Raw genomic sequence first — 129,512 nt, 5'->3', positions numbered from 1 at the left:
TCTACAGAACATCTCCAGTCTTTATTAGATCTTTATCAAGTCTTTCCAGACAGCACTCGGCATCTTCAAATGTTTCAGATGTTTTCCAAAACCTCAGGAATACAGAGCACACCAAATAACAATAAAAATGCTTCTTTGTTCTTGTAAAAATGATTTAATCCTAAATAAATTCAAAAGATTCTTAAAAATCTCAAAATTGATGACCCTTTTCTCATTACTCAGATAATTTCTCATGTTTTTATAGGACTCCTAAAGATGGAGTATTTTCCCATTTGTCTGTGTCCGAGTTCTTTCACTATTCGCTATATAGCGCGTTTGCCCTGGAAATTTCCCAGAAGTCTCTGCGAAAAACCAGTGTGCCTCAATGCTCACTAGCCCTTATGCTAGGCACTTTAACATTGGGAGTGGGGTCATCTAGACCCACTAGACAGTGCTCTGAACCTTTTTTCTTCGATGATTTGTGATTTTCACTGGTGTCCATGGATTACATGAAATCTTTCCACCTTTATCCACCTTTGTCATGGTAGGGGGAACACGTCAATGGAAGGGTGGGGGTCATAGGATAGCACAAGGGTTAAATTGCCTAATGTAGACCACAATGCATTGCGTTTGCAACAGTTTTTGCCTAAAAATGTATTTTTATCTTCAGAAGACAGTGGATTCATAAACTTCGTGAAATCGATGACGTCATATTCGCTGACCTATAAAGACAATCAGTTACTGCATTAAGGATATGAGTGAAAAGACTTTGATGTGAACAGTATTCTGCATAACTTTTTTGTTTGCATTTGTTCCATCTACAGAAATATTCCAGTGCATATTTCAGAGCAATTTCAAAATAGTTGAATAACGTCGTGATGTTTTCCATCATTTCCTGTTTACAAGTGTCGGCTCAAAAAAAGTCTGAAAAAGAAAATCCCTGATATGAAGGCCTGAAAAGCTGGCACTGTTTTTAATGGAACAAGATTTCTCTTTTTAACCTTAAACATTTAAACAACAGATAAGACGAATGATTTTTGTCACAAAACCATCATTTAAATTCATCCTGTTCTAAACACAGATTTATTATAGAACCTTTTATTTTAAAACACAAAATCTTTTTCTTTCATTTAAATTATGCATGACAAGAATAAAATAGATTTTTCTGTAAAATCTGAGTTTTATAATTGATTGAATCCTTTTTTAATGGTTCTTTTGTTCTTGCTGGGATTTTGTCTCTTAAAATATTGTTTCTTGTCCGATCCGTAAATCTTCAGAGAGTAAATAAGAGCAGTAGATTTGTAAAGAACCTACTTTCATCTTTGGAAAAGATAAGTGTAATTTAATTTTACCTCGATGCCGTCAGAAGTGGTTTCTTTTCCCATCAGTGCAGATGGATAACAGACTCAAACGTGACCAACTTTGATCTGTTCTGCTTCTTCTAGTCCAGCAGGTCGTTCTGCTTAGTCTGCAGTCAACGTGGAAAACAGTTTTAACGTTTCCTTTACAGTTGGCAAAGCAGCAGCAGATTTGATCTTTACGACACCAAGACGCTTTTTCTCTGCATGACAAGCTTATTATTTTACTGAGGATATCAGTTTGTTTTTCGTGTCTTCGGGGAGGGAAAGGACATGAAACACGAAGAGATAAAAGCAGCAAGTGGAGCTTTTCTTAGCCGTTTACAGGACCTTCGGAGATGGTTTGTTTTCATTTTGGAGTAAAAGTGATCTTATTCTTAAACCAGATGAACGCCTTTGTGGAAACATCTTGGTAATCGTGTTGCATTAGATAACTCTGTAAACATGAATTCATTATAATTTAAACTCAAACTCAAACTTTATTTATTTATATAGCGCCTTTCATTTTGGTTAAAAACACAAAGCGCTTAACATAAAAACAGATAAAACAGTCATAAAAAATGAAAGTTGTTCAAAACAGAAAACAAAGGACAATCCCACAAAGAAGGTACCCCTCCCTCACCACCCCCATCCCCACCCACCCAGTTACCCCAGTAGAACAGTGAACAGAAACAAATAACTGCAGTTGAAGAAGGTCTGGCTTGGTACTGCTGTGAGGAAACGATATCATGGGGATCCATTCATTCCAAGGCCCAGCCGGACCACAGGGGCCATTACCGCAGCGCCCGCCCAACACAGGGCAGCCCAGGGCCCCATCCATGGCTATTAGACCACAGAGTGGGACCCCAGCCCGCCCAACCAGAACGGGCACCACAGCAACGGCACGCCCTACAGGTCAAGCTGGTGGTGCCCAAGAACGATGGATCCCCCAGAGGAAACACTGGAGTAAAAAACATCAGAATAAAAAATAAAAATGATCATAGAATAACAACAATAAAAATAGAAAAAGATAAAAAATAAAATAAGATATAAGAATGTTAGTAATTAAAAAATAAAAAAATAAAAACGTCAGTGATTAAAACATAACCTAAGAATCATTGGTAAAATAACAATAAAAAGAATTGCATATTAGAAACAAAGATAATAATAGTCCTTACAAGAAAATAAATAAATAGATAAATAAATAAATATGTAAATAAATACCTCAATTAATAAATAGATGAATAATAAAAGACATAAGGAATGATCAAAGTCATATAAAAGCCAGACTAAAAAGGTGGTTCTTGAGCCTCTTCTTAAAAACCTCTACAGTCTCTGCGGCCCTGAGGCCCTCAGGCAGGCCGTTCCACAGGCGAGGGCCGTAATGGCAGAATGAAGCCTCACCATAAGTTTTGGTTCTCATCTTAGGAACAACTAAGAGGCCAGTGCCAGAGGACCTCAGGGTCCGCGAGGGTTCGTATTTTAAAATAATATCATTTAAATAAGAGGGCCCAAGACCATAAAAACATTTATAAACCATTAAAAGAACTTTAAAATCAATCCTGAAACGCACAGGGAGCCAATGCAGCGACTTTAAAACCGGTGTAATGTGTTCCCGCCCTCTGGTCCTCGTCAGAACTCGTGCAGCTGAGTTCTGTAGAAGTTGTAGATTTGAGATCGACTTTTGGGGTAAACCAGAGAGCAGGGCATTACAATAATCTAAACGACTAAAAATAAAAGCATGCATTAGCACCTCTGTGCTGGCAAGAGAGAGGAACGGGCGGACTCTGGCAATGTTTTTGAGATGATAAAATCCTATTTTCACAATGTTTCTAATGTGAGGAGTAAAATTCAGCTCAGAGTCAAAAAGAACGCCCAGGTTTCTCACACACTGAGAAGATTTAAAATTCCTAACTTTGGCTAAAATCATCTCTCTCTTGTCTTCAGGACCAATGATTAAAACTTCAGTTTTGTCCTGGTTGAGCTGCAAGAAGTTTTCTGCCATCCACAGCTTTATATCTAAAATGCAGTTTAAAAGAGTGTTGACAGGTTCAAGGTCATCAGGAGACACGGCGATGTAAAGCTGTGTATCATCAGCATAGCTGTGAAAGTCAACGCCGTGTCTCCTGATGACATCCCCAAGAGGCAACATATACAAGTTAAAAAGTATTGGACCCAAGATTGAACCCTGGGGAACCCCACAACTTATTTCATGGACTCCTGAGGAACGAGTATCCATACTTACAAAAAAGTGTCTATCTGTGAGATAGGAGTGAAACCAGTTAAGAGCAGTTCCTGAGAGGCCGACCCGACTCCTAAGTCTGTCAATTAAAATCTGGTGATCCACTGTATCAAAGGCGGCACTCAGATCCAGCAGCACCAGAACAGAAAGTTTCTGCGAGTCATAATTATGTCTGAGATCATTTAAAATTTTTAAAAGGGCCGTCTCAGTACTGTGATTTGTCCTAAAACCAGACTGACACTTTTCAAGAACATTATGTTCATTTAAAAAATCATGTAATTGAATAAAAACAAGTTTTTCAATAAGTTTTCCTAAAAATGGTAAGTTGGATACAGGTCTGTAATTGTCCATGATCTTTGGGTCCAAGTTACTCTTCTTCAGAAGGGGCCTCACCACCGCCGTCTTACAGGCAGAGGGGAAGACCCCCGTCTGAAGAGAGCAGTTAGCTATGTTTAAAATCTCTGACTCAAAGAATTTATAAAATGCTTTAAAAAGAGAAGTAGGAATAGGGTCTAAAAGGCAGGTTGTAGTGTTTGCTTGGGAAAAAACTCGACCAAGCATCTCTGCATCAACCAGGACAAAACTCTCCAGTGTTTCCTCGGGTAAAGACAATGCCACTGACCTGCTAGGATTACTGTCATGTACCGGTTGAAGGTTTGATCTAATAGCATTGACTTTACTCCTGAAGTGGTCAGCAAAGTCCTCACATGCAGTTTGTGAGTGAGGCATGATGGATTTATTAAAATCTTTGTTTAGTAAAAAATCAATAGTCTTAAAAAGAAACCGGGGGTTGTGTTTATTGTTTGTGATGAGATTTGAAAAATAAAGTGTCCTTGCCTGTTTAACAGCGTGGTTGTAGGTTTTTAGTTGATCTTTTAAAAAGTCATAGTCGACTGTTAAATTAGTTTTTCTAAATTTTCTCTCTGCTCTCCTACAAATTCTCTTCAGATTTAAAATATCACCGTTTCTCCAAGGCATCTTCGGTTTATGTGTCAAGATTTTTGTTTTCATTGGAGCGGCTGAATCAATGGCAGACTTAAGTCTGTCGTTAAAATCATCAGTCAGAGAATCGCAGGACAAAGGTAAAATCTGAGCAGGAGTTTGTTTTAAAATGTCAATAAAATTTTCTGCCACTTCAGGAGTTATATATCGCTTCGTCACAGTTCTCACCAAGGCCTCTTGCTGGATAAAACCAGTCACCTTAAAAAACACACAATAATGATTGTTTCATTATTGTTTTCACACAAATTTAGTGTGTGAAAAGTTTTCTGACCATACCTCCAAACTGCTGCATGTTTGCATAAGAGTTGGACTCGACCAGCTGACATTCAGCCAGAGGTCGGTCACTGATGTTGTGGGCGGCCGTGGTGCAGCGGTAGGGCGGTCAACCCATGATCCTAAGATTGCAGGTTCGATTCCCGCCTTGCACGCCCATGAGTCGAAGTGTCCTTGGGCAAGACACTGAACCCCACCTTGCCTCTGGTGGTAGGCAGGCGCCTGTGTTTGGCAGCGGTGCCGCCACCAGTGTGTGAATGTGTGTGTGACTGGGTGTGTGACTGGGTGAATGGGTCTGTGACTGTAAAGCGCTTTGTCCTTGTAGGAAGAAAGGCGCTATATAAGTATACGCCATTTACCACCATTTACGCCATGTTAAACGTCCTCTGTGCTACAAAATCAGAAACTCAGCGCGCCAATTACCACGAACACGCCCATCCTAAAATGATCAGCTATCGTAGCCTTCAGGATGCTTCTGTATAAAATAAGATCAAACCTGCTTCATTGGTTACTCTAAATTGTCCCTAGGTGAGTGTGCACGGGTGTGTGATATATGTGACCCTGCGACGTACTGGCGACCTGTCCCACCTTCGTCCACGGGGGATAGGGATAGGCTCCAGCAGCCCCGTGACCCCGAAAGGGACAAAAAGGGGTTTAGAAGATGAATGAAGGAAAGACGGGGCGGACACAAATTAAGGGGGGACATTGAACGTCCAAAAACTAAAACTTGGAACGTTCAAAAGATTTTTCACAGAAAAATGCAATAGATATTGCTCATGTGCTCATTGGTTGTTGTTGATGAGCCCCATGATGACCGTGTTTCTAATGTGATCGATGGCGAGTGATGACTCACCAGCAACAGACTTGAGTTTTAAATTAAGTATGCAATAATTTTTTAAAGTAAAGAATTAGAATATTAAAGAAATCATATGAATGACTTTAGGAGCTTCAACAATGTAGCCAGTAGGAGGCCCAAGCCAGGGTCTCCCTGTGCCGGCCCCCAGTCCGGGTAAATACAGAGGGTTGTGTCAGGAAATCTTTGCCAATCGAAACATTTGACCCATTTAGAGGAAGCTGCTTGGCTGCGGCGACCCCTGACGGAAAAAGAAGACATTAGAAGCTGGAGCTTCGGCCCATCTCCTTTTCTGAGATCTGTCAAATGGAGATTCTTCCTCCTCAACTTAAAAGGACCAGATTTTATGATTATTCATCTGTGTTGTTTTAATAGCATGTTTGAAACAAAATAAACACTAAAAAAGTCACTTTGTGATACTAAGACTGTTTTTAAGAAATCAGCGGCCATATTTGATTCCATGGGTTCTCCGAGCTTAAAGAACAGTTACGGTTATGTAGATTCTGTAAAAATAGACAGGTTTTGGTGGAAAACTTTGGTGGGACTTTCTCACCAACAGGCCTCAAGTGGTGAGAATCGGGGAGTCAACATCATCCACACTGACCCTGAGCACAGGAACCCCACAGGGGTGTGTCCTCAGCCCCGCCCTCTTCACTCTGTTCACCCATGACTACTATTCATCCCAAGAAGATGGTTGTAAAGTTTGCTGATGACACCACCGTAGTGGGTCTCATATAGAACAATGATGAGACCCTCTACAGAGAGGAGGTCCAGCACCTAACAGGATGGTGTGCCGACAACAACCTCGTCCTGAACACCTCCACTAATCCCGTCACTACACCGTTGACAGTTGACTTTCCTCTGGTTGCACTTTTAATCATGTATGCAATACTCATTCCATGTGTGCAATATTCACCTTTTTTTACTGTGCAGTCTTTGGTATTAATTATTTTTAATATTTATTAGAAAGCAGCTGCTGGAAAAAATTTAATTGTGCATTGCATTATAACAACAAAAGATTCTGAGAATCTGAAAACTGATTTCAGGAAAATCTTTCTATTTACATTTTCAAACGTAAATAGTACATTTAAAAAACACAAATTGTGAGAAATGTCTAAGTTATTGTTTGATGAGATCACAGCACTTATTTTGTAAATATTTAAGAAAGCATTCTTGCTATTTACTGTAGTTTAAGTTTAATCTTCCCAGAATTTTATTGTCCTAAAAAATTTAAAGGAAATCTTGTGTCTGAATAACAACTAAGGTTTCTGAGAAAATAAGACTTTAGGGCGGTCTATGGTTCTGTTTTGGTAAACATGAACATTAAAGGTGTGTAGAGTCACAGAGTCTCAGCCTGGAGCTGCTCCAGGTGGAGCAGCGACCCGTCAGCTGAGCTTCAAAGCCGCCGCTGGCCTGCCTCACGCCACAAGCAGTTACCGTGGTGCAGAGCAGACCGCCGCCGCACAAAGGAAGCTTTGCTTTAATGTTATCAGCGGCTGATCCGCGTACGGTTCTGTAACGACGCCGTATTTCCCGCCTGTCTGACATCGGCATCATGGCTCTCAGGAGCAGGCCCCTAATACTAGTTTACAGCATTAGAGAGCCACTTTTATTACGTTTCCAGCTCTGGAGAAGGCCATTCATCTCTGCACTGATGGATTGCTCTTGTTTGTGTTTTTGGTGATCATTGAGATAAATGTGCTCTGTAAGCGAGGGGGAGGAGCTACATATCTCTGGACCAAACGAGATGACTCCATGCAGATAGATCTTTATCTTGCTGATCACCACAACAGCCTCAATGTGTAATTCCCTTTTTTGGCTCTGGGTGTAATCTGTTTTTGATGGAGGGAGGGTTTGGGTTTGGACATGAATTTGATTGTTGGTGCGTTTTTTGTTTTCCTGGATGTCGATTGACGGCTGAACATGTAGCTCCAACCCTCCACACACCTGCTTAAGGTTTGATACCTCTGAAAGGTGTCCTCTTGAGAGGCGGTACCACTGACCGTAAATGAGAGCTGGACTGAGTGACCCCTCCCCCCTGGTGTTCCAAACAGGAAGTACCTGCGGGTCCCAAAAAGCCAAAATCAAAGTCTTCTGTGGAGAAATGAACAGCTGTTCCTGGTCAGAATAACCAGTCTTGATCAGATTTTTTTTAACATCTTCCTGCTAATCTTAATTTTTTTTCATGAAATGTTTCTGTAGTTCAAATGACTCAATATAAACTGATCAATCAGATGTCTCAAAAAAGTAGGAGGAGCCTGCTGGCCCCCACGTCCGACGTTCAAAACGTTTGGGAGATATCAAGTGGAAGGGCTGTGGTCTTCCAACAAACCTATTCCTGATTGGCATGAGTGGTTACCATAGAAACGTGGACTCAGACCAACTCGGAACAATCACTGCTTTCTGGTGACGCCAGAAACGGCGACTGATTTGACTTCATTTGGTTGCAGCTGGACGTAAGTTAGTATGTTGTTTTTTAAATCGTGTTAATCTCATTTTTATTCTATAACCATTGTCCTGTTCTCAAATATAGAAATAAATGTCCAGCGTTTTATTTGCGTGAACCTCTTATTGGAACTGAAAACGCCTCTCACATCACTCCTACTCCACATCTTTGCGTCTGTGTTCCTCCGCGTGCGCGGCAGGCGCCGTGGTGCTGCTGTGATGTCATCAATGTGCGACTTTGTAGTAATTCACAGAACTTATGCAAACAAGCCCACAACACCACCTTTGTTATCTACAGCATGATGTAAGGGATAAGGCCCGACAAGATGATCATAAATGAATGTGGTACGCAGAGGGCTGGTAAACTGTGGAGTAAGGTAGGCCAACATTTATATTATTGTATTAACACCAAGTTTGTGGTCAGTTTTTGAATTGCTCAAAGGTTTTTCTGCTGTTTGCATAAATTAGAGACTCTAGACGTAATGTTTGGTTCTTGTGGGCTTTTTTGTTTTCTTTGTCTTAATTGGTCAAGATTTACAAAAGAATCCCCCTAGTTGGTGTAAAAATAAAGATTTTAAGTCTGTTATGGTAAAACTTCATAAAGCCAGTTTTTTAGTTGTCATTTCAAATCTTTTGCTGCACCATAATATCATGGATTTAAAATTAGGCTTTTTACAGCAATTATTAGGTTAAAAATGATTGCAATTAAAATAGATTATTTATATTAATTACAGGTCAAGATTAATTAATCGTACAAAAAAGTAATTGCATGACAGCATTAAATTCTTACCAGAAAGCAGACAAAGATACTTGTTAGATTTTGTGTTTTTGCAGTCCAACTTAACCTTTTGTTTTGAAGTTGGAAATGTTGGCGAATATTTACAATACAGGAAAACAGAGATTTTATTTCAGACAAATCAGCAAAAACAAAGTCAATCAAAAAAAGTTTGATCATCAGTCTGGAATATTTATTTTTGTTTTCACGTTTTAATTCAATTCCTTCTACATTTTGTTTATCACCTGGTTTTAGTGAACAAAAAGCAGATTTCAGGTCGTTTTCTGCCCAAAGTCGTCAACATTCACAGCAGAGACTCAGTTCATCATCCTACCTGGTGGATCCTGAGTTAAAGCATCACCTGCTGCAGGTGAGATCATCAGCTCAGAGGTTGCTTAGCAACAGTGGAAAACAGAAAATTGTTGAACTTGATTAAAGCGGGCAGAAGTTTACTTGAACAAACTCTTGTGTTAAGCTTCTGAATCTGCTGGTTTCAGTTCAGGTCCATGGAAGCGGCGTCGGCTGGCTCCTGGAGGTGAAAGCATCGGCTGCCTGCTTAAAGCCGCCGGCAGTTTGACGGTCATGGCTCTTTATTGGCAGCAGCGGTGACCAGCAGCTCCATCTGCTCCACCGTAAAGTCCTTATCAGCGCCGCGGCGGCCCGTCCAGGCCCATTCCAGTCACTTCTGTTGTTTATTTGAGGCAGAGCGGTGGAGCGACTGTCTAACCCCCCCCGTCAGAACCTAGAATGTAAATGTGGGGGCTTTGATGGGACGTTCTCATGTTTGCATCAGGCCCTATCATGCCCCCCACAACATCACATTCACCACTGAGGTTGTGAACGTTTTGGCTATGACATCACTTCCTTCTTTTCCTGCCTTTAATCCAGTAGAAATCCAGACCCCCACCCCCCACCCCCACCATCCCCACCCTTCACTTTTCTCCTCCTCTGCTGTTTTCTTCTCCTCTCCTCGGTGAAGCCAGACTTTCCCTGATAAGGATGATGGATGGGGCAGAACTCTGGCTCCAGCCAAGCCCGGCAGCTTCCTGGGAGCCCACAGATACTGGGGTGGTGGGGGGGGGAGGGGGGCTGTTTTTAGGGGGAAATTACCTAGAACAGGACTGCCAAATGCAATAATAAGAACGCTGAGGACTGACGCCACTTGCTAAGTGATAACAGTATCTAATGTGGTGCCTTTTTAAATGCCTGCAGCGCAAATGAAGCCATTTCTGCATTAAAGGAGTCAAATTTACAAAGTACGGATAAAAAAACATCAATGAATGCCACTGAAAAACAGATAAAAATATTTTCTTGAGCTATTTAGGAAACTGGAATTTTCATCAAAAAGGCTCTGAGCTGCAAAAAGACACAAAAACCCTAAAAAGAAGCAATGAAAACCAGGTGGTTTGACCATGAACCAACACTGTGGAATTTTTAGGATTTTCCCAAAACAGTCATTTAAACTCTTAAAAATAAAGAGTTAAATCAATCCGTTTATACAGAGCACTTATAAAAAGCCAGAGCAACCAAAGTGATGTACAGGTGAGTCAATTATAGACACAAAACACTAAATTAAATACAGTTAAAAAATCAAAACAATAGAAGCAAAATAATAAAAGGTAAAAAGTTCAATCTTAAGCCAAATTCATGATTACCAAAAGATAGAATTTTGTGTATTTTGTATTTTTTTAGTCTTTTGTATTTTTTATTTAATATTTTTCTAAATAAAACTGTTCAATCGTGTGAAAAACTGAAGTGGAACCAGATCAGCTCATCAAGTGACCACTAGGTGGCGAGTTACCAGGAAAGCATTGATTCACTTTCCCCATGATTGGGTTCAAACCTGTTTTTTTGGGTCTAAGCTTTGTTTCTGTTTGATACATGATTTGTTTATGTATATAACAACAACCCCCCACCCCCCAAAAATCATAAAAATCCTTCTCAAATTTGCTAACAGGCAAGTACCAATAAAGAGAAGCCCTTGAGTTGGCCCCCACCAACTGAAAACAATATGAAATTCATCACAAAAAGCCGTGTTTGACACGTTCAACGTAAACATGTCAAAGTTTTCCGTAGAGATGCAACCATTCACTTCTGTCTTGATTCGGTTTTAAACTGAGAATGGTGGCGTCCGCAGTTCCACTGGTGAGACGGTTTAGTTTCCCTACTATCAAGAAAAAGTCCAACTTAAAGCATTTTCATGGTACTTTTCATGGTAGTGTTGTGACTTTGATAGTATTTCCTGTGTTCAAATGGTGTTTTTTTGTTTTATTGAAGACCGACCATCAGCCACATTCATCATTTTTATTTTAGAGACAAAGCTGTCAATATAAAACGTTTTTTTTCCACATGGTTACCTTGGATACATTTTTAAAGCTGGTCGTGGTTTTACTGGTGAAATCTCCCTCAGGGTTTGTTTCCCATCAGCTTCAGTTTGGATGTCGCCAATCGTCTGCTGTAACCGCGGCGCGTAACCTCCGGGCGGCGCAGCCTCCGGCCTGCGGACGAAGCACGATTACATTAATGATTTGTTTGGGTTTCGAAGGAGATGGTCGAGCAAAATTTGCTGTTAAATGAAAGTTTTTATCTTTGTTTACATCCTGTGCAAAGACGTGTTTTTATTAAGTATCGGGCGCGATAACGATTCTCACAAACGGCGTCTTCATCGGCTGAAAGACGACCCAACGGCGTCGTCCTGAAGGTCACTGACCTATAACTGAATCTCTAAAAAGAAATGTCAGATACCCCGTCTCCACTCCAATAAAGACCCAAGGTTTATTTCCCAGAATTCCTCCATTCCCACATAAGGTGTGTGCGACCGGCACGCCGCTGTGATTTAAAGCTGTTTATCGTTGTTCACTTAAACATTTACTTTTCAGCACAAGGTGAAGCCGAGAAGAAGAATGTCTGCCGGCGAGGTCTGGAGGATTTAAGGCCGTCCTCCCGCCCTCCGGCGCGGCTGACGTTTACGGGGCGAGGGGCTGATGACACCCCGAGAATCATGGGATTCTTTTTTGGAACGGTGCGTACGGAAGTGCACGTCGCTGGCGTAGCGTGCCTGGGCAGGCATCTCCATTTTTCATGGCAGCACATTGTTTTGATCCAGTTCCTCTTTTTAACGACCCATAATCCTTTACTGTAAAACGGCTGGAAGGAGATCCAAAGGCCCCCGCCGGGTGACTTATTATCAGTTTATGCTGGAGGACGGAAAGTAAATAAATGAACTTTTCTCCTGGTGTCCTGAACCTTCACCCTTTTATGTCCAACATTTCAGATTCCTCACTCCCTCTTGTGGTTTTATTGCTTTTTTTTTTATTTCACTTTTTTTTGTTGCTCCCTCATTAGTTTCAGTCCCCCCCCCCCTTCCCGCTGTGCTCCTGATTGAATCGCTGATGAAGAAGCAAAGCCGCCGCAAAACGGTGGAACGTAAAAAAAAAAAAATCAAAAAGCTACAGGAGAGATGTTGAAAAAAACAAACAATTTTAGAAAAATGTCAGGAATTATTTGTAGGAGTTTTGGGTTTGTAATGACTGTGCATATGACGGGGAGGGGGGGGGGGGGGGGGTCTGAGGCATGTGGTGGGGAAATGGCCCACTGTGATTAGTGGCTGCCTTAATGATGTATGCTGCCTCGGCTTCAGTCTCAGAAACAGGGATCCAAACGGGCTCTGTGTGAATTTCTAGCTTTGATTTTTCCTCTGTTTCTACTTTTGCTTCCATTCTTTTTTGCTGTTCTTCATCTTTATCAGGGTTTTCTACTTTTGCAACCGAAATGATGAATCAATAAAATAAAATAGGAATCATTTGGATGCCTTACCTTTCCTCCAAATAAGGAATTCAGGACAAAAATACCCAGGGTCATCAATGAAAAAGTGAGTAAAAGATCAAAGCAAACTTTATTCATGAAGCACTTTTTATACAAAGTGCTGAAAAACAATTAAGAATGTTCTGATAAAATACACAGAATGCACTTCCTGACACAATTGAACATGAAATGACGTGAATTATTATAATTAACACCTTGTAAACTGTTTAAAATATGCTGTAAAACGGAACTCCTTTTCTTTAACTACTACTGATTCAAAGAAAAAGGAGGAAATCTAAAAGAACATTTTCAGACATTTCAATCAAATATAAGTTAATAAGATACAAACATTTTGTAATTTATTAAACTTTAAAAAGGAAAAATTGCTTCACATATAAGTTTGTTAAAATATTGATATAGAAATGTAGATTAGAGGTTTTGTATATCATCATCAAAAACAGTGATGGTTCAGAAAAGACAGAAGGTTGTTTAAAGTCCCCTAAAAATCGACCTGCTTTTTTAAAGGAAACTCTCTGCAAAAGTGAGATTTTTGCTCCGTTTTTAATCAAATTACTTTTTTTTTGTACTTGAATTTGTCGAACACAGACTTCCAAATATTAAGAAAATAAAAGACTTTTAAATCCCTTTTCTCCTGCTTTTATGTCGGCAAACAGAAACCAACCAAACCTAATTTTAGAAAAGTCTGAGCTGCTGAGGAAGACAAGCCTGTCCAGAGGCGATGAGGAGAAAAGTAGCTGATTTATTTGAAGCAGTTTGTGTTTTTTGCACATTTTTCTTCTATTTTGCGTTGTTTCTATTTCAGTCTTTAACAAAAAGGCTAAGAATATTATTTTATAGTGTGTCAGTCTGACATGGAATTCATTAATTTAGAAAAAATCCTCTTTTAATATCTTAAAAAATGTGTCTAACATGAGTTTCTCTTGTGCATAAAGTTGTTGAATCTCTATTCTATGACGTTTCCTGACCATTAACTGTTTGAATATTAAAGGTTTTACATGCAGTAAAAGCCTTGAAATGAAGTGACTTGAAGCAGAAACAGCTGATAAAATGACCTGAATGGTTTGATCCGGACTCCGAGGCTCCAGCGGCTCAGGAACAAATGAGTCTGCGTTGTGAATTCAACAGTTGTGGGCTATAAAAGAGCTGCCAGCCTGTTGCTTTTGTTCCCCGCTGCAGAAGAGGACCACCATTATATTTACTGCTTGCAGCTAATGGGGGGTCACTGCTGGCTGGGACAATCAAGCCCCAGTCCTCTCTGAGTGCATCTCCGGGGCATTTGCAGCCATGTTGGTCACAACAATCCGATTAGGCTCAATCAAAGCTCGGCGCTGGACTGTAATTGATGCCCTCGTGCATTCATCTGTGCACTGTCTGTGTGCGAGGACAGTGACGGACATGGCGTCCGCCGACAGCCCTGCTCCGCCTTATCTGCACAGCAGGAGTGACATTACAGATCCAGGGGGGGCTGATACAGAGAAGGGTGTGTTTCTCTTTTCAACACACACTCTTAACAGTGTACTTCACTTTTATTCCCCCCTCGTCTGATGCTGAGACACTTTTGACCTTTCAACTCCTTATCAAACCTATTCTGAAGTTTTTATGAACCCAAACATGCAGCCTCCCACCGTTAAAGCACATTCAGCATCATTTATGCAGAAATTCAGTTTTTATAACCAATGCTCGCCTCAAACGTTGACTTCCGTCTGACCTCAGATCTGTTTTTCTGAATACTATCATAAATATATAGTTTGAAGTGTCTTAAAGAAACAAATCAAAGTTGTTGCAGGTTTTTTCACCCATTTAAATACTTGTTTGTAGATTGTGAGAGCAGATTGTGACTTGTGGAGACAAAAGTGAGAATTGGATATTTTGTGTTTGCAAGTTGAGCGACATCCATGACAACGTTCGGTTGGTTTAATCTAAATTTTGTGGACGTTAAGAGGTTTTTGTGCTGCAAAAAGATGAATTCTGGTATTTCCTCTGGTGGAATAACACGCTGTTGCAGTTCAGTAACATTTAAAGCCCTCAGCTACAACAAACTTCATCATCAGAAGAGTTTCCTGCAAAATTCACTTCTGTTTTTTACTCAGAGTCACAAGTTCTCCAATTTGAAGTTGAATTGTTGCATGTCTTAAATTGTTCTGTATTGTGTCAATATAAAATAATAATAAACATTAATAAGAGTCGAGACTTAAGGATGAGGAACTGGGAGTCAAAACTCCCAGAATCAAAATTCAGGAACCAAGATTTGAACCAGCAACATCAGCTGTACATCATCTGCTAGAGGTCTTTATTTCTATTGAATTCCTTAAACATAATAATACAAATAACTCATTTTAATCAAAACACTGTCAAAAACAAATAAAACAAGAAAATAAGACTCATTATCATTAAAAACATGATGTTCTACCACTGACTGTTATTTGAACCTGTGATTCAGTCTGTGTGAATTCTGGGGGAACAAAGTTGATCAAAATCAAATTTTCTATTTCTAAAATTGGAGTCTGATGAAAATGTTTCTGGTGTTCTTCAGATTTTTGGTGCACCGCTAATGTTAGGTTGAGGTTGTGAGGGGCTGTAAGCTAGCAGGAGTCCACGTAACAGATGGGTGATGGTAAGGGGGGGTGGGGTTGCCCCACGCCAACAGTCCCACCCACAACTCAGGTGTATTTCTAAAGAACTTCTGCCGCTCTGCAGAAACTGTGTCTTGGAAAACGACACAGGTTTTTCGATTTTAGCTAAAAACGTCATCATCATCATCATTAAAAAACAACTTTGAAAATAGATCAGAGTGGAAGTTTAATGTAAAACTCAATTTACTATTTTAGTCTCTGCAACTGGAACTAAAATAATTTTGAGCAGTCTGTTAGTTTGATTTACCCATGATGCACTGCGTGGTTTGGATCAATTGAAATCAGACTTTTGAGACATTTTCTTCTTTTTAAAGAAAACGCTAATTCTGTTTAAAGATTTTTCTTATTAAAATTGACAATTCTCCACTGAGAAAATGACTGCTTTCCTAATTAAGGCAACATTTAATTTAAGCTTTAGGCAGAAAATCCCATAGACTCTTTAAAAGACTCATTTTAAACTTCATTTAACTGAACTGTTGTTAAAAAAAAACAGTTTTTGGACTCAAACTAAGATCTCAGAGTTTTAATCATTTTATTTTTTAACTTTGAGTGTCATCGTTGTGTGAATAATCTCATCTTTGAGTCATCAGATGCCTTCATTGACCCCAAGAAGCTTTGTTTAACTGTTAAAAAGATGTTTTCCATGATTATTTTTAGGATCAAATATCATGAACACCGAACAATAAAGTTTTTTTAGTCTGTTTTTTTTCAGGAAACGTCTGACGTGATAAATGAAAAAAAAGTAAATTATTTAAAAAATAAAGGTTTCAAAATGATTCAGAGTTTGCAGTTTCTGTTCTTGTATTTTTAACTTTTTTATTTGCACAAATACAACGTTTTTACGACTGTTGGAGAAACTAGCGACCGTAAACAGAGGCAGTGGAGAGGCTGGATGGGATGACGTCAGCTCAGGCGATGTGGGACGGGCGGATGACAAGGCCTGAAAAAGAAGAGGGGGAACTGCGGGCGGAGGTGGTGAGGCAGGAGAGGCGTGGGAAAAAGATGAGTGTGAGAGACATTGTGTCACTAACCATAACAGCAAAAAACAAAAAACTAATTCTGACTAAATCCAAAAAATATGGGGTACAGATGAGCCAACAGCAGGACATTTGTTTATAGCTTTGACACTTTTTCTGTGTTCAGTTATGTCTAAAACAATCTAAAGGACAAAAAGTATTTATGGTTCCTTCTGCTTTGGGTTAGGCTGCAAACATACGATGCTGCCCGCCAAAATAAAAGTCTTTCTTTAAAAGCAAATTTTGGAATGAGGAGTAAAATATACTTTAATGCAAACGCAGAGAAAAAGGAAATGAATGGCAAAAATAGATTAAATTAATAATAATCCACAATAACTTTCTAGGAGTTTAATGCAGCGTTTAATGCTATATTGCTGAATGAAAATTAAACTTAAAGGGTAATAATTGGCAAAAAGGTAAAAAATGGAAAAGAAATGATCAAAGTTGACCATAAATGAAGTGAAAACAGCACAATAACAAAGATGTTTTTGTGAAAAATGCCAGAGCCGGGTATCAAACCAGCGTCCTTCTGCACCAAGGATCCCCCATGTATTTCAATGGAGGTAAACATCCTTGAATATCTTGAAAAGTTCAAGGATTTGAATAACCAAAAGTCATAGCTGGAAAAAACTGAAAGAGCTGAACATTTCAATAGTTGAATGGTTGAAATAGATGAAACATTGCAGGAGGAGTTAAGCAGCAAAAGTGGAGGAAGATACTAGAATAAAGAAATAGAAACAGAAAAAAACAACGGTTGAATACTTTATAGGATTCAACCATTAATATTTACTCTATTTTTTGCCGAGATGACAAGATGTTCCCATTTTTCTAAGCTCTAATGAATTTTTCGGCCCACGTGAGCAGCTGTTGCAGTGAAGCCATCGTGGTCGTGATCCAACAGCAGGTCTGCTTCATCCTGAAGCCTCAGCTTCCCTACATCAGGGAACAAAAATCCCGATGGGACGTAAACGACAGGATTCCCGTTTGTCTTCCAGAGCGTGTTTTCCAGCAGAAGCGGGACGCCGTGTGGTCAGAGGAGCTGAACTCTGTGCCGCTTCTTCCCGTTGGTCTGATGGGACGGACATCAAAGAGGAGGTCAGAGACGGATGGCTGCAGGTTTTTTCCTTCCTTCTTTTTTTTTCCGTCTCTCATTTTTCTGTCTCTGCGATTCGGGGGAACATGGAAGCTGGGTGACCCCGGATGATTAATCAAGACCCCCCTCCCCTCCAGTTATAGTGAATGACTGGTATGCAGAGAGACTCTGGAGAGGCGGGAGGGGGGGAGCTCCTAACCAAGCTATTAGGCCTCCCTCCACCTCCCCCTGTGGAGAGCAGAAGATAAGGGAAAATTGAAAATGAAGAGGAAGGAGAGCGAAAGAGAGACATCTCTGTATCCTTCTCCTCCGCTATCTGCCCTCCTCTCCCTCCTTTCAGCTTGATTAGCCGCCAAGCTTAAGAGGCTTGTTATCAACCTTGGAGACGATGGAAGTTCATCGGCCGCGGGACTTGACTGATGGCGACGGGGGGGGGGGGGGGGGGGGGGGGGGGGCCTCTGTGGGCATGTGTGCGCGGAGGAAGTGGCGTATATCTTTTTGACTGATGTGCAGTCCAGCCAGAATGCAGTCAGCTCCTTCGCATGCGGGGCCGCGGGGCCTCCAACATGTCTGCTGCATGGCTGCTCCTCATTCCGCCGCGTGACCCGCCTCCACGCGCCGCGAGAAGGAAGCTTCTGTGGCAAAAGTTTAGGATGAGCCCCTCCAAAAAATGTCACTTCAGAGCTTTTTTTTCCATGAAATAAATAAAACAGGAATGTGGTTTTAGTGTGAAAAACTCCAAAGACAGTTTGATTTGTAGGAATCATTTCCCGTCTTCTCGTTTCGATCAAACGCCTCCCCAAACTGTTCTAAGGCAGGAGGCCAGATCAAAGAAGACAACATTTAGTTTAGATTTCCTGTCCAGACTTCTGCATTTATAGAATACAAAGTTCAGTTGATCAAAGCCAATTACAGACTTAAAACAATTCACCTGAGTTTGAGTTATTTCCCATGGTGCACTGCAGGTTTGGAGCAAATTTGCCGTTTTGAATTCTTACGTGTTTCATAAGAAATAAAGGAACGTTTCCTGTTTAAAATTACTTCTTATGAACTTCATTTAGATGAACTTTAAATATTTGTGAAAAGCAGAAGGTTGACAGTCAGTAAACGAGTTCGTCTCTAAGGCTTGAAACTTCAGAAAACATTTGCAACTTTAGTTTCGATCATCGTCGGATCAAAACAAGAAGCATCTTTTTTTTTCTGATCGGAGCCGGATGAAGTCTGTGTTCACACGACACGCTGGACTCTTAAAATCCGTTTTCTGCTAGAAAACTCCACCTTTTAACTTTTACTTTTCCAAAAATGGGCAAAGAGATGGGTTCATTTGTTGGAGCATGCTCAGTGGTACGTTCAAAAGCTAAAACTATAGGGGTTACCTGTCAATCAAAAGGTCACTCCCCAGTGTTAGCATGGTTTGTTTCCTAAAATAAAAAACCAAAACGTTAACAAAAGTGGAAAAAGCCGCTGCGTTAATCTGTTTATGTTACTGGGGACAAACACGCCTGTGGAAAACGCTGCCTAGTGATTGGCTGCTGAACTGAGCTGACCCCATCTTTGTTTTCAAAGCAGCTTCAGAGAGGAAGTTTTTTCAAAATGATTGTAGACAAGTGTTGCATTATATTCAAGTAAACTGCAGACGTCTCTCTGTTTGAGGAATCTTTGGGCCTCGTGGGTTAAACAAAAACACAAAAAAGACAAAAAAGGGAAAATATTTTTAGGACAGATTTAAATTTACATTTTCTCAACAGATTTGTGAAACTTTTAGTCTCTTAGAAAATCTGGTTTCTCCTGCATCAAATTTTCAGTTTGTGATTACATTTAATTTGAAGGTTTACTATGCAAAAGTTTTGAATATTTATTTTCTCTTCCTTCAAGCAACCTGGAGGCGACGGCAGCCGTTTGTTTCTAAATCTGTAGTTTTCTTTTTTTGTTCAACACGTGAATTCACAAACTGAACAGCCGCATCCTGTCAGCTCATAGACATTTGCTGTGATTTCAGCCATGAAAATAATAAATAAGCTGCAATAAATCACAAAACCCCAAAGATAAAGAAGATTTGATGACTTCGGTTTTTAAAAATGCAAAAACATCTTGTGAAACTTCATCTGTGTTGAAGTTTTAGGATCATCAAATCAATTCTGCAGCAACTAAAGTTGATCAAAGCGCCCTGCTTTTAGTCAATAGGGGGCGGGGCTTCACTTTACCATTGGTGGGACTGAAGGGGGGGGGGGTCTACAGGCTTTCAGAAGGACAGTTTTCAGAAATGTTGTCGGCTTTCATGCAGTCCACTCATTCATTCAAACAGTTTCATCTTCTTTTGGTGGTTGATTTAAACACAGACTCAGTTCATCCATTGAGCTTCATTCTTCAGCATTTTGTCTGAGCAGAAAATAAAATCCATCTTCCACATCTCTGGCCTGGGGAGGGCCGAGGAGAGGCCACAAATCAAAAATAGGACGTAAAACAAGATATAAAGATGTGAAAATCCCTGTGAGAAGAACTAAAAGACTCAAAGAAGACCAGGATGATTGGTGGATCTGTTGATTCCAGGTTAAGATCTGGCAGATTTCGTTGGTTAAATCACAAAATTCCCACAAAGACATTCTAAACACCAAGAAGGTTTTCATTGATGTGCTGTGAGGTTGACAGCAGAGGCTGCAGGATTTTTTAGGACCCGGATTACAGACCATAGGTGAAGAAAACAAGCATCCATGCTGCAGCTAGAAATTAAAAAAAAAAAAAAAAAAAAAAAGAGATAAAAGAAAGAAATGAGCTAAATGTTGTTTGTTCAGGATAATCATTTAAAAAAAAACATGAAAAACTTTGTTTATGTTTCCACAAATTAAAAGTAAAACTCTGACCTAAACTCTGAAAAGAAAAAAAGAAAAAACTCCTTTAGTATGAAAATAAAAAGGAATGCATAAAAACGTTTTTTGATGCATCTTTTACTGATGGGACGAGCACCACCGGTGCGTCAGAACCCCACAGAAGTGGGGAGGGAAACGTTGCTGAACTGAGCCGTCTCCATTTTTGTTTTCACGCCTTTTATGTTCAGGAGCTCCACTAGCTTGGAGGTCTTCAAACCCCCAACCTAACATCATCGTTGCCACAGAAACGGTGAGCCGTATTGGAGTTATCCAGCCGTACAGTTGAGATCCAGATTCTGGCTCAGATAAGGAATAAACAAAGACGTACATGGATCCATTTGTCTGCAGGTGGATGCATCAGAATGGGGCGGAGCTTGTGGTTTCTTTGTTTCAACTACCAGTTTTTCAAACGGCACTTTTTGTCTGCTCCTCATTCACCACATTTTGAATAAAGAAATACTCATAAACCCAGTTAAATGTTATTTTTCCCCTTTCAGCATGATAAAAAAGCTACAAGAACATGCTATAATACAATTTTGTTCGTAATTTTCTAAATACATGCAGTCAGTGCTGAACGTTTTTCTGGGCCGCACAGACCCGGAAGAAGGTTACGGTTACGGGCGGCAGCATACATTAACCCCGACCCAGTGCTTATCAATTATGTTTTACAAGCCCCCACCCCCCCAGAAAAGAAGTTGTTTTATTTACTTATTGTTTTTTTTCATTTAATAGTAGGATATTTTCCAAACTATATTTACTGGCTCTCAGACACTCACAAGTTGTGCATGCGTTTGCGCTGAAGTTGCAGCCCAGCCTGAACTAGACCCTGCCTTCAGTGCCCCCAAAGAAATTGAGTTGGAGACCCCGGTTTAAATACTTGACACAAAGAAAGTGAAATGGCTCAGGTGTGACCAAGTAACAAAGGTAAACATTTAAAATTATAACATTCAATATGTTTTTACGTTCTTCAGAGATGTTCAGAAGAACAGGATCTATCGTGGCTGATTATATACTGACTGGTGTGATGAAGGAACAAGCAGCAGGTGACCAGATTCAACTCAGGTGTGAACAATAAACCAGAGGAGCTCCAAGCAGAGAAACAACATCAATCTGATCTTTAAAGAAATGCAAGTTAGCAATAAAATCAAACATCCCAGAAACAAAACCAGAATTAAAGCAGAGCTAAAGATAGACCCGTTCATAAAATTATACAAAACAAAAAAGAAGAAGCACTAAAACTGAGACCATCACTGCATGTCTACTGTACTTGTTTAAAAAAATCCTTCTGCAAACAAAGAAAAGGAGCAAAAGCTGCAAGAACATGTTAAAAATGCACAACTAATATATTAAGTATTTAAAAAAGTTTTAACTTCTAAAATAAATCTAAATTCTTTAGTTTGGGAGTATTCGTACCATGTGAGTCTTTGATTTTAGTTTTACTTTCTGTTCAAACATTATCTTGAGCTGCTTATTATGTGTTCCACAATAAAAGCCTGTATTGCTTTACGATGTATTTATATAGACATGTTTTATTACAAATGCTAAACAAATTTATTTTTATTTCATTTCAATTTCAAAATAAAAGGCTGTGTTCTGCAGACATTTTTCCCCTTTTGGTTAATTGTCTAAATCCTGCTGAGGATAAATTTTATTTTATTTATTTATTTTGTGTTCACAAAAACAGAGAAAAAAAACATTCTTAAATTTTCGTTAAGAAACTACTTAAGCTTACCATCGGCTTGATGCATGTTTTGGAAGATTTTGTAAACGTTTCTTTATGAAATGATCTGATCAGTTCAATGAGAAACACACAAACTATTTTTTTTTTTCCTTTAAAATCCCAAAAGAAGTTTTCCATAAGACACTGAGATGTCTCCACTTCTGTCTCCACTGAGTTTTCTTTTTCATCGTTACCTCCCTAAAGGTTTATCTAAAACAGGTTTTCATACAACTAAAATCTAATCTGGTTCCTAAATAAAGGAAAAACAAGATTTTTTTTTGATTCAGGGATTTCAGGGATATTAAAAAAAAAAGAAAGAACGAAGTACTTATTCATTCATCTTTCCATTCATTCATATATATATATATATATATATATATATATATATATATATATATATATATATATATATATATATATACACACACACATGTATATATGTGTGTAGATGTTTCCAACCTTGTATTACTATATTAAAATTATTGTTTTAAACAAATTTTGGGCTTTAAAACAGTTTTTGATTTTTGGTTTCATTCTATAGTCCGGTATTGCATTGTAAAATAATTAAAAAAATAAAGCTGACTTCTTCACGGATTTCACTTTTCGCGCATTATTTTTGGAACGCAACTCCCGCGATAAACGAGGGATCACTATCTATCTATCTATCTATCTATCTATCTATCTATCTATCTATCTATCTATCTATCTATCTATCTATCTATCTATCTATCTATCTATCTATCTATCTATCTATCTATCTATCTATCTATCTATCTATCTATCTATCTATCTATCTATCTATCTATCTATCTATCTATCTATTTATCTATTTATATGTGTGTGTGTATATATATATATATATATATATATATATATATATATATATATATATATATATATATATATATATATATATGTGTGTGTGTGTGTGTGTGTGTGTGTGTGTGTATATATAAAAAAAAAACAAAAAAAAACGCCCCTCTCACCCTCCCCGGGTGGTTTCTCCTCCAAGCTCGGGTCCTCTACCAGAGGCCTGGGAGCTTGAGGGTCCTGCAGTATCTTAGCTGTTCCAAGCACTGTTCTTTTCTGGACTGAGAGGCCTGTGGTCTTTCCAGGTATCTGTTGTAGCCACTCCTCCAGCTTGGGGGTTACTGCCCCGAGTGCTCCAATTACCACAGGCACCACTGTCACCTTCACTTTCCATGCTTTCTCCAGTTCTTCTCTGAGTCCCTGGTATTTCTCCAGTTTCTCATGTTCCTTCTTCTTGATGTTCCCATCGCTTGGCACTGCCACATCCACCACAACGGCTTTCCTCTGTTCTTTATCCACCACTACAATGTCTGGTTCACCATTACCATCCTATCAGTCTGGATCTGGAAGTCCCACAGGATCTTTGCCCTCTCATTCTCTACCACCTTCGGAGGGGTTTCCCATTTTGACGTTGGGGTTTCCAGTTCATATTCTGCACACATGTTCCTGTATATTATTCCAGCCACTTGATTGTGGCGCTCCATGTATGCTTCACCTGCCAGCATCTTACACGCTGCAGTTATGTGCTGGATTGTTTCAGGCGCCTCTTTGCACAGCCTACACCTTGGGTCTTGTCTGGTGTGGTAGATCTACACCTTGGGTCTTGTCTGGTGTGGTAGATTTAAGCCTCTATTGCTCTGGTGCTCAGGGCTTGTTCCTGAGCTGCCAGGATGAGTGCTTCAGTGCTGTCCTGTAGGCCAGCCCTTTCTAGCCATTGGTAAGAATTCTTGATATCAGCCACTTCAGTTATGGTCCGGTGGTACATCCTATGCAGGGGTTTGTCCTCCCATGAGGATCTGTCCTCCAGCACTGTGTCCTTTGCTCTCCATTGCCTGAGACATTCACTGAGCACACTGTCAGTTGGGGCCTTGAGCTTGATAAACTCATGCATCTTGGATGTTTCATCCTGGATAGTGGCTTCTACACTCACTAGTCCTCGGCCTCCTTCCTTGCGGCTAGCATACAGTCTCAGGGTGCTGGATTTGGGATGGAACCCTCCATGCATGGTGAGGAGCTTTCGTGTCTTAACATCCGTGGTCTGTATCTCTTCCTTTGGGCATCTTATTATTCCTGCAGGGTATCTGATAACTGGCAGTGCGTAGCTGTTTATTGCCCGGGTCTTATTTTTGCCATTGAGCTGGCTTCTCAGGACTTGCCTTACTCATTGGAGGTATTTAGCTGTTGCAGCTTTCCTTGTTGCCTGCTCAAGGTTGCCATTTGCCTGCAGAATTCCTAGGTACTTGTAACTGTCCTCAATGTCTGCTATTGTTCCTTCTGGGAGTCAGACCCCTCCTGTATGGACTACCTTGCCTCTCTTTGTCACCATCCGGCTGCATTTCTCGAGCCCGAATGACATCCCAATGTCAGTACTGTAGATCCTGGTGGTGTGGATCAGGGAGTCAATGTCACGCTCGCTCTTAGCATATAGCTTGATGTCATCCATGTAGAGGAGGTGACTGATGTTGGCCCCATTTCTGAGTCGGTATCCATAGCCAGTCTTGTTGATTATTTGGCTGAGGGGGTTCAGGCCTATGCAGAACAGCAGTGGGGACAGAGCATCACCTTGGTATATCCCACATTTGATGGACACTTGTGCAAGTGGCTTCCCATTAGCTTCAAGGGTGGTTTTCCACAGCTTCATTGAGTTTCCTATGAAGGCTCTTAGAGTCCTATTGATGTTGTACAACTCCAAGCATTCAGTGATCCACGTGTGTGGCATTGAGTCATAGGCTTTCTTGTATTCAATCCAGGCTGTGTACAGGTTGGTGTGTCGTGACCTACAGTCTTGAGCGACTGTTCTGTCAACCAGGAGTTGGTGTTTGGCTCCTCTGGAGTCTCTGCCAATGCCCTTCTGTGTGTTGCTCATGTATTGATCGATGTGCCTATTTATCTTGGTTGCGATGATGCCTGACATGAGCTTCCATGTTGTGGACAGACAGGTTATTGGCCGGTAGTTGGATGGGACTGCACCCTTTGAGGGATCCTTCTGGATTAGGATCGTTCGCCCTTCCGTTAGCCATTCAGGGATAGTCCCATCTCTTAGTAGCTGGTTCATTTGTGCTGCCAGGCGCTCGTGGAGTGCGGTGAGTTTCTTTAGCCAGTAGGCATGTATCATGTTAGGGCCCGGTGCTGTCCAGTTCTTCATACCTGAGACTTTTTCTTGGATGTCTGCCACTGTGATGTATACTGGATTCTTTTCAGGGAGGTTGCTATGTTCTTTTCTCAGAGAGACCAGCCACTGGGCATTATTTTTATGTGCTGCCTCTTTCTCCCATATGCTTTTCCAGTACTGTTCAATTTCCTGCCTTGGTGGGTGTGCTCGGCTGTTTTGACCCTGCCACTGAGCGTACACTTTCGCAGGCTGAGTTGCAAACAGCCTGTTTATCCGTCTGGCTTCATTGTCTCTTGTGTACCTCTGTAGGCGGCTGCTCAAGGCTAAGAGCCTTTGTTTGGCAGTTTCCAGTGCTTCAGGTATGGACATCTGGCTGTATCTCTTAGGTACTTGCTTTCTCATTGTACCTCTTTGAGCCTCTGTCAGCTTACTCACATCCTTTCGAGTTGCCTTGATTTTGGCCTCTAACCGTTGCTTCCATGGTGGGTATTGTTTTCTTCCATGGTTGCTCTTATAGCCAAGCATTTAGCCAAGCAGTTCATTTGTTTCTGTGATTGTTGTGGTAGGAATTGCCCTCAATGCTTCATTCACAGTTTCCAGAAGACTTTCAGGCGGTACATCACTTAACTGTTGTAGCTGGTGTCGGGATTGCCTAGTGTTCATTCTAGGTTCAGGTTAGTTGCTGCTTCGCTCAGCATATCTGTAGTTGTTGGGGCTGTGTACCCAAGCTCAGGGTGGGAGTGTGGTATAGTGTCCCCTCTGACCTGCTGTTCTGGCTCTCCCGTGGTATTGCCATTGTATTGTATCGCTTCAATCTCAAGTTGTGATAGGAGTTGCCGTTTGTGGATGTTAGAGCATTGGGCTACCAGTTGTTCGGCAGTTAGCCTTGATTGTGGGTTTCGAAGCGTCCATTCATTCCACATTCTCTGCATGTATCCCGTCTTGGTGGGATTACTTGAGTAGTAGCGTTCTAACCGAACCTTGTTCTCACATTTAGTCCATTTCTATCTTGTTCCAGTAGCCCGCTTTCCATCAGGTTGCTCTGGTCCCTCAGCACCTGACGCAGACCTTGTTTGGCCGGGCGACGTCTGAGCCGGCATGACATGTGGTTCATTGTCTCTTATGTTGTGAGGTAGGGAGTAGCGTTAAGGGTCTTGCCCAAGGACCCCTCACTGGGTGATGTCAATTGCTCGCCATTGTTAATTGTCCCATTTCCATCGTTATGGTAATTGACCCATTTCCATTAATTGTTTATACCGACCCTGGGAATCGAACCCGGGTTTCCTATGTATACACATAGAGAGAGAGAGAGAGAGAGAGAGGTATATACAGAGGTTGTGGTATCAACAAAAACAAATTTGCTCAAACTCACTCCAATTACATGATCAATCTAAAAAGTATATTAAAAAAAAAATTAAAGCAGCAAGCAGCATTGCATTGCCCGCAGATGCCACATGCAACCCACCTTTGCCCTGCCCTCACTGGCTAAGTGGCTGCTATACGAGCCTAATTTTCCCCCTTATTCCCTACAACCCTGATCGAGCTGCACTTGACACATTAAAAACAAATTTTTTTTAGGGATGTAATGATGAGTCAACTTAATCAAATCATCGATTTCCATTCCTACGATTTAACCAGATCGATCTGTCTGAAGAAAATTGTGAATCGAATGGAAGTATATAATTATATATAACTGTTTCAAAATTAAAAAAATTTATTACAACCATTCATTCATCTTCTTTTACTGTTTATTCCCTTTCGGGGGCACGGGGTTGCCGGAGCCTATCCCGGCCACTTGGGCGAAGGCAAGGGATGCCCTGGACTGGTTGCCAGTCTGTCGCAGGGTAGAATATCCTCAATCACACATCCATTCACTCTCACACTCGCACCTATGGACAATTTAAAGTTGCCAATCAACCTATGAAGCATGTTTTTGGACGGTGGGGGGAAGCCGGAGATCCTGGAGAAAACCCACGCATACACGGGGAGAACATGCAAACTCCACACAGAAAGGTCCCCCATTGATGTTGTTTTTCATGTCCCCCAGCCGGGACTTGAACCAGGGGCCTTCTTGCTGTGAGGCAAGAGCGCTAACCACTGCGCCACCGTGCAGCCCAATTATCACAACCAATATTGGAAAATACCATTTGTGCTCGAACCTGTATCGTCCTGTGTTGTCCGACTAATTACAGCGGACAACACACGTGATGCAGCAAAAGTTGATCGGTCCATCATCACATATTTCAATAACACTTAATTATCTTATAAGAAATCCAAGGAATCTGGAAAACGTCACTGTTCATGCAGTACCAGGGGCCTCATTTATAAACGTTGCGTACGCACAAAAGAAGGCGTACGCCACTCTCTACGCAATAGTTGAGATTTATAAAAAGCAAACTTGACGGGAAAATGTGCGGTCCTCCACGCAAGCTCTGACCCAGGCGTACGCACAAAAACGGGTGAAATGAGAAACGGCGACACCGTCGGCAGATGGAAGAAACACGTGAAAGTGACAGTGTGTGCCAAATCGTGCTGGCATGTGCTGTGCTACACAATGTGGCACAGCTTAAAAACGTGCCTCTACCCCCTGGCGCTGATTGCTGTGTTGGCCCCGACCCTGAACCCCATCCCCACGCATTTGAGCCATTTGCTGCTGCTGTGCGCCAGCGTTTGGAAGTGATGCTTGTAAAGTAAAAGAGGTGTGGAAAATATTATTTATTTAAGAATTCCCTCATCGTGCAGTTTATTTCAGTCAGGGCGATCTTGATTTCGCCCAACTCCTTGGCCACCTCTCTGATTGAACTACTGACTTCCCTCTGCATTTCAAGGACTGCATCGGTGAGGACGCGTCCACTGCTGGAGGGTTGAGAGCCGCGTGCCATGGAGACGCTGGGTCCAGACGGCTGCTCAGCTGCAGCATCGTAACCACTGGCCCCGCTGGAACACCCAGCAACTAAAATAAAATTGTTCTATATTAATAATCTGTAATTGTGTAGCCTGCATACATGTGACTTGACTGCATTCATTTGAATTATTTCTCTTACCTGTGTCAGCCTGACCCTGGCGCGTCGGGGGCCACTCCGTCTCAGTCAGGTGACTGAGGCGGAGGAGGACGCCGATAAGGGGGACTTAATAGGGATTCCCCAATAATAGCGGTCAGTTTCTCATCAAGAGGGGTCAGCTCCGGTCCCCCCCACCCCCACCCCACCCCCCCACGTGGCGGACACACTCTGCCGATGCAGCACTAGACGTTTTTTTGCCTCGACTTTGATGTCCGACCATTTCTTTTTCATTTCGGCCACGGTCCAAGGTTGTGAGGCTACAGCATTTTCGGCGTCTGCCACCGTTTTCCGCTCACGTGCCTTTTTGGCATTAGTAATGCCCACACTGTGCCCTCCAAACAATATTTTTCTCCTCTTTTCCACCTCGCCAACGATAACTTCTACTTCACATTGAGTGAAGTTACGTTTTTTTGATTTCCCCTCTGTGTTTGCCATGATTTAGCAAGCCATGAATATTAATTTGTGGGCGTTTCACGAACTATTTATGGGCAACTATGGGCGTGTCATGTAGCCGCAAAAGCTGCGCTGCATTTAGAATTGATTATGATTTATAAAGGGAAAGATGCGTAGGATGTGCGTGCGCACGGTTTAATAAATCCGAATATTTCTGTGCGTACGCACGTCCTATGTTTCATCCGTACGCCACTTCTGACGCAAATCCTACGCAAAGTTTTAGAAATGAGGCCCCAGGTATTTATCTCTGAGTCACACTGGTTGAAGTTTTTGATAAAGATGTCCTGGATCAACTTTAGGTGATTGAATTGGATCATTCAAAACAAATCAATATCGACTACGAATCGGATCGTCAACCACAAACTATGGTCCGTAAAAATGAATTGCTACACCCCTACTTTTTCAAAATGGCGGCTTTTCTCTTGGTTTTTTTCCATAACAATCGATTAACTTTTTGGCCACCTGGGGATGATGAACAGGTCTTGGTCATTTTTAGAAAAATCGGCAAAAGCAATTTTAAGAATGTTCTTGGCAACAGAGTTTTTTTATTAACCGCGCCCACATTCCTGGTATCTCCATGTCAAATGCCATTTTTTTATTCAGCAACAGCCAATGAGTCATGTCTTACATTGTTACAATCTTTCAGTAAAAAAAACGTGTGAGAAATGAAAGAACTTTTGTGTGGTTGACGCGCTAATGCCGCTAATCTAATTAAACCTCTAAATGCAAGTTTTTTTTTCCAAGTAGCTTCCGTATAATCCTCGAGGTGTTTGGAAATATTTGAAATCCTTTTTTGGCCCCATAAGAGATTCATTCAATTCAATTCAATTTAAACAACTCTATTTATTTATTCATCCCGGAAATGCAGACGGTATCTTTTGAAAAATGTGTACTGTGTAAACGCATTGAAAAACAATACTATGCTATCACATCATTCCTCAATAGTAAGAAAGGCACAATGTGACACAATAATAAACAAAACTACACAATAAAAACTAATTAACATAACATAATTATTTTGGCCCCATTCTATTTTGTGATGTTTCTTCTGCTATGATGTCATCTTTCTTTTTTCTTTTCCGGGGGGGGTGAGGGTTGCCTGGAATTTGTTTCCAACCGTGTACTGGATGATAAATTTATTTATTTATAAATTTTGGTGAGATATGTTGTGGGGCGGTTGGAAGAACTGCAAGGACCATAATAATGCAAACAACTGAAGACAATTTCCAATGTTTTCTTTTGTCGAAAGCAAAATTTGTTCTAATTGTGTGTGGTTGCCATAGCAACATCTACCGCATATAGGAGAAAGTGTTATTCTGGATGTGTATGGAGCATTTTTAGGGGAGGAAGGTATAAATTTGGCATTTTGCAGTCACAAATGTTCGCTCAGGAGACAGATTTGGAGAAATGTTTCGTGTCGGGCGAGTCTGAGCTGCACGGATAGATGGGAAGCTTTCTAGCCGGCACAGCTGCCTTATCAGGAGGACATCTTTTTATCAGAAGAATCATCGGTTGGAGTAATGAGCGTCCTCGCCTTCTGCTTCCCTCTCCTCGGTCCGAGTCCGTCTCTGCTCTGAATGAGGACGACAGGACCCCGTAAACATTCCCAGCCCTCCAAATCTGTCCGTCTGCTGGGGGTGATGCATCTGCCCGACCATTTGTTTACCGCTCCAAGAATGTTAAGCATATAGATTTCGGTATGTGTGTTAGCGTGAACGCCCACTAACAATTGAAACCAAACTCAGGCGGGGTCCTGACTTTTGTTTCCTTTTGTCTTAATGTTTGTAATGATCCTGCGGGATGTGGATCTGGTGAATATTGCACGCTGTTTAGTCTACCAATCACCACGGTGACAAAGAGTCTAGGTTTGGGGGCTGGAGGTGAGGGTGGTGGTGATGGTTGGAGGGGGTGGGTGAGGGGGGGGGGACTTTGCTGCAGGAAGATGTGTAAAAAAAAAACCTGGAGAAGAGTCCTCCTGACGGTGCGAGCTGGCTTTTTGATTTCTTCGTCTGCAGGAAGTGACACATTTCAAATTAAGAGGGAACAACAACAAACCATTTCCTCAAACTGCAGTGATTGAGCGCTGTTTACAGAGCCGCTGTGGTGCACATGTGAGTCTGCATGGGCCCTTCCATCATGATACGTATATACCACACATCGAAAAACTAGATTTCAGATTCATTCAGCCAGCCCGAAAACGTACATCTTCAGATTTATTTGTGTTTTTGCAGGTCAAAAAAACCACACATGTTCTGGAAAACAGACGCATCCTAATGTGCCATCTCTTCGTCAATGTAAAGCTGTCAAAAACCCTTTCAATTTACGTTCACTGTGGAGGTCTGGTTTGGTTTGTTTGTGTGTTTGCTGGCAGGATTATACAAAAGGTAAAGGCGCCGATTTGCACGAGAGTCTTCACCGAAACATGGCCTCGGTCCAAACCAAAAGAGATGCATTTGTCATGTTGATCCTAATCCGCTTCTGGACCTGGGATTTCTTCTTTTCTATTGTGATTCGCCCATCGTGAAAGTATGTAGACTTCGAGAGTTTCATATAGATTGGATTTGAAATGAACGGCAGTGGATTATGCTGCAACGTTCAAAACATGGGGAGGACGGAGGTTTTGCCACGGAGGAACAGAAATATTCCCTAACTATGAAATATTTCCTGAAGGAAACGTGCAGACGTCTGAGACAGAATCTGAAAAAATCGACCTTTTCTTTGTTAAAAGAGCAGAACACACACACATGCACACACACTCGCCTGCAGGAGCGACCCCCCTCCCTTGCCAGTCTCCGGATTGCAGCTCTGGACAGTTTAAAGCCCTGATGACTGTGACAGGTAATTCTGGCAGAGCCGAGCTTTAAATGTAACACACATTAATTTCCCCACAAACATCTGAGCTCTCCGAGACGTCACTTTCACTGCAGGGGTGGGGAACGCAACCCCCCCCCCCACCAAAGCCTTCAGTTTGTTTCAGAAACCTTTCAATTTTCCAAGAGTCCAAACTTTTTCTTTTGGATTACTTTGGACTACTTTGGATTTCCAAATCCAAAGTAAACTAAACTTTAAGGGTCTTTGCAGCAGGATTACAGGAAGTAAACATCTTTACAGCCACTTTCCTTCGTGATTCCTGTTCAGTAAGATGGTTCGGTCCAGTTTAAACTCTTTGAACTCCAACGTGCAGCAGCACGGCAGAAGAGAGGCAACGGCTACAAGAGTTAAAGATCTTATTGACTCGTTCAATGAACCTCGAGATGCACTTAGAGGTTGTTTGCTGCGGCCGTATATCACAGCTAACCACACTGATCCCACTCAGAGAAGCTTGACCTGAATTTAACTCTCACTGCTGCCCACTAGCAGCAGTTAGAAGAGTGAGAGTCACAGAAAAAACTTCAAACAGCAAAATGTCCACTTGATTGCTTGAGGGAAACCTTAAGGTCAGGTCACACAGCCACTACGCACATTTGGCACATATTACATGGATAAAAATTGGACATACTGTATGTGAATATAACCACGTTAAAACCCCGGAAGAAGTACAATTAAACCACGCAAAGAACACCTAAACCAACGTAGAACATTAACCCTGTATGATTATTGCACTTTTTATATGCAATTTATTAGCGTTTTGAGCGTCAATTACCTAATCTGAATGTGATATGTGCGCTGTATACGTGATATAAAAGTTATACATCAGTGGTACATGCGTGAAAAGTCCTCAGTCGTATGTGGAACGGACGTGGAAAACCACAAATTTACATATTCATCTAGCAAAAATCACGTAAGATTTACGTAATAATAGCAGATGAACTACGTAAAATACCCATAACCTGCAAAATTCTCAAAACCCAAATTACGTAAAGACCCAGCGGCCGAAACTGTTGACGGCAATCTGCGCACATTGTCGAATGAAACACTTGTGAATTACCTATATTAAATATGAATCACGAAAAACCAACATTTCATACATGAAACACAAAATGTACGTAGTGGCTGCGTGACACGGCCTACTCACTGATCATGCTTTAACTTTTCAATTTAGAGTTTAAATTCAAAACCAGGATCGTTTTATTATCTCACAAACAGGTTCATCTTGTCAAACTCAGCCCTATAAAACCCTTCGTATCATATTTAATACACACATTTTTGAGACTCTGACATTATTTGCAAACTTTCCTTGAAAAGTTTGCAAATTAGGCTTTTCCTTAAACATCTTCTATAAAAGCTGAGTGAATTTCTCCCTGTAAGATAAATAAAGTTCCCATTGGCTATAACTTGTTTTTTTTTCTGTCCTGTAGTTTATCATCACTCCACTAGGGGCAGTAGAAGGGCTATTCCTGCTCATTTAAAAATGGCTGCTTCCATGAAATCTCAATTTTTCTTTTGAGGGGAAAAATTTGCTAATTCTTGAAACTTTATGGTGAGAATAACTCATTCATTGTTATTCTTTTTCTTAATGAATTCTTGCTGTATTGAAAAATGTGAAATGTGTTGATAATTAATTCTTTATAATCCAGGTACACCATGATAAAAATGTGCAAATCACATTGAGTGCCTTGCGACCCTTCTGGGCCACCGTAAGGATCTATCTGCTGCCTCCGGTCTGTTCAAGTCTTCTATCTAAATGACATGAAGGTTCAGCAATCAAAGACACCCCCCCCCCCCCCCCACTGATACAACTCCCACTCCTCTTTTTTCTCCTTTGTCTGCGACCGTCACTCTCATGCAGTGTCGCAGAGAGTTAAAGTTTGCATGAAGCATTTCATTTCCAAATGTTATTTTGAACACAAAACACCCATTTGATCTGTAATCATGTCTGCCGTTTCTACCAGGGAGGAGTTCAGGAGGACAAACAAACTCAGCACTGACTGTTGTTGCTTGTACTTCATCTATGAACCGTCCGAGCCTCCAGCATCCCAAAGGAGGGTCCCTCTTTGACTCGCCAAGTGTAGTTGATCTGCCTGAGCATCAATTACTGTCACACATTCGTTGAATTGGGTTCTTAGAAGTCCTAACGTCCTTTTGACTTCTTTGGCTTTTTTTATTCAACGAGAAACGAGAAAATAATTTAAAACGAGTAAATTAACGAGAAAAGAAGTCATGATTTAACAAGTAAAAAGACTAAAGTTCATTTACATGAAAGATATGAAGCGTTTTCTGAAGTTTTAGTTCCGGAGAGGTTTCAAAAACAGAGAAATTCTGATCCTTTAGGCGACTCCAAATCAAATTATTGATTCTGTTGCCGGTTTTCCGGGGCTCGGTGTCAGGAAAGTGGAGTTTCATATCTAAATGAAGTTCAGAGTTCAGAGACACGTTTGGGGGTAGAGAACCGATATTTTGGAGGAAGAAAGGATTGAAGTGGACAGCTGCAGGGACACCAATGACTTCATCAACGGGCTGCAGAGATCCTGCAAGCCACCAATCAATGAATGGAACGTTAATAAACCGTAAATCAAAGAAAGAAGCTTCTGAACATTTGTTCCATTGACATTATTCGTTTACTTGCTGCACCGTATGCTCACTTCCACTTTAATCTCGTAAATTTATAAGCCTTTTTTCTGGTAATTATAACTTTTGTGGCCCTAAAACTCTGTCTTAGTTGGAAATTGTTTTGTTCCTATTTTTTAAATGGTTAGATTTTAACGTTCACTATGTAAAACTCCTAATACCTGAAAAATAGAATAGCAAAAATAGTTGTTCTAATAAGTGACATTTTTAAATGAATTTGGGATTTATTTAGAAATGTGGTTGGAATTTAGAAAGAAGTTTTATTCTGTCTTTTTTCTTAACCCTTAAACGCCTAAATAACAGTGTATTTGAGCTACTGTGACTCACAATGTGAATCACCTGATTCTGTCTGAGCACCGATTAATAATAATAATAATAATAATAATAATAATAATGGTCTGGTCTTTGCTAAATTCAAAGTGTTTGCACACATCTCACTGGAAGGATGGTTGATCAGTTTTTGCTGCATCACATGAGTGTTGTCCGCTGTGATTGGTCGTTTTTACCTTATAGTGAAATAAACCTACTTTGTCTCAATCCAAATAGCATTTTCCCATTTTGAAATGATTTTTTGATGGTATTAGATGATTAACCATTGTGCTATTCTATGACACCCCCCCCCCTTCCATTGGCGTGTTCTCCCTACCATGACAAAGGTGGATAAAGGTGGAAAGATTTCATGTAATCCATGGACACCAGTGAAGATCACAAATCATTGAAGAAAAAAGGTTCAGCGCACTGTCTAGTGGGTCTAGATGACCCCACTTCCAATGTTAAAGTGTCTAGGACAGCACAAAGGTCAAATGAACAAGTCTCAGACAGATCAATCAGGTTGGATCACTGGAATGGAAATCGATTCATCGATTCAGTTCATGGTTACCCCCCTACGGGAGTTACATTCTAAAACTCATTCATTCATTTTCTATTCCGTTTTGTCCCTTTTGGGGTCACAGGGCTGCTGGAGCCTATCCTGGCTACTTGTGGGCGAAGGCAGAGGGCACCCTGGATATAGGGACAATTTAGAGTTTCCAATTGACCTAAAACAGATGAAATTTGCAAAGTAGTTATCCTTATTTTTTACAATATTTATAGAGGCTGTAAAACTCCTCACTACAACTTCTTTTCAGACTCTCAAACCTTTGTACAAAAACTGAACATTTTTGTAGATTTGGCAAACGGAACACATTCTGTACCAGAGATGCAACATAAAGGAGAACCCAATGTTTTGTTTAAAATAACATTCCAAATTGCAAAGCAGCAAAAAAATAATCAGAGAAACAGCGAGACTGTGAAAACCATGTTGCAGCTCCACTGCTTTTAGTCTGTCCAAAGTGGTCCCAGCGTACCTGGGTCATAATAAATACAGTAAACTCTGTGTTGTTGTCTGGTTTTACTGGGTAAAATGTGGTATTTTGTCTTTAGGGCATCCAACATATCACATATTGAGACGTTGGAGCCTTAAATGTAGTGTTTGGACTCATATTCAGTCTACACGTGCACGGGGTTCAGCTCCAAGAACCTGATGCAAAGTTTCAGCGCTCTTTAGCTAATTAATTTTCTCCCTCTGCCTGGCATTTCAGCTGACATTCAGATAATCCCTGCCCTGCAGGCACCTTTGCCCCCTGTTCTCTGCCTCCCTTAACACGCCCTCGGACACCAACCTCCGCCTATCGCTCTCTCCCTATCAGCTGCTCCCTGCTGCTGCCGTTGTTTTGAGAGGTCGGGGCTTTTGTTTGCTCAGAGCCCCATCGTCTGATAGCCCGTCGGACGACGCCTCCCCCCGCCTCATCTTAACCTGAGCCCTTATCAGCCGACTCCCCAGCAACTCCAACCTTGTCTTTTAAAAGGAACACTTCCCCAGGAAATTATGGAGAGACGGGCAGATAGACTGTCTATCGCTCACTGTGGGAACCTCACACCAGACAGGTTGACACCCGGCAGCTTCAGCGGGATTCCAGTTGGTCCAGGTTCAAATCCATCTCATGACCTCCGGTGTCCATCAGAGGTAAATTGGCCAAAGCAGACCATAACTGGGGGAGCTTGTTATGACCCATCACCACCTTCGTGAGGTTTTGTGACCAAAAGGGGTAAAAAGTTATTTGTTGTCTACAATGAGATGAGTAAAAAATGATGTTTGGGGGCTAGAAGGGGGCAGATTTTTTTCTACCTCATATCTATTTTATCATCTTGATGTTTTGAGAGAATACAATTTGTAGGTATTTCATGTCATAAACAGACTCTTCATGTTCTTTTAAATTAAGAGTTTCCTGCAGTTTCAGAAGCAACTCTCCCGCTTTGGTTTGGCGCTCTTCTTTAGGGAGGAGAACTTTGATTTTTGATTGGCAAGGCAGGAAAAAAGGGGCGGGACTGAGGGGTGTGGTTGTTGCATTAGGCAGCATTTGTCTGAATAAACGTCTTTACCTACATAGTTTGATGGATGTCTACTTGCTTGAATTATCTAAAAGTTTAACAAATTTGTTCTTTGGTGTGAAGGTGAGACAGTTTTTATCTGTAACAGATATTTTAGAGTTTTGGTCCATTTTGGTGCAACAATTGATGGGTTAATTAAAATTCATCATGAACAAAAAAAAGTTGCATTATTTTAACCAATAAAACGTTGACCATAAAAGCCATTCATGTTTACATCAGACGGTTTATGCCGGTTATGGTTCTAGGTTCCCAAACATATCTTTTTGTTATTGTGCTGTTTCACTTTATTTATGGTCAACTTTGATCATTTCTTTATTTAATTTTTTTTTTTGCCAATATTACCCTTTAAATTTCATTTTCATTCAGCAACACAGCATCAACCTTGTTTTTTCTTCTGGAAATGCGGCTCCTTCTAGTTAAAGTTAAAGTTTATGGAGAATTTTCTCAGGGAGATTCAAGAAACAAAAATGACAAAAATCTATGCTGGAGGGGGCCAACCCGTGGACCAGATTACAGACCAGATGGGGATGGAGGGGGGCAGAGGTGTTACATAGATGCAAACATGCAGACCTGGGGAGGTGATAGAATGGAATGATAGACTCTTGTCCAGAATGACTCCTGCTCTGTACACCGGGCAGGTTCAGGAACGTGCTGAATGTGGGCCCTAAACGCACTTCTAGCATACTGTGTTCACGCTGGACTGTCGCTGTACCCGATACTAGAGCAGGTACTCACAGTTGGAGGCTTGGAACAAATTTGGTGAGTCTTTCTCCAGGCTTTTTCTTTCACAGCTCTATTCCGATACATGAAAGACATGAAAGATAGAATCACTGCCAGACGCAAAGCATAATTATTAATTTCTCTTCTATGATTAAGTCTTACACGATTACCTGTGTGAAATAAAAATAGGATGCATAGGCGCGTTTACATGGATTTTTCATTGGAAGTGGTCGCTTGAACACGTTTTACCAAGGGCGGTGTGAGCGGAGCATCAGAGTAACCCTGGGGGAGGTGAAAACGACAGAATTATCAACGGAAAAGGAGAAACTGTTACTTAGTGGGCAGAAGAGACTTTTTACTTCTGTTTTGTCATCGTTTAGTTTAAGAAAATTATGATCAAAACTGATCATAACTTAGGAAGTGAGGGGTTGGGATTAAAGTCAGTGGATGAAATTGGATGTCATCTGGATAGCAATGAAAATTTATATTGTTTCATATGGAAGACATTGCCAAAGGGGAGAGGTTAGGAAGAGTAAAGGCTCTAGGAGAGAGCCCTGAGGCACACCAGATAAAACAGGAGAGGACTGCAATCTAAGTTGGTGTTGCTGAATGAAGATAGTGTGACCTGATAGGTTAGAGCTAAGCCAGTTTAAAGGAAGTAAGGATAAGGATGTCAGTAGTCCTTCATTTCTGTTTATTATATTTAACAGATTATGACTGACAATAACAATAAACCGTCCAAATTTAAACTATGGAACATTTCATTTCAATATTAATTTAAAAAAATTGCAGAAATACTTTATTGATCCCACACGTGGGAAATTTGTTCGTTACCATAACAACTGACGGGGGAAAAAAAGACTAAGAATAATATAAAATAAAAATAAAAAACAAGAACAAGGAAAATGTGGTATAATTTAAAAAGCTATTTACAAAACAGTGCAGGTAAAGAGATGTGCAAAAGAAATGTGAAAGAAATATATATAAGAAAAATATAATATGATTTTTTGAAAAATACAAGTTTGCTTTCTTAATTTTAGGTTAATTTTAATAAACAAAAGATGTGAAAATGACTAAAATAGTTAAAGAATAAAATGAGGTAGACTGACTGCGTATATTTAATTCAATTCAGAGCAGAACATTTTCATAGAAAAAAAACATTTAAACTGAGCAGGAAACTGATCCCAATTTAATATTTGAAAGTCCAACTCCGATTATCTTCTGTTCTGTATTCAAAGCGTTCCCATTCTGCAGGTTTTAGCCAAAATCTAAAAACTTATGTTGTTTTCAAGGACTTAGGTTCTGCAGAACAGCAGGAGTTCATTACATTAGAAATTCACCTCTGAGTTGTGGGCGGGTCTGTTGGTGTGGAGCAGCCCCCCCATGCTAGGCTAGGAGAAGGGAGCTGGTGGCCCCACCCAGCGTATTTTCTACGTCACAAATACAATCTTTTTCAAACAACCTTTTTTCAATTAATAACAGTTTGACTAAAGAAATACTCAGAAATACAGTTTTAATGTTAATTTTCGTTCTTTATGTCCTCCGTCATCAGAAAAATGCCACAAAAACACCAAAAGGTCATTTTTTTCTTTGCATTATGGTGGAGCTTCACTCGTCTGTGTGGCTGCAGGAAAATGATGTGATAAAACGACTCCCCCAACACTGGAGGATAACCCCCAGCAGAGAAGGGGGTGGGGGTATGGGGGGCACCCACCACCCGATTAAGCAATATGGAGGAAATGAGAGAAGCAAAGGCCTCCATTTTCCTCAGGGGCGGGGAGGAAAAAGGGCGACTGGGAGGGGATTGTTGTAGGTGGGATGTAATGTGTGTGCATGCTGGGGGGGGGGGTTGTAGGTGAAAGTCACAGATTTTAAATCAGCTCTTTGGCCTTTAACGGCGCAACAGAAGCCCAGTATCAGAGAGCAGAACAAAGAGGGCCGCAGTGGCCTCCACCAATTAACATTCCTGCGGCCTTTATGAGCCGCCTGGACCCGCCCCTCCACTCACACTTCATAAAAGTCACAAACATCAATTCTTGCAAACCATAACTGTCATTATAATCCCATTAAAAACAACCCACTGAGCAATTTACAGTGAACACCAGAGCCAAGTTTGCCAGCAGTGGGTAGGGAGTGCCCCCGCTGCAACGCCAAATGGACAAAACAAGTGGGACGTTTTATTGGGGATAATTTAACAAAATCTGACAAGACAGAGACTCCAGGAGTTCAGCATCCAGCGTGAGCAACAGAAAACGGCTTTTCTTCAAGTCGCACGCGTTTATGTGACCACACAGTGCCGACGGGAGCTCAAGCTGACCGCCAGAGGGGAGGAAAGCTCAGAAAAGGCAGCTTTTTCACCTCCAGGAGAGGACATGTAGCCCCCCCACCACCGCCAGAGGAGCCCTGAAGCTGGGGAGGCAGGACCAGCATCCGGATTTCAAGGTGAGGCTTGAAAGTGTTGAACATTTCTGATTGAATCCTTCATTTCAGCCTTAGGTGCTGCATTCGATGACAGGCGGGAAACTGGATTTCCAGACTCCCTCTCTGAAACTCAGGAAAGGTTTTTTAGCAGGTCGGACAGTAAAAAGGTTTATTTTTTCTCTCCTTAAGCCTGAACAAAATACAAGACTGTGCAAAGATTTTTCAAATTATTGAAACATTTCTGCTCTGTTTCAAACATTTAAACTTTTACAGACAGACCGCCTGAACACAAACGAGCACACACAACTCTTAAGGTAGATGCCCCAATGACTAAAACTTACTGATGAATGAAAAAAACTGAAACTAAAATTATCTACCTTGGTCCCTTGATTTGAGTCCCCTGGGATGAAATTAGAGGTCCTTTTGCTCCAAATGCTGGTAAATAATTGCTGGCATGGAAACCCCATGTTTCACCGTTTGGCTTTGTTTACACAGAATAACGTCTGCCGCTTCTACAGACTCCGTCTGCAGCTCAGCGCTTATTCTATTTTTTTTTTTTTTAACAGTGTACTACTTTGGGACAGATTCACAAGAGATTTTGCATTTTCACCACACAGAGATTTCTTGAAAAAATTACAGCCAATTCTTATTTTAAGAATAAAACATTTCCAAAATGTTACTAATACTTATTGCGTAATTAAGGAGTATTAAATATTTTAGTATGAAATTAAAATTTTAAGGTCATCCAGAAACTGAGAAAATGGATAAAAGGAACACATTTATTAAAAACAAAGAACATTTTTGTCCTTTTGTGCATCTTTAAACTGCTCATTTTGTGACGTTTTCATCTTCACGTCTATGATTTCCTATCAGAGTTTTTTATGTTTTCATATTTTACATTGATAAATTCCTTTAGATGGACAGGTGCTGATCAAAGACTAAAAAAGCATCAGTGATGAAGAGTTTCAGTCTCTTCGACCTTCTCTGACCTCTGCCTCGCACAAACCTATCTATGGACTCGGGCTCCCCCTAGTGGTGGTTCTGCAGCATGGATCATGTTGAAAACAAAGTTTGACCGAAGAAAGCTCACAGAAACAAAGATTGACATTATTTAAAGCAACAATTAAATATTTTACCATTTAAAAGAGTTAAAATAAAAATAAAATAAAATATTTTTGTGTTTTTCAAAAATAAAAACAGTAACTGCAGTAATCAGACTACACAGTAAATGCCTTTTGTTATTGTGTGTTTTCAAGCTGCTGCCATGGAGGGTTTTTGTTAGTGGAATCCAAAAGGTTTACAAAGGATTTCAATCCGTGTGTTTTATAAATATATGACCCCGGAGACCAAAGGACCGCTGAGAAAAGTAAGTAAAAGCATCATTAATGACAGACTTTTTCCTTCTTCAATGAGCTACGTGGTTTAACCCTTGTGCTATCTTAGATGACCCCCCCCCCCCTTCCATTGACGTGTTCTCCCTACGAGGACAAAGGTGGATAAAGGTGGAAAGATTTCATGTAATCCATGGACACCAGTGAAGATCACAAATCATTGAAGAAAAAAGGTTCAGAGCACTGTCTAGTGGGTCTAGATGACCCCACTCCCAATGTTAAAGTGTCTAGAATAGCACAAGGGTTAACTGATTCGGCCTCCATGTTTCCTCCAGGAACCTCAGTTCCTGACAGCACTGAGCACTGAAACTCTTCATGAGAAAGACTGGAATTCATCTCAAGAATCCTTACAGTGACATCTAGTGGTCAAAAACAGAAAGAAAAAAAAACAATGACATGATCAGGAATTAACAGCAACTGGAGTATTTTGTACTGATTGAAGGAGAAAACATCTTTAGTTTAGAAAAGGGGTTAACTCTTTGAGGAAAACAATGACTAAAACAAGAGTGTAACCACACTTTCCTCCAAGATGGATAGATGGATGCAAGAATGGACGGATGGATGGACGGACGGATGAATAAATGGATGAATAAATGGATGAATTGTTTTTAAGTAACTAATGTCTGAAGGTGAGTCTTTACAAAATAACCATTTTGGTTTGCTTTTAGACTTAATTGAAGCTCCTGTATCATCTGTTCAGTAGTAGTCATGTGATTCACTGAGACTGAATCATCATCATCATCATTATCATCACAGCTTTTCCCACAACAAAGCAAACTCTGGAGCCTCCATGCCAGACAATCCCTGCATCCTAAAAAAAGACACTCTGGCCTAGAAACCCGTTTTGAAGTCTGAAGTGAGAAATTCTGCTGACAAATTAGAGCCTTCGCTCTGAGACGGTCCAGCAGACAATGATGTCACAGAGTGGTCCAATGATGTCACAGAGTGGTCCATACTAAAAGTCACGGTTCGGAGTTTGTCCTGAAAGGACCAATGAGAAGAAGCCTTGAGGCCGGTCCTTCCCAGCCGTCAGGTTCTCCCCGCATCATTAACACTCATGAGAATGCAGATGAAACAGAACTGGCGTTTTGGAGGCGGTCCGATCTGTTGGAACCGACGTCGTCGAGCTCGTTAAATTTATGGATTCTTACTTTTGAAGCATCCGATACAAAGATTGCATTTTCAAACAAGGTGCAAAAACTTTCATTTGCTTTTTGTTTCTTTATTGTTAATAAAAGGGAAAAAAATGCAATAAATGTTAATTATTTCAAGCTGATTGATTCTTTACAGATTTATTTTGGCAAATCAGCTCTAGTGAAAAAGTGATTTTTCATTTCTTGGCAGCATTTTTATGACACATTCATGACAAAATCCTGCATTTAATGGTAAATTCCTCCTTCATTAAAAGTTTATTTACAAAGAGGTGTTCTGTTTTCTGAAAGTGGCTGTCCTTCTCGTTTACCGACTGCTGTGGCGTTGAGGTCATGTGTTTTTGGCGTTGATCATTACGACTGTAATCTCTCTGCTCTTCATCTCACGGGCCATCTGGCACCAGACGCAGGGCGTGCAGAAGGTGGAGTACACGCAGTCCCTGCAGATGGTTCCCTGCAGGCCACACACCGGGTTCAGATCATGGAGAACATGCGGCTGCAGAAAGCCACCAGTCAGAGAGCGGCTCACCTTGATGCCAAATCTGTGTCTCATGGAGACCCTGGTGGCCAAGGTGATGGGTGGGATCAGGCCTCCAAAACAGAACTCCAGCAGGGGGAGACAGAGGGGCTCACCAAACTTCTTGGAGGTGATGCAGGCGAAACATGGGAAACACCAGAAGGCAAAGCAGCCTTCAGTGGACAACAGACACCCAGAAGAGAAGCAGAGACAACCGTGAAACCAGAACGACAACTTGAGAAACAATCAGAGAAATGAGGAAATGAACAAATGTTTCCATCAATGCCTCAGGATGCTGACTGACAGCGTGACCTACTGTCCAAACTGAGGAGGCGGGGCTTCTGGTAAAAATGTAGAATAACCACATCTCTAATAAACACAAACAGTAGTTACGGTTTGAACAAAAGTTGCTTTCATGTCGAAACACTTTAAGAAGGCATCTATGTGTATTTAACCAAACCTAACCCCCCTCTGTAGATGTTTTTATCCCTTTTAACCCTTGTGCTATCCTAGGGACTTTAACATTGGAAGTGGGGTCATCTAGACCCACTAGAGGGCCCGGGTCGTAGGATAGCACAAAGGTTAAAGGAAGTTTTGAAAAAATACAAATCTAGTTTAGAACTTTAAGGCCTAATCAAACCTTTAAGGGAAACTGAGCAAATTCTGATCCATCTCTTTCAACATTTCTTCACATCCCAATTTTAACTTGTCAAAGATGTCAAAGGGGGTCGAACCTTTTAAAATCCTCACCTTAAGAAATGACTTATTAGGATGTTTATTTTGAACATCTGTTGTTGGATAGAAATCTTTAATCCGATTTTGTAAACGCAGCATCTTTTGTTGGATTCAGATTCAGATTCTCCGTTTACCTTTTCACACGAATTGAGGGAAATTCTAACTGAAAAACAAAAATCAACAAATGGTCTGGGAAAAATCTTTGGCAAATATCCAATCAGCTTTCTAATCCGATTCCCCTCTCAAAGTTTTCAGCTCCTTTTCATTTAGAAAAGGTTCAGGTCTTTTCGTAGTTTTATTTTGAAAGGATTTTAAAAGTTTAATGCGACTGTGCCACTTCCTGTCAGCAACTGTAACATTTGTAAAAGGTCATGGTGTCAGCAGACAGGAATGCTTAAAAAAATATGCTGTGCTTCCTTGTGTGGTCAGCACCCTCAGGTCAAAGGTTCAAATCCTGGTCGGGCCCATTCTGTTTGGAGGTTGGATGGTTCCCTTTTCCTGGCCTGGTACTGGTACTGACCTGGTTCTTGATACATGGTCGGTTTCCAACAAAACAGTGGCTTGGCCCCAGTTTGACCTCAATGTGTCAATTAAAATAAAAACTATACGTTCAGTTCTTTATTCAATGTTAGTGTACATTTTTTCCAGCACATCCAAGCGTTTTTTTCGGGTAGTTTGCAGAGCTCAGACACTCACACTGGGGCAGGTCTTTGAAGCAGTCGCACACCTCCGAGGTCCACTCCTGGGAGTCTCTGGACTCCATGACCGGCTGAGGTTGGGAGATCACCAACTTACTCATGATGACGTCTGGCAGAGAAGAGATGACGGTCAGGGATTCAGCAAAGTCCGGCTTAGTTTGATTAAACCAAATGAAAACCTTTAGCCCTAAAAGACTCCATTTGTGAAACAAAACCCCATTTAAGCAGAAAAAAAGTGAAATCCTAAAACCCCAAAATGTAAACTTCATATTAGAAAGTTTGGAGAATCTATTTATTCTAAATGAGATAAATCCTCACGAAGCATCTTTATCAACTTATACAGATTTTTTTCCATCAGAAAAGATTCAAACATGAACAGAAAAAGACTTTTTTGGTTCCATTTCTAGGAACGTCGTCCATCTCAGGTGTTTTCAGCAGACTCACCTGTTCAGTAGATGACCAGCGAACGGCTGTGGTTCTCGTCCGACACCAGAGGGTTTGATCTCTAGTCACGGCGGATGCCAGAACTGAAAAATCTTTCCTGGAGTCACGGCAGAAATATGTGTCAGAGAAGGAGCCGGACGCACCGGTTTGTCCTCCACCTACTTTCGCTCTATTCTGGTAGAAAACCATTTTATATTGTGAAACCACTTAAGCCTCTCATGGAAAAAGCGATGTAACTCCGCTTCAAAGACACATTTAAATGTTTCTCGTAAAAAAGAAAAAAAGTTTTTTGTTTTTTTTTTAAGAAAAAGGTGTGTTTTTATTTGAATGAAAATGGATGGAAATATTACATCAACTCAATTCTGTCGACATCATCATAAAAAAATCTGCTGCAGGCTTTTATTTTGTTAACATCACATCTTTTACACTAAAGTTTTAACTCAATACTTTTTTCAAGTTGGTAAAGGTTGTAAAAGGAAGCAATAAGGATGTAAAAACAGGGGAAAAGCTAAAAATTGGGTTAATAAACTGTCACAAAATTAGTAATAAAATATTTGTTAAAATGTCTAAAATTAATATCAAAGTGCTGGATTTGGCCTCTTTTAGATGGAAAACAGAAAAAAAAGATTGTAAAAAAGTCTAGGTCAGAAGGGTTATATAAGATAAAAAAGACATGGAAATCATTATTTAACCCCGCCCCCTAGTTTTAACCTTTTTATTTCTCTTTAAAGGTTTATATTTCATAGAGTCAAAGTCAATCCTGCTTTCTGACGGTCACTGGAGTTGGAAAAAAACACATTTTTCCAACATTTGTCTTTGTGCGATGACAGCAAGCGTTGAAGTGCGTCGAGCTGATCTGAAGCCAGTTTTTCCACCTCACGGCTTCTGCCATCTTTACCCCAAACATAACCGAAAACTTGATCAAACAATAGTCAGCCGGACGACACAAACGAGTCCGACTGTTACTCACGGCCAGGAAGGCCGCTTAAGGGCTGAGGATGTGAAGCTCTCCTCCAATTCAGAAGGCCACGCCCACTGTTGAGTACTAAGTCATCTTAACCCTTGTCCTATACTATGACCCCCCCTTCCATTGACGTGTTCTCCCTACCATGACAAAGGTGGATAAAGGTGGAAAGATTTCATGTAATCCATGGACACCAGTGAAGATCACAAATCATTGAAGAAAAAAGGTTTAGAGCTCTGTCTAGTGGGTCTAGATCAGTGTTTTTCAACCTTTTCTGAGCCACGGCACACTTTAACCTTAAAAAAAATCCCGCGGCACACCAGCATCCAAAAAAAAAAAAAAAGGCGAAACTCATGGTCTGTATTGATCTACAGTCCCTCCACAATCTCACATGCATTTTTGAGATAATTGTGTCAGAAAAAGCTGGAAACTGCAGCTGTTTTTTTTCTAAAAAATGCAATAAAAGTTAAGTTAGAAGATTTAAAAACAGTTTGATGTGTGTTCGTTGTTTCAAGACGTTTAACAACAGATCTCCTTGTGCGCTGTCAATCTCATGACCCAATGCATCATGGGAGATGTAGTGCATAAAACGGCTGGAGATCGGTTTTCGGAGCTTCAGTGTTTTGTTCACTTGTTCCACGGTCTAATACCGGATTCTGTGCAAAGCTACACCGCTTAAGACGAGCTTTAGCTGGTATTTTTGTTAGAACTGAGCGACTTTACGAGCTAAATCGGGACAAGGAAGTGAAGACTTTAACCACTTCTGATTGGTCAGACTGATTACATGTGATTAAGCTCCCCAAGAATGATTGGTGGAGACAGTTAAAGGGGCGGGACTTTTCCAAAATACAGCCGAAGGTGCAGCTGAATCGCGGTACTGTACAGTCATTCTTATCAAAATGTCTTTAATAAAATAAAATAAACGCAAAGAAAATGTATTTTACATCTTTTATATTCCTAACTCCTCAGTGTTTTATCAGGGCCTGTTTGGATGAACAGAGAGCTGAAATCTTGGAGATGGGAAATGTTTTTAGATCAGTTAATGAGGACAATTTCCCACGGCACACTTGGCCATCTCCCACGGCACACTAGTGTGCCACGGCACACTGGTTGAAAAACACTGGCCTAGATGACCCGACTCCCAATGGTAAAGTGCCTAGGATAGACCAAGGGTTACATATGACTTTAAAGATGAGATTTGACTAAAATACTGACAGACCAGCTGTGGCGCATAAAACCATCTGGAAGCAGACTGTAAATGTGTTTCTGATGTCAAGTCGGACCACCGCACTGTGAGCAGCAGCACAAGCCCCGCCCCCAGAGACAAACTCAATTGTCTCCAGTTACTTTGGTTTTTAAGTTAAGTTAAAAAAGGAAGTTCAAAAGTTGCTTTTGGTCAAAACAAACAAGACAACATTTATTTCTGTGTGAGGAAAAGAAAGAAAGAAAATAATTTTAAAGTAAAAAAACCAACGTGTGAAAAGTTTTTATGCTTGTGATCTCATTTGGATCTGAAGCTGAGACTTGAAATTTTACAGCTTTTAGGTGAGTCACGTTCAGTGTCAGGATTATTCCCTGAGCCTTTGTAAAGGTGAGTTCAGGAGCTGTAGCGTCATGTTGACTCACTGCTCAAACATTAAAAAATGAATTAAAAAGTTGTATTTTTCTGGCTGAAAGTTTCATTTCTTCCATCAGTGATGCACAGCGAGGAATCAGGGGGGTGTTTACTTTTGTGGGCAGGTAGCAGTGAGGTTTTCATGCCTTTGTCACCAAGAGGATGAGCGTCGGCTTGGAACCCAAAAGACGTTCTTTCTAAACTGGTTTCAGTAACAACAGCTTCCCAGAATGCAACAGCTGACTGCAGACAGGAGCAGTGATTGTGTGTGAGATAAAAGACGACTCTTCTCCCAGGGTTCAATTACCTTTTTAGAGAGCAAACTTTAAAGACAATTACATTTAGATGACTTTGACAAAGGAAATAAGAATTTGTGCAACTTTTGATCTTTTTTTCAAAGAAAACCCTCCATACCTTAGGTCTTTGTGCTGCACCTGAATGCCTCGCCTGTTTCTGTTATTGTAGATAAAACGTCTTCATTCCTTCACGCCACATATTTCCCTTTCAGACTCTGTAGATCAAATCCATTCAGGAGCGTCTTTACACGTTCTGGTTTCAAAGAATCAAGATGCATTAGGAGATGAGTTCAGTCTCCAGCACCGTCTAGGGCTTTTTGGTGTCACAACTCAAGGAGTCAATCACACAAGAACACACAAACAGCCTCGGGTCACAGACTTTTTGCAAGCTCAGCCATTCCAAGTTCAGCCAGGATCATTGTTCATATGTATTACAGTAATGACATACATGTACAGATGCAGTGTGGCACAGTTTGAATACTTCCTCACATTGTTGCATCTACAGTGAGTCAGAAGTCCTGATCTCTGCAGACCAGACCCGCATGGAGGGATTCAGGTTCCTGGAAATAAAACTCTGAATCCTGCATTTTCATTGATCTGATTGTTTTTTAGTTTGTACTCTTTAATATAAAGATTTCTATCAGAATAAAAGAGGGAAGTAAAACTTTTTGGGGGGAGTTGAAAGTCTGATACCCACAAAAAACATCACAGTTCTAGAGAAGATCTGCATGGAAGAATGGACCAACTTCTTTCACTTTCGGCTTCTCCCATCAGGGGTCGCCACAGAGAAACAACCCTTCCACGAGGATGAGTCGCATGGTCAACTTGGCAATGTTTTTACGCCGGATGCCCTTCCTGAGGCAATCCTCTCAATCCAACCGGGCTTGGGACCGGCACAGCAGCAGAGAAGGGAATAGGGAGCAGCCCGGATGCGAACCCAGGTTTCACGGACGGAAGACGCCGCAAACCAGCACAAGCTAAACCGGCCCCCCATGGAAGAATGGACCAACAAAAAACATAAAACAAGTACTGAGATAAACAAGCAAACAATAGTCTAATCAAGTAAACCTTAGGGGAAACGCTTTCTTTTAAAGCATAGTACTTACAGCGTAGTTAAGTGGTATTTACATGGTACTTTTTATGGGACTTACTGGGTACTTACATAGTACTTGCTGTGTGTTTATGTGGTACTATTTGGTTAATACTTATGTGGCACCAACTGGGTATTTATGTTGTACACACTGGGTTTTTAAATAGTACCTACTGGGCATTTACATGCTGTGTAAATGTGTCTTTTGTGGTACTTAGCACATGTAAGAACAAGGTAAATGGCGTATACTTATATAGCGCCTTTCTTCCTACAAGGACAAAGCGCTTTACAGTCACAGACCCATTCACCCAGTCACACACACATTCACTCACACATTCACACACTGGTGGCGGCTCCAGGTAAGTACCATGTGTATCAAGATAGCAGGTAAACAGAAACTACAGTGGAAGTACTGTGAAAACAACACCAGAATGGCAAAGAAAATGTGTATGTTGATCAATATTTGTTGGAGACAAAGTAGCCACACCCAAACAGACCCGGTTTGTTTTCTCTGTTCAGTTTTGTCTTGCAATCCTAGAAATTCTCAGATTTATTTAGCAACACATCTTTCTTGGCCAGTTCTATGCTAACTGCATAGAAAACACAGCAACATGCAACAAAGAATTTGATAAGATTACATGACAAGAAGTAATCAGAGCAGAATATGTTTTTACAATGCAGTTACTTCACCCTAACCAAAAAGTTTGCATTGTCTCATTGGGTAAGCTCAGAAGACTAAGTGTGTATGTACACTGAACAGGAAAGTAATACTCACATAAACATACCCAGCATTTAGTACTGAAAGTACCATGTAGTAAAGTGGAAATTGGGCTGACTTTCTTTTACAGACCAGTTTCATTGTACCTAAAAAGGTAGTTTCTCTGAAACTACTATGTCCTTTTAACCCTTGTGCTATCTTAGATGACCCCCCCTTCCATTGACAGCAAGCGTTGAAGTGCGTCGAGCTGATCTGAAGCCAGTTTTTCCACCTCACGGCTTCTGCCATCTTTACCCCAAACATAACCGAAAACTTGATCAAACAATAGTCAGCCGGACGACACAAACGAGTCCGACTGTTACTCACGGCCAGGAAGGCCGCTTAAGGGCTGAGGATGTGAAGCTCTCCTCCAATTCAGAAGGCCACGCCCACTGTTGAGTACTAAGTCATCTTAACCCTTGTCCTATACTATGACCCCCCCTTCCATTGACGTGTTCTCCCTACCATGACAAAGGTGGATAAAGGTGAAAAGATTTCATGTAATCCATGGACACCAGTGAAGATCACAAATCATTGAAGAAAAAAGGTTCAGAGCACTGTCTAGTGGGTCTAGATGACCCAACTCCCAAATGGTAAAGTGTCTAGGATAGAACAAGGGTTAAATGGTAAGTGCCACAAAACAATCTTGAACTTAACATGTAAAATTCACATCCAATAAAAAGTACTTCCTGTGTGCACACTGAGCTTCACCCAGTGCAGTGCTTAAGTATGCTGTGGGTAATTGAATGAATGAGAGTCAGGCGTGTAGCGTCCAGGAAGTGTGCGCTGAGGTGGTTCCCACTGGTGACCAGAGCTCAGACTTCTGACATTTCTCTCTCAATTTTCTAAAATCCTTGAAAAATGGTTTGCTTTGAATTTAAAATGTTTTTAGTATGTGCAGGTAAATGGACAGAATTCAAACCAGCAAAAGGTTCCACAAGGATCTGTCCTCGGTCCCTAACTTTTCATTTTGTTCATGAATGACAGTTTCTAAAATACTTCAGTTTCTGTTGTTTGCAGACGATACATAAGATAAGATAAGATAAGACAAGATAGGACTTTATTGATCCCCAGGGGGAAATTGGGTTGTCACAGCAGCCAAAAACAAGAAAAAATAGCAGTTGGAAAGTACGAAAAACACAAAAAAAAAACACATGAATTTTCTACTCCAGAACAAATTTACCTGAACTTATGGTCACTTTAAAAGAAGAGATTGCCAAGGTGAAATTTTTTTTTATGGAAAGAAATATTTCTGAATTGGAGAAAAAACAACGTTAAGGAATTCTAGAAATCACCAAACAGATGAAAATTCAAATATTTGCCAAGTTAACATTTGCAAAGTGAGAGAAGTAAAGATTGTTGGGGTTATGTTGGCTGAAAAGTTCAAATGAAAATCTCACATTAATCCTTTAAAAAAAGACAATTAATAAAAGCTATTTTAATTCTTTATAGATTTCTTGAGAGTTCTATTGTTTTTTATTTTACTGTATTGCAGTGACTGCCTCATAGTTTGGGGAAAAGCCTTTTCTGTCTATAAAAAGGCAGCGGAGGCAGCGGAGAACACTAATAATCTGAAAACGTCTGCAGATTAAGTTGATTTAAAAACTTTATTGTTTATGTTCAAACCAAAGTGTAAAACTCTCCCAAACATCTTTCAGTCCGTTTTTTTTCCCGTTTGCACTTTGAGACAGACACAGGTTCTATTGCATGGAGCTCACAATGAGCGAAACTACCAACAGTTTCCCTCAAAGACACGTTTCAGTATGGGATATTAAAAAAATACAAGCAGAAAAATGAACCAAGACATATGTTAGCTGGAGACCGAGATGGTTTAGGGTGGGGATAGAAATGTAGAAAATTAAAAAGTTTGTCGTTTCTGTTATTAATGTCGCCTTTCTGCACATGTAAAGGGAACTTATGGAAGGAACATTTGTTCATTCTGTTCCAATAGTTCAAGCCTAAAGAAGGGCAAATGTGTGTTTCCTTGTAGCACGAACAATAAACTATTCATAGTAGTACACTCATTTTTGCAAGGCAAGTTTATTTGTGTAGCACAATTCATACACAAAGTAATTCAAAGTGCTTCACAAAACAGGAAATGCATAAAAACACAATACTGTGCAAAGATTAAAAACATACATAATCCTTGTAAAATTTACTTTAAAAGACGGTAAAGAGAAAAGAACATGAACAGATGTGTGGATAAGGACCCTTCAGTTATATTCACAGCTGAACAGGAATATTTTAATATTTATACCTCAGGGGCCGGCCTCCTGTTGATACCCAGAGTCAAAACTAAACAAGGGGAATCAGCGTTTCAATATTCTGCAGCTAAAATCTGGAACAGCCTCCCTGAAGTCGTAAGACAGGCCTCTTCTGTGTTCATGTTCAAATCTAGACTTAAAACATTTCTGTTTAGCCGTGTATATGACTGAAAGGTCCTATCTGGTCCTATCTACACTTTTCTTTCCTTTCCTTCCTTTATTTTTAAATCAATTTTCAAATTTTTTCTTTTCTTTTAAAGTAAATTTTACGTTGATTATTTCTATGATGTATTGTGATTTTAATGCATTTTTCTGTTTTGTGAAGCACCTTGAATTACTTTGTGTACGAATTGTGCTACACAAATAAACTTGCCTTGCCTTGCCTTGCCTTGATATGGCTGTTAAAGTTCAGGTCAGAGTATGATGACCCCTAGGTTTCTGACTTGATTTGAAGCTTTTAGAGACAGCGAGTGAAGTGAAGTGGACAGCTGACACTTTCTCTTTGTTTCTGTGGACCAAAGACGATGACTTCGGTCTTATCTGAGTTTAGCATCCAAGCACTGATCTGTTGGATGCAACAAAAAACTAAATGTCTCCTTTTTTTTTTATTAACAGTTTGATTTTCCTGGATTCTTTTTCTTGTTCCGGCTCTCATAGTGCATCCCTCATTCACATCACAGCCTCTCTCTGATCTTTTTCAGTGGGAGAATTTCAACAATTGGAGGCTGACTGAATATTTTTTAGCTCCACTTGTACCTGATTGACAAGCTGTGAGGAAGAGAAGTGTGCAGAAAAAAACACTTTAAAAGTAAAGTAACGAAAAGTAAAGTGAAGTGAATGTCCCAGAGCTGTGCTGTGAAACGAAAATGTGAAGGAAGTCATTTCCTCCAGACTGAAAGAATCTGCAGGTAGATGTGTCATTCAGCAACACTTTCTTTTCATTTTACTTTCACTTTTGTGGAGAAACTTGAGTTGTTTGGGAGGTTTTTGAGTTTCAGTCAACGCTCCTTTTGAACTTCACTGAGCATGCTCTGAACAGAACCAGCCTTCCCTCTCTTTACCACAGACCCCACAAGCTTCATGATCGTCTAAAAAAAATGACCATCATGCATTTCTTTGATGGTTGCAAAAGCTTGTGATCTTGGAACTTGGCACCATGACGTGGAGGCGAGACCTCTGCAGCCGCTCTGCTTCCGCTGATAAAGCTTTCCCAATATTTGATCTGGACTGATGGCTGCAAGACGCGGCGTGATAAACCGAGCCGGGTTCAGCCCGATCCTGCTGCTGCGGCTCTCCCCCGCTGACCTCAAACCACATAAAGCTGCAGAACACGTGACACGTTACAGGCCAATGAACGCGCGGCTCTGGGGTTCACAAACACGCTTAAACCATCTGAGCATGTGCAGCTCTGGAAGCATCACAGAAACCAGGAAAGTGTCTGATTTTGTTTTTTTGTACTTTACATTCAGGGGCTGATAAGAAATAAAAATCTTTCAGTTTATGCTCATGTTGGCATCAGAAACAGCAAATCATTCAGTCTCTCCAACGATTCCTGGTATGTCTGTGAACCCAGAAGAACTTAACCTAAAAATTCACCTTTTTATGCTAAACTATTTCATTAAATCTGCAGGTTTTCATCAAATCCCTTTTTTTAATTTGTGCAATTTTAGCATCTCCAGCTTGTTTTAAGTTGCTTCCCTCTTGGTTTTATAGATATGCTGAACAGCATCTGCACAAAAATCTGAATTTTGTTTATTTACATGTTTTCACAGACATTTTACAGCAGAACCAAAGTACTTTTTTTCCACTGTTCTTTTTAGTAATGGCAGCAACTAACAGCAGCCAAAAAATAAAACTAGAGAAATATAAACAGAAAGAAAAAAAACAGGGTTAAAAAAGTTTTTTCTTTTAAAAGTGCAAGAATTTCTAAAAGAAATTGGGACATAACAGGTCAGTCGGATAATCCATACTTCCTGTTTTCTTATTTACAATGTCCCCCCTCCCATCTGAGTACAACCCCTCCCTGACCCGTAAAAAAGTGAAATGACAGCGAGCAGTTGGTTTGTTGATGAAGCAGAGAGACACGACCTCCTCAGGGAGAAGCTGTGGATCAGACGGAGACGCTCCAAACTCCAGGAGCTTCAGACAGAAACTCATTCTGGAGTCAAAACATCTCATTTAGAGGAGAGAAGAAGACTAAAGCCACAGTATGGTCTTTTTTATTCAACATATTAGGATACGGGTCAACAATGTGGCTCAAATGCTGACATGGAAGTCAGGCTAAAACTATGCACAAATCGACAAAAAGACCTAAAAAAAAAAGAAGGTTTTTACCAAAGTGTTTTGTGAAGATGTAAAGAAAGATTTATGAGGTTGAAGGTTTGCTTCTGTCACCCTGTAAAAAGGCTAAAGAGCAAACTTTTTCCAATTTTGATTAAAAAATAGCAAACATCAAATCCAACCTCCTTGATGGTTCAGACGTCCCTGGAAAGCTTTTCATCAGGAGTTTGTGAGGCGTTCTACAGCGCTCGTAAACCCCCACATGCTCACCAGTCCTAACTGTTTTCTTCTCAGGCAGGTCAAGAGCAGACATTAGAACTACCAGCTGCTGACAAGCTCAATAAATCCACTGACCCTTCAAACGCTGAGATAAAACCGAGCAGCTCTTCTCAGCTGCTGTCTGCAAATCTGGAAAATAAAAACTGCTGGCAGAAGACCGTAAGAAGATATAAAATTCCCAACGTCTGTAGTAATCAGTCAGGAGGGAAGGTCGATTCGAAAAAAGAAGACGAGGTTTCGAAGAACAAGAAAAAGTGTCACAATCACTGGGCTAAATCAGGTTTTTACTTCACTGTGGCAAGTCTCAACACACTCACCCACACACAAACACACAATTCAGATGTGGGGCTCCCTTCCTGCTGAGTGTGCTGCAGATAAACCTGTTGAACTGGAGGGGCGAGGAGCAAACAGCGCCTGCGTGATCAGAGCAAACAGCCGGCAGAGCTGCAGCCCTTTAGGCCTGCGCAGTTCACCGTCCGTCTACCTTCAGCACGGCCGGCTGCACACTGGACCACCGTCACGAGGCCTCCGCCAGGTGAACAAGTTCAGCAGCAAGTCAAACAGCCATACATGAAAAACACGGTTCATTCACGTGCTGGAGCTCAGCATGAAGCTGCAGATGAGGCTGCAGCTGCGCATGAAGCTGCAGATGAGGCTGCAGCTGCGCATGATGCTGCAGATGAGGCTGCAGCTGCGCATGACGCTGCAGATGAGGCTGCAGCTGCGCATGACGCTGCAGATGAAGCTGCAGATGAGGCTGCAGCTGCATAAAACAAAGCAATACTAAAGAGTAATGAGACAAACAAAACGAAAGCTACAAACTACAGCAATCATCCAAAGGACAAGAGATTTTCGCCCCCCGGTGTTCAGCATGGGGAGGTGCAGTTTAGATTCAAATGAAATGAAAAGCCTGCAAAATGTGAAAAAATGCTGCTAAATGTCAGATCACATATTTTTTTAAAGAATTACTTTTTAGGAATTAAGTTTATTTTTAGATGATTTTTTTTGTTCGCTTTAAGACGAATCAAAAAAGATTTATCTATGAAGGAAACTATCCATAAATCTACTTTGAATCTTCTAAAGTTTATCATGAGCATAAACTGCACTTCAAATCAAGAAAAAAGCTGAGCAAAAATAGAAAAAATAAGTTCCTCAGAAATAAAAATAAAAAAACATTTTAAACAGAGTTCAGGGAAAATGTTTGACTCCATATGAAAGAAGACTTTTTTTTCAGTACAGTATTGCAGATGCAGGAAGATTTTCCCCTTTTGAGGTTTTTTTTCTGGTTGACCCACTTTCCGCACTTCCTAACAGTATATTAAATTGAAAACATGTGCAGCGTATAGAACAGCACCTCTCTGAGCAATCTGAAGGTTTTAATTTGAAGAGCTTGGATGCAGACACATGTTTCGCAGCATGAGGACGGGTCTGTGAAGACCCCTGCAGCCCAGAGCAGGAACAAAAAAATCTGCAGAGGTCTGGAAACTGAGCTGCTGACTCACCACAGTTACTCCTGAGGTTCACTGTGGCTTTAAATCCGGCACATGATCTCATGAACCTGGAACCCAAAAAGATCTGGGTCAAAAAAGCTGGCGGGGGGGGGGATTAGTGTTGAAATGAGACAGCAGAGTAAAGCAGTGAGTCTGGCAGAGCACACACACGGAGGATCTTTACTGCTATCTGGTACTTTTGAATCTCTTTGCTACATCTGTAGATTTGTGGAAATCTTGCTGTTTTTTTGTGTTGCTCAGAAACTTAAGAGGCAGTTATGGGACAAAACATTCAAAGAGGGAAAGCTGCAGGTTTGCTGATAGTTTGATGTTGAGGCTGCTGACTTGACAGCTGTAACTGAACACAAGTCTCAGAAAGGATTTCTAAATCCATGTTGGGTCAAAAACTCTTCTTTTTGTAATAAACGTTCATTCAGTTTTTCTCTATATTCTTTCTTTTCTCCTCAGCATTTGCAGCAGAGACCCTGGTTCCGATCTCTCCACAGGAACATTCGGTTCTCTCCCAGCTAGGACTGCTGGTCTGGGTCTCCGGGGTCCAACAAGGACCAGAACTCTAACTCTCCTTCAAGTCCAGCCCTTCAGCAGCCAGGTTGGTGCTCCATTTCCAGAACTAATGAAACGAAAAAACCTGGAAGGAAAGGATGCTGCCATTTTCCTTTTGTGTCTTTGTCTTTCCCCGACAGAAAAGTGTTTTTTTATTAAAAAAAATGACAAAAGTAGAATGAAAAGTTGCAGCTTTATCAACTTTGGAAAAAGTTCCTGTGATCGGTCGAATGTTGGTTCAAACTTCATCCTTCAGGAGTCTCCTACTATCCTTCGGTCACACCAGATGTACACGTTTTAGACTTTATACAATTTTGAGTTGTTCATACGAATCCTGACTTTTAGAAATTCTTTTAAAAGTCTTAACGTCGCTGCATGCTCAATGATAACGGAATTTCTGATTCCTAAATTAAAAGAAAAAGAAAATCAAGAATACCGATGTATAACAAACTGTTTGATCCATGAATTTGATATCATCATCATCATCATCGGGGGGGGGTTATGCCCCTTCCCGGTGCGTAGAGCCGACCAAAAAACACAAGGGTCTTCCATATTTTCCTGTGCCAGAAGCTCAGCATCCTTCATAACAACCCCATAAGGTTAAACATCTCCCGCAATAACGTCTGTCCACCGAGTACGGGGTTTGCCTTGAGGTGGTTTCCAGCCCGCAGCCCCTGGGTTAAACTGCAAGATGGCTCGCGTCGGATGGAAAGAGGGAAGACAGAGAACGTGGTCGAACCATCTGATGCGGCGTTGCGCAGCCAGGCAGGAGGCTTGGGGCTGGCAGGTTTGGGCTCTTAAGGCTCTAGAGACCTGTTGGGGCCACTTGATGGTCTCAATGTCGAAGCCATCTATTCTTAAGCTCTTATTTTAGGGCCATGTCTCCAAACCATAAAGCAGGATGGAGAGTACAGCTAGGTTGTAGATCCGGAGCTTTGTCTTGCGCGTGATGTTTTGATGACGCCACAGTGTTTTTTTGAGAGACTGCAGAGCTGATGCTGCCAGAGCCCACTCTGCAGGTGATCTCTGGTTTTAGGTCACCGTTAGCCTTCACTATGGATCCCAGGTATGTAAAGCCCTTCACAGGCTCGATGACATCGTTGCGGAGCCGGAGGGGGGGTGGGTCTGGGCTATCACCAACTTGCATGAATTTGGTTTTTGTCCAGTCACCTAGAGACCATACTTTTTTGCTTCTTCGCTGTAAATGCTTAGAGCGTTTTTTAGCTGGCTGAGGGATGTGCTGAACAGGATGGTGTCGTCGGCATACTCCAGGTCCGTCAAATGGTAATTGCCAAGAGACACATCAGGGACTTGCTCACAGACCCGGGACATCAGCTGATCTATGATGCAGTTAAAAAGCTCAGGAGCTTCGAACACCACTGGAGATGGGAAACTATTCTGAGTCTTTGTCATTTACGCGGACACAGCTTTCTGCATTGCTGTAGAGCAGACTAAACAGAGAAACAATCTTGGGTGGTGCTCCAAAGGTCTTTAGGATATTCTACAGTGAGGTATGGCAGACGGTGTCAAATGTAGCCTTTAGATCTATAAACACAATGTAGAGATGGCGATCTTTACGGAATTCCAAGGTCTTCTCTATGAGTAGAGGGACGGCAGAGATGTGGTTTGTTGTGGAGCGGTTGAGCATAAAGCCGGCCTGCTGGGGATGTCGGCTGCTTCTGATGGCTGGGAGAGCATAGTTGAGCAAGATCCTGGTGAAGAGCTTGCCAGGAATGGAAAGAAGTGTTATGCCTCTGTGGTTGTTGCAGATAAGCTTATCACCCTTGCCTTTCCAGAGGGACAGAATAACCCCTCTAGTCCAGTCCATTAGAAGCCTCTCTGACTCCCACACCTCATTAAAGATGTGGGTTAGCCACTCGATCATGCCCTCTCCACCTGACTTTAACATCTCAGCAGTTATGGCACAAATACCGGGAGCTTTCCCGTTCTTAAGATGTCTTAGAGTGGCTCTGACTTCTTGGGATGTGAAATGATCTGTTTTACAAACAGCGCTGAGGACAGCACTGTTTGCAGCCACTGGGCTGATGGGAGTCGGTTGAGACAGTGCTGTGCTGCAGGAGGCGGCTAAAATGGTCTTTCCGGCGCTTAAGGCAGTTTTCTTTTGTAAAAAGTTTGCCATCGGCGTCTTTCACCAGGGCTGTCTTTATGCGTGGACCACCGCGGGCTTGACGCAACAGATTGAAGATGCTGCTAATGTTGTTGTTTTGAGATGCAGATTCGAGGCGCTGGGCTTCAGATTGCAAGAACCTCTCTCTGTCCTCAGCTATGGCCACGTTTGCTGGGTCAGTCGGCGGTACTCTTTCAAGTTACCACGGAGCCGGTGTTGTCGTCGTTGATCAATGATCTTAAAAGTCCTCTCTGATATCCAATACTTTCTTGGGAGGGGGGGGGGGGGGTTGGGAGCGTCTGAGGACAGTGTGCACCACCTGGATGACAGTTTGCTTGAATGTCCTCCAGTCTGTTACCTTGTTAGCAGCGACGGAGGAGCTGAAATCTGTGGTGATGTTAGGATCGCTGAGTGGGAAATAGTTCAGACAGGGCTGAGTATTCCGGAGCTGGTTGGCTCTTAGCTTTAGTTTAATGTTTAATGTGGGCTACCAGCAGGCGATGGTCTGTATTGCCAAACTCTGCTCCTCTGTACACACGACAGTTGGTAATGAGGGATTTCCAACGTCGGGATATATGGATGTGATCCAGTGCCCTCCGAGTTCTGCCATCTGAACTGTACCAGGTCCAGTGATGGATACGTTTCTGGGGGAACCAGGTATCAGCAATGCAGAGGTTGTTATGGTGGCAGAGTAAGGGGAGGAGGTCGCCGTTGTCGTTTGTGAATATGTCAGCAAAAGTTGTGCCGACTGGAGAGCCGGTGGACCGGTCCCTGTAGAATATAGTGGCATTGGGATCAGTAAGGATGATGGGGATGTTGTGCGATGAAATTAGACTAATAGCCTGGTGGAGTTGGTCATAGAACGCATCAATATGGTATTTGATATACCATATTATTTATTCACTTTTTTCCATTGACCCGCAAATTCTTCTTTTCGGTATTTTCTGGGTGTGCGTCTGCTGCCAGAAATTCCACAATTTTGACTCAAACATTACACACAGAACTGGTTCAAGTCAAATAAATGGAGTACATTTGAGTTTGTCAGAAATGCCAGAACAATGCAGAATCAGCTCCAAAACCAGGAGTACAAAAAAACAAAACAAAAGTAGACCTGGGGGGTATTCCAGAAAGCATGTTTAAACTCCCCTGACTTTAAGCCTGAACTCTGGCTGAAATCCACCTGAACTTGCTTACTCTGGGTATGTCGGTTCCAAAAGGCCGGATATGAGTTAGCGTAATTACGCTCGACTTGGTAACCCTGGGTTAATGCACGTGCACAGCAGGTACATAAAGACATTCTCAATGGATCGCCAATTTCCGGAGTCACCATGGAAACGCGTGGAGAACCAAAGAGAGCGCTATACTTTAGTGAGACGGAGTCTGAGATTTTAATGACGGCATATGAAGATTATACGTCCATCAAAAAAGTAATACAGCTGTATCATCAACAAAAGAAAGAGTTTCTGCTTGGAGAAAAAGAACGAACGGCCAAAGTAAACGCACGAGTTATCTCATTTCTATTTTCATTGTGACGCATGTGTGTATATATATATATATATTAAAAAAACGTATCCAACTTAAATGAATTGATTCAACAAGTAACAATTGAGTATAACAATATCCTGGCTTTATCCTGATTCCTGGATTTAATATATCAATATTTTTTTACAACTCAAATTACATATTTATCTAACTAAATGTCATATTACTCCTTTTCAGTTAAATGTTTTACGATCTTAATTTATTGTAATTCTTGATCTCTCATATGTCTAAGTTTGAGCCTGCAGATATGCTCATTTTTATAACAATAAAATGAAAGAAACAAGAATTCAATATATGTAATTTACCATTTCTCCAACTTTAACATTACACCACTAACTAGTAGCGGTACTATATAAACTCATTATCCTCTCCTTCCCTCTCCTTAATGGTGCATAAAGACTTAAGTATAGTAGGACAAATAACTCAGCAAAACACAGTAAAACAGCTAAACACATTTGGTCAAAAACCCACACTTAATCCCGAGTCTGTCCAGACAGGCAAAGGGAATGGTATCCCACAATTCCTTGCAGTGCCGATCTAACAGCAGCACCAGAGTTACACCTACTTAATTGAATTAATTTGAATGAAAGTAAAATAACTGTCTGATGACTAGGTGTTATTTTTTAGCTGACTTCTGGAAGAGAGGAAGCTCTGTGTAACTCCAAAATAACAAAAAAACTTCAGTTTCTGCTCAAATCGTCAAATAATTTTATCATTTAATATATCAATTGAAAAATACTAGACAAATACAGAATAAAGACGTTAAAATAATTGTGTTTGAGGTTTTGGTTCATGCAGAATGGTCATGCTGAGCAATAGCCCCTCCTACTGGTCATTGAGGTTTACTACAAACTGACTTTACTTTTTTTGGCATCTTCCTTATTCAGGATTTTTGTTTTGAAGACATTTGAACATTTTGGTGAACTTTACTGCTCCACAACCACACATGCAAATGGCACCAACATGTTGGATTTTCCCGGTCTTTTAAACCGGACGTCCTGCTCATCCTCAGTTCTGTCCTACAGAGCCTCATCGGCGCCGGGACTCCTGCGGTCTGCAGACGCGGTTCTGGGAGTCAGAGGGATGGAGGGCAGCACGGATCCAAAGAACCCCACACCTGTTCAGGCTGAGCCCTCGAGCCACCTGAGGAGCCAACAGAACCAGACGGACTCTTTCCTCACTGCAGCCCGCCTCCTCCGGGGGGGGTGGCTGGAGGAACCCAGCACGCCAAGATGCCAGTCCAGTAGTTTGGTTAGCTCCATTAAAGTTCTGAATCCAGCTGAGGTTTGGAGCAGGAACTCCAAAAGCAGGACCGCTGGCCCGAGCGGTGATGAGTGTTCTGAAGCTGACCAGACGCCTGAGGGCCCAGTATCGGTTAGAAGACAGACAGACCGGGCTGGACGTGACACGGGAGGGGCGTCCGTCCGGATTTCAGGGTGCCGGATGGCCTGCAGGCAGAGCAGGAGGTTCAAAGCTCCGGTTCTGCCTGCAATCACTGAGATTTAGGTTTTGGAAGGTCTCATGTCACCAAAACGACCTTTGATTGTTCTGATTTTGTCATTAAAAAAAAACAACTTTAATTCTATTGAAGTGATATTCATTAGAACCAGCAGCTGTTCTTACAATTCTTTCTTCCCGCACCTCTGGGCAAACATGTGACCCCCCCCCCCCCCACACACACACACACACACACACAAACACACACACAAACTCACCAAAATTTGTACCTGATGAAAATTTATTTTGGACATCATAGTGAACAACACCCCAAAAATGACGACATCACAGCAGAAGAAGCCATAAAAAAATCCACAAACGAAAAATCAAAATCAGATGTCAGGATATCCAAAGGATGTTTGAAAACTATTATGGGATGCAAATGGAACCTGCAGCTTGGCCATTCTGTGGCAAAGTGTGAATATCTCCCCCCATTTTCCCTACATTTGGGAAACCTGTTCCATCAAGTCTACAACCACAACTGAAGTTTCACTGACCTTTGACCTCTTGATATTTAAAATAAAATAATAAAGTAAATGAAATCCACTTTAGTACCTCCAATAAATTTAAACTCCATCACCTCCTGTAGCATTTTAAGAAGCTCCTGGAAGAAAAAAAAAGTTTGGTTTTAAAGTTTGTAGTTTGGAAACGGCGTTTACGTGGCGTTTCCTCGTTGCTCACATTTTTTTTTTTACTGGAATATCGCGAAAACTTACTTCAAGAATATGACATACGATACGACCATATTAGGAATGTGGTGAACAAAAAGAAAGCCAGGGAAATGTAAAAATGTTTGCAGATTCTTCTAAAAGCACATCGGTCGTAACGCCCTTAAAATGGTTGCTAAGGAGATAAAAACTGCCATTTTGAAAATGACTGTGAAAGACAGAAAGGAAGAATAAATGGCGCCCCGTCCACCTATGAGGGTGGGTCAAAACGTATATATATATATATATTCATAATTGCTGAAAAAGTGTTAACTACTCTAGAAAATACTTATCATCATCCTTCCACCGCCATGCCTCAGTGTACACCCCACTTCAGATATTTGTCTAAAGAATGAATGGGTCAACATTTTACAGCGTTTGTTTTTAAAATGCTATAAAATAATTAGGAATACAAATGAGAGCATTGAGACTTGACTCTGTAACACCCAGTGTGGTGTTTAAAGAGATTTCCTGTAACTTGTTTTAGTTGCTCAAAGGCTTCACTGCGCAGCAGAACATTCATTTGGTGATACAGTTGAGCAGCAAAAACCGCACGACTTGCAGAAGCAGCAGACTTTTAACACATTTACCTGAGGCTTGTAGAGTCTGAGACCAGGCTTTCAGTCCTTTTTTGTATTCTCTCAGGTTTACATGACTAAATCTGAAGGCGCCTAAACCTGTGGAAATCCCATTGATGATCTAATGGATGCCTGAATGACTCAGAAACTGCTGATTGAATGGAGGTGGTACGCCTGCTGTTCATCAATCACCTGTGCGGAGTTGAGTGGAGCACCTGGACACCCCACCCACGTCCTTTCTTTAACCTCTTTATATTTACATCTTAAAAAAAGCTATAAAAACACCAAAGTGTGACGTTTGTCCTTCACGTTTGAAGCTGCCGACACAAACGCATTCAGGAACCATTGGAAGGTTTAAACCCCTCCAATCCAACCCCCAAATCAGGGCTGCTCACCCCCCCCTGACTGTTTTCCAGATCTCCAAGACTTGTTAGCTGCTGATTAGCTCAACCAGATTGAATGAACACACCTGGTCCAGGTAACCACCAGCGGAAAGCAGGCAGTGTGGTAGATCTCCAGAGCAGGATTGAGCAGCCCTGCCCTAAATGCTGAGTGTCAAGCTGGACAGCTTCAGGTCCCATTTTTAGCCTTTAAATGGCTCCATCATGGATTTAAACCCAGTCTACCATCCTAAGGATAGACACTCTACCACGGGGCCGTCGAACTATGTGGTGAATCTTTTAAAGATGAGTCAGAGATCAGATTCCGGAGAAACTTTCCTAAATTTAGGCAAAAAAGATTTTCCCAGAATGTCAAATGTAAATCATTCTAAATAGAAATTTACTTATTGTGCAGCGTTTATGAACCCTGGTAGAACTGAACTAGTTTCCAAATCTGATATTTTTCCATTTTATACTTTCAGATGCTAAAATACAGTTGAGTTTGAAACAGTTTGTAATCTGCATCAAGGGAAAATCTTGAAGCTAAGGATGGAATTTAGGTCAGATTCATTGATTTTTCTGAATCTGTGTGATTCGTGGCCCTGCAAAAGACGGGTGGAATGTCCAGGATGTCTCCTGCCTTCACCCACAAGAGGCAAAAATGGATTTATTCCACCCTAAACAGGTTTTTGACCTTCATTAGTAAACTGGACCTTTAAAAAGTCTTTAAAATTTTCTCAAATATTCCCTTGAGGTTCATTGTTTTCCACTAAAATTCAAACTTGCTTTACTTTTTTATCCGTTTTCTTTAGCAAAAGTAAAAAACCGACGCCATGCCGAAGGGAAACTCGACAACTGAACTTTAATCTTAAACAAACGGCTAATTTCACCCCGGTACGCGGAAGCATCAGAGCAAAACGGGGGCAAAAAAAAAAAAAAAAAAAATTACTGAAAACTTGTTTTATTTGTCAAAAAAAGCTCCTTTACAGTGCCATGATTCCCAACCTGTAAAGCCAGCACACATGTAAAATACAACCCTTACAATACATTAGAATCAAAACAGGTACCAAAAAGTACAGTAAAAATTACACTTCCTGTGGAAATGTGGAGGGGAGGGGGCAGAGAGAAAAAAAAACTAGCGGAAATCTAAAACTTAAAAATCACAGGATTAAAAAAAAAAAGAAAAAAAAGAAAACATGGAAAAGTTACATTTAGGATGTTTTCTGTACAAATGGTCGTCTGTCATAAAAGAGGTCGAGTGAGGCCGGGGTGCTGCCCAGCCGTCGGTCTTACTGGAGTCCTGCAAAAGGACAAACACGTCAGACACAAAGCTGGACATCCTGGACAAAAAGGTCAAGGCGGGGCTCACTTTTTTTTTGAGTAACGGGCGGTCATCAGTATGGCTTGTAGCTGGTCTGGTGAGCCCCCCGCCGTGGGGTCTTGCCATAGCTGGCGCTGCCCTGACCTGAAGAGCACAAACCGGTCATTTTCATCTCAACACCTTCATCTTTTGACTGGAGGACCAGGAGGTCTGCCCTTACTGTAATCGTATCCCGGGCCGTATCCATAGTAACCGGAGGAGTAGTCATAGTTGCCGTAGCCGCCGTATCCACCGTAACCACCGTAACCTTGGTTGCCGTATCCCTGGTTCCAGTAGTTTCCGTAGCCCTGGTTCCAGCCCTGGTTCTGACCGCCGCGCCCCCGGCCTCCCCGGCCGCCGTAGCCGCCGCGCCCGGCGCCGTACTGCTGCTGCTGGTACACCTCCTTGGGCTGAGCGATCTTCAGCTCACACTGAGGAGCAGACAGACCGTCGGTCCACAGAGAAGCAGGACTCTTCAAAGCAAAGGACGTGCGCCCGGCAAACGCGGACATACCCGGCCTCCTTCAATAGTGTGGTACTTCTTCTCCAGACACTTCTTGACGCTGGCTTCATCTTTGTACGTGATGAAGATGAAACCCCTCCTCTTCTTTGATTTGGGATCGATGGGGAGCTCGATGGTTTCGATCTAAAGTGGCAAAGTGGACACGATCAGAAGACCTGCCAGGACTACAAAGACCAGCTTCCGCTGCAGTGCACCGACCTCTCCAAAGGCGCCGAAATATTCCCTGATTGCTTCTTCCGTTGCCTCAGGATTCAAACCCCCTACAAAGATCTTCCTGACAGCTTCCTTTTTCATGGCCATCGCCCTTTTGGGGTCGATCTGACGTCCGTCTAGTCTGTGTTCCTTCTGCTCCAGCACCTGCAGAAACACCAGATTTTACCCGTGTGCCACATCCATCCACCGGGCCCAGACATGGGTCAGAGCGGCTCACCTTGTCCACGCTGGAGGAGTCTTTGAAGAGCACGAAGCCGAAGCCCCGGGACCGGCCCGTGTTGGAGTCCATCTTGATGGTGCAGTCTGACACCTCCCCAAATTTGCTGAAGTAATCCTTCAGGTCCTTCTTACTCGTGTCCCAGCTGAGGCCGCCGACAAACATTTTGCTGCAACGTGAAGGTCACTTCTTTAGGCCTCTGCAACGTCTCCATTCATCAAAACAATGCTTTTGTTCCAATGTGCGTCCTGTAAAGAGGGCGGCCCTCACCCAGCATCATCTTCTCCTTTACTTGCATCAATCTTGCCGCCGTCTGTGCCGCTGTCCTGGCTTTCGTCTCCTCCCATCGCCTCCTGCTCGGCTCCGTTCTGGTCCTCCTCCCCTTCGTTGCCGTTCTGCTCAGAGGTCTCCATGAACTGGTTCTCAGCGTCTGCCATCCTGACGGTGGTCCTGTCGAGAGACTGGAACGGGACAAAGCCACCATGAGAAATCCGGTTGGTGCAGAAGAGCGCAAGGCCCCGGTCGCTCTCCTGAGAACCTTCATTTGATGACATACTGCTGCTTTTAATGCATGGCTGTGTGGCATTAAAACTAGAATTCAGAAAATGGTAACTTGGGAAAAATTGCCTCTGAGATTTTCTGGTTAAGTGAGAAAACAATGAAAACTCTAAACTGCAATTCAAATGAAGAGCCTATTTATTAATGGCAGGTCTGCAGGATGGTACAATGAGTTACTAGAATTAAGTTCTATGGATCCTGACAATGTTTAAACATTTAAAAACAGATTAAATCAAGTCTGAACAAGAAGTGACCATCTATTTTGAACTTTGTTTCCTCCCTGAAAACCTTAAATTTTTTACAGGAAAATGTACATCTTTTGACATTTTACATTTACCATACATTTTGCATATATGTTAGAACAGAATTAAATTCACTTAAGGAGCTTTTAACAAGCCAAACGAGAAGATTAGGATCCGCTACTCTGGCGCTCCTTTCTGAAAACGAGCTTTTGTATTTATTTCAAATTTTGATAAAAATTAACTGATAAATAAAGACCATGTCAGTAGAAAGTGACCTGGTTTCTACAAAATGCGTTTATATGCAGTAGAAGATCCTCTCCAAGCTCCGCAGAAACGCCAACAGCGAACAAAAAGCCAGCATTAGATTAGCCGGCGCGGCTCCCTGTGTTCGTGCAGACCGCGCTTCGCAGCCTAACCGCTCGAGGCGGACAGCAGGCCTCAGCAGCAAACACTCATCCACGGGCAGTTACCAGAGCAGCCGAGACGCAGGTAAAACACTACAGACATTAAAACCATTAAGAAATAACCTTTAGCATGAATTCTTTGTAAGTAAACGCAAACTTTACGTGCAAAAATACATTAAAACCGCGCTGACGCACGTTAGCTAGCGCGCGGCTAAGACGCAGCTAGCCACCTAAGAGGCTAAAGCCGAGCCTCCGCGCGCTAAACAAACACCAAATACATCCTTAAAATAACTAAAAATGATGGGCTCGAGTCAGTAAAAATTCTCGCGTGTTTTTGCGCGGCCCAAAAACAAACCATCGTCTTACTTCGAATGAAGAAAGCGGGACGCCGACTCGCTGCTCAAAATGGACACTCTCCAAATTCGCCGCTAACTCGTGGCATCATATATACGACCGGATGTGACAGAACGATGCGGGACACCGTAAAGAAAACGTCTCTGATTGGTCGCCAGGCTTCTATTTGAAACTGAAAGGTTGCTCCTGATTGGTTGAGGCCTCAAACGGCAACGACAAAGGGCCGTGCTTGCCATTTTCCTTTCGGTGTGTGAAATTTTGCTTCGCATTTAAACTAATCGCGGTATTTCTGGGTTTTTTTAAAAAAGAAAAATTTAATCGAGGTAATGTTGTTGACGAATCAAAATAAGCGTGAGGCAGCTGGTTAATCCGTTAAAAAGATGTCGGACTTTTATCTTTATGTCAGAGATTAAGGTGATGGATATCTTTGTAGGATATATGGGAATAAAACAGTATTTAGGTATATTTCCAAAAACACAACACAGTCATTGCATCATACACTGTTAGAATATTGCATTTTCTTATTAATTACCAATTTATTTCTTTTTTCTCATACCAGAAAGTTACTTTAGGATTTATTCAGTGGACACATACATTGAACTTAAAAAAAATCTACTTTTTGCACCATAAAAAAGTTTTTAAATGTGCCACATTTGTTATTTCCTAATTGATTTCCATACAGTTTCTTTTATTCTTGACCCTAGCAGAATGTCAGAGCCACAGAAAAATTGCTCCAACCCACAATTTTTATTTAAAATATATAAAACCTTGAATCTCATCTGAAATAGGCCTTTTTGGAGGCACATAATGTAGTTTGGACCGTCTGCCATCGATACGCATTAATTATGTTTGGAGTAGGGTTGGAAGCTTCAACATGTAGACACCTGTGGGAACCGTGCGTGTTCTTCACTAACTGCCGGCAGTTTGCAGTTCAAGGAACAAACGACCTGCAAGAATTTTCTTTTCCCAGGTCGTTTCCTGTTTTATGTCCCAAAAGCATTTTGGACAAATTGGCATTAAAAATCCTCGAAATTCTCCTAACTTTGTGGCCGATGTCTCAAAAATGCAAGAAAAAGAAAGATTGGTAGTAACAAGTCACATCATTGTTTGAATTTACTCAAAGTTGCTTTGCTGCGCCTGAATGATCACTTTTGAATGCAGGCCTCTGTCACTAACAGCTACACTTACATGTGAACTTTTTTTTTTAATATGCAACATTTGTCAACATTATTCTAAAGATGAGAGAAAAATCTGTTGCAACCAAAAAATAAACTTAATTTGATCGACATACATGTATTTTTTAAATGGTTTTCCTTCTTTTAGGGGGAGAGCACTGAGACGTCTGCAGTCAAGGAATAGACAGTTATAAGGGCCTAACGATTTGTTTTGACAACGATTCGATGCATTTTATTGTTGTTGCCCATCTGATTCATAGTCAATATTTTGAATGATCCGATTGGATCCCATTCACTGACCTAAATCGGTTCCAGGACGTCTTTATCCAAAACTTCAGCCAGTGTGACTCAGACATTCCTGCTACTGAACAGTGACGTTTTCCAGATTCTTGGATTTCTTCAAGATAATAAACTGTAAATGAAATGTGTCCAAACAAGTCAACAAGAATTGTTGGATTGATTATAATCGATTTATTTCAATTTGAAACGATTTTATTATAATGGTACATATAGGTTGATTTAATTCAATTGACTTGACAGATGGATCTGGTTGGATCGTGGGAACAGAAGTCGATTGGTGCACCTCTGAGTTGTTAAACTCTGACCTTCATTCTTATCCTAACTCAGTGAACAGAGATTTGATCCAAATGTTTTGGGGATCTAGATGGTTTTAACAAAGACACACTTTGATCACCTCAAGTCTCTTGGAACCATTTTAGATTTATTTTGAAATCCCAACTCAAACCTAGAAATGATTTTATCCACACAAGTATTTCAAACTGCATCTTATAGTTACCTTTGCATAATTTGCAATTTGATGATTACCTGAAATGCTTTACAATAATATTAAGACAAAATACTTTTGGTAAAGTTGATCAGTTCCAGTTGCCTGAAACTTATCAAGCAAAATCAATTAGAGCTTTTTCCTCACAAAACAACCCCAAAGCGATATTTTGACCCGTTGACACATTTGAGTTTTCCTCTAAAAGCTGCTCACTGAGCAGCAGCCCCTCCCAATCTACAAAAACAAGTGGGACCCCACATTGTGACATCACAAAGTGAGAATCTGCGCTGTCAGCCCCGCCCCCAGACTAACACACACACACACTTTCTCTGTGGAGCTAGCGGTGATCAGCTAGCTTTGGAAAAGTTCAGATGCTCGTTTTTGTGGGCGACACGCTGCCGAGGATGATGTCATGAAATGGGCGTCACCCACAAGAAGCGAGGCCTCTGACATTGAGTCATCTTTCTTCAGGGTCGGAAAATGACTGAAAATAACTTGCTACATTAAAAAAAAAAATTAAAAATAAATGACACCATGGGTCCTTTTGGGATAGAATGAGACTCGAACATTGCAGAGTTGATACGGAAACATTTATTTCTTTTCTTTCACAGTTCAATCTTCCTTTATTCACACTTGCTTTAATGTTAAAAACTGTAGAAAGGAGATTTTAAAATACTCTAAAAACCTGCTTAAACAGCATTACGTTAAATCATTACATTAAACCAATTACAAATATTAAAGTCATTTAAAGATTTGACAAGAGTCCTGAAACACAAAGTCAGCGCTCTGCAGCTCCGGGCCTCAGGAGCGTGTTTTGCTGACCCAGTGGTACTTGTCAACGCGAGGCCCGGTGAAGGTGAAGGTGGCTCTGTAGGACTTGAAGCCTTTCTGGGTGGGGTACTGGGAAGGTGGACCTCCAGCAGTGGGGCCATGAGGCTGGAAGGCCTCCCCGAAGCCCTTCCGCTTGTCTCTCAGCCAGGTCTGGGGCGCTCCAGGGGAGAACTCGCTGAACTGTGGACGGGAGTGAGCAGTGAGAGTCTCCGGGCCGAGCTGGTGCCGAGGGGCATGAGGTCCGGAGCCGGCTTACCCTGTAGACGCTGTTGGGGTTGCTGACCGTCGGGATGGTTTTGGGTTCGGTGCTGGCAGGAGCGGGACATGGGGCTGATGAAGTGCTGCTGAAACTTTTGTCCCTACTCACCTCCTCTTCATCAGAGGAGCTCCCCGACTGGACCTCGAGGCTCGCTCGCTCCACGGCGTCATGGATGCGGCGGGAAAATTCCCTGTCGCCACGTGGGCAGCTGTCCAGCACAGAGACGCAGAATGGAGTGCTCTGCTCCCCGTACCTACAACCAGAACCCAAGCCTGTGAGGCCCACGACGAAGACAGAAAAATCTATTCTTTATAATGTTTTTTTAATCTTTTAATTGATCGACAAAAGGAATTCCATTCAATAGCCTTTTTTGAATGAGATATAGACAGTATTGGTTATGATCTGTTGGATGTTTGTCCTTATTATTTAAAAGGCCCTTATTTACCCACGTCTCTGATGTGAAACATTTTTTAATGTAGCCGGATTATAAAGAACAACTAAAACACATTTTATGTTCAAAGCAGCAATTTAAAAAAGATGATACGTTGCCGACAAGGAGGATTTGAGTCAAAATTAAGAACAAACCAAATATGAAAAAACCAAAATAAAAAAAACCATCAAATTTACAGGAATCTAAGATTTAAAAAGTCATACTTTTACAAAAAAAATAAACATGTTACATTTAGTATAAAACATTCTGAGAAACTGGATGGACGTCACACTGGTCATGAATTCACTAAATCTGCATTACTTTTTCGCTAATGTACAACTTTGTCATGAGATTCCTTTTTTTAAAAGCACAACATTAAATTGTAAAATAACAACTTTATTGATTTATGCTGTTATTTTCACCCCAACATTTGGAAAATTAGCAAAACTTTCAGCCAAAAAGTGTTTCAGATTTCAAGGAAGCAGCCATTTTGAAATGAGCCAGAAATGCCCTTCTACTGCCCCCTAGTGGAGCGATGATGAATTACACGGCAGAGAATCTGGTCCACTGTTGCCAAGGACAGTTTGGATCATGCTAATGAGACGGGGGGCTCAGAATTGCACGTATCAAATACGATACCAATTGGTTATAAAAGGGAATCAGTGAAACAAACAAGAGGACCTGCACGACACCTCCCCCGGGTCCACCCACACCGTCAGCTCCTGAGGTAGGCCCAGATCCTCGTAGCGGACGGCGCCGCGCTCACAGGCCTTCAGAAGCACCGGGTCCTGCAGCAGAACGTGGTTCATACGCAAACACCTGGAACACAGTAAAGTCCTTCATCTTTCAGGATGTTACTCAGTCACACTCTTACCAATTGTGAATATTTTATCAGCCCAGAACTTTGTCTTTAATACCAGAACTCTTCGTCTGATGAAGGCGGAGAAAACCTGCAGTGCACTCCCTCCTACAATTATGACAGACTTTTAAATTTAGCTATGATCCAAAGGATTTTCACATTCCTGGAGAGCACCTTCCTGCTTGTTAAAACATCCGCATTTGCCTGCAAAATCCACGAGGTTTATTTTCAAAAAAAACGCATTTTTAATTCCCATTTTAAAGGCAAACAGACCATCTCCCGTCCTCTGATCAGCTTACAGTTCTGCCACACATGAAGCTGATGAACTGGAGGCACGTCAACGTTGGGAGTGGGGGGGTCATCTGGACCCCACAAGATAGCACAAGGGTTAGTGAGAAGCTGGACAGGCCCCCCACAAACCCAAACCAACGAGAAGTTCAGCATCAGTTCAACCGTTTTCTCATCTTTACTTGATGTAAAATGGGACAGAAGACCGACCAAAATGAAGCGACTTGTGGTTAAATCTCAGCCGCCTTCCCCGTCCCCCCGGAGGCCCAGGACACCGACCTGTAGGCCTGCCCCTTGGCAGGGGCGCCGGGGTGCCAGTGGTTCTTGTAGCTCTCAAACAGTGCAGAGGTGAGGGCGGCAGCAAAGCGCTCCCTGCCGTCGTTGTCCAGGCAGCCGTACCGCTTCACCAGACGAGCCATGAAGAACACGGCGGCGGCGATCTCCTCCTTCATCGTCTCCGGCAGAGGAAAAGTCCAACCCGTGCAGCTAAAAGTTAAACCAGAGCATAAAAACCAAAAACAAACGTAGGGGGGATCCTACTCCCAAAAAAAAAAACAATAAAAAGGACTTGAGGTTCTCTGACTCTACTTAACATCAAGAAATGCAAACATTTAGATCGACCGGGGTGACAGACAGCCGTTTCTGCAGAGGTTCATACTGTGACCTGCCGTCGTCACAACTCTTCAGAGTTCAGCTGAAGAAGCTTCACACCTGAACCTGATTGACCTGATGACCTCTGCAGCTGCTCATCAGCATCCGGCGCCGCCGTGAGGACGAACGTGGTATCATCCTCCCATTCTCAGAGTGTGTGATGCGTTTGATTGGAATGAAGACAGCAGCCTTTAGCAATGACAGCATTTGTTTTATTTGAGTGAACAGTAACTCTATAGGATCCAAACAATTGTTCAAAAAAACTAAATCAAAACATTCATCAACAAGCAACAATGACACAAGCCGAGCAGAATGCAAAGTGCAAGGATCTGAGGACGTTTTATGTTTTAAATGATTCAATTTCCATATTTTAATAGCAGCAATCCGTCTGCTTCTCTGTTTTTGGGTCACATAGAGGAATCTTTTCTGAGCTGCACTAAGTTAATCCCCAATATTGTTTCAAATTCAGTGCAAAATATGGAGTTTTGGTCAGGATAAGACAGGAAACGGCGTGTGAACGTGCAGGAAAGATGCGTTTGGATCCACATTTGAGCTGCGACAGTAACAACCATTAAAGGAAAAATAAAGATTCATGTACAAAGATGCAGCTGTGGAAATGTGATTAATTTAATCAATGGTGTAAATATGATTTGAAAGAAAAATCATCTTAAAATAATACAAAGTTTTTTTCAAATAATTTAAGTCAGAAAATAAGCAACAAAAAAAAAGGATAAAAATGTTTGCAAACTGATGAGACAAAAATGTTGAAAAGCTACAAACTTTAGATTTCTGGCTAAAATACATTTTTCAATCTCAAAACATTTTTACATTTCTTAAAAATACACCTCAAATTTCTGATTAATTCTGGATCATTCATGTCTCCCGTAAATGTGTGCTGTTGTGTAACAGGAACAGATTTGCTGGACTCACACGCCACCCAGTGGTCACCTGGTGAACATACCTGGCTTTTCTTTTCAGTCTGCTTCAAACAGGAAGTCAAGAGGAGACTTCAATGATAAAGGACCTCCTCATTTTAAACTTAATGCATTTTTATCACTTTTAAATAGGATTATTGCTACCAAAACCCCTCAGATTATCTTTCTTAAATGAAACATTTAATTCCATTGGATTTTCTTTATCTAGCCCAATTTTTTCAACAATAATGGGTTTCATTCCTGTAACTGTATAAGACAATAACCATGTGGCATTAAAGATGATCAATCACAATAAATAAACAACAAATAGATACATTTTCTTAGGAATACATTGAACTACTTGATCATCTTAAAGTCAGCCACATTTATCAATTCGCTTTTATTCCCATCTTTAATTTTTCTGACTTTCACCTCAAGAGGAAAAAAAAAAAACACATTTTGCATTTTTTAAAAACATCCATTCACTTTCAATGTTTTCATAAATAAAATTGAACAGACTTTGTTTTTCCCGTCAATAGAAAACAGCATTTACATTCATGAAACTGCAAAAAGTTTTTTACAAGCTTCAGCTCAGCGTTTGAACATGTGTGGAGTTTCTGGTCGTCTCTGACTTACTATTGAAAAATGATTTCTCTCTAGACGCTGTGATGTCATCAGCTTTATCTCTCAGCTGCACAAACTTGTGTTGAAATGAACCGATTTGACGCTTTTATGCATGAATCCTAAAATGAACGCGTGAATTAGTTTTTAAATAATCAGCTTTACAATAATAAATAATACTTTTATAACACAGTAAAGCTTTTTTTTCCCTAAAATCCTTTGACTTTAATTTTGACAGGGTTTCAGAAGGACCTCCTCGGGTTTTTAAAGCTGCCGCCGTTGTCCTGACAGTTTCACAGTACACAGACGATCCAAAGGCTCAGTGACCCGTCCTTCAGCTAACCGATCACACAAATGCAGTTCCACCATAAAACTCAACCAAAAACAAAGGTTCCTCATCTGAACCTGAACAATAAAACAGTGTGTGGACAAAGAAACAGAAGGCAACAGAGCAAAGTGATCGTTCCTCGTCTACATGAACAGGTGATCAGAGAACAGTCATGTGCAGAAGCGTTCCTCACTTTTTAAAGAAAGTCAGTTACGACTAAAGGTTTGGAGTTTTCCTGTGAAGTCCCAGAGGACGCCTCAGCAGAGTGACCTCAAAACCAGAAAACAGAAGAAAAGACTCACACATGCAGTTCATGCAGCAGCCACTAGGGTTTGCAACAAAACTAGCAGGAGCTGCACTTCCAGAACAAAACGCAGCATTGATGCCATGTTGCTGAATGAAAATGAAACCTAAAAAGGCTCATATTTGGCTAAATTAAGAAATGATCAAAGTTGACCATAAATAAAGTGAAAACAGCACAATATCAATAAAGATATATTTGTGAAAAATGCCAGAGCCGGGTATCGAACCAGCGACCTCCTGCACCAAGGATTCCCCATGTATTTCAATGGAGGCAAACATCCTGGAAATCCTGGAATATCTGGAAAAGTTCAAGGATTTGAAGGAGCAAAAGTCACAGCTGGAAAAAGATGAAAGAGCTGAACATTTGAATAGTTGAAATAGATTAAACATTGTAGGAGGAGTTAAGGGACAAAAAATGGAGGAAGATACTAGAATAAAGAAAGAGAAACAGGAAAACAATGGTTGAAGGATTTATAGCTTCCAACTAGTAAAAAACAGAAGTGTCCAAATCCTGAGACCATTTTCCAGCCAACTTTACTTTGAGACGCTCTGAGTGTCATCATCACTCAATGCTAGAAATGCTAAATGTGGATTTGTGGTCTTAGAAGGATAAAAACTTCTGCACATGACCGTTTAAGGCTTTAAAGAACGTCAGTCCAACAGAACGATCAGTTTGAAAGTGGATTTTATAAACACCAAGACCCTGGAACTCAGTAGGGTGGAGCTTATAGTAACTTTAAGGGTGGAGTCATGGAGTCAGATTTAGACAGAGACCAACGTTTGTTCGGGCTGGTTGTGCAGCATGACGAGACTGAAGTGTTGTGACAGAGAGCTGAGAACATTTCAGTTCTTTTAGAAGACAATATTGGCACAAAGGAAGAAGAGACGGTGTCGTACGAACACCTGATTCTGAGAAAAGCCCCGTCTGGACAAACATCTCCACGAGCGTCTGCTTCTGCTCACATGCAGTTCATTTCTTTAACGGAACGATGTCCAGTTAGAGTAGCTGTTGCAGTTCATGGGAAAATCTTTAGGACCACAACCCTTTCATCTGTAAAAGGGCTTCTTTTTGTAAAGCAGTGGATGTTTTCACAAACACAACTAGATATTATTGTCTATGAATGTTGGTGGCCTCATATCTCAGACACAGCTAAAAGAGGAGGCTGTCAAAGTGGGACCGTTAGCTTGATTCGTAAAACGCATGATGTTCTGGATGACCCACAGCAGTGGAAACACCAGAGGGGGTGAAATGCTTTGGGTTTTTTACCGATAGGCGGCCGCTGGGGGCCTCAGGTTTATGAGGATTCTGGTTTTGAGGACTGGTTCTGATCCAGAGTTGTGCGCTTTTGTCATGTTGTGTTAAGACGATTCTCCAGTCTGCGACAGGAAGCTCAAACTGTCAAACGTTTCAGTCTCATGTCATCCACAGATTGTAGATGAGATGATTATTGCGAATGGCATCTGACTCCGCTGCCGTTTGGAGTCACTGTTTGACAATAAACCGCTGTAACAGTCGTCTCGCCGTTTCCAACAGTCAGCTGTTACCTCCCAATATTCAGGATTTGTACGCATTGCTCATCCGAAACGCTCGGAAACTCCAGGACTTCCCAATAAATACAAACATTTGTTTCAAAAGTCTAATTCCACCTACCGATTTCAAGTCATTAAACTCTTTAGTAAGAACCACTTTTTCTCTCCAAGGTCTTCTCTTCATCAGAATTCAGCAGCAGCAGCCCAAAAAAACCCAAAAGAAACTGAAGGAGCATAAGCAGACGACGGATGAATGTGGCGGAGGGACTGTCGGTGTGTAGGTGAGAAAACTCCAGGCTGCTGCTGTGGTCCCGCCCCCTCTGACCCCGGCCGTCCAGCGCTCTGCTCGGGTTAGAACGGGAGCTTCTTCAGCTGCTCGAAGGTGATGAAGAACTGCAGAAGCAAAGAGTCAAGAAAAAGCTGCAGACACTGAGGGAGAACCTGCTCGCCGTCCTGTGGGGAACCCAGCTAAACATCTTCCTTTACGGGTCAAACAGTCTGACAGGCGGGAATCACAACACTGTTGGTTCTGGACTCAAAGCCAGTGGTGTCTCATGACGATGAAACTAGAACATAGTTTCTGCAGAGCGGCAGGAGTTCAGTAGAAATTCACCTGTGAGGTGTGGTTCCGTTGGCGTGGAAGTTTATGGAGGGATATTTCTGTCTGCCACCACGCTGCACACAAAACTTTCTGAATTGCAAGTGAAAATATTAAATATTTGCTTTTCAAGTATTTTTTATTTTGCTCTTTTTTTCCTCTCTCGTCTTTTTACTATCTTTGATTTTGCCGAGTTAGTTTCAGTTTGACGTGTCAAAGCTGCCATCAAACAGCTGCTGATTGGTCCAGATTCTAACCAATCAGGTGTCTCTGTCTCATATGCTTGGAGGCAGACATGGACTTTGAGTCGGTTCTGTTCGTACAGGATTCTGCCGTTTTCAACCATTTTGGCCCGTTTCTCAGAGTAAAACCCAGAAGGAGCAAATTAAATAAAATTGAGTTTTGTATTTATTTAGTGACCAACGTGTTTAAAACGTCTGCAGCAGAAGAAAACGTCAGAGCTCCGACTCCGTCAAGCAGGAAGTAACACTTTTTAAGATTTGTATCTGAACTATTGTTTTATTCAATAAATGTTGAAATTCAATAAATGTTGAAATATGAAGAGAAAACAGCATTTCTAGTTCTAAAACATGAGACACTGTGAAAAGGAACATAAAAGTTAAAAAAGCTTCTTCTGTTAAATTCATCGAGTCTCCTTTGGTGAGCCGTCATTCTCTATTAAAAACTGCTGTTAATCTATTCCAAAACACGTGTGCAGCATAAAATAATGTGCTTTAAATCTTTTATTGTTTTGTTTTAAGAAACATATCTTAAAGAAAATCAAACTTTTTACCAATAATTTGCTCTGCAGGATTCACAGATCATCACACAGACCTGTTGATTTAATGTCAGCAGATAAACTTTACAGTTTCAGGAGATGCTCAGCCATAAGTTCATAAATCTGACTTCATAAAAATTAACCAATGCTAAAACAAGAAAGAAAGTATCAACTGGAATTAATGATAAAAAAATGAAATCTTCATCCACAGAGACAACATTGAGGCTAAAAAGAGCCGCGTCATCCTCTGAGCCTCGGTAGCAGACACCATGTTAGATAAATACGGCGATTTGATTGGTTAGATTCTGGACCAATCAGCAGCTGTTTGATGGCAGCTTTGTCACGCTAAACAGAAACTAATGAGATGAGATGAGACAACGCATGAAAACCTGTTTTGCAAAGGCAAAAAAAGTTTGTGAAAGCAAAATAAAAAATAATTGAAAAGCAAATATTTAATATTTTCACTTGCAATTCAGAAGGTTTTGTGTGCAGCGTGGTGGCAGAAATATCCCTCTGTGGAAGTAAGCTTCCGCTGAAATCCCCTCATCCCTTTCTTGCACTCTCTCCTGCTAGCTTACAGCCCCTCACCCCCCCACACTCGCAAAAACGGCAGCAATATCAGAGCTATCAGCCGTACAGTTTAGATCCAGATTCTGGCTCAGACAAGGGATCTTCATGGGCGTTCATGGATCTATGTGTCTGCAGGTGGAGGAAGGAGACTGTGGCTCCGCCCATTTCCGCTGCTGCGTCGCAACTAAGAGCTTTTTTAAATTGCATTTTTCAATTTATTCACGATTTGAATAAAGGAATAGTCAGAAACGCTGTTTTAACTTTAATATAGTGAGGAAAATGCTACAAGAGCATGTTAAAAACACACAATTTTCACTAGAAATGGTCTTTAACCTGACTGTAGTTAGCCAAACATGCCACAAGGGAGCAGTACAGTCAAATGCAGCTGGGAGTGTTGTCTTTACATTGCCCTAAAAGCCTTTCATGTGCTGCTTAGCAACCAAACAGCTTCTTTGATGTATTATTATTGGCTTTAGACCACTGTCAATCAATCTTATCCACGCCGCCTGCTATTAACTTTCCAGACTTCTATCAATCTTTGATCGCGATCAGATCTTTAATGTTTTTAATTCTAAAATCCTGGACTAATTTTTTTATGAACTTTGAGAATTTCAACCAGAGAGAAAAGTGGAGAAAGTGTTTATGAGGAGTTTTACAGCCTTAAAACATCTAAAGGTTAAAGTAGGAAATGAAGATGTCTACTTTGGGGAGTTCACTTGTCGTGAGTTATTTTTAAAACACAACTCCAGCAATAAACGAGGGACCACTCTATATTTTAATAATAATAATAATAATTGATACTTTATTTATCCCGCAATGGGGAACTTCTTCTCCGCATTTTGGTCATTCCCCTGGGGGGAGCGGTGAGCTGCAGACTAGCCGCGCTCGGGGGGATCGAACCGCCAACCCTTTGGTTGTTGGATGACCTGCCTTACCGCCCAATTTTGTACATATTATTTCTATAGGGCAGGAGTGGATGATCTGTTTCCTCACACCTCTCCATAGAAAACACTTATCTTACAAAAATGACAAACAAACTTGGTATGAAGCTAAATTTGTCACTTTTTAAATCAGAGACTTTCATCGGCCAGGAGTCTGCTGAAAAAATCTGAGTCTGTTTGTGTTCATAAAAAGTTCGGTGTGTTGAATACCTGAATGTAAATAAATATTAGTTACCTCCAAGTTAATTTTTAAAAATGTAAATTGTGTAGTACGGGAATCGTCCCCACCTGTTTGTGTTCTGAGCAGGTCCCACCTCTAAACTTGGTAAAGAAACCGCACGAACCGAGACGCTCCGTTACAGTTTTATTAGAAACCAGAGTTGACCTGGCAACAAGAGCGGCATCACCTAACTATGCGGGTGGCAAACAGGGGGGGATGTGGGAGGAGCTACAAAGATCAGTTTACAATATGTAGGAGCGTGTTATCCCAGAATATCCCAGTTGGACTGAGCTTTTTTTTTAATGGATAAACTGACATCTTCAACTGCTGTTTATTTACGTCTAATGCAAAGTTTCTTTCTACAAACCGAAGGTATGGCTTCATACTTCCCCATCTATTGCGTTTGAAGGATACGATGATGTTCCAGGGTCCCAGTCGCAGCCAGTTTGGCCAGAAGCCTTTATACAGAGCAAAGAAGCCCTCGTTCCTCCACGTCTGCATCACCCCATGCAGGGTCCCTTTGTAGGTGGGGCTTCCAGACAAAACCCTCTGGTTCATCATCCGAGTCCGCACCACGTCTACCGGGTTGGAGGCGAGCGCCCCCGCAAGGCCGCAGGCAAAGCTGGAGCTGCAACAACACACCAATCACGTCAACACAGGAAGTTAAAAAAAACCCTAGAGAAATAACAGGAAACTGACATGAAATGAGTCAACACGGTGTCTCCCATGACGCCAGAGCCCAGAAGGTGCTTCTTTGTGATGTCATAGACGGGGAGCTCCACACCCACAACAATGGCTGCCCGCTGCGCCGTGGGAATAACGCCCTGCGGGGGAAGAGGAGGAGGAAGGACATACGTTTGTGAAATCAAAGCTCAACTATAAAATAAAATAAATAAATAAAAACTTCATGCTGGTACAATTGTGACAAGATTTTGGATTGCGACACAAAAGCAGGAACAATGCAGCTCCAAAAAACATCTGAACTCACAAATGTTTTATAAAATTCAAACTCCCAACAGTTTTTTTTTTCCTGTTTAAAGTCCAGCGAAAAGCTTGAAATGGAGCCAAAGTCATTTATGAATCGCTAAAGGAAAAAAAAGAACAACTATCCGGAATGCTTCCAGAAAAGGTTTGAAAACGGAGTCCAGATTACGCTTTGGACAACAAAAATTAGGAACGTTTGATTAAAACCAAAGAATTACACACATTTACACAAAAGGGCCTTTTCAGGGGAATGTAAATGCATGAGATACTGACATCTGTTAGATATCAGTTAATCAGGATTTAAAGGGACTGTCAGGCAAAAATCAGCCTTTTGCACACTCCACACATTTTTGAGCATTCCTCTAAATCCTGCTCTCTGAGCAGCAGCCCCTCCAATCCACCAAAATAAGCAGTTCCTCACATTGTGACATCACAAAGTGAGGCACCGCCCCTTCCAGGAAGAGTCTGCACTCCCAGCCCCGCCCCATGCTAACACACACGCCCACTTTCTCTGCAGAGCTAGCTAAACGCTTTCATTTCCTATGAGCAATGTGCACATCCATCTTTGCTAAGGTTTGTTTGTTTGTTTTCATGGGAGAAACGCAGACACAGGTTAATGGCATGAAATGGGCGGCACCCACATGGAGAAAAAGGCGGAGCCTCAGAGACCAAGTCAGCTTACTTCCAGGTAGAATGAGCTGTGAAAATCACTACTTTTCATGAAAACAAATGGTTCTTTAGTGTGCCAGAGGTGAAACAAATGATCATATTTACAGATCTACTCTGAAAAATTTAACAATAGCATAGTATAGACCCTTTAAAATGTTCTTTCAAACTATTCCAGATGACCTCCAACCTTCTCTGTCTGCATTAAAGCAGAGCTGGAACCCATATTGATTTTAAAATGTTATAGTTGAGTCAGTTTTATACTGCATTTCTGTTTGTATTTTGTATGTCGTCTTCATTTATTTTGCATTTTGTAGTTTCTTCCTCTTAAAATGTGTTTTATTTCTTCAGTAACATCAACCTGAAAGGGAACTGCAGTTGGAAAGGACCCCGTGGCTAAAGTCTGGCATATTTACATTTGTTTTGTCCCTTTTGTTCAAAATTTCTCCTGAGGTTCAGCTGAATGGCAAAAAAAGTCAGAAAAGTTCCTTTTTGCATCAAAGGTTTGCTAGAAACTGGACCTTTGGTCGGGGGGGAAACCAGGAAAGTCAGTTCCTGAGACGGATCTCCAGCATGATGGACGCCTCATAGTAGAGCCCTGCGCGGGACTATTTTCTTCATCCCGCTACCGCCCGCGCCCACTGAATTTCTGACCAATCCCGCCCGCTCCCGCAACGTATGCGTTACACTATGCAACGTGTAACGCATATGCACTATGCAACAATATTGCAATATGTATGTCCACTCCCGCCCGCACCCGCAAAACTCGCAGCACAATTCAAACCGCCCAATCCCGCGAGATTTGGGTTGGGTCCCGCCAATCCCAATGCAGCCCTCTACCTGACAGGACAAGAGCTTCACGTGGCCGCGGTGAGTTTGAACTGTGAAGACTTGAAGCAGCAGCAAAAAATCAGACAGTATAAAACAAATGAACTCATCTGGACCAGCAAATACTGGACTCCAGATTCCCAGCAAGATGCTTTGGGGGACGAACTAAACTAAAGACTGAAACCCAAGAGTCAATCCTTTGGGGGACGGACTGCAGGAGAATTGGAAGGAATCTCTGAAGAAGACTTAGAGACGGAATGGAGTAACTATGTTTACATATTACATCTGTAAAAAGTGGCTTCTTTCGTGTTTTCATCTCTACATTGATTCTTAAAAAAACTGGAACGTTCTGAAACTTCTGACAAGTGAAAAACGAATCCAGTAGCTGGCCGATGGTCAGGCAGCACCCACCCTCCACAGCCCCCTGGTGCCTTCTGTCTGGTAGATGTTGATGAAGTTGGACATCATGCTGCCTTGGAGCAGACTGCCCTGCGCCTGCATTCTGATCTGAAACACAAACAAGCAGGAACATCCAAATGTCTAGGTTGGTGAGTGGAGCTGAATGAATCATCTTAAAGGGGCTTTTGTTTGACTCATCACCTTGAGAACATCAGTGGGGTTTGCCAGAGAAGAAGACAGGACTCCCGACACCACGCCACAGAAGACGTTGAGGACCATGGTCTCATCTGTCAGGAGAAAAAGGAAACCGATTCAGGACTTTGTACAAACAAGCATCCAACAAGCAAACAACATTAAAGACATTAGTTACTGCCTACGAGCTCCTGTCTTTGTGTTTGTATTATTTTCATAGAGTTTGGGTCAAAACCTTTATGGTTAGTGTCATAAAAATGTGAAACAAAACCAGAGAAATGACCGAAGCTATAGTTAATTGGTGGATTTTTTTGGTCCAAGGCTGAACTGTGGGAGCAAGGAAACCAGGGGTTAATGTCAAACCAACATGTATAAATCAGTTATGGATGGATTTAATAATCCGTGACGGTTACAGAACTTTACTAAATGTGAATTATAGGAAAAAAAGTCCTGGCCCAAACTATCACACTTCATTACAGTCGGGCAAAATGGTATCTAGTCAGACTCCGATTGTGAAAGTTCTTCTACTTGAAAAGTTGGGAGAGGCCTGTAGTTTTTATCACAGATAAACCTCAACTATGAGACAAAATGAGGAGAAGAAAAAATCCAGAAAACAAGAAAGTCTGATTTTGAGGGAATTTATTTGTAAATTATGGTGGAAAAAAAGTATTTGGTCAATAACAATAGTTAACCTCCATACTTTGTTATACACCATTTGTTGGCAATGACAGCAAATGGTGTATAACACAGAGATATAGAGCAGTGGTGTTTTGGTCCATTCCTCCATGCAGATCTCCTCTAGAGCAGTGGTGTTTTGGTCCATTACTCCATGCAGATCTCCTCTAGAGCAGTGGTATTTTGGTCCATTCCTCCATGCAGATCTCCTCTAGAGCAGTGGTATTTTGGTCCATTCCTCCATGCAGATCTCCTCTAGAGCAGTGGTATTTTGGTCCATTCCTCCATGCAGATCTCCTCTACTGCAGTGATGTTTTGGTCCATTCCTCCATGCAGATCTCCTCTAGAGCAGTGGTATTTTGGTCCATTCCTCCATGCAGATCTCCTCTAGAGCAGTGGTATTTTGGTCCATTCCTCCATGCAGATCTCCTCTAGAGCAGTGGTATTTTGGTCCATTCCTCAATGCAGATCTCCTCTACTGCAGTGATGTTTTGGTCCATTCCTCCATGCAGATCTCCTCTAGAGCAGTGGTATTTTGGTCCATTCCTCCATGCAGATCTCCTCTAGAGCAGTGGTATTTTGGTCCATTCCTCCATGCAGATCTCCTCTAGAGCAGTGGTATTTTGGTCCATTCTTCCATGCAGATCTCCTCTACTGCAGTGATGTTTTGGGGCTGTCGCTGGGCTACACAGACTTTTAACTCCCTCCAAAGATTTTCTATTGGATTGAGATCTGGAGACGGGCCAGGCCACTCCAGGACCTTGAAATGCTTCTTATGAAGCCACTCCTTCGTTACCCGGGCAACGCATGTTTGGGATCATTGTTGTTCTGAAAGACCCAGCCATGTTTCATCTTCAGTGCTGATTGAAGGAGGTTTTCACTCTAAATCTGCCCATACATGGCCCTATTCATTCTTTCCTTTACACGGATAACGTCGTCCTGGTCCCTTTGCTGAAAAAAAGCCCCACAGCATGATGCTTCCACCCCATGCTTTACAGTAGGTCTGGTGTTCTTTGGATGCAACTCAGCATTCTGTCTCCTCCAAACACGACGAGAAGAAGTTCTTACCAAAAAGTTCTATTGTGGTTTAATCTGACCATAGGACATTCTCCCAATCCTCTTCTGGATCCTCCAAATGCTCTCTAGCAGACTGTAGACGGGCCTGCACATGTACTGGCTTTAGGACACGTCTGGCCCTGCAGGGTTTGAGTCCCTTGTGGTGTAGTGTGTTACTGATGGTAGCCTTTGTAACTTTGGTCCCAGCTCTCTGCAGGTCATTCACTAGGTCCCCCGTGGGGTTCTGGGATTTTTACTCACCGTTTTTGTGATCATTTTGACCCTACGGGGTGAGAACTTGGGGGGAGCCCCAGATGGAGGGAGATCATCAGTGGTCTTGTATGTCTTCCATTTCCTAAATAATTGCTCCCATAGGTGATTTCTTCACACCAAGCTCCTTACCCGTTGCAGATTCAGACTTCCTGCCTGGTGCAGGTCAATAATTTGGTTTGTGGTGTCCTCAGACAGCTCTTTGGTCTTGACCATAGTAGAGTTTGGAGTGTGACTGTCTGAGGTTGTGGACAGGTGTCTTTCTATAGATGACCAGTTCAAACAGGAGCCATTAATACAGGTAACCAGTGGAGGACAGAGGATCCTCTACAGAAGAAGTTACAGGTCTATGAGAGACAGAAATCCTGCTTGATCGTAGATGACCTAATACTTATTTCCCACCATAATTTACAAGTAAATTCTTTAAAAAATCGGACGATGTGATTTTATGGATTTTTTTCTTATTTAGTCTCTCATAGTTGAGGTTTACTTATGATTAAAATGACAGCCTCTCTCATCTTTTTAAGTGGGAGAACTTGCACCGTTAGTGGCTGACTAAATACTGTTTTGCTTCGCTCTATGTTTAGAATGAAACTATGGTGAGGATCTCTCTATTAGAGCAGAACAAGGACGTCCACTGAGGATTATTTTGAAGATTTAAATATTCTTATGCCGTTAACAGGATGCCCCCTTCAGGTGGGGCAGAGGAAGTTCTGGGTGTTCTGTTTACAGTCAGGGGAAGCATAGAGCCGGAGATCGATCCATGTCCTGTTTGTGGCGATTCAATAAGTCCAGCTCGTTCTGACCAACAGTTAGAGCGTCCGTCCTCACGCCGCCGGCTTTAAGGCCAGAGGGACGGGCGTTCGATCCCAGCACAAGCACAGGGAAAACAGGCCTGCATCAGAACACAGAGGCAGCAATGCAGCAAAATGTATGCAGGCCGAGAGGCAAAGCATCAACAGAGGCAATAAGATGATGTTTTCGGATCTTTTCTCTGCAGGTATCGTGGCGACATTTATTAATTTCTGTAAGTGTCCAAAAAAAGAAAAGAAGAAGTGACATTTACTGCAATCTGTTCAACTTTACTGTGTATGGAAAATAAACTACACTTCACACAGAAAGATTCAGATGATCCAGCTGCAGCTATTCACACCTCAGCTTCAAGCAGTCCACTTCCTCCAACTCAAACAAAGGGACCCCCCCCCCCAACAACTCAGAGCTCCAGACCAGCCACCGCCCACCCACCCTCCAACCCCCCTCTGCCGGTTGTTTTTTGCTGCGTATTTTTGTACTATTTATTTTTGTTTAAATTCACTTTATCCTCTGTGAATGCCACTTTTTCTTTTCTTTGCCGTTTGTATTTGTGGATGTCTTTTTTTGCTGCTGACGATAAGAAGATTTCCCCATTGTGGGATAAATAAAGTTTTATCTCATCTTATGATGAAGCAGCTCATTGAGGGACGGTTCTGATCAGGTGAGGAGTATTTCTAACAGAAAGAGGATTTAATTTTCTTCATTTCTTCTTTCCAGAAAAACTGCTCTCATATTATTATGCTCAAATTTGGACTAAAACCTCAACAAATTTTAGAAATTTGATACCAAATGAAAGATTTTCTTGGTGCAACACAATGAAAATAGCGATTTTTATGTACCATTGTTTTTGGTAGTTTGGCTGCAGGTGCGACTTAAACTTTGGTGCAACTTGTGTGATGTTATCAAAAATAAATAGCAGCAACCAATAGATGGCGCTGTAGACGTGCATCAGTATTTGCTACCAACAGCAACGCAGAAGGAACGGCACTCCGTCTGACGTCGGGCTTGGCGAAATTGTTCCAAAGCGACACAGATGATGAAGAAATCACCGAAATTAGTGATCTGAATAATTGTTCATGTGTTTCACTAATCCAGTAGATTCTCACAATGTTTCCTGAAGCTAAAAGTGCATCAGTGTGTTCTTGTAGTGAAGTGCATAGATATTCAGTCTATTATTGTTATTTATTCCATTATTGTGTTTTGTTTATCAACATGAAATGTCTGTTCTTGTTCCCGGATGTTCTCCCAAAAGTGCGACTTATACTCCGGTGCGACTTATATACGAGTTTTTCTCTTAATTGTGCACTTTTAAGTGCTGCGGAGCAACTTATTGTCCAAAAAATATGCAGCATTGTGAAAACACAGAAAGTTCAGAGCTAAACTGTTTCTGCAAACATCATCAGAGCTTCGGCCACATCAGCCACATTACTAAAGTTTACCAATATCAGTTCAATGTATTAGAAAAAAGGCTTTTATCTCTACAATAGCTCCTTATCAATGCCGTGTGAAACGGAATCAACATTTCTGCATGACCCTCCCCGCCTGTACAGAAGAACCTGCAGCATCAAATCAAATCTTCCCTTTTTCAATTCTACAGAAAAGACTTCTTTCATTCACAGATGTTTGCGTTTGCTGCGATTTGTGAAAAGTCGTCCTGGAAGGAGCATCATCAGGATTCCCGCTTCAGTCACCGAGCGTGGATAAGTGGCCCGGCCGACAGATAAGACAGAAATCAGTCAACAGAGAGGTCATATACTGAGGCAGACGGAGAAGGACCCAGGTGGTCGTAAACATCGGCGGCGCCTCCAGAACCCGCTGGCGCCGGCCACGCTCTGATAAATGCCGTACAGGTCCCTTTGTCTGTCAGTTTTAGGGACTTCATGTCAACATTTGACCGTTTCCTGCAGCTTTTCAAATCAGACCAAACTTACTGCTGCACGCCACATCAGAGGAGGAGTGACACAAGCGGCGCCGACAACAGACGCCGTTCTGGAGCGGAAATGACGTTACTATGAACCATCACCTGATGTCAATCATGCCCCCCCCCATTTGAAATTAGAATCAACTCCGAAAACTAAAAGTCTGAATTGAAACTGTAAAGTGGGGATGGAAAGCAAATTAAAAAGAAACTGGTAAATAACAATACAGCAATCGTTACTAATAAATATCATTCTCCATATGGCAACACTTTTAGGTTTTCAGATTTTTTAATTGACATTTTCAATATTTCTTAGAATTTTTAATGACTAGTTGTTGTTTTTTTAAGAGTTAGTTCTTTTATTCACTTTCAGCTGATCCTGATCTGATCCCACACGGATCACCTCGGCGGGATTTCTGCTCAAAGCTAAACGGCTTCAAGCTGCAGCGTTTCTGATTCTCAATCATCTCAAACCTACAGAGCGTTCAGGTGTTGATCTGCAGCCAATCAGCATCAGATACAGAGGTGCACATCACAGACCCCGTCACCGACAAGCAGTACACCTGTGTGCTTCCTCCCCCTCCTCCTCCTCATCCTCATCCAGACTGAGTCAAACAGAAAGCAGCTCAGGTTGGACCTACTTTGTATCTGACAAGCCAAAGACAGCCTTTCTATGTTTGAACAGGCCAGGATATCAAGTTCACAGGATTACATTTGATATAATTCACTTTGTCCATTTTTAAAATTAAATAAACAGTTTAGTTTGGTTATAAAAAACTGTTTTCACATTTCAGTGGTTTAGACCGATCAAAGGTGGGCATTTTGCTAATAAAGTTTATTTAATTCTTATGTTAAAAACTGTTAACAAGAAAAAGTTTAAAAAAGAAATCAACTTATGGATTTGATGAATCGCAAATTGGATTGAATTAAATATTTCTGTCCACATCCTGGAGTCTTCACCACGACTCCAGAGAGATGAAGAGCAGAGAACAAGAAGGAGGCGGCTCACCTTCAGGGCGACTGACAAACAGCCTCTTCAGAGAGTTGTAGGTTCCAATCTTGATTGTCCCGTAAGACGCTTGTCTCAGCAGAGCTGGAGAGATCCTGAGCAGAAAAAGAGCTACAGCTCATGAATAACTGTCCTCACTGTAAACATGCAGAAAATAAATACCAAGAAAAGGACACAAGTATAAAAATAGTAAAAACATTAGGACCACACTAATAAAAACCAAATAAGAACCTATAAGAAACGTAAAGCCTCAGCATCTGCAGAGAGAAAACGTGGTTCTAGTTAATTTCCTGTTTGTCTTTTTGCCGTTTTCTAGAGAATCTTCATGGTTTGAGAATCTGCTGCAAACCTGATCATTCAGAAAACCTGCAGGCAGCATGGAAACATGCAAACTCCACAGAGAAAAGACCAAGCAGGGGTTCAAACCACTGCGATTGCTGACCACTACACCACCGTGCAGCTTTTAGCACCATTATGGGAATATGTCCTTCTATGTGTCAGCAGCAAAAAGCAGGGATAAAAGTTTAAATTTGCTTTTAATCCTGTGTTGATATATAAAATGTTTTAGGAAAAGTCAAAGTGGATCCAAATTTGACGGAAGCTCCTGTTACAGACAGTCGGACGATTTTTAGAAAATGTTTTAAAACGTATCGAGATCAGAGATTCTCGATTTTCCTGCAGAAGTCTAAACTTTTGCAGATAAAGAAGAAGAAGTTTTGAGATCCACCGGAGGACAACAGGAATGACGACAGCCTTCTGCTTTTGATTGAACACAGAAATGTTGAGGCTGCTGAAAAAGTGTGCCGTGTTCCAACTGCTGCTGAAAACCTGACATTGAAGCTGCTCCGCTGCTCTGCTTCACCATCTGGAGTTTCAATTTAGCAGACATCAAGTAAATCAAAGTTTGTGCAGCCAAGAAGTGTAGCTGCTCAGAGAGGTGAGCTCAGTGCTGCATTCTGAACAGACCACATTTTTACGGCCGAGGCTCATGTCACAAGTGTTTTGCAGTATGTAGATACAAAAGTTTGGCCTGCAATTTGACGTTTTCTCCCCTGGAAACAGGCGCCAAAGGTTCAGGGAGAGGATTTCTCACTGATGAGTGAGTTTAGCATGAAAGGGCATCAACTCTGGACATTTTAAGAGGAAGGAGTCCTGCATGTGACCATAAAACTTCAGTGCATACCCAGAGTAGAGCGCCCGGATACCCTCCTCCTTCCCGATCCTGAACAGGGCGTGAAACATGCCCCTGTAGCGCACCTCCATGTACTGGGACTGACCCTGGACCTGCAGCCGGGTCTTGGTCAGGTCGATGGGGAACGTGCCTGGAAATGAAAAAGGACAGCAAAGGTTAAGAAGGACACAGAAAGGTTACAGCACTACAAATATGGAGAGAAAAGCAAAGATTTAAACCATTTATGGTGGATTTTTGACCACTTCAGTTCACACTCTTTGAAAAACCCAAATGAAAACCTTCAGTTCTCTGGTTTAAAGATGCAAATGTGGCTCAGTTTGAGTTACCTTTCTACCCAGTAAAGTATTATGACAGAGGGCAGCCTCTCCTGTTACTTTGCATCGACACGTCTGCGATAAGACGTGTCGATGCAAACCCAGGCCAACTGCCACAGCGCTGTCTCTACGTGGGGGATTTTGTAACAGGCAGACTCTTAAACATCAGATGGATGTGTGTATTTATTAGTGCAGAAAATATCGCCTTTTGTACACGATACTGGATTTGGACCCATTACAGGAGAGAATTAAGCTTCAGGAAACTTGTTTTTCTGTCCTCCTCCCAACCCTTTCCACGTCTTGCAGGTGGAGCTTCAATGTTTTGACACACAAACATCAATGGATGGGCCAAGAAGTTGATTGCAGAGCCCGTAACTCCTATTGCAATGGTAAACGGTCCTGTTTAGAAGGCTCTAAGCTTCTGTCTGCTCAGCTGATGGACTAGAATGTAGAATATCTATGTCCGCTAATGTGAAATCAGCTGCGTGCATCATCCTTTGCTCTCCACCGTCTAGCAGCCATGCAGCAAGAATTTCCCTCCACTGCAAATTCTAGAAGCTAAAAAAAGGATCTGCATAAAACATGCAGCCGCCTAACCAACACGCGCGCCTCTGACTGCACCGGAGGCTCCGCCACTCACCGAATTCTGCGACAATCGAGGCCATCCCTCCGTAGACGAACGGCTTCCAGTTGAAGTTTTCCATGTCCGTGGCGGCGGCGGCAGCCTCCACCTGCTGCAGCCCCGCTAAAAACAAGAACAGACCCAGGCAGAGGTCAACGCAATGCCGCAACCTCTGACTGTACAGCATGCCGGCAACCATGGAGGTCTACAGATGCGACTGATCGAGCGGGCTCGGCAGCATCAGCATCCCAGCAACACTGCGCCGGAAAGAGACGCCCGGCATATGAAGCCTGCCGGCACGGCCGGCGAGGGGTTTCTATTGGCTGGGAGTCAAATCAATCAAACGTCACAGCGATCCCATTGGATGAGACGGCACACGGTGTGTGACAGTACAAGAAAGCAACAGCGTCACGAAGCAGAAATAAAACTAAATACAAACATAACCGGCTAAAATATACATTTAAATAGGGGGTCCAAAATAATGATAATAAAAAAATCTTATTTAGTAAACAGCAGACGAGCAAATTCTAACAGATGGAAGCTAACTCGTTAGCAAGGTTACTCTTTGCTAACTACTAGTTAGGGTCACGTGAAGCTAAAGTTTAAACCGTCACATACCTGGTGTGCGGATAAAATCCCCCGTCTACAGTCCAAACTTGTTTTATGTCTCTACAAACATAATCGTGCGTTAACTTTAAAACACATCTCATCAGGAAACTTCTCCTGAGGTGTTAGCTGCCCATCGCAGCTAATGGAAATAAAGATGACCAAAACTGGATTTCCGCCTGTACTTTCAAAATAAAACGCTCATCAAGGTCAGCACACAAATGAGGCTTTTATTTGCCTTTTAAATGACTAAATAGGACACATTCTTTCACCCTTTTTTAAACTTAATGTTAAAAAAAGTTTAAGCCTTTTTTTTTATTTTGTAACTAACAATTCATTCTCAGTAATGGAGTTTACTCATTTAGAGTAACAGACTCTACATGAGTGAAAATAAAATAAAAATAATAAAATAAAGTGTTAAACTAAAAAGAAATTAGCACAAAACCTTTTTACACTTAAGTTTAAAAGGGAGTTGAAGCAAAAGCCTTTCAAACCTTAGTCTTTGTTGTTTCAGCCAAACATTTATTTTATTTTCCCTTTAACTCTAGATTTTTTTTACACTAATTTAATGTTTTCATTATTTACATTCCCTCTAACTTATTTTCTCTCTTACTTGTACATATTTAGAAAAGAGACAACTCCTAAGCAGAAGAATAACTTTCTTGTTGGTAGCTTCTTCTGAATTTTCTCTCATGTTTTATTTTAATATAATTTTTACTTATTTTATGTCTACCTCCAAGTTATTCCCTATAGTCAGCCCACAAACAGAAAACTGTCATTTTAAGACTAGTTTTTTAAAAAATCTCTCTAGTTTGTCTCCATTTATTGACCCCTCATCTCTACACAAATTTCCAGCAGTATTTCCCATTTTCATACATTATCTGGAAAAACAAACAAATCAAAAACACAAAAAATTCATGCTGGAACATCAACATTTATCATGTATAAATTTATAAATATATATTTTATTTGACCTGTGTGACAGTATGGGTATTTAAGAATAGAAAAGAATGACTTTAATGTGATTCTGTATGTGACTTTTGAATAAACTTTATTGTTCTGGTGGTATTTAATGATCAAACTAAATACCAAAACACATTTCCATGCCGGTTGTTATTTCAGTAACTTCACATCAGCCAAACTGGTGCTTCACTGGACTGAGACAGCTCCAAATTAAAAGACATGTTTGGTATTTCTGCAGCACATCCTCAGTCATAAACAGTTTAAGATGAGGTCGCGATTCTGCGACTTCAGAATTCTGTTATGCAAACAGTTTTGATATTCCATCAACAGAAGGAATAGGGGAAAGACCAACAAACTCAGTTATCTTGCAAACGTTCGTGTTTTGTGCCAGAGGAGGCTGACGAAGACGTGAACTCCAATGAAACAGCTGAAGAGTTGAAACCATATGAACACAAACAACATGTTCATAATTGGTAACAAAATGTGAAAGAAAAAGGGGACTGAAATGACCACAAGCGGTTTCATCTGCTGAGGGTCTCTTTGCTTTTGAGGGATTTTCTTTTCTGCATTCAGATCCAAAACTTTCTGTTGATTCTGTACTGTTCATCCAATCAGATCCGTCTGTTTTTGTCTTCATGACTGACATTTCTTCTGTTCTCTAAATGTTACACTTTTTGGTCATCCTGTTCCTTAAATAAACTCTTAGTTTATTTATGATGTATTTTAAGTCTTTTCTTTTTCTTGTTTTTAGCTTTTCTCTCTTTTTCCCATCTTGCATTTCCTTTCTTATACAACTGATTTACTCTCAAATCTATTTTGATTACAAATCTTCTTTCTCTAATTTAAAACTTTGCTTTTTTTTCTTGTCTGAGTACTTTTTGTCTAATTTTTTAAAAATATCTTTCCTTTAAGAACCTTTTCTGATTCTCTCACACTTCTTTTTTATTTTTTTTACATTTGCATGTTTTACCCACTTACCTAAATCTTTCAGCCTCACATCTTTCCCATTTATAATCCTCCATCTAATATTTTTGATTTACCGTTTTTGCGACTCTCCATCAATGCTCTCTTTTCAAGATTCCCTTCAATCTTTTTCTTTAGTGTCTCAACGCGTCTCACTCTGAAAGGTCTTTTCTTTCTGTCTTGTACCTTCCCTGAACAGTTTTACCTCATATCTCATTCTTCTATCTGCACCCTGCAGTCCAGTATTTTCTTCCTCACACCAACTTTTAGAAAATCTTTGAACATTCGGAAAAGCTTTCCTCTGCAGCGCGCACACAATCACAGATATCTAAAGCCTCCATAAACTGTATCTGTATCTGTAACTTTATCTTCTAAAAGCAAAATCATCATTGTAAGGACCAAAGATGACAAAAATGTAAACTTTCCTATTTTTAAGCTTTGTGGAAAGCCTCTGGAACAAACCTCCACTATCAAATATCTTGGACACTTCATTACTGATGATTGGAGGGATGATGGAGACATTCAGAGACAGTGCTGTAACTTCTATGCTCAGGCAAATATGCTGATGAGAAAATTCAGAACGTGTTCTCCTCAAGTGAAGTGTTCGCTGCTCAGAGCTCACTGCACTCCTCTGTACACGGCTCCTCTTTGGTGGAACTGTGGATGTGGGACATTCCTTAAATTCTTAGTGGCCTGTAACAAGGCTTTCAGGCTTCTGCTACAGGTACCCAGGTGGTACAGAGCCAGTCAGCTGTTTGTGGATGCTCACATCCCCACCTAAGCTGACATACAGCCTCATGGAACGCCTGGACAAGTCTAAGAACTCAATTATCATGTCTCTGACTGAAGCTCCTGCCGCTACACTTCCGCCTTGAGGAAACACTGGATACAGCGATTATACTCTTTTTAATTATTATTTTATTTTATTATGTATGTTGTATTTGTATCTTCTTCTACGGACTGCACCTGAGTCTGAAATAAAGTGAATTATACTGTACTTTTCAGTGTTCAGATTTTGGGGTTTTGTTGATTTGTCCTCATTGTGACAACAATTTGAAGAGTTTTACAGACAAAATCTAAAATTTGATGAAACTCCATCATCATGTATCAGATTGCATTAAAAAGCAGCAGCAGCAGCAGCTGCTCCACTTCATCCTCCAGTCACACACCGAAACTAGTCACTGCCATCAGTCGAAAAGGAGACTTGCTCAGACACAGCAGGTCGCCGCACAGTCAGAGATCAGTGTTCTGAGCGATCGGAGCTCAAGCAGCAAAGTTTAGAAAGAAGCTCAGCAGTCCAGCAGCAGGAAGGCCCCTCCCTCCTTTCTTCTTAGTGTTTGGAGGTCGTGGATGACGGCAGCAGGTTTCTTCAGAGAGGGGGGGGGGCGTCACAGCGTGCTTCTCAACACCCGAATGATGCGCTGGAAAATCTGCTGGACCACTGACGCTGGGTTCCTGACAGGAGAGGAGAAAATGAAAGGTAAGAGAAGGTAAATGTTCCTGTGTTTGAAAGGGAAATGATTTTCACATCTTTTTTTGCTAAATCATTTATCTAAAACCATCAGTTCAAGAAACCAAATCACAAATCAGCTTCAAAAAACTTGTTAGAAAAAGTAGAATAAAGGAAGCTTGTTGCCTGACTTAAATAAGAAATCAGATAAGCATTAATCGTGTCTGCTATATTCTGAGTTATTCTAGACAAAATAGTTCGATGTAAACCATAAACATACCTTTATGCTATATTGCAAAATATATACATACAAATGTGTTTAGCTAAAGTCCCTTTTTAATCAGATCTGATGATCACGAACACAGAGATGAACCCAAAGGAACTTTCTACTTCCTGACACGATTCTCCTCCTGCGTCGCTTTTTTTCTCTCTGTATCATTTCATTAGTTTAATTTTTAACAGGACGGTCCTGTTGAGATGAAAAAGAGGAAGGAATTTCAAAATAACAGTACCTAAAACAGATAACAATAAAATGACATTACATTGAAATGAGATTAAAACCGTTTCTGTGCATGTAAACAAATAATGATTTAAACACGCCAAGTTTAACTCCTGTCTCTGAAAATCTGTCAACTGGATCAGTGCAGAAGAGGTGAATTTATTTACCACAAAATGATAACACAAACAAATTGTAAAAACACACAAACTTTTTTGTGATGATAAAAAGGGAACAGAAGAAATAAAACTATTTCTGCCCCTTTTACTTAATTACTAAATGAATTAGTACACTTTATTTCCCCCTACCTCTTAACAATAATCATACAAAAAACCCAAATAAATCAGATAGCTAACATTCATAAATGTGGATTTCTTGTTGGTCATATTACATTTTTAACATTTATGTGTTTAAGCTTGTTTGTGGATTTAGCCTCTTTGATTTGTGGTTGAACATCTTTCCATAACCTGATTCGCTGTCCTGAAACACTTTGGCTCTAAATGAAAAAATGCAGGTCCTTTCAAAATTTTAAATTACTCTTTGTCAGAAATGATTTGGTTCATTATGAGGAAAACATTTATGATACATATATTTTACATTATTTAGTCATATCAGCAAATAATGTTCAGTGACTCTAAAAATCCAGTTTAGAAGTAAACGCTGGTAGAAATACCATGAATGAGTCAAAAAATGAAATTATCTGAATACATTTGTGAATTTTGGTTCAAGTTTGTTTCCTTTTTCAATGTATTTCATTTCATCGTCTGCCTTCTTAAAATGGTTGAGTTGTAGGTTTGAATCCACACAGTCAGCTCAAACCAAAAACGCTAAAGTTAGCGCCTGCTGCCCCTCTGGTCAACGTTGGGGGTCATGGGTCGTTCTGGGGGCTGAGATCGGGGCTCGTTGGGCTGCAGTCGAGGACAAACACGTGACTCACCGAGTTCCCGCCGCAAAGCAGTTGTTTCGGTTTGGATGCAGACAGAAGAGCGAGGCCACGCAGTACACACAGCACAGCAGCATGGACATCAGGCGGCGCTTCAAAGACATCTTCCCTCTGACAGAAACACAGACACAAGCGTTTTCCTGTTAAAGGTCCTGCTCAGAAACCCCACTGTCACCTGAAATGAACAAAAACACAGCAGTTGGATGAAAATCATCATCATCATCATCATCGTCACCTGAGAAATATTTTGGCAAAAAAGCTTCCAAAGTTCAGTTTCAGTGGGTTCCCCGGCCGGGTTTGGATCAGAGAGACTCCAGAATCTTCTTCGAGTCAAATCTCAGGTCCAGTTGTACGAATCACCAACAGCCGCGCAGAATGACTGAGGAGTAAACACTGATTGGGATCCCCGGGTGCTGCTGGACACCGGGCACAATTACTGCTGACTTGTGCTTTTGTTTTGAAAGGTCCTGAAAGGCCTAGCAGGGGTGAATAACATTCAATCATTGTGTTTGTTGGAGCTGTTTTAGTGTGTTTTTTTTTAGGGGTAACTATTTGAAGTTCAAGTATGACAGAGAGATTTTTAAGTTCATTTTTTTAAGATACACAGTCATTTTATATATTTTTTTATTCCATCATCAGTTATTGTGAAAAAAATCGCAAGTTTTCACTTAAAAAGTCCAATTTAAACACAAATCCCTTTAATAGTAGGATATTTGTCTTGTCAATAGATTATGTAGATGTAACTTTGTCTTTCTTAAAAAGAAAAAAATAAATACGTTGGCTAAGCGGACCAAAGTGTGATTTATTTTTAAAAATTAAATCAGATGATGAGGTTTTATGAAAACACACTATCAGTACAATTGTCATCAAATATATTTGATGTTTTTGGGAGCAGACCTAAAGTCCGTTCTTATTCTGATGCCAAGTTTTTTCATTTCACGTTCAAATACTTGGTGAGTGTTAGTTTGTTTGGTGAACTTAATTATTTCAAGTGTTTTTTTGTTTGTTTTTAAATGTCCTTCAATCCGGAGGTCACTAGGTAGGTTCCCACAGGTTTGTTCAGTTCTGTAATACCTTCTCCAAGCTCTAGATGGCAGCTTTTGCTTTTTATTGTAGCTGAAGCTGTTGTGGCAGACATTCGAGGCACTGAATTTCACCTTTGTGAAATAATATGTGCTTTAAAGGTGTGTTTATTCTATTGATGAAGTGATTTTTTATCTTTTGCATTGACATTTTCCACTACAAGGCACCACTGCTCGGCGGTGCCTTGTATTGTCTCACAGGCCCTGGTTCGAATCCCAGCTGGGACCTGCCTGTGGAGTTTGCATGTTCTCCTTGTGCATCTGTGGGTTTTTCTCCACTCCAGCTTCCAATGCAGTGCAAATTGGTGCCCTTAAGTGTGCATCTGAGTGAGAGTGGGGTCCTGCAACAGACGGGTGACCAGTTCAGAATAAACCCCGCCTCCACCCAACTGGACAGGCTCCAGCAACCCCCTGACTCCAAAAAGGATTCAGTGGGTTCAGAAGATGGATGGACTTTCTCGTGTTTCCTGCTGAAACCTGTGAAATCATGGCTGTGATCCATACTGTAGGCAGAAAAGTAATTTTTGCATTATGTAAACAAATAATAAACATGTTTAAATGCTCCATTTTCTACTGTTTTATGACATAGACTAAAAAAGTACGTAACTCAGTACCTGAGCAGATTAAATTACTGTCAAACATACGAGGTCTTCAATTAAAATGAGAACTCTGGCTTATCAACAGAGATGAGCCTGATTTCATATTGAGATTAGATGTTTAACCATCTAGTTAGCGGTTATATATGGATTTTGTGTTATATTTTGTGCTTTTTCCATCATGGCCAGACAACCATAGATGAAAACTAGCATTTGGCTAATTCTGCCTTTTCTTGTGTAATTTTGTGTTTTCTGTATTCTTCTTTTAAACTAACAAGTTGTATGTGAAGTTTGCTTCTCAAAACAAAAGTTATTTAATCAAACCTGAGCCATTTTTTAAAATGTATTTCTCTGATGAGTTGTTGATTCCTGGACTTGTGTTTCCGTCTCAGTAAACATGAACATAAAGAAGAGTTTGTCTGTTTTCATTTGGAACATCTCCAGATTTCTTTCACATTTGAACCTGGCTGATGCTTTGCCGTGGCTCGACGAGCTGATTGATGTTAGATAATGTGATGAATGTGTGCAGAGAGGAAAAGCATCATTAGGATCTATTTGTGTGTGAACTCTGGTGGAAAATAGTCCCATTAAGCCACATGTTCCTCCTGGAGACGCTTGGATCAAAACAGCCCAGCGGCCAGCAGGTTAGAGTTTAACTGAACACTGCAGGGCTTTTCAACCACAGCAAGCTTCACATTTTGTTGTGTTTTAGTTTTAAGAAAAACTTTAAAAAGCCTGAAAGCCTCTTGGCTCACACATGCAGGATCATGCTGCAGATCACAGACAGGATGGGATGTTTGGCTACTAACATTTTTTCCATGTTTCGGCCTGACGTAGGAATGACAGATGATTGTTTTGTGGCTGTGCTTCATTCAAGCTTCCACCTAACAGAAATGTGTTACTGTTAGTTTAGATTTTAAGAAAAAAAAAGAAAGAAAAAGCGGTCAAACACGAAACACTAAATGTTTGAAGTTGAGATGTGTTTCTGCTCAGTGAAGTTCCAACAAAGACTTGTGTTATCAGCTTTTATGTTTGAGTTGCAAAAACTTTGTGTGATGAAAATTGTTCACATTATTGTAAGACTGCAATGATCTTTTGTGGGTCTTTCAATGCTTTAAAGTTCCACTCCGATCATCTGTTGATCTTTTTTCAAAGCGTTCCCAGAGGCCTTTCATTCTGATGATGCCGATTTTAGCCAAAATCTGAAAAACCTGTGTCGTTTTCTATGTCATAGTTTCTGCAGAGCGGCAGGAGTTCATTTGAAATTCACCTCTGAGCTGTGGGTGGAATGGGCACAGCAACCCCACCCGCACTTCCCATCGAACTTCTGTTTACAATCTCTCCTGCTAGCTTACAGCCCCTCATACCTCCAATATAGCATTTTCGGTGCAACGGTGGTTCCGCCCATCGTATTTTCTAAGTCACAATTATGATCTTTTTCAAACTCTGCTCTTCTGCTCTTATTCACAACAATTTGAATACTCAGAAATGCAACTTTTAGACCTAATTTTGTTTAAATATGTGATCCATCATCAGAAAAACGTCACACGAACATTTAAGGAACACAATTTGTGGATGTAATTTGAAAAGATTTGCATTTCCTGTCACCTAATGGGTTCGTCAAAGGTCTACAATAACATGTCGTCATGGCAACTATGTGCAACATTTAGCCCACTGTCCTGACACGATAATGTATTTAAAACTCATCAAGTGAACCTTAAAACCATGACCTTGTTCCATTAAATGCAGAGAGGGCACTAAATGTCCAAATTTGTAACTTCAAAGAGCTCTTTCAGGCTGTTTTAGGCAAAGTTCACATCCGTACTGTTACTTTAAAGCTGCACTCGAAGGAAAATTATGTTTTTGTGGCATTTTTCTGATGATGCCACAACGATGGAGCAGATGTAAATAGCAGTGACGTAGGTGTTCCAATCGGTGAGCCACAAGCTTCCTGCTCTGCTCCATTCTGATCATCCACCGTCAGACAACTAGATCCATGAACGTCTTTGTTATTCTCGTCTGAGCTGGAATCTGGATCCAAACGGCTGAAATTCTCCGATATTGGCTCGCCATTTTTCACTCAGAGGGGCATTTCTAATGAACTGCTGCCGCGCTGCAGAAACCAGAAAACGACAGCGGTCTTTTTAGATTTAGCCTAAAACGTCTTCATCATAATCAAAAGACCACTCAGAGCACTTTGACTATAGACCAGCAGAGGATTGTGTTCACTTGTTGGCTGAAAGATTCAGTTCAGCCACATTTTTGTTGTCGTACAAGTTTCCTTTAATTTTCTAAAAGCTAATATTTTTTTTAACGATTTCCTGAAATATTTTAACTCTGATTGTGCAACATGTAATTAGAAGCTTCCTTAACTGCAGTCTGAGCTGAAGGGACGGTAAAAACAGCCACTTCGTGAGTCAGAGAGCCAGCAGGCCGGCGACCGGGACAAGGGTCAGCCTCTGAGAGCATCAGTGACGGATGAGCAGCGAGGGGGCGGGTCTTCTGCTGCCAGATGGCTGTTTGAAGGCTCTCTGTGAGAGAAAGGAGTTGCTCACGATGATACGGCTGTCCCTAACCTTCACAGATCTACACCTGTGTGACTTCAGACAGAATGGACTCCAAATCCCTTGAAGCTGGAGGGAGTCCGAACCCTCGGGTGATGGGAATTGTCCTCAGCACCGCGTCCTGCCTCATCATCTCCACCAACATAGTGGTGGCTGCAGCTTTGCTGAAGCTGCTCATCAAGAAGAGCAGCCAGAGCTGGTGCTTTGTCCTCAACTTGGCTCTGGCTGACATCTTTGTGGGCGTGGCCATCACCGGTTTAGCCACAGAGGACTTTGGGAAGGTCACTCTGGACCCCAGTGGTGGCGGTCCTGTCACGAACTCGACGCCTCCGGCTTCAGGAAGAGCGCGGTGTTTGTTCCGCATGGCCTTCGTGACGTCGCCCTGCACAGCCTCCATCATGTCCATGTTCCTGATCTCGCTGGACCGCTACGCCGCCATCAAGATGCCGCTGCATTACTCCCTGCTGTCCGGGAAGTGGACGGCAGCCGGATCCTTGCTGGTTGTCTGGATCTGCTCCTTCGTCACTGGATTTTTACCAGGTGATGCTCCATTTGTTTAAAAGATCCGTTTTTATTTAGTTCTTGTAATATCAGATCCTATCAAAGATGAATCAAACTGGGGTTTAGACAAATTCAAAATTTGACAGAAAAAAAAAACATTTCATTTAATTATTTCATTTAAATATATATTTTTTTTACCCATCCTTCACTTTTTTTTAAAGAAAAATAAGCCAAGAAAGTCCATTTTTTTAATCTTTTATTTGTAATAATCTGCTTAAGTTCAATGTAAACAAGGATACATTTTCCATATGTAAATTTACTATTCATTAAAGTCGCAATTGTATGGCGTTATATGGTCCATAGGCGCCTCCTGCCCCCGCCGCCCCCCACTACACCTATTTACCCGACCTCATTGGCTGAGCAGCTGCTTCATGCCCCTCACTCTCCCCTTCTGTCTCTGCCACCCTGATCAGGGCAAAACATTTACAAAAAAAAACACAGTTGTAGGTGATACTGAAGGTGTTTTTGTTTTTGGGGGACATTTCAAGATGGAGACCTTTTCAAGAAGTCAAAGGTCAACCTGAAGCCTCAGTTGTGGTTGTAGACTTAATGCGGCGACGTGTGTCTGAAATTTTGTGAAGATCGCTTAAACAAGATTTTTTTCTCCGCATCGTGAAAATTACCAAATTTAGCACTTTGCAACACAATTTCCCCCAAGCCTTGGGTCCTGTGGCCATCCCATAATAATGGAAAAAAGTGCTTTGGACATCTCTGATTTCAGGGGCGCAACTATCTAATTTCATAGTGGTATGCAGCCCCCCCCCCCCCCCCCAGACACAAATGCACATAATAAAACGTTGCATCCACCCCTCCCAAAGCTATCTTAACACCCACACAACACCTTTATTGTTTAAATGTATAAATCTCATTAATTTTTAGCTGATTATGGATGTGAGTCATTTGACCCAGAAGAACATTTTTGTGAGCCATTTTCAACCGAACATCAATGGTTCTCCAAATTTGTGAGGTGAAGGTCATTCAGAAGGATCTTCTGAGTAATGCTTTGCCCCAGCCCCCTCCTCCTCACCTCTGTGTTCTTCTCCCTCTTCATCATCAGCTGATCGTCTCTCTTTCTATCATCATCATCTTCATCATCTGAACTTCTCTCCTCGTTCTTCTCTGTTGGGACTGATTCTCATGTATGTCTGCACTTGTTTTCCCAAAATAAGTGAACAGGTGGTCAGCAGAAGTTTAAGCCAGAATGAGCATCTAGGTTTTTGTGACTTTAACAGTTCAATTATTTCAAGCTGAAGTCATCTCTGCTCTCTTTGATATCAGATGCATCACCAACCTCATGTCTGTCTCCTTCACCTCTTGTCTGTGTTTTCTCCACTAAATCATACGGCCAAGCTACAATTGTTTCATGTTTTAACTAAATTAATCATGCATGTTTTTTTTTAATTAAGAAAAGTATTTAAAAATGACTGACTTGGTCTGAACTGGCTTTGTCCTGAACGTCAACCATCAGACCAGCCTGTTTCTTTCCTCCATCTGTCCTGATTCTTTCACTCCCTTCTCAGCTTTCTCTCCATCCTCACAGCTGTTTGATATAAACTTAGTGTTAGGAAGATTTTCAAAGAATACAGAGCATAAACTATATGTAAAAATAAAACGTTTTTAATTTTAAATTATATTTTTGTTGGTGGTGTGACAGAATTGAATGGATTTCTTTATTGTTGTCAAAACATCTCCAATTGTTCAGCTAAAATCCAATATGTCATTAAGCCAAAGTGATATTAAAAGCAAAAGGCTGTAAACTAAATAGTCACAAAAAAAAACCAAACTTTTGCCATAAAAAATAATTAAATCACCATCTAACCCACCATCACACATTGTACTTCAACAAAGGGCTATGAGTGCACAGCCCCCCCAACCCAAACACTGTCCTCCTATGCCCATAGGAGCAGCTTTTATCATCATTTAGTGCTGTTTCAGTCAAAGGATAAAAACTTTTTCTGTGTTTTGGTACATCTAGTTAAAGAAAATATTTAAAACAAAATCAGCACAAACAAGCTCCTTTATTTCCTCTTCATGATTAGTGATACTGAAAGTCCTGCTCAGTACAGAAGACATTTGTGACCATAGTAGCTTTAGCCTGAATGTTTACCAGCCTGTTTTTGTCACGGCTATAACGTTCCTGCTGTCTCTCAACCATTTAGAGAAGCTTTTCTTCATTCACACCACATCTTTGTCCCTTTTGATCCCCCAATTGGTTTTTCTTTGCCTTTCCATTTTAAGCGCGCTGTTATCAGATGATCACACAATTAAAATAAAAACAATCAGATGCGCGCTCTCAAGCGTGTTTCCGCGAGAGCACGTTCGATTGCGCCCTCTGTACAAGACCCGAGGGGGGGGAGGAGCGGCTTCGGCGGGGGTCCCCAATCAGCTACCATGTGCTTCTGATCATATCGTGTAAAAATATGTGTAAAAATATGTGCGCAAACAGCTGTGTAATTAAAAAATACGGACTATAAATAATTTTCACAACTTCGGTTTGGCGCCCCCTTTGGCCGGCGCCCCTATGCGACACATACCCTGCATTCCCACTTTTTGCGCCCCGGCCTGATTTGCAGAACTAACGATAAAAGGAGTCTGTCAGGTGTTTGTTGTCATCTTGGCGAGATGGGACGTCCCTGAATCAAAAGTAAACAAACAGTAAAAAGTTTTTTTTAAGTACAAAGCTAATTTATTTTCATGTTTAGTTAAACTTCAAAATAATAACATTACACTTTAGAAATCAAAACAAAATTCTAGAAACCAAAACACAAACAACAATATGTTTTTGAGTAATTTTTGGTGCGGTTTGACCTGCAGGGCCACCGTACAGGGCTCGTTTCTTCTTTTTCTTTGTCATCCAAGCTTTTTCTGCCCCCAAACATGAACCCGTTGTGACTGCAGGATGGCTTTTGTTTGAGAGTTGGGTTCCAACAGGAAGTGAGTGCAGCGTTTGCTCTGTCCTCAGTGATGGTACAGCAGCTGCAGGCCAAGACGACCTACAACGGCTTCTGCGCCTTCTTCTCCGTCATCCACGACATCGGCGTGGTCGTGCTGTTCAGCACGCTCTTCTTCCCGGTGCTCTCCTTGTTCATCTACATGTATCTGGACATCCTGAAGATCGCCTACACCCACCAAAGGCAGATCTCCAGAGTGCGGCAGGCCAGCTCCAGGAGCACCACCAGTGATCAGGGACATCCCCATTACCTGCACCACCACCACCATCACCACCACCTGAGGAGCAGCGACTGGAGCCACGTGAAGGCCCTGAGGACGGTGGCCGTGTTGGTGGGTTGCTTCATGGTGCTGTGGTGCCCCTTTTTCGTGGTGTGCATCGTGCACATTCTGTGTGAAAGCTGCCGGCTCAAACACGTGCTGGAGAACTACCTGTGGCTGCTCGGGCTCTCCAACTCGCTCATCAACCCGCTGGTGTACGCCTTCTGGCAAAGGGAGGTGCGGCTGCAGCTGGCGGCCATGTTTTCCTGCATCAGGGGACGGTGGGCAGCGGCGGCAGGTGTGCTGGAGAGGAGCCCGCCGCTGCCGCCGGTTCAATCCCAGCACAGACACTCCGAGGCGGAAACACCCAGCCCCTCATTGTTACTGCCAGATACCGGATACGAGAATCGTACGGCGCCGCTGTCCGCCATAACCACCCTATGAAAGAGACTGGAACCTGAAACCCAGAAAAAAATAATAATCTGGGAATTCATTTTTGGAAGTGACAATTCGCATGTAATTTCTAACATACGTGTGGCCAGTGCTGAACCTTTTTCTTGGCCACATGTATTTTAAATGCTGATCATACGTGGCTTAATGTAGGCACACTACAAATATTTGCTGTACCACTTAGTAACCATTCCTGTTTTTACAATAACGCCTTAAAATACGTGCAATCAACAAGATAATTTAGCCTTGGACGCACTTACAGAACAATGTGCATCTTGATGGAAAAAAACAACAACATTTTTTCTAAAATGGCGGCTTTTCTGTTGTTTTTATCTCCATAGCAACCATTTTATTTTCTGGTTGTCTGGAGGAGATGATTGTGTCTAAGTAACTTTTAGAAAAATTGGCTAAAGTAAAATTTGGGATTTTCTTGGCAACCGAGGTTTTTGTTAACCACACTCACATTCCTAGTATAGCCATTTCATACGTCACATTGTTTCATTCAGCTTGACCCAACAATTACAACACTGTGCATCTTGATGTGAAAAAAATGGACGGAAATTTTTTCGCTAGGTTGCACTTACACGAGTCAATATCATCCGCCTTCGTGGCTTTGTAAAAAAAGTCATCCAAACTATAAAAGGAAGCTTAAAATGAAATAATAGTTTTCTCAAAGAGGGTACATTTTTGAAAATACTAATATTAGATCTGCTGCATAACTCAGCATGAAAGGTTGGAGGTCAGCACCGGCAGGGAGCAGGAAATTCAGCTGCAGCTTGGGTTTGGGTTTGGTTTGCCCCACATCCATAAATCTGCAGGAGCCCTTTGTGCAGCATCGCTGAGAGTCCCAGAGGTTTGCAGAGGATTCTGGGACATTCAATGAGGGCGGACAACGGGATGTTTGTCAAGGAGCACTTAAAGATAAACAACCTCAACCAACAATTAAAAAAAAAAAATAGTATGTTTTCTGTGTCAGTATCGTACAGATGTTGGGGTTTAGAGCCTTAAAAACTGTGCGACAAGAAAAGAAAAATGAAAAAAAAAAAAAGCTCACACGTCTTGAGGACCCCCTTGAAAACGAGATGACAAATCTCAGGGGGCTTATCCTACAAACAAATAAATGTGTGTGAAACTTCAGGGCTTTTGTCTAAAGGTTTTGGTTCCAAATACATTATTGACAGATCACAAATACGTAATTAATGTAATTTATAAAAACTGTTATTTTCTCACACTGTTGCATCAGTTTCTTTAAAAACTGACATACTCTGCTTCTGCTTTAAGCTTTTATCACTTAAAACTACCTCAATCTTTTCACATATGATGTTTCCAGTTTTATGTTTTCATTCATTAAAAGGATTAAACTGTCACAACTGCAGGATTCATAAAAATGGACCCCAAATTATGCTTGATTTCAAGTGTTGGGCTTCAATATTATCACCATTTGAAGGACGTGAAGAGGCAGAAGGCTTGTTTGAGCCTCTACTTTTCATTCTTTCCATCATTGTGAGTAATTTAAGGGTTTGGCGCAGCACCATAAGTACCAGGATGTTCCAGCAAAGTCCCTCAGAGGCTGTGGGCAGAGGGGAGGGCAGTTCCCATGGTACATTAAAGGTATGTGGCCCTGTCATAGACTGTTGCCCTGCCCAGGGTGGGCCCCACCTTTGCCCACCAGTAGCTGGGATAGGCTCCAGCAGCCCCGTTACCCCAAAAGGGGGACGATCGGGTTCAGAAGATGGGATAAAGGTATGCGGGAAGTGTGTGATGCAGCTCAGGTCAGAGTTCATGATCCAGAGAGTGACCTCTGGACAAACATGGATCCATGGGAAAGACACACAACAAGAACACAAAGAAACATCTGGATGATCCACAAACGTCTGCACTGATGTTCTGATGAGACACAACAGGAACTTTCCTGGTTTTTCTGGAGTGAAACTTTTAAATACTTTAAAACATTGTTGATGGGAGCAACAGTCAAGCATGGTGGCGGTAGTGTGATGGAGTGGGCTGCTTCAGGACCCAACAAAAAATTGGTTTACCACATTACAAATATAAAGTCTTTGGGGTTAAGCATATGTATGTTTTTTTTTTTTTTCTGCGTTGGGTGAGCTGAAGCAGAGCAGATTCCAAACAGCATCAAGTAAAGGTCATACGACAGACTGGAGCCCAGCACATTAACCGTAAAATGTGTGCCCTTGTCATTTAGTGTCGTCCTGGTTCCTCCACATACAGGTAATCTAGAGTGATGGCCTTTAGATAGCAGAGGGGCGGCCTGTTTACGTCCCCGGCTTGAGCTTGAGAGTCATATTTCATACGTGGATAGTCAGCCACTCAAGGAAACTTCCTCAGCTGCTCGAGCTTTGATACGGGTCGTCCACTTCACGGAGGCTCTCAGTATCAGCGGAGATGCTTGACTTCAGCCTGAAATGCTGAGGTGTGAAGCTTCGTCATTTCTGCATTTTAGTCCTTGGCTGACTCTGACCGGATTGGTTGTACACCATTCTGGTTGTAGTTTTTTTAAACACATCCCACAGTTTTCACTGAGGTGATTAGAATCTGCCAGCCTTCCAGAAATGGGTTGTCCCAGTTGGTTCCATCAAACAGAAAAACAGCAACGGATAGATGTTGATCCAGTTTCTGCCCCTTTAGATTCCTCGCTCCTCCATTTTTATCGATAACTTAAAGGCGCTTGGTATCCTAATGATCTTAATTCAGTTTTATTTATGTAGCCCAGTATTGCAACAGAGTTGTCTCAACGGGTCATCAGTCATAAAATACTATCGCTGATTGCTAAACTAAATGAAACTGACCAAACTAAACTGGGCCTTCCTGCACTTAGACCCTCCTAAGGTGCCACCATAAAATAATCTTTAGTGGTTAAGCACTAAAAAAAATTACTTTCAAAAAAAGTCAACAAGAAAGACTAACTAAATGCAATTCCGCATCGACAATACAACTTCTGTTTGAACCTTTTTGAATTTCTGATGAATGTAAACATGTCAATACAGCAAATTCAAGTTAAACCTTTGCCTCTCTGACTTACATTTCCAGGCGCTCCTCGCTGAAGGCCGTGTCACGCAGCCACTACGTACATTTTAAACAAGTTACATGGATGAAAATTGGACATATGTGAATTTACGTGGAAAAAGTGGATAAACGTTGTCTTTACATGAAATTTCCAAGATGTATCACGAATGAGCCATGTTAAAATCATGGAAGAAGTATGAATAAACCACACAAAACATGTGAAGCCACATAGGACGTGAACCGTGCGTGATTATAGCGCTGTTTATATGAAATTCACTAGTTATTCGTGCGTCAATGACGTAATTTTAGCCTGATATGTGCGCCAAATATGTGATATAAAAGTAATGCATGGGTGGTTCAAAGCCACAAATTTTTATATGCATTTGGCAAAAACCCGCACAATTGCGTAAGATTTACCCAATAATTGCCTATAAACTACGTAAAATACGCATAAACTGCGTAGTTTTCAACCGACCAAAAATTTTGCACTTCTCAAAACTGAATTCAAATAAAGACCCGTCGGCTGAAACCCTCGACGAACATCGACGAATGACCAACGCCACTTATGAATTGCATTAAGATCCCGCATGTATCACAAAAGACTGAAATTTCATACGTGGAAAAAGCGCAAAATGTACGTAGCAGTTGTGTGATGCGGCCTTAAGATGGTAAAAAGGTAGAAGAGTAGAAGTTGTTTTCTGTATGGAAAAAAAATAAGAAAACACAAAGTAGTAGAAAGCTAAAATAAGTATTAGGCTTGAAAATTATTTATTTTAAAGTACGACATCATAAATAACATTTCTATTATCTGTAAATGATTAATAAAGTTTGTGTAGCTTTGCAGCAAATAAAGTTTCATACCAATTTCTGTTTGTGAAACTGATTTTTTTAGAACCACAAACAAGTAAAAAAATCTACAGACATGGATTCTGTTGTAAAATAACAAACTGCATCCACTGCAGCCTGGCATATACTGTGCGGTTAAGAATGAGACATTTTCCCCACAACCAAAAAGAACATTTAAAAAGAGCTTGATTAAAAACCAGAATTTGTGTTTTTACTCATAAAGCATCACAAAATTCACATGGAGAATCTGGAGACAACCAATGAAAAAATAGAGTTAAACATGTGGTAAATGGTATAAACCTACATGGAGACAGTTCAACCTGACAGTCCCATTCCCCCACGAACACGCTGATCCATGGCACCAACCTCAATCACCAGGGGCAACGTGGGCTTCAGTGTCTTGCCCAAAGACACTTTGACACCTGACCTGCGATCTGCCCATCGACCACTCTACCCCTGCACCACAGCTGCCCCTCTCCATGAATGGAGAGAGCAGTTCCTCTCTTGTCCAATCAGAGTGGGGGAAGATGGCCCCATAAACTGGGAACAGCAGTCAACAAAGAGAAAGCCGCCGTCTTTCAAATGGTGAAGTTCTTATGTTTTACAATCGATCTGCCTATAAATCAACTCACAGAGCAAACATCAGATCAGAGACATGAAAAAGACAACAAAAGGAGAGGAAGCAGAGAAGCTGAGGTTGGATATTGGATAACTGTCAAATGTGGACCGCAGTCCTGCATTTGGACATTTTTGGGTTAATGTATCAGCTATTAGAGCATTAGCTTATTATTTCCCATTGTTCACTGAAAACAGCTGTAAAACAGATTGCAGTCACTTTGTTACTAACAAAGAGCACGAGAATTTTAACAGTGAATTGGATTTATTTTAGAGCATTTTTTTTCTATATAAATGTTCTTGATTCTCTGAAAGTTCCACATTGTAGAGTTTCCTCCCCATGGAGAAGAATTCCAGACATGTTCATGGTGGATCTGTGGCACACAGACTCACACATGCTTCATTCAGAGAAGGAGCACACAGTTTAAACAGTAGATCCTTGTTTTGATAAAAATGCAGACAGACTCACAGTCACATGTCCTCCTCCCGGTTTGAACTCTGTGTGCTGCTGAATCCCCCCCCCCCCCCCCCCCCCCCCCCCCCGGGGTCTCCTGGGTCATTACAACCTTCTGTTGAGGTCCGAAAAAGTCAATAAGAACTGTTGTCCCCTTGGCCTAACACATTTTAAATCCATAACATTAAAGCAGAAATATTTGTGCAATGAATAAAAATCAGATCTACTAGGAGTTATTAATGCAGAAATAAAACTACTTTGTAGCAAATGCAGTTGTACTTTTTTTAATTCAATTTCTTTATTTCAAACACTAAAAAAACAAAAGAGTTTAAAATAGACAGATGCAACAGAACAGTGTGCTTAAAAAGGAGTGGGTTGAAGAGAAATTTTGTGTGATCCCACTCCTTTTTTACAACACCTGATGATCTGCATATTTCTATTTACAGTCTCGTTCCAAATATTCACATCGCATTCTGCATAGCACCTATGCAGAAGTGACGCAATAAATGACTTATAAGATAAAATAGTCTGATCCTAACCAGCAGAAGGACAAGAAAACCCGGTTCTGTTGAGTTATCAGCTAAAAAACTGAAGAGATCTGTCAAATTTAGTCTGGTTAACATATTGAAAATACAAGCACTGCTTTAAAATTGAAAGATTTATAACTGGGAAACGTGGAGAACAAAGATCTTAAATAATTCTAGATAAAATATCCTGAAGCGTTGTGATAGTTACAACAATAAAAACAATAATTAAACAAGGTGCATGAAACAATGACACATCCACAAATATTAAAATAAATAAAAGCAAATGTGGAAAATTGTAAACAGAATGTCAAACAGAAATCAGCAATCCTGACAAAAATCTTTACATGTATTTTAAAATAAGTTTGTGAGACCAGCTCCTTCACACTTGGTTTACGCAGGAGCTGACCTGAAACCCTTTCAAAATAAAAGCAGAGAAACAAACAGGCAAACACAGTTTGACTAAAGAAAAAGAAATGGGATTTATGCACTGCTGTTTTATCCAACAAAGAAGAAAGGATTTTGAGTAAAAAGTCTCAAAATGTTCACACACACATTTCAAGAACTCATGAGGTGAAACTTCATGATGCAGACGATTCTGTTAAAACCCTCAGAAAACACAGCACTGCTCCAGACCAGATACCTGGAGCTTGCAAGGTTCGCCAAAGCCTTTCAGTAGTTACAGATGTGAACACCAAACGCTGGACAAGGAGATGTCAGACTGTGGGAAACTGGGACCGGTGAATTTCCAGTGAACTCCTGCCGCTCTGCAGAAATCATGTCTTCGAAAAGTTTTCAGATTTTGGCTAAAAATGTCATCAACATGATTAAAAGACCACCGGGAAGGCTTTGAAAACAGATTAAAAAAAGATGGTGGCAGTGAGACGTCAACTGCTGTGATAGAAACCGGAGGGCTGGCGTCATCAACACAAACATTTCTAACAAACAGGAATGAACTCTGAAGCCAGATTAAAGTGATTCGAGCCAGAAGTAAGAGTCTTTATAAAGGACTTAGCTGATAGAAAGCCCGAGGTAGATGCTGCTTTGGTGGGTGTGTTAGCTCTGCGGTGACTGCTTTGCCCTCATTGGGCTAAAGAAAGGATGCCAGAGGGCTTCTTCCAGAGTGATCCGCCTGCAGGTGTCGTACTCCAACATGCAGCTTAGCAGGTCCAGCAGCTGCTGTTCTTCGTCACTCTCTGCCTCAATTGACTATTGGAATAAAGGGAAACGGTTTAACTTTGACCTCCAGCTGTCGGCAGCAGCTGCTGAGTACTGTTTCTACCTTTAGGGGGCGACAGGGTTCCCTGACGCAGTCCCCAGATGAACTCTGCTGGTCCCACTTCAGCCGGTCGTCTTGAACAAAATGCTTCTTCCTGAGGAACCAGCATCCGCAAAGAAAGCAAGAATGAGCTGGAATGAATGTCGCCTCTGCTGTCGGTCATCGCCCTAATAACAGAGTAAAGTAACCGTTTCCACTGTTGTTACTGTAAACAAAGTTTGGGATTCGTTTTTACGATTTAAGAGTAACAAACCTACAGATCCTCCTAGAGATGATTGAAAATGGACACCTACATAAGCCGGATTCCATTTCTTGTCTTTTCATTAACCTGCTGGTGCTGCAGCCAGTGACTCAGCCCCTCCCACAGACAGCTGAATACTGAAACTTTGGTGCTTTACTCCTGTTTTGAGACAGTTGGTTCCTTGGGATGAACTTTCCACTGGTTGAGTTCAGCACCCGTCGGATTCTGTTGTTGATGTAATTTAACGGTATAATGGATTTATGCGTCTTTGTTATTAACTCTGTAAAATAAACCTGTGCCCGTCTTTTGAAAAACTCTGATGCCAGTGTTTTTTGTGCACCTTTGTCCCGTTTGTATTTTCAGAGATGGTTTTTGTTTCTTCCATAACGATAAATGTACGTTTGATTACCCGGTTTGCTTCAGGAGATGTGGAGGAATCGGTCCCAGCACTTCCTGCATCATGGCCAGATGTTCCATACAGTCGTGGCTCTAAAATCAAAACACTTTGTCAGGATGTTGGGGAGCTGCGTTCTAGAACTTGTTTATTTTCAAAAAGTAAGAGTGCGAACCGGAAAGAGCGTCTGTCCGAAGTAAAACTCAAAGAGGACGCAGCCCAGACTCCAAACATCACACGATTGGTTCCAGCCCAGATCTGCACAAACGTCTACGTTACATTTCTGGATCGTTGAGCGGTTTGGTCTCAGATGAGGCGCTTCAGTTGTTGACGTACCCAGTATGACTTCTGGCGCTCTGTAGTGGCGTGTTGACACCAAGGACTGGTGATGTTGGTGGTCAAAGGTGGCGGTACCAAAGTCAACCACCTTTACTTCTAGACTTCTTGGCTTTCTGCAGACACGCATCTGACAAACACAATCATCGTCTTTAGCTGCAGTAGAACTCGGATTTGGCTTTATTTTTTTGGACTCTCACAGTTTTCGGGTCGTCTTCCAGGTCAAAGTCAGACGACACAAACAGGATGTTCTCTGGCTTCAGGTCGGTGTGGGTCAGCTTGTTTCGATGCAGAACTACAACACCAAAATGTAAATTACTGAAAGTATTTTCCTTTAACAAACTGAGAGAAACTGAAGGTATAAATCTTATCTTGATTTTGTTGCTTCAATTTAAGATTTCTTTACCACTAAGCACTCACAGACATTTTTAAAAAAAGTGCAAACAGTTTCTAAATTGGACATCAGTTGTAGGTTTGGTGTGCATATTTCAGCCTCAATTGGTAAAAAAAAGCATCAAAGATGTCATGAAAGAAGGAAACTTTGACTCACAGCTGACTGCTCTGAATATTCGGAAGGCCATGTGTCGGATCTGCTCCACGCTGAACGGCAGGAAGTCGTTTTGTCGGAGGAACTCGAAGGTGCTGAGACCCAGCAGCTCAAAGACGATGCAGACGTGGCGTTTGTGTTTGAACCAGTCCAGCATCCGCACACAGGCACTGAGAGGAGAGAGCAGCCAGCGGCAGCATTTCAGCAACTTAACCTCTGAAGACGTTCATGGATGTGTTTGTCTGCAGGTGGATGCATCAGAATGTACCGGAGCGGGAAGCAGTGACCCGCCCAGCCTATTTTAAATGTCACAAATACGATCTTCTTCAAGCTGCATTTTTTTGTCTGCTCCTGATTCATTGCAATTCTGATAAAGAATGACTCAAAAAAAGACAATTTTCAGCTTAATTTTCTTTGAGTATGCCCTCCATTATCAGAAAAATGCAGCAAGAACATGTTAAAGGAACAAAAAAACAAACATCATTTTCATGGGAGCTGACGCTGTTTCTTACAATTTGTTGTCATCATCCAGACTGTTGATCTCTTCCAGAACAGCAATCTCCAATCTGGCTGTTTCATAGGAATTCTCAAAGTTCCTCAGAATCTTCACGGCCACAAACTCATCTCTAAACAGACACGTTTGAAGGAAAGACAAAATGAACACTCTGGATTTTTTCTGGCTGTAATCTATGCAATGAAAACAAAAGTTCAAAGACAACTTTTAGGAAAATGACTGTAAGGTCGGCCATTGATCAGCTTGCTGGGCTTACTTGCGCTTGTCGAGACACTTCATCACTCGTCCAAAAGCTCCTTCCCCCAAAATGGAGACCACCTCATCTAGGAAAAGCAGACTGGAAGTTTGAGGAGATTCTCTTTTTCTACTATCATTTTTCAGATGTGCTTTCTTCTTTCTCTTTCGGCTTTTCCCATCAGGGGTCGCCACAGCGAATCATCCTTTTCCACCTCACTCTATCATGGACATCTTCTACCCTAACATTAGCCAACTTCATGTCCTCTGTTAAGACATCCATGTATCTCCTCTTTGGCCGTCCTCTTGCCCTCCTGCCAGGCAGCTCCATCTCCAACATCCTTCTACCAATATATCCACTATCCCTCCTCTGAACATGTCCAAACCATCTCAGTCTGGCTTCTCTGACTTTGTTGCTGACACAGGCAACATGAGCCGTCCCTCTGATGTACTCGTTCCTTATCCTGTCTAACCTGGTCACTCCTAAGGAGAACCTCAACATCTTCATCTCCGCTACCTCCATCTCAGCCTCTTGTCTCTGTCTCACTGCTACCGTCTCTAACCCATAGAGCAGAGCTGGTCTCACCACTGTCTTGTACACCCTTCCTTTGAGTCTTGCTGGCACTCTTCTGTCACACAACACTCCTGACACTTTCCTCCAACCGCTCCAACCTGCCTGCACTCGCCTCTTCACCTCTTTTCCACAATCCCCATCACACTGAACTGTTGACCCCAAGTACTTAAACTCCTGCACCTTCTTCACCTCAGTCCCCTGTAACCTAACGCTTCTACCTTGATCCCTCTCGTTCAGACACATGTATTCTGTCTTACTACGACTGACCTTCATACCTCTTCTTTCCAGAGCAAACCTCCACCTCTCTAGCTGTTCCTCCACCTGCTCTCTACTCTCACTGCAAATTACAATGTCATCCGCAAACATCATTGTCCAGGGAGATTCCTGTCTTACCTCGTCTGTCAGCCTGTCCATCAGCATAGCAAACAAAAAAGGACTCAAAGCTGATCCTTGGTGTAGTCCCACCTCCACCTTGAACTCCTCTGTCTGACCTACAGCACATCTCACCACCGTCATACTTCTCTCATACATGTCCTGAACTACTCTGACATACTTTTCTGCCACTCCAGACGACCTCATACAGTACCACAGCTCCTCCCTCGGCACCCTGTCATACGCCTTCTCTAAATCTACGAACACACAATGCAGCTCCTTCTGACCTTCTCTGTACTTTTCAATCAACATTCTCAAAGCAAAAATGGCATCAGTGGTGCTCTTACGGGGCATGAAACCATACTGCTGCTCACAGATCTCCACCTTCTTCCTAAGCCTGGCTTCCACTACTCTTTCCCACAGCTTCATTGTGTGGCTCATCAACTTTATTCCTCTATAGTTGCTGCAGTTCTGCGTGTCACCCTTGTTCTTAAAGATCGGAACCAGAACGCTTCTCCTCCATTCCTCAGGCATCTTCTCACTCTCTAAAATCCTATTGAACAACCTTGTTAGAAATTCCACTGCTGTCTCTCCTAGGCACTTCCATACCTCCACAGGTACGTCATCAGGACCAACGGCCTTTCCGCTCTTCATCCTTTTCAGAGCCTTCCTAACCTCATCCTTTCCAATCTCTGCTACTTCCTGCTCCACAACAACCACATCTTCCTCCCTTCTTTCCCTGTCATTTTCCTCGTTCATCAGCTCCTCAAAATACTCCTTCCATCTTTTCTGTACACTCTCTTGGGTTGTTAGCACCTTTCCATCTCTGTCCTTAATCACCCTTATCTGTTGCACGTCCTTCCCATCTCTGTCTCTCTGTCTGGCTAGCCTGTACAAGTCCTTCTCTCCTTCCTTTGTGTCTAACCTGTCATATAGCTCATCGTAAGCTTTCTGTTTGGCCTTTGCCACCTCTCTCTTCACTTTACGCTGCGCTTCCTTGTACTCCTGTCTACCTTCCTCAGTCCTTTCTACATCCCACTTCCTTTTAGCCAACCTCTTCCTCTGGACGCATTCCTGTACTTCCTCATTCCACCACCAAGTCTCTTTACTGTCTTTCCTCTTTCCAGATGACACACCTAGCACCTTCCTACCTGTTTCCCTGATAATCTCTGCTGTAGTTTCCCAGTCCTCTGGAAGCTCATCCTGACCACCCAGGACCTGCCTCAACTTCTGCGTAAATTCCTCACAAGTTTCTTCATTCTGTAGCTTCCACCACTTGGTCTTCTTTTCTGTTTTCCCTCTCTTCTTCTTCCTGACCTCCAGAGTCATCTGGAGTTTTTCATCTGAGTTTTTCAGATGTGCAACAAAAAAAAAACTACGAGAAAACGTTCCTCCCCTGTGAACCGCCCCCTTTACGTGGTGGGGGAGTTTGAGAGCTCGAGTGATCCCAGGAGCTAAGCTGTCTGGGGCCTAAGCCCCTGGTAGGGTCACCCATGGCAGACAGGTCCTGGGTGACGAGCCAGACAAAGAGTGGTTCAGAACCCACTGATGACGAGTAAAAACAAGGACCCGATTACGTCGCCCGGATTGGAGTCGGGGGGCCCCACTCTGGAGCCAGGCCCAGGGTTGGGGCTCGCAGGCGAGCGCCTGGTGACCGGGGCTTTTCCCACGGGCCCCGGTCGGGCACAGCCCAAAGGAGCGGCGTGGGACCACTCTCCCATGGGCCCACCACCCGTAGGAGACCCCAAAAGGGGCCGGTGCATTGTGGTTTGGGTGGCAGTCCAGGGCAGGTGCCTCGGCGGGCCAAACCCCGGTCGTGGAACTTGGCTTCTGGGACATGGACTGTCACCTCTCTGGGAGGGAAGGAGCCTGAGCTGGTGCGAAAAGTTGAGAGATTGCGTCTAGATATAGTCGGGCTCACCTCCACACATAGCCTGGGCTCTGAAACTCAGTCCTTAGAGAGGGGTTGGACTCTTTACCACCCTGGAGTTGCTCAAGGTGAGAGGCGGCGGGCTGGTGTGGGCTTACTCGTGAGCCCCCAGCTTAGCCGCCAAGTGTTGGAGTTCACCCCGGTGGACGAGAGGGTCATGTCCCTCCGCCTTCGGGTGGGGGACAGGTCTCCAACTGTGGTTTCGGCTTACGGGCCGAACAGCAGCTTGGAGTACCAGGCCTTCTTGGTGTCTCTCGTACGGGTACTGGAAAGTGCCCCAAAGGGGGACTCCATTGTCCTCCTGGGGGACTTCAACGCCCACGTGGTCAATGACAGTGCTACCTGGAGGGGCTTGATTGGTGGGAATGCCCCCCCTGATCTGAACCCGAGTGGTGTTTTGTTTTTGGACATCTGTGCTTGTCACAGATTGTCCATAACGAACACCATGTTCGAGCACAAGGGTGTCCATCAATACACCTGGCATCAGGGCACCCTAGGCAGGAGCTCGATGATCGACTTTGTAGTTGTTTCAGGTGACGTTCGGCCTTGTGTCTTGGACACTCGGGTGAAGAGAGGGGCGGAGCTGTCCACCGATCACTACCTGGTGGTGAGTTGGATTCGCTGGCGGGGAAGGAGGCCGGAAAGACTTGGAAGACCCAAACGTACTGTGAGGGTCTGCTGGGAACGTCTGGCTGAGCCCTCCGTTGGGGAAGTCTTTAACTCCCACATCCGGGAGAACTTCAAACAGGTACCGAGGGAGGTTGGGGACATTGAGTCCGAGTGGACCATGTTTTCCACTTCTATTGTCTCTGCTGCTGCTTGGAACTGTGGTCGCAAGGTCTCTGGTGCCTGTCGCGGCGGTAACCCCCGAACCCGGTGGTGGACACCGGAAGTAAGGGATGCCGTCAAGCTGAAGAAAGAGTCCTACCAGGTCTGGCTGGCTTGTGGGACTCCAGAGGCAGCTGACAGGTATCGACAGTCTAAGCGAGCTGCGGCTCGGACCGTTGTGGAGGCAAAAACACGGGTCTGGGAGGAGTTCGGTGAAGCCATGGAGAAGGACTATCGGTTGGCCTCGAAGAAATTCTGGCAAACCATCCGGCGCCTCAGGAGGGGAAAGCAGTTCTCCACAGGCACAGTTTTAACTGCAGGTGGGGGGCTGTTGACCTCGACTGGGGACATTGTCGGGTAGTGGAAGGAATACTTTGAGAATCTCCTCAATCCCACTGACACGCCTTCTTTTGAAGAAGCAGAGAGTGAGGACCTTGGGGTGAGCCTGTCTATTACCCGGGCTGAAGTCACAGAGGTAGTCAACAAGCTCCCCGGTGGCTCCCCGGTGAGTGGATGAGGTCCGCCCTGAGTATCTCAAGTCTCTGGATGCTGTGGGAGTGTCTTGGCTGACACGTCTCTGCAGCATCGCGTGGCAGTCGGGAACTGTACCACTGGACTGGCAGACAGGGGTGGTGGTTCCCCTCTTTAAGAAGTGGGACCGGAGGGTGTGTTCCAACTACAGGGGAATTACACTCCTCAGCCTCCCTGGGAAAGTCTATGCCAGGGTACTGGAGAGGAGAGTCCGTCTGATAGTCGAACCTCGGATCCAGGAACAACAGTGCGGTTTCCGTCATGGTCGTGGAACAGTGGACCAGCTCTACACCCTATCTAGGGTGCTGGAGGGATTGTGGGAGTTCGCTCATCCAGTCCATATGTGTTTTGTGGATTTGGAGAAGGCATTCGACCGCGTCCCCCGTGATATCCTGTGGGGGGTGCTCTGGGAGTATGGGGTCCGGGGAGCCTTACTAAGGGCTGTCCAGTCTGTGTATGACCAGAGTAGGAGCTTGGTTTGCATAGCCGGCAGTAAGTCAGACCTGTTCCCGGTCCACGTTGGACTCCGGCCGGACTGCCCTTTATCACCGGTTCTGTTCATAGTCTTTATGAACAGAATTTCTAGGCGTAGCCAGGGGCCGGAGGGGATCTGGTTTGGGGACCACAGGATTTCCTCTCTGCTTTTTGCAGATGATGTTGTCCTGTTGGCTACATGGAGCCAGGACCTCCAGCGTGCAATGGGGCGGTTTGCAGCCGAGTGTGAAGCGGCTGAGATGAGGGTCGGCACCGCTAAATCCGAGGCCATGGTTCTTGACCGGAGAAAGGTATCTTGCCATCTCTCGGCGGGTGGAGTATCCCTACCCCAGGTGGAGGAGTTTAAATATCTGAGGGTTTTGTTCACGAGACCGGAGCGTGAGATTGACAGGCGGATCGGAGCGGCGTCCGTAGTTATGCGGTCGCTGTATCGGTCCGTTGTGGTGAAGAGAGAGCTGAGCCGAAAAGCAAAGCTCTTAATTTACCGGTCGATCTTCGTTCCAATACTCACCTATGGTCATGAGCTATGGGTCATGAGCGAAAGAACGAGGTCCTGAATACAAGCGGCTGAAATGAGCTTCCTCCGTAGGCTGGCGGGGCGCTCCCTTAGAGATAGGGTGAGAAGCTCGGTCACCTGCGGAGAGCTCGGAGTAGAACCGCTTCTCCTCCACATCGATAGGAGCCAGTTGAGGTGCCTCGGGCATCTAGTCCAGATGCCTCCTGTACGCTTCCTTGGAGAGGTGTTCCGGGCATGTCCCACTGGGCAGAGGCCCCGGAGAAGACCCAGGACACGCTGGAGAGACTACGTCTCTCGACTGGCCTGAGAACGCCTCGGGGTTCCCCCAGAGGAGCTGGAGGAAGTGGCTGGGGTGAGGGAGGTCTGGGCATCTCTGCTCAGTCTGCTGCCGCCGCGACCCGGTCCCGGATAAGCGGAGGAAGATGGATGGATGAATGGAGAAAATGTTCCACACAACTAACCGTGAACCTATGGTCACATGACATATTGGTCTGAACCATTGTCTGTATCAGAGAACTGGACTGAGTACCATCCCCCATAGAAAAGTGTTTACTTCCGGGTTCGAACCAAGGGAAGTCAATTCAGTCACCATTTCTTCGGGATATGGACACTGCAATATTGGAGCCAGACATCATCAGTGAGCAGCGATTGGTCCAAGTTGGTCTGAGTCAATGTTTCTATGGCAACCACTGTCATCAATCAGGAGTGAGCTCGTTGAAAGGCCACACCCCTACCACTTAAAGGCAGGCTACACAAAACCTGTCAAACATTTTGAATGTTGGACGTGGGGGCAAACAGGCTCCCCTACTTTTATTGAGACATCTGATTGGTCAGTTTATAACTTGCATAACTTGAACTACAGAACAATACGAAAAAAGGGGATCATCAAGAACATGAACAACATCAGAGCACGAAGGGTTCTTGTGACCCAATAGAATGACTGATTTATTATTGTGGCTTTTTGGAGCCAGCAGGTACTTCCTGTTTGGAACGCCAGGGAGGAGGGGTCACTCCGTCCGCCTCTCACATACAGTCTATGGCGTCAACTGGGATTATTTCAAGCATCGTGGTCGTCATTGAATTACGATCTTTTCCAAAAACGGGCTGAACCAACACGCCAAGTTTTGTTGATGTCACAGTCGCGTCAATAGGAAAATCAGGCCCCCATTTGAGTGCAAATTCAAGTTTGAATTCGGACTTCAATAAGTACTGTTCAAATAATTTGAACTTTATTTAGATTCAAATTTGGTGGCAAAATTGTAGACTAGACTTTTACCCTTTACTAACACCTTGAGCATTGAACCTAATCTAAGAAGAAGAAAAAAGTGTATTATGCCAGAAAAACCGGTCTGAGAAGAAGCCACCGATTGGTTACTCATGGCATCAAAACACACACAAAATAATTCAGGACACTTGACTTTCAGGAATAATAAATATTACAGTTCTTGAAATGTTTGAAATTTGAATTTGATGAGTTAAATAAAAAAGGTTTTACATCTTTCTTTGAACACGAAGCCGCTGTGATAGTCCAGCTGTCCTCCTTCATCGTCCTCCATACTGTCTTCCCTCCGTCTGCCGTCTTCTGGAGCATCATCAGCACAGACGCCACCGTCGCACAGGAAGGTCATCTGACGATTCGGGGAAGTTCCCGGCTGTTGGACAATGAACAGGGAGGGAAAAGAACCAGAAGATCACAGTTTGAACATCGAATCCAGTTGTTGGACTTGATTGTCAGAAAACTCAACTCGTCCAAGTTGTTATTTTTGAGTAAATGAAAAGCCAAGACTAACTTGGCTCACAGTCCTTCAGCCTGACGGAAGCAAGGCAGCAAACTCTCACCGTCCCATAAATCTCCAGCGTGGGTCGTTGCGCTCGCAGCTTCAAACTCCCTGATGCACCAGAGGCATGCTCAGCTTTGTACACGCATGAAGAAAGAGAAGTGACTTCCTGTTTGAATCCAATTACTGTCAAACTCTGCTTCTCTTCTTTTACGTTCAACAGGTTTTAAAAACTGTTTAATGATTTCAGGAGAGCAAAAACTTTTCAGATTTCAAAGTCTAAAAAGTGAAATAGACACCTGGAAGAGCTGTTACTTTCCCACGATTTGTTGTCTTTCCTGCCCATGACGCTGGAGTCCACGACCCCCCCGACCCTGCAGCTCCGATCGACCAAGTTCAGTCTTCGTGGAAAATTCTTTGTCGGATGTGAAGCAGCTGCCAGCCTTGAGAAGATTATTTACATAGATGTATGGAAGCCGGAGCTGATGTTTGCAATGAGGGCTGGAAGGAAGTTTCTGACAGATCTCAGCAAGAGCCTCCATCTTCTGCAGCGTCTCACACGCTCAAAATATTTGCTGAACAAATGTCCTCTCAGGTTTCTCAGAGAGCAGTTGCAGCCTCCAGCCTCAGAAAACTGTTAAAAGCTGAGATCATCCCAGACAATTTGGAGGAAAGCCTGACAAATTTAAAATTTTAGGTTAAAACATCACATTTTTGGTAATCATCATTTAGTTGTTTCAGATTTTCATAATCACATAAATTAAACAAATGTTTACCTTGCCCCTGATCGGAAGTTTTAATAATGAATAGTTGGTGGAATTTAATAATAGTTATGGATTTATGTGCACTTTTCCAGACGCACAAAGTTCCTCCAATGTGTCCATTATTCATTCGTGTTTGGTGACGGTAACTACTGTGTTACTGACAGTAACTACTGATGTAGTCTCAGCTGTCCTGGGCAGACTGATGGGGGTGTGGCTGCCAGTTGGCGCCTACGGCCCCTCTGACCATCACCTGGACATTCATACGCATACTCAGTGGAGGCACACTGAAGGAGGGTGAAGTGTCTTGCCCAAGGACACAACTGCAGATGACTGGGGATTGAACATCATTGGCCAACCTGCTCACCCAACGGAGCCACTGGCGCTCCTTCATTTAATAGACATTTCAGGGACAACATAAAAAATTCAGAAATCTGGAAAATATTTTGAGATTTTTTAAGTTTTTCTTCACTTACAGCCGGATGAGAAAAACTCTGTATTTTATTTACATGTCTAGGATTCAGGATAATGATATGATTAAAAGAAAATGATATAACTTGAAAAAAGGGAAAGAAAAAACCTGCCTTTCTCATTTGACACAGAAAATTAAATGTTCTATGATCTAAATGATCATATTTCTCCTGAAGCTCTGCAGTTCGTGCACAGGTTTGGTGGGAAATGCCATTTATGATGAATGAACCTGAAACCTGCAGTAAAGCAACGAGAAGGAAAGTTTTTGATCCTAAATCTGTCAGAACCGTCTCTGTTTGTCTTTTGGACAGACGCGTATAAAGTTCACACTAAAACCTTTTTCCTACAGACGATGCGTTTGAAGATACCTGATTTTTTTGGGTGATTGGCATTTTGACAGCAGCAGGCGCGTCTCTTTTAGCGGGCGTGTGGCGGCGTGTGGATTTATTGCCTTCACCTGACCCTCGGCATTACACCTGTCAGTGCTCGAGCTTCATGAAAGCCCCTCCCCTCCAGAGCGCTTCCACAAATAGCATTGCTGTCGTTTGGGGGGGGGGGGGGGGGGGGGGGTTCTCAATCAATCCCCCACAGTTCTATACTTTCAATTAAATAATCAAACATTTGATTGAAGCATAGGGTTCGGTCTGATTTGGGTTCACAGACATTTGCATTTTTGTCTGTAATTAATGCCAGTGACAGACGGAACGGACCAACTGTAAATCAGGAAGGAGGCCCCCTCTTCCTCCTCCTCCTCCTCCTCCTCCTTTTCCTCCTCCTCTTCTTCCTCCTCAGGACAACATGTGAGATGTTGTCACTCAACTTTAAATCCTCCAGCAGTCACCACCAGCCACTCTCTGATTAAAACATGAAAGGAGGTAGTTCTCATCACCTCTGGAACTTGAAAAATCATTTTATCATTCTAGACTCCTGCAGTTGGGAGGTTTAATTATTGTTTGAACTATGGGACTGAATCTTTTTTATGGTTTGGTTTATGACCGTTTGCAATTTGATATATGATGTAGTCGGTTTATATCTTGTCTCATTTCTTTAAGGCCGTGTCACACAGCCACTGTGTACAGTTTGAGCATATGGCACAGATACAAATTGGTCATGCATGAACATATGTGGAAAAAAGTGAGGAAAGTTTTGTTCTTTACGAGAGATTTTCACAGATGTATCAGGAATGGGCAACTATAAAACCACAGAAGTAGGAATGAACCACGCCAAAGAACACGGAAACCAATGTCGAACGTGTGTCAATTAGGTAAGGGTTTACGGCCGACGAAGTGTGTATTATCATAAACGAAGTCACACAGTGGAAGCCTGAGCCATGCGACGTGATGCGGAGTGCATTCATTCTGATGATGAACCCTCTGAAGGCCATTAACCTGCTTCTACCACCGTCACTTACAAAGGAAATAAAATATTCAACCAGTTTTTAGGCCTTTATTCTTCTCATTTTTGTCTTATCTTCTCATTCTCTGTTTGAATTGCTTTTTTTCACAATTAGTGGACTATTTGTCGTCTGCGTGGTGCGGCGCGTTGTCATGGTAACGGGACATCAACTTCAGCGGCAAAGGAGAGCAATAAATATGCTGATGGTCATGATGGATCGAATAAAGCATCAGATCAGAGAGAAAGTTCCCCTTTTACCGCCTGTTTTTGTCCAGACAATGACGCTAAAGTTTGTTTTGAAGAAGATGCAGAAGACTTAACTTCTTTTTTAGGTGGCCATTATGACTTTTTAATCCACACCCAGCAGCCAATCGGCATTGAGAATTCCCCCAGACCGTGGTATAAGTCATCTTAATGTGATATGTGCGCCGTATATGTGATGTAGAAGTTATTCACGGGTAGTAAATGTATGAAAAGTTCATCAGACATATGTGGAACGGTCGTGGAAAGCCACAAATTTGCATATGCATCCTGCAAAAATCACATACAATTGGGTAGGATTTACGTAATAATTGCGAATAAACGACGTAAATATGCGTAAATTGTGTAATTCTCAACTGACAAAAAATGTTGAACAGCTAAAAAACCAAATTCACGCAAAGACCCATCGGCCAAAACCCTCAACGGACATCTTTATCCCAAACTTCCAGCAGTGAGACTCAGACAGAAATTCCTGCTACTGAACAGTTTTCCAGATTCTTGGATTTCTTCCAGATCATCAAGTTAATGAAATCTGTGTCCAAACCGACAAGTAAACTAGAATGAATGTCAAATCCATTCACTTGTTAGTTTCCTAAAGTTCACCACTGTTGTTTTTCCACATCCAAAGAATCCAAAGGGAACATTCTTAGAACATTCTGGACACTGGATAGTCACATGACTCTAGTCAAAGTCTGTCCACACATTGGACTGGAATGATGGACTGATCCGTGTTGATGACATCACATGTGTGGAGTCCGCTCTGATTGGTCGGTTTAGCTTATAGTCAAAAAAATCTACTGTACCTCAATCCAAATAGCATTTTACAGTTTCAATTAGCGATTCATCTCATTTTGAAACAATTTTTTTCAATGGTAAAGATTCGATTCAATTCCATTCTGCCTCAGACAGATTGATCTGGATCTGTTACTTCTCTGTTAGAAGTAGACAAACAAAGATAGCTGATTGCTTATCTCGTTGCTCGACTGATCAATATGTTTCAAATTAATGTGAAAACTTTAATTGAATCTGCCAGGTTTCATTTGTCAGATTTAGTCATGTCTTCTGCTTAAATAAAAAAAAGAAGAAAATGTTTTAAATCTAAAGTTACTTTATTTCTTAGGTTACTTTGTATCAGACATGGATGTGTTTCACATACCAGACATGTTTCTGCGGAAGCACTTTGCCTTCATCAGAGTCGTCATCAGGTGGTGGTGATGTGACGCATCACATCACCACCACCTGATGACGATCCATTATGACGACTCTGATGAAGGCTTCCGCAGAAACATGTCAGGTATGTGAGACACAACCGTGTCTGATACAAAGTAACCTAAGAAATCATCTAATACATACAGACACTATGAACTTTTTTGCACTAAAGTTTTACTGTTTTTTTTAAAGAAAATGTCAATGAGCCGATGGTCTAGAATAGATTATGATGGAAGTCAGGTTCCTATAAGATTGGTAATCCATAAAAATCTGTTTTTTGACAAAGAAAAGTTCAAATTCATGAGAAACTAAACACAGGCAGAAGAAAGTGAAGGTTCCCGACACATGGAGGAGATCTGTTCCAAACATCTGAGCCATGAGACAAAGACCAAACACGTCCTCCCTGTATGTTAGTGGGAACATGTCATCAATTATACGATTAAATTTCCTTTAAAGGGAAGATTAAGTGGGGTTTTAATACATAAAACTTTTAAAAATATTTAACAAAATCTCTTTTTTTAATTATGATGAAAATATTGTTCATGAATTTTGCACCAAATCAAGCTGAACCTTGCGTTCTTCCACGTCGTTGTTACTTTTTAGAAAGATTTAAAAGGAAAATCATGATTGATTTTCAGACAACATTGAGCAGAATAATATTTAGATCATTTTTTAATTCCAATGATGCAAAATTGAGCTTTTGTGTCAAAGCAAATATGTTTAATTGACGTTTAATATAAAACCCAAACTACAATAACATCTCGTCTAAAACTTAATTAAAAAAATTATAGTTCTATTTGTTCAACAAAGCTCATACCTCTAAATATATCATATTTTTACTTTAGGACAAAGGGACTTTGTTTATTAAACTATCATCTTTTGCCGTTAATATTGTAATTAAAGCCGTGGCAGAGAAATCTTTTAGAGTCAAAGATTAAGTATTTAAACATAATAATTAATTAATGAGCTTTAATCATCTTATTTTTATCTTTTAAAGCTCAAACATGTCACACCTTTGTTCTTGTTCGTCTGTTTCTGCTCCTTCTGCTTCCTCCTTTCCGTTTTCTCCTCCCTGCAAAGTCCTGTTGCCCCGCTGCAGCTGCCAAACTCAGAGTGGCAGAAATGGCGTCCGTGGGGCAATTAAACGATATGCTGCCTCCAGAAAACCAAGCCGTGGACATTCCTGTACACTTGGAAGCAGTAAAACACTCAGCCAAGTGCGGTGAAAAGAGACCCGCTCCTGCCTGGACCTCTGGCCTGGGCCTGCAGGAGCTCCTCTTTCATCGGGCTGCAGAAAACAGGGTGTCCTGTGTCTGATGTGGGTCTGCTGGAGCGGGATGATGCACGGGATATTTCTGATGTACCTCCACACACTGGATCTGAGAGAAACATGTAGATGTCAAAGAACAGAAATGAAAAACACAAAGCATTCTGGTCACAATTCCAAACCTCAACATGTGAACACCACATTCAGTCAATGAAAGGAGTGACATTGGTAAGTTATGAGAACCTAGTAAAAACAGAAACTTTAGCAGAGAAATAATGACCAACAATGAATCAAACGTGTAAAACCAGATTATGTCTCTGATCCGAATCACAAGGACTGGTTGGTTTGGACGACTTCCAGCTTCCAGAGATGCTCACAAATCTCTTTTCCAAGTCAAAATCTAATCTGAAATATTTAGTTATCATTTAAGGTCAAGTTTTAAATCAGCAATGACCTGAAATTTAAAAAAAAGAACTCAGCTGATGAATATTCACAAGACCCAAAGTCTCAAGTCTTCTAAATCAAGTGTCGTGTCTTTGGCTGCATCCAGATTAGTCCATAACTAGCTATATGAAGGACCAAATAGGTTTCTGAACCAGTTAGCCATGACGTAGCATAGGGCTCTGGGCTTGGTACCAATTGTTTTACATTGTCATTGCAACAGTATGCTGATGATACTCTGCTTTACTTGTATATTAAACTACGTAAAACCACTGCAAAGACTACCTAAACATATACCAGAAGACTTTTGATTTTCTTATAAATTCAGATTGGACTAAACTTGATTACCAGTGATTGGAGCCATTTCAATTCAGCAGGACTTGGTAGTACATCAGCAAGTAGCCTCATGTCCTCATTCTCTACATCCATGAACCTCCTCTTTGGGCTCCCCATATCTGGAACATCTACCACGATATGTTCCTCTGATGGATTCACCCTCATTCAGGTTACTGACCTCTATCAGTGTCAGCTGTCCGACCTCCAAACTGATTTTACAAAATATTCTGCTTCAGTGTTTTTTAGATTGATTTTACTTTGTTTAACTGCTTTATAGGCGGCAAGTGGCTCAGGCGGTAGAGCAGGACGTCCAACAACCCAAGGGTTGGCAGCTCGAACCCCGCCCTCCCCAGCCAGCCGCTGTCTCCCCAGCGTGGCTCGTCGCTCCCCCAGGGGATGGTTCAAATACGGAGAACAATTTCCTCATTGTGGGATAAATAAAGTAAACTTTATTTCCTCACTTACACTCATTCACAATTTAAACATTTCCCTCACTCTTTGATCCACATTCTCTGTATAAAAAGATGTTAAACATCTGTCAATAGATAAATGACAACTTTTTCTATTCAAGGATAAAATTCTGCAGAACATTTTGCTCTTGTTGCAGCTCACAAGTCAAGAATAAAAACTTTGCAAGCATCCAAAGGAATGCTCCTCTGACGGCTTCGTAACCTTTCCTGAGTGTTAGTCCTTTACCAAAGAGCATTCAAATAAACTATCTTTAGTTTACAGCCTGAAACTGAACCTGGAAAAACAACAACAACAAGAAAGCTACTATTAAATCATCGCCAAAGCTGCAGGTGGGCGGGGCAGACAGACAGACCCTCGCACTGAAACGTGGCAGTTTTCCTTCAGCTGATAAAGTTCAATTTTCCCCAAATCCCTGCAGTTTTTCACCTTAAGGTGGCTCATACGTTACTTATAATTGTTATGTACTTGTGTGTTTTTCTGACACTCACTTTACAAACAACATCTCTGCACTGTTTCGAGTGAGTCAGCCTAGTACATACAGATTCCAAAAACCACAAAACATTGAATGTATTGCACACATAAAAACGCATGCAGTTAGTAGTACTTTGTGTTAAAAATGTATAGATTTCTCAGAGGTAATGTTTAAAATATGCGCCTTTTATATTTTAATGTTTCTAATGTCTGATCAAGAAGAGGGAAGAACGGTAAAGGACAAAGTGACCAAAACCGAGCCAGCCTAAACTGACTCAGGTGACCCAAAGCTATGAAGATGTTCAGGTATTTACTGTTTTAAGCAATCTTCAGAAAATATTTAAGTGGAGTTTAACATGCTAAAAACAACATCGTTTCAAAGAGCTTGGTTAGTTGCGGTTACATGTCATTGCCAGCAGGGGGTGCTGCATAGTCCAAACCCACATTCTGGATCTTTTCCACAAAAGGCCTTTTTTACAAGAAAGCTTTGCAATGAGGCTGCCTGTCTTTATTCACATTGACAGTAAATATGTGAACCTTTTAGTGGAGATGAGAAACACCAGAACCAGCAGTTCCACCCCCCCCCCCCCAAAAAAAATGTCAGACGGTGTTTCTGACAAAAGAAAAAATGACTTAAATGGAGATTTTGTGCTGCAAAATCTAGAACTAAGCAGATGGAATAAAGAAAATCCATTGTGTTTTTAACATGTGTTTTTCTGATGAAGAAGGATATACAGTATATAAAGAAAATAAAGCCAAAAACTGCATTGCGGAGTATTCTTTTATTCAAATCGTGAATCAGGAGCAGATGGAAAAATGCCGTTTGAAAGGATCCTATTTATGACGAACAAACTACAATCGTTTGGCCAAAAGCTTCCTGCTCCGCTCCATTCTGATCATCCACTGTCAGACAAATATATCCACGAACGTCTTTGTTTTCCTCGTCGGAGCTGGAATCTGGATCAGAACTGGACGGATGGATAGCCACAATATTGCTCACCATTATTGTTGAGCCGCTAATGTTTTTTGGGCTGTTTGTTTGGGCTGACACGGAAACGGAAGGGTGGGTCTTCTCTGCGCCAACTGTCCCGCCCACAAGTCAGAGGTAGATTTTAGTGAACTCCTGTCCCTTTGCAGGAACTGTGTTCTAGAAAACGACACTCTTTTTAAAATTTCAACTAAATAAATCCTAAACATAATTAAAGACCGCTGGGAACGCTTTAAAAATAGTCAAAAGATGATTGGAGTGAGACTTTAAAGCCTTGAATTCACCAGGTAAAGGCATCCTTAACTCAGTACAGTGAAGACAAAGACAGGGTCTCTCCACCCACACACTCAAGAGTTTTAACAAACTGAAAATGGTTTTTCCAGGTGGCTTTGGGAAGATGGACCTCTAAATACCAGAGTTTGCTCCTCTGACAGTTCTCGTGGAGAACCGGACCTGCAGACTGCAAGAGCCAGAAGATCACATTCGTATGCATGAGTCTGGGTCTCATTCATGTCTGTAGTCACTTGGGAGCAAAACTGTTAATATTTGATTGCTTGTATTGATTACAAACCAAACTCCATACAATGTATTGTTCGTCAGACCAATAAAGCTTATTGAATTGGACCGCAGCAGACCAGGAGGTTCCTCATACTCTAATTGAGTTTAAAAGTTGACTGGGACGGCCGGCCCGCTTGCTTTAATGTCCACTTGAATGATGGTGGCAGTGATTGTGCGTGAGCTCGTGCACATGAGTGTGCACGTGAGTGCTCTGCAGCAGCAGTGCATACTTCAGCTGCAGAAGAATCCGAGCCAGACCATCTCTCTGCCTCCATCGCCATAAGCTGTGATTACTTTGGTAAAACTGCTCTGCGTCGCAGAGAACCAATTTTCCTAATGCACAGCTCACACACACACACACACACACACACACAGGACATGGTTATTGATGAGGTAAATGGGGAGGGGGGCAACCTGGGGCACGCGCACTGCTGGGAAATGAAGAGAGAGGGGGAGAAAGGGAGGAGAGGGTGGAGGTGGAGAGGACAGGCGAGACTGGGACAAAGAGGGACAACGGGAGACGATGGAGTGAAAGCGGGAAGAAGAGCGACCGGGAAGACGGGGGCTTTTTAAAGGGGGTTCTGACAAGGAGGACAATGTCCTGATAAAGAGCCAATGAAGCGAAGGACAAGAGGACGGAGACGAGGAAAGATGGAGAAGGAAAGCAAAGACTTTTTGGCGCTCTGAATGTCAAAAAACCCTGAAAAATCTAGAAGATCACCGTTCTTCAGCTGAGTTTTGGCTGGAGAAGAAGACAGAGAGAAAAAGATGAAAGGACAGACGTCTGACGAGTTCCTCTGTCGAGTTCAGATGTAATCTGTCTGCCATGGCTGCTAACTTTGAGACAAATCAAAGTTGAGGACTGTGATGTTTCAGGGAGGTTCTGCAGCTCCAGAGGAACCAAGAGAACCTCT

General features: G+C 41.9%; 6 protein-coding genes and 4 long non-coding RNA genes across 16 annotated transcripts; 3 read left to right on the top strand and 7 right to left on the bottom strand.

The window, feature by feature from the left end:
* The first annotated feature begins 6,824 nt into the window (after positions 1-6,824).
* Positions 6,825-13,355, top strand: LOC144983644 (uncharacterized). The gene is made up of 4 exons (XR_013647400.1): positions 6,825-8,142; positions 8,430-8,508; positions 9,162-9,276; positions 9,404-13,355. It is a non-coding gene; the product is annotated as an uncharacterized LOC144983644 (long non-coding RNA).
* Positions 13,356-16,154: 2,799 nt separating this feature from the next.
* On the bottom strand, positions 16,155-17,755 carry LOC144983790 (uncharacterized). Its single transcript, XR_013647599.1, has 2 exons — positions 17,171-17,755; positions 16,155-16,324 (listed from the first exon to the last, which is right to left on the bottom strand). It is a non-coding gene; the product is annotated as an uncharacterized LOC144983790 (long non-coding RNA).
* A 24,633-nt stretch (positions 17,756-42,388) lies between these two features.
* Positions 42,389-63,007, bottom strand: ponzr2 (plac8 onzin related protein 2). Its single transcript, XM_004076813.5, has 5 exons — positions 62,796-63,007; positions 44,733-44,829; positions 44,287-44,397; positions 42,868-43,028; positions 42,389-42,792 (listed from the first exon to the last, which is right to left on the bottom strand). Exons 3-5 carry the CDS (start codon positions 44,387-44,389, stop codon positions 42,670-42,672), a joined length of 387 nt encoding a protein of 128 aa, XP_004076861.1. The 5' UTR covers positions 44,390-44,397; positions 44,733-44,829; positions 62,796-63,007; the 3' UTR covers positions 42,389-42,669.
* Positions 55,852-61,581, top strand: LOC105355700 (uncharacterized). The gene is made up of 3 exons (XR_910046.3): positions 55,852-55,960; positions 56,236-56,377; positions 61,027-61,581. It is a non-coding gene; the product is annotated as an uncharacterized LOC105355700 (long non-coding RNA).
* A 1,101-nt stretch (positions 63,008-64,108) lies between the features above and the next one.
* On the bottom strand, positions 64,109-67,201 carry LOC101170948 (heterogeneous nuclear ribonucleoprotein A/B). Its single transcript, XM_023962404.2, has 8 exons — positions 67,047-67,201; positions 65,747-65,937; positions 65,477-65,645; positions 65,245-65,403; positions 65,038-65,169; positions 64,705-64,954; positions 64,533-64,628; positions 64,109-64,463 (listed from the first exon to the last, which is right to left on the bottom strand). Exons 2-7 carry the CDS (start codon positions 65,911-65,913, stop codon positions 64,558-64,560), a joined length of 948 nt encoding a protein of 315 aa, XP_023818172.1. The 5' UTR covers positions 65,914-65,937; positions 67,047-67,201; the 3' UTR covers positions 64,109-64,463; positions 64,533-64,557.
* A 2,368-nt stretch (positions 67,202-69,569) lies between these two features.
* btg4 (B-cell translocation gene 4) lies at positions 69,570-72,357 on the bottom strand. Of its 2 annotated transcripts, XM_078930881.1 has the most exons (5): positions 72,254-72,357; positions 71,940-72,147; positions 71,195-71,332; positions 70,081-70,336; positions 69,570-70,004 (listed from the first exon to the last, which is right to left on the bottom strand). In XM_078930881.1, exons 2-5 carry the CDS (start codon positions 72,110-72,112, stop codon positions 69,795-69,797), a joined length of 777 nt encoding a protein of 258 aa, XP_078787007.1. In that variant the 5' UTR covers positions 72,113-72,147; positions 72,254-72,357; the 3' UTR covers positions 69,570-69,794. The 2 variants fall into 2 exon arrangements, with proteins under 2 accessions (XP_078787007.1, XP_078787006.1); XM_078930880.1 differs by having other exon boundaries at positions 71,940-72,343.
* A 144-nt stretch (positions 72,358-72,501) lies between these two features.
* On the bottom strand, positions 72,502-90,864 carry slc25a14 (solute carrier family 25 member 14). Of its 2 annotated transcripts, XM_004076811.5 has the most exons (9): positions 90,671-90,864; positions 90,071-90,175; positions 89,108-89,246; positions 87,925-88,019; positions 82,193-82,278; positions 82,004-82,099; positions 79,814-79,938; positions 79,529-79,742; positions 72,502-76,400 (listed from the first exon to the last, which is right to left on the bottom strand). In XM_004076811.5, exons 2-9 carry the CDS (start codon positions 90,132-90,134, stop codon positions 76,359-76,361), a joined length of 861 nt encoding a protein of 286 aa, XP_004076859.1. In that variant the 5' UTR covers positions 90,135-90,175; positions 90,671-90,864; the 3' UTR covers positions 72,502-76,358. The 2 variants fall into 2 exon arrangements, with proteins under 2 accessions (XP_004076859.1, XP_020564832.1); XM_020709173.3 differs by lacking the exon at positions 90,671-90,864 and having other exon boundaries at positions 90,071-90,324.
* Positions 90,865-93,487: 2,623 nt separating this feature from the next.
* Positions 93,488-95,868, bottom strand: LOC101158470 (uncharacterized). The gene is made up of 3 exons (XR_177501.5): positions 95,709-95,868; positions 95,468-95,584; positions 93,488-94,039 (listed from the first exon to the last, which is right to left on the bottom strand). It is a non-coding gene; the product is annotated as an uncharacterized LOC101158470 (long non-coding RNA).
* Positions 95,869-99,694: 3,826 nt separating this feature from the next.
* Positions 99,695-104,630, top strand: gpr119 (G protein-coupled receptor 119). The gene is made up of 2 exons (XM_004076858.5): positions 99,695-100,255; positions 103,239-104,630. Exons 1-2 carry the CDS (start codon positions 99,763-99,765, stop codon positions 103,928-103,930), a joined length of 1,185 nt encoding a protein of 394 aa, XP_004076906.2. The 5' UTR covers positions 99,695-99,762; the 3' UTR covers positions 103,931-104,630.
* Positions 104,631-109,144: 4,514 nt separating this feature from the next.
* LOC101170453 (dual specificity protein kinase CLK2) lies at positions 109,145-125,472 on the bottom strand. 5 transcript variants are annotated; one of them, XM_078930877.1, is made up of 13 exons: positions 125,080-125,182; positions 120,285-120,404; positions 120,031-120,104; positions 119,687-119,843; positions 112,967-113,033; positions 112,709-112,822; positions 112,200-112,366; positions 111,850-111,944; positions 111,650-111,779; positions 111,489-111,571; positions 111,329-111,408; positions 110,682-110,772; positions 109,145-110,608 (listed from the first exon to the last, which is right to left on the bottom strand). In XM_078930877.1, exons 2-13 carry the CDS (start codon positions 120,313-120,315, stop codon positions 110,456-110,458), a joined length of 1,242 nt encoding a protein of 413 aa, XP_078787003.1. In that variant the 5' UTR covers positions 120,316-120,404; positions 125,080-125,182; the 3' UTR covers positions 109,145-110,455. The 5 variants fall into 5 exon arrangements, with proteins under 5 accessions (XP_078787003.1, XP_078787002.1, XP_078787004.1 ...); XM_078930876.1 differs by having other exon boundaries at positions 120,285-120,412; positions 125,080-125,172; XM_078930878.1 differs by lacking the exon at positions 125,080-125,182 and having other exon boundaries at positions 120,269-120,398.
* Between the last annotated feature and the right edge of the window lie 4,040 nt (positions 125,473-129,512).

This window comes from Oryzias latipes, chromosome 14, assembly GCF_053564925.1.
Source record: "Oryzias latipes strain Hd-rR chromosome 14, Olatipes_Hd-rR_3.1".
Taxonomy (NCBI): domain Eukaryota; kingdom Metazoa; phylum Chordata; class Actinopteri; order Beloniformes; family Adrianichthyidae; genus Oryzias; species Oryzias latipes.
The sequence above is the reverse complement of the archived record's forward strand: the minus strand, read 5'-3'. Positions and strand labels throughout refer to the sequence as shown.

Bases quoted from the DNA above. Each gene is read 5' to 3' on its own strand.
- ponzr2 (XM_004076813.5), bottom strand. From the start codon at position 44,389: ATGAGTAAGTTGGTGATCTCCCAACCTCAGCCGGTCATGGAGTCCAGA. The intron at 43,029-44,286 runs GTGAGTGTCTGA...TGTCCACTGAAG, and splicing joins CTTCAAAGACCTGCCCCAGT to GCTGCTTTGCCTTCTGGTGT. The intron at 42,793-42,867 runs GTGAGCCGCTCT...TGTGGCCTGCAG, and splicing joins GACACAGATTTGGCATCAAG to GGAACCATCTGCAGGGACTG.
- LOC101170948 (XM_023962404.2), bottom strand. From the start codon at position 65,913: ATGGCAGACGCTGAGAACCAGTTCATGGAGACCTCTGAGCAGAACGGC. The intron at 65,404-65,476 runs GTGAGCCGCTCT...GTGTTTCTGCAG, and splicing joins ACTCCTCCAGCGTGGACAAG to GTGCTGGAGCAGAAGGAACA. The intron at 64,955-65,037 runs GTATGTCCGCGT...TCTGCTCCTCAG, and splicing joins ACACTATTGAAGGAGGCCGG to TGTGAGCTGAAGATCGCTCA.
- btg4 (XM_078930881.1), bottom strand. From the start codon at position 72,112: ATGAAGGAGGAGATCGCCGCCGCCGTGTTCTTCATGGCTCGTCTGGTG. The intron at 71,333-71,939 runs GTCGGTGTCCTG...ACTGTGTTCCAG, and splicing joins GCCAAGGGGCAGGCCTACAG to GTGTTTGCGTATGAACCACG. The intron at 70,005-70,080 runs GTAAGCCGGCTC...TCCCGTCCACAG, and splicing joins ACCCCAACAGCGTCTACAGG to TTCAGCGAGTTCTCCCCTGG.
- slc25a14 (XM_020709173.3), bottom strand. From the start codon at position 90,251: ATGGTTGCCGGCATGCTGTACAGTCAGAGGTTGCGGCATTGCGTTGAC. The intron at 88,020-89,107 runs GTATGCACTGAA...TTTTCTGCTCAG, and splicing joins ATCCGGGCGCTCTACTCTGG to GATCTCTCCAGCTCTGCTGA. The intron at 82,279-87,924 runs GTGAGCCGCCTC...TTCTCCTGACAG, and splicing joins GTTTGTCAGTCGCCCTGAAG to ATGAGACCATGGTCCTCAAC.
- gpr119 (XM_004076858.5), top strand. From the start codon at position 99,763: ATGGACTCCAAATCCCTTGAAGCTGGAGGGAGTCCGAACCCTCGGGTG. The intron at 100,256-103,238 runs GTGATGCTCCAT...CTCTGTCCTCAG, and splicing joins CGTCACTGGATTTTTACCAG to TGATGGTACAGCAGCTGCAG.
- LOC101170453 (XM_023962758.2), bottom strand. From the start codon at position 125,247: ATGTCCACGGCTTGGTTTTCTGGAGGCAGCATATCGTTTAATTGCCCC. The intron at 112,823-112,966 runs GTAAGCCCAGCA...GTGTCTGTTTAG, and splicing joins AAGTGTCTCGACAAGCGCAA to AGATGAGTTTGTGGCCGTGA. The intron at 110,609-110,681 runs GTAGAAACAGTA...TTATTCCAATAG, and splicing joins AACCCTGTCGCCCCCTAAAG to TCAATTGAGGCAGAGAGTGA.